This window comes from Miscanthus floridulus, chromosome 6, assembly GCF_019320115.1.
Source record: "Miscanthus floridulus cultivar M001 chromosome 6, ASM1932011v1, whole genome shotgun sequence".
NCBI lineage: Eukaryota > Viridiplantae > Streptophyta > Magnoliopsida > Poales > Poaceae > Miscanthus > Miscanthus floridulus.
The window spans coordinates 22021158-22134200 of record NC_089585.1 but is presented as its reverse complement, the minus strand read 5'-3'; the positions used below and the strand labels follow the sequence as shown (position 1 = coordinate 22134200).

The 113043-nt window shown below is 44.4% G+C and overlaps 2 protein-coding genes and 1 pseudogene across 2 annotated transcripts; 2 read left to right on the top strand and 1 right to left on the bottom strand.

Moving 5' to 3' along the window:
- The first annotated feature begins 16408 nt into the window (after nucleotides 1-16408).
- LOC136457824 (zinc finger protein GIS3-like) lies at nucleotides 16409-17781 on the top strand. Its single transcript, XM_066457830.1, has one exon. It carries the CDS (start codon nucleotides 16628-16630, stop codon nucleotides 17435-17437), a length of 810 nt encoding a protein of 269 aa, XP_066313927.1. The 5' UTR covers nucleotides 16409-16627; the 3' UTR covers nucleotides 17438-17781.
- Nucleotides 17782-40525: 22744 nt separating this feature from the next.
- Nucleotides 40526-83490, bottom strand: LOC136457822 (uncharacterized; annotated as a pseudogene).
- A 13409-nt stretch (nucleotides 83491-96899) lies between these two features.
- Nucleotides 96900-100608, top strand: LOC136457821 (mediator of RNA polymerase II transcription subunit 22a-like). Its single transcript, XM_066457828.1, has 5 exons — nucleotides 96900-97167; nucleotides 97272-97458; nucleotides 97544-97609; nucleotides 99000-99234; nucleotides 100439-100608. The coding sequence occupies exons 2-4, from the start codon at nucleotides 97303-97305 to the stop codon at nucleotides 99231-99233; spliced, it is 456 nt and encodes a 151-aa protein (XP_066313925.1). The 5' UTR covers nucleotides 96900-97167; nucleotides 97272-97302; the 3' UTR covers nucleotide 99234; nucleotides 100439-100608.
- Nucleotides 100609-113043: the final 12435 nt, after the last annotated feature.

Below are 113043 nucleotides of genomic sequence, written 5' to 3'. Positions count from 1 at the left end.
CATCATGGATCGGGCCATGCTGACCTCCATCTGGTTTCGCCTCTCCACCATGCCATTCTATTGTGGTGAGTACGGCACGGTGTGGTGTTGCCCCACACCCTGATCCGCGTAGTACGCAGCGAACTCCATCGAAGTGAATTCGCCGTCGCGATCAGTCCTCAGCACATAGAGCTTCTTGCCGCTCTCGGCCTCCACGCGCATCTTGAACTTCTTGATCGCCGTCGCCGCTTTGTCCTTACTCATCAGGAGTTGTAGCCACATGTAGCGACTGCAATCGTCCATGAGCAGGAGGAAGTACCGCTGACCACCGTTTGTAGCAGGCGTAATTGGCCCGCAGAGGTCGTCGTGAACGAGCTCGAGAGTGTCCTTCGCACGATACTTGGCCGCCTTTAGGAAAGGTAGCCTCCTCTACTTCCTGGCCAGGCAGCTATCACATAGCTCGCCTCCATGCTTGATGTGGGGTAGCCCTCGGACCATCTTCTCCAGCTAGGGATGAAAATGGTACGAATATTTTCCGACCGTATTCGAGACCGAATTCGTTTAGAGGGGTTTAAATCTATCCGTATCTGAGTCCGGATATTCAACATCCGATACCGTATCCGTATCCAAATACTCAAATAGCATATTTATGATGTCGATATCTAATCATATCCTATCCGGCATGGTTGACACTATCTGTATTCGAATCCGAATCCGGGCAGAAATATGAAAACAAATGTAATATCAGTGATATCCATCCGTATCCGATCCGTTTTCATCCCTGTCTCTAGCCGACCAAGCGCGTCGAAGCTGAGATGTCCAAACCAAGCATGCCATATCCACGGTTCCTCGGAGTGCCTTGTCGCCAGGCACACCTGCTGTTCTACCTTTAGGTCGAGTAGGTATAACTGGTTTAGGGACCTCTTCACCTTGGCAAGAAGTCGCTGCTCTCGGTCCTTGATCCTAAGGACGTCGTCCTTGATCAGTACCTTGCTACCACGCTCATCCAGCTGACCAATGCTGATGATGCTAGAACGCAGCTGCGGGATGTAATATACATCTGTTAGCGCGTGGTGTTCCTCGTTCTGGCACCTGAAGATAATGGTGTCGCGCCCTTGGATAGCCACCCTTGAGCCGGTAACATCGTCGTCGAGCTTGGAGAAGGATTTCTTGGAGCCCGTCTATGATTACTGGCACCAGAGTCCAGATACCACCGCTGCTCCTGGTCGGCGCCCACACGTCCGAGGTGAACTTGGGCGCATGGTTCGTCGAGGTTGATGATCTTTAGGGCCTTCCCAGGTCCTTCCACCGTCTCACCTCTTCCCTCTCCTCGGCCTCAACATCGTGCAGTGTACAAAATGTCGCCATCAGGATAGTTGCCTCATCCTCATCATCGGCTTGCGCCAGGTGAGCAACTCACCAGTCTTGTCGAGCACCCGCTAGTGTTGCCGAGCACCCACTAGCCGTGCCGACCACGAACAAGCGTTGTCCGTCCCCACACACTATGGCTGTAGCTAGAAGAAGGGAGAACAGAGCAAGCACACACAATACAAGACACCAGCGTTGGTCGAAGCCCTGTCTGTGAAATGGAAAATCTAAACTCTCTTTACTGAGTTGTCGTGGTAGTCTATTTATACAACTCTACCCATCTAGTCCTAGTACAACGCACATACTGTAACACTAACTAGATAACATACAGGGTTAACTCTACGCCGGCCACTACATGTGCCTACAGTGCTGCAGGTGAGCAGTTCGGCGCCTGCACCTACAACGCCTATAGTATCACAGCAAGGGGCCTTTTCGGCGCCGTCTTCCCCTTGCTGTGTTCACACAAGGTATCAGTAGATTATCTAACATATTTTTCCTTATTAATCGAGGTGATTGGCATCTTGCAGAGCTACTTGCCCAATAGTGAGGAGTCATAAAATCATAAGAGAGCTTGAGACAAGATATGACTATAAATATGAAAGAAACAACTCAACTGCTTTGTTAGGGTATCCTAGTAGATGAGGCGGATCCAAATTTAGTTTTGTTAATAGTTGAAATTTGGCCTATATATATGTAAGAGTGGAATCTATCTCAATTGTAGCATGCATGTTAGTCATAGTTGTGAACAACTTTCCTTTATCAAATGATTGCTGTTCTGAAATGTGCATCAAATCATGTGATTATTTAGACATGAAAAAAATGTAGCAACAGTTAAACGTCAAGTTCCAAAACCGTTTCTATTTTTTCCTGTTTCTCATGGGTGAAGGGGACCGTGACGCCTAAGAGGGAGAGGGTGAATTAGGCAACTTAAAAATCTAACTCTAAACTATGACCTCTTTTTCTAACCTTAGCAACTACGGTTTTGCTAATGTATTGCTATTTCTACCGCAAAAGGAGTAATGCAATCAATGTAAATGCGGAAGCTAAAGAGCAAGGTAGAGATATGCAAACTCTTGTCGACGACTCCGGTATTTTTACCGAGGTATCGAGAAGCGCTCAAGCTTCCCCCTAGTCCTTGTTGGAGCCCTTTGCAAGGAATCCCTCGCAAGGGCCAAACTCCTGGTCGGGTAACTCCGTGGATAGCCTCGGGCCTTCCCCACGCGCAAGTGGGCCTCCGACATGCCTTCCGGCAAGCCTCTCTCGGATGCTCCCCGCCGTCTTCACTATCAAGCTTTTGGCTGAAACGCTGTGGGCCTTGTTTCCTTCGGTACACGGTGGCGGTCACACCATAAATGTGGTTGGTGTGATCTCGCAAGACTACAAGCCTCTCCGATGTACAATAATGGTGCGTGCAAGCACCGAGTGGTAAGAGGTATGCAAACCTCACTACACACTAGGCCTAAACCTAGAGCAAATGCATAAGTGGTGGTCTAATTAGCCTAAGCACTTCACAAAGCACCTACGCTAATCACCTAATACAACACTAAGCACTATGCAAGTGAAGATCACTAAAACGGTGTATCAACACCCTAGATATGTTTTCTCAACTCCACTCAACTCATTTGGCTGGTTGGGGGTTGTATTTATAAGCCCCACTGAGAAAGTAGCCGTTGGAGACGAAATCCCGCTTTTCTGCTACTGACCGGACGCTGATCACGTCCTGACCAAATGCGTCCGGTCGTCCCGACCATTGGAGCCGCGATCTACTAATCGGACGCTGCCAGCATCCGGTCATATGGCACCGGACGCATCCGATCGCACATTCGCTGCTCTGGAACCTCTCTGTCCACGATCGGACGCTGTTGTCCTATGTCCGGTCCGTTTGCCACCAGCGTCCGGTCCAGCGTCCGGTCGCTGCTGCTGTTGCCGAGCCTCCTGATCAGAGCGTCCGATCACTTTTCTCCAGCGTCCGGTCCAGCGTCTGGTCACCTTTGTGAGCTCGTTTCTTCGTGATCTTGCATGCGGCTTGGTTCCTATCTTTGTGCTTGGATTTTGCTTGATATTTTAGGTCTTCTCTTGTGCTCCTAAGGTCTTCTTTGAGGTGTTGATCATCGGATCATCACGTCGCCTTTGTTCAAGTCACATCTTGCATCCTATTGAACTACAAAACAATCACTTGTAAATTTATTAGTCTAATTTAGTTGTGTTGGTCATCAAACACCATAATCCAAAGTAAATGGGCCTAGGGTCCATTTTCTTACAATCTCCTCTTTTTTGGTGATTGATGACAACACGACCAAAGCAAGCAAATAAAAATAAATAAATAAATAAATTTAAAACCTATCTACTTGCTAGGATGCAATGCAAGGAGCAAGGTTATATGATGCTAAAAGATACTACTTGTAAGATTACATGAAAACTTATCTTGCCCTTGCAAATGTCCCCATGTGGTATTATGGATTTAAGCCTTGCTTCCTATAAATTCTTCCCATTACATAGGCTAATCCATAATCCATTATCCTCCCTTTCTCGGACCATTACTACAAATTAATGTTTGCTTTTGATCCTCTAAATTCTCTCTCATTGAAATCAAACACCAAAAAGGAAGACATTAGTAGCACAAGGGAGTGAAATAGATCACAAAATTTGACTATCACATTATATAGACTAAGCTCTCCATAAATATATGCATACATATGATAGAAGGCAAAGCATATGTATAATTGGCAAAGTATTGCACAAGGGAATTTAATCTATATAATGCACGGAGAAAGCATATAAATATCAAAATAAAATCAACATGATGATATTGGTTTAGAAATACCACATGTAGAAATCAATTTGATTTCTACCACTTGCAATCGGTGGTGGATATTTGAAGTATGATGTTTAACTCTGGGGACTCTATTTTCCTTGCAATGAGACTACTACACATATGATAAGCTTGAAAAGGTGTTAGTCTCAAAGCATCCAACTTGTAGAGTAACCTCCCCCTAAATTTGTGCACACAAGTATGGAATACTTGTAGGAAACATGCACATTGATTTTAGAATAAAAAATACCACTTGAAACATGACATCATATGAATGTGAGAGTCATTTTCGAAGGTGATATCGGGGAGAGATTATCTATAATTTAGACTTTAGCACATATTAGATGAACAATTGTAAGACAAGCTATGTGCCATACTCCTAAACAATTTTAAACCATGTAGGATTGCTCCAAGGAATAAGAATGAAACCGAGCAAACCTACCATATGAAATACCTAGTGTATGCATGACAAAAAAAAGAATGCAAATGCAAACCTAGGCATGAACAGTAACTAGATGCTAAAAGATATCAATTGTAGGAAAAATCAAATCTAATACCAATTGAAATAAATTAAATCTAGTTACCTAACATGGGAAGGGGAATTTGGGTCCATAGTATTCACTAACCCACTTAGCAATGTCTTTGTCCATTATGATGCACCCCATGAAATGCATCCACACTTTACCAAGTCTCTAAATTCCCGAAGTCCATAGGACTTCTCACTTTCCTTTCGGGATCCAAACCTTCTTGGTGCTCTTCATGTTAGAAATGATTTCCTTTGGCACTCAAAAGCGTTTGGCCCCATTGTTGGCTTGTTTGTTCACCTTGGTGGCTACCACCTTATCATTTTTTTTCTTCTTTAAGAGATAAGGTGTGAAGGCCTTCTTATCCACCTTGTTGGTGTAGGTGTTGGAGAGCTTGCTTGTTTGCTTCTTCTCTTTCTTCTTTGCTCCTCCCCCATTCTTCACCTTGCACTCATAGGACTTGTGACCTTCCTTATGGCACATGTAGCAAACCACGGTTTATCCTTCATCAAGCTTCTTCACTCCCTTGACGGTGTTATCTTGATGACGTTGGGCTTGCTTCGCCTTGCCTTTCACTTGAGTCAAGTCCTTGGTGAGGTGAGCTACTTCTTGCTTGAGTTGCTCATTCTCTTTTGCAACCTCTTGTGTGCATGTATCTACAACAACTTTCTCAACACAAACTTGGTTACATAAAGGTGAGTCTAAACATAAATCATTATAAAAAGTAGAGGCATTCTTTTTAGACATGTTAGAACTTTTCCTTTTAGATATCTTAGTGGGGGTTGTACTAACGGCTTCAAGATTAGCAACTTTATTAGTTAGCTCATCACAATATTTGCACATGGTTTCCATTTTAGCAAGCAAACTTTTATATGCATTTTATGAGCTAGGTAACTTTTCTTTTAATTTTTCATTTTTCTTTATAAGTTGCTCATTATTGATTGTGCATGCATTTGTTGTTGCACTAGCCTCAAGTTGCTCAATTTTAGTAGATAGTTGAACATTAATATTAGCAAAATTCTTATATTGTTTAAGCAAAGTTTTATATGCTTCTTGTGAACTATCTAGCTTTTCTTTTATTTTTCTGAGCTTTTTTTGTTGACTAGTGCAAACTTTAGCATAATTAAGGTTTTGTTGCATAATTTCTTCATAAGAGGGCATATCATCATCACTATCATTCTCACTAGAGGATGAGCTTTCGTTACCTCGTACCATAAGGCACACACGAGAAGAGCTTGATGATGAGTGCTTGCGCCCTCTTGTGATGGTGTTCTTCTTCACTTGAAGAATCATCCCATGTCCTTATTGATGTGAGGGCTTGTTTCTTGCATGCCTTCTTCTTTTTCTTGGGTGTGGGCTTATTTGGACAAGCTTCCACAAAGTGCCCTAACTCATCGTATCCATAGCATCCTCTCTTTCTTTGCTCATTTCTTTGATTTGTGAAAATGAGATATTGGATTTGGATGGGCACACCCTTGACATTGAGCTTTTGGATCATCTTCTCCACCTTGTTGATTAGTTTGATTGATTCTTCATCAAGGTCGGAGGTGGAAGAGGAAGATTGATCATCATCACTTGAGTCTTTATCATCATCATCATCATTATCTTCTTCTTCATCTTCACTTGAGGAGCTTGAGCTTGAGCTTGTCTCAACTTGCTTGCCTTCATCTTCTTTTTCTCGCCACATGCGAGAGCTTTGCCTTTGCTTGATGAAGAGACTTCTTCTTGACCCATCTCGCGTGACATTTCAAATGCCACTATCTTGCCAATGACTATGGTCGGGGTCATGGTGCTCAAGTTCTCTATATTGTGAAGGATGGTAATGATGCTTGCATATTTCTTCTGTGGTAGCACGGATATGACATTCCTTACGATGTCTGCATCATCTAGCTTTGTTAGTCCTATTGAATGGAGCTCATTGATAATTAGATTCAAATGAGAATACATATCACGAACAAGCCCATCATTATTCATTATAAATGAATCATAATTTTGTTTAGCTAGACAATGTTTTTGCTCACGAACATTAGATGTGCTGTCATAGAGCTCTTGAAGTTTTAACCAAATTTCATGTGCCGTATTTAAAGTGAACACTTGGTTAAACACATCCATACTAAAAGATTCAAACAAGCAATTTTTAGCTCTAGCATTGAAGTGCATTTCTTTTTCATCACTCTTTGTGGGGTTTTCGGGATTCTTAATGGGTTTCATCCCATCATGAGTGACTCTCCAAACACCTAAATCAATCGCCTCAAGGTAGCAAGCCATTCTAGCTTTATAATAGGGAAAGTTAGTGCCATCAAAGTGCGGATGCCTAGAGGTATCTATCCCAACCACTCTAAATAGCGTCAGCTCAACGACGGTTAAACCAAAGGTCCAAATTGAGCCAACTGGCTCTGATACCAATTGAAGGGGACCGTGACGCCTAAGAGGGGGGATGAATTAGGCAACTTAAAAATCTAACTCTAAACTATGGTCTCTTTTTCTAACCTTAGCAACTACGGTTTTACTAATGTGTTGCTATTTCTACCGCAAAAGGAGTAATGCAATCAATGTAAATGCAGAAGCTAAAGAGCAAGGTAGAGATATGCAAACTCCCGTCGACGACTCCAGTATTTTTACCGAGGTATCGAGAAGCGCTAAGCTTTCCCATAGTCCTCGTTGGAGCCCCTCGCAAGGAATCCCTCGCAAAGGCCAAGCTCCCGGTCGGGTAACTCCGTGGATAGCCTCAGGCCTTCCCCACGCGCAAGTGGGTCTCCGACGTGCCTTCCGGCAAGCCTCTCTCGGATGTTCCCCACCGTCTTCACTATCAAGCTTCCGGCCAAAATGCCGTGGGCCTTGTTCCCTCCGGTACACGGTGGCGGCCACACCACAAACACGGTTGGTGTGATCTCGCAAGACTACAAGCTCCTCCGATGTACAACAATGGTGCGCGTAAGCACCGAGTGGTAAGAGGTATGCAAACCTTACTAAACACTAGGCCTAAACTTAGAGCAAGCGCATAAGCGGTGGTCTAATTAGCCTAAGCACTTCGCAAAGCACCTACGCTAATCACCTAATACAGCACTAAGCACTATGCAAGTGGAGATCACTAAAATGGTGTATCAACACCCTAGATATGTTTCCTCTACTCCACTCCACTCATTTGACCGGTTGGGGTTGTATTTATAAGCCCCACTGAGAAAGTAGCCGTTGAGGATGAAATCCTGCTTTTCTGCTACTGACCGGACGCTGATCGCGTCCTGACCAGATATGTCCGGTCGTCCCGACCGTTGGAGCCACGATCTACTGATCGGACGCTGTCAGCGTCCGGTCACATGGCACCGGACGCATCCGGTCGCAAATTCGCCGCTCTGGAACCTCTTTGTCCACGATCGGACGCTATTGTCCTGCGTCCGGTCGGTTTGCCGCCAGCGTCCGGTCGCTGCTGCTATTGCCGAGCCTCCTGATCGGAGCGTCCGGTCCAGCGTCCAGTCACCTTTGTGAGCTCGTTTCTTTGTGATCTTCCGTGCGGCTTGGTTCCTATCTTCGTGTTTGGACTTTGCTTGATATCTTAGGTCTTCTCTTGTGCTCATAAGGTCTTCTTTGAGGTGTTGATCATCGGATCATCACGTCGCCTTTGTCCAAATCACATCTTGCATTCTATTGAACTACAAAACAATCACTTGCAAATTTATTAGTTCCATTTGGTTGTGTTGGTCATCAAACACCAAAATCCAAAATAAATGGATCTATGGTCCATTTTCCTTACAACGGGCATGTCATAATTCACGTGTGGATCGAGCCTCAGTTACATAGTAACTACTCTCTTTCGGTGATTGTGCGGGAGCATGTTTTTCAAAGCAACTACTAATTCTGATACAGTAACTAATGGAGTCAAAGTTTGTGCTCACTGATTGAATTTCGCGGTCATTAAATTCTACAACTTGCTCCTATATTTGTAGGAAGATGCTGACTCCATCTGTTGAGAAACTTTAACCACAATTTAGATTTGGTCTGAGGTTGTCTGAGGGAAGTTTTCTCTTAAGGGCACGTTCAACAGTTTAGACGGCTACCGTCTGCAAGCACGGGTCATGTCACGTAGAGACATCAATACAGATAAATTATACAATGGGTTGTCTTTTAGGCTATCTGCGAGATAATTAATTCTTGTACATACTCATAAATTAAGGTGATAAAAAATGGCTTGGGAGCACGAGCCCCCGTCGTACAACGGTGCTGGAGCGGGCGATATAGCTTGGGAGCACGAGCCATCGTCGTCTCTTCGCGAAGAGACGGCACACCCGTCTGTTGGCTGAGTCGAGGGGTTTTTTTGCAAAAATGACATCTCCCAGACGGCAAAAAGACGACCGTTGTACGTGCCCTAAGTATTTGTTGGTAAACAGTCTTGGGCACATGTACGCCCTAAAACTACGCATGATCTTTCCTTGTTGGTAATAATTTGCTATAGTGGAATAATATACTCATGAACTTGTGGTTACTTTACCTGTGTCTAGAATCTAATATGTAGCACCGTCAACAAAATAGATAAACAGGGGAGCAAGATTGATTCCGTGCATGTGAGTTCTTATCAATCGTGTCTACAAGTCTGTAGCTGTTGTTTTTCCTGTAATCCTGTGTCATATACATATATAACAATCTATCCTAGTTTCTGTGTCTACACCTTGTGATTTAGGGTTATAGATAGATGTCAAAATCAGATGAAAGGTGGCTTCGTCGCTGTGACACGGGGCTATCAGCAGGTTGCCGGATCCAAAGCACCCACGGAAGCCTACTTAAATGATTCTTTGACTCTTGATTTGTTACGGATGTGGCATGTTTGGAGAATAATAAAAAGGTACGTAGTATAGGTCATACACTTTATGGCCACCAATGCAATCAAGTATTTGATCAACTTAGCTAACCTGAAACCATTTAATTAGCATATATAAATGTCCATGATCTAAGCACAATAGTTAAAAAATACAGGGTAAAAAAATTGTACCGGAATAAAGTCGTCATAGAAGACAGCTATGTAACCACGTCTCCTCTAAGTAATAAACAAATGATAATAGATCATTCAAGATATCATATATAGTTTTTATATAGCCACAATAGCATCCTGTAAGTCATGTTTTGTTATTTGAAAGGGATAGAAAGAGAGGAACAAATGGGTGCCAAGTTTAGGGGACATGGTGGGCCTTGTTTGGAAGTTGGGGAAAGACTTGAGAAAGAGCGAGGAGAGAAGGGAATTTGGGGTGAAAGACACACAAAGAAGCTTTCGTGGATGGTGGAGATGAGATTGCGTTAGGAAAAGCTGCGAAATTCCAGCTTTCTCTGGGGTTAGTAGGATTTGGGGAGATTTCTTTCCAACCGGGTTGAAGCAAAAGTCTAACCGAAAAGTTTGCTGATCTGAACTCATATTGATGCTGGAGACGACACTGGCTTTGATGTGATGTGTTGTGCTGTCCCAACTTGTTTAGCCATGTGAAAACGCACCGAAGGGAAGAGGGTGATCTTTGCGCACTAGTTACAGCTGAGATCTGTAAAGGCCGGGCGCCACTGATCTTGCTGGACAATACCAAAGTTGCACGAACTGAAATACTTGGTGGTTTCATTCGCGCCTTTTAACTTGGAAGTCAAACGTGATATTCTTCTGAGAAGGTATATAGTTAGTGCCAGTGATTCACTCAAAGCAGTGTGATGGCAAGTACAACGACAAGAAGACCATGGCATTGCGTTGCCCAGGTTCTTAATTAACATGCATGCTTTTTCTTTTTCTGGGTAGACAGGCTGATACAGAGTAGAGCACAAGAATATCGATCAGATGGCTCTGTCGTCTGTCCTTGTTGATCAGATGGCTCTGTCGTCTGTCCTTGTTGATCCTATATATATAATGATCTTAGGTGTGCAGCTCGGTGCTCACTAACTACCACTAGCTGATGTTCTACTCAAGTACAGAAGAAAGTCATAAAACATGATTGAGAAAATTGTCTCCCCAACAATTTTTGTCAGTCGGCACAATTTCCGCTGCTTCCGTACTATAGACCAATTTCTTAACCTGTAGCTTCTGAGCAGCTGTTATATTTAGATCTTTCATCGATCCCAGCTATCGCTGTTGATTAATTCCCACTTCTGGTTGCAGTACAGCAAGTGGAACTATTTTCACATGAGTAGACTATCAATAATTAAGCACATCGTCACGTCATGTTTCATTACTTGAATGAAGTGAAATGTTGATATAAAAAGGTGGATGTTTAGTTAGTTTGGTAAGATATGTTTTTCATTTCTTATGCTTTAGCTATTTCTTTTTGTGAAGTGTTACTTTTGCCTTGTGTTTATATGGAGCATATAAATACCAGTCAGACTGGAAACTTACACATCCCAAATATTGTTGTGGCATTGTGATAGAAGCGATTTTTCATGTCTTACCGCAAGCGATTACAAGAATACACTAGTGTGCGTTGGAAATTGGTTGTAAATGAAAAGAATATCAGACACCGCACAAATGGAATCGTAAGAACTGTTTCATTCATTGATTGTCACTACAGAAAAGTTTTTTTTCAAAGACTCATTCCTTTGTGGCTCTTAACTTGCAATCTTTATTTAGCACTCGTGAGGACGACGCCGTACGGTGCTTGTCCACTCATCGATCAGCTGTGTAACCTTGAACTGGAAGATTGTGGCCGCGTTCCTGATCCTGTAGGGGAGGTTCGGAATAGTGCACCAGAAGCGGGGCACCGGCGGCAGCTTCTCTCTTGTGACGATCTGATGATGGACGTTGGCTAGAGTGTAGAACATCCGGTGGCAATCCACTACAGTGAGGTTCGGGCCCAATGAGGCATATCTGGTGAGAGAAAACCTCCAAGTCGGTCCGCAAAAGGCCGATCAAAAGAGGAGATGCTAGGGGTGATCCCTTCGACACTGCTCCGTCACGAAGGTGTAGCTCGTCGTGGTGATCAACAACGTAGTCTAGGCTCTCGAAGCTGAGAGCCTGGCCGGGGTGAAGGAGATGCCAGCAGAGAAGGCCTCCTCGGAGAAGTGCACACCACCCTCGCGGGTGACACCTCTAGCTCCGGAGACAATGGTGGCATTCATCATTGTATGATGTGGAGGCGAAATAACATGAAATGAAAACCCTAAAGAGGCATTCGTCGTTAGTTTCTCACATGTCTAGAGGCACTTGTGGGACCCATGTCCCCATTTTTATCTCATCCTCTTAATATCTAGGCAGGTTGTGGTTTTAAAGCCATTCATCAAGAATGGAGAGATATTGTATGGCAAGCTCCAGCTGGCGCCATGGTGAGGGAGGACAAAGCAGCTGACAGAGCCACGATGAGATGGAGTGGCGTGAGCTGTGGGATGTTGTGGATGGGCGAGGTGCCATCTCGATGGTGAGAGGGAGTCGCGCCAGCTAGCAACGCAAATGTGGGGAAGGCAACGTGGTGTTGAGCTCGGTAAGAGGGGCGGCAAGGGCAAACAAGAGCCAGCTATTGGATACCGAGAGAAGATGTGGCTTGGGAAGAAGAGATAATATTTATATTTAATGGTTTATAATAATAATAGAAAAGCTGACAAATGAAACTTGTGTTTTATTGGATAGTGTGAAACTACTATATGAGTGAATTCTTGTGTTATATCTGAAGATTACATAAACATTAAATAGCTAGCAAATTAGTTCTAGGTACCATGTTGGTGGGTTTGTACTTAGTAAGAGCATATTTGGTGCTGCTCTAGCTCTACCTCTAGCTCCTGCACCGACGAGGAGCCGGAACTAACCGCATCAAACAACCGAGGGGAAGAAGCGCTTCTTGGGATAACAAGGGAGGAGCCAGAGCTATCTTAACGGCACGACGTTGTACGATGGTGAAGTTATGTTTTTTTTTCGCTTCGGCTCCGGCTTCTATGGTGTGGGAGTCACATCGTGCCGAGTGATATCAAACATGCTCTAAGTTATGACTGAGTAGGGGAGGGTGATTATAAAGCTACTACTAGTTGCATCAACGTGCAACAGTAGTATATCTATAACTACCTTAGGCTTGGTGAAGAGTTGTAGTATCCATGTAGGTTTACAGTACTATCAGTAGCCTTAGTGAAGATATCGTTTTACCGTGCTCAGTCCTAGTCCTACGTGGTACTCTACACCGGTGTAAGCAATATATATAGGAGTATTGTTGTGTGAAAAAGTTTCTGTCGGATCTTATATTCTTACATCATCATTGCCTCCTGTGGCTGATGACACCAGTTGTTGTTTCATGGCCAATTGGTCATGCACTACTAATTAAGCAATGGTGGTGACGTCCTTTAGGATTTGAGCTTGTTGTTAAATTTTATAGTAAATGCTTTTCGTTTTTTAACTAAATCTTTCTTGTGAATTATTTCTCTGTATGAAATTAGTTAAGGATATTTTGCTTCATTAATTAGGGCAAATTTTTAATTGATAATTTATTTATTTATTAGTTCCATATCATAGGGATTTTGAGGTGACCCCACTAATTAGCGAACTTTCACTCATTTCTAGATCAATCCGACACGTCCCACGAGTTTTATTTTTTTAGAAAAAAACTAATTTCCACCACTTTCCCTATTTGTACAACGCTGGTTCTTTGATGACCTAGCTAATCAGCGATCCCACACCAGCCTAGCAACTTTTCTTTTTGGGAAAAAATATTTCTACAACTTTCCTTTTTTGAAAAGTTACAAAGTTATACACACAACTTTTACGTATAACTTTTTGTGTAAAATTTGTCACCATATTTTCTTAGAAAGTTGCAAAGTTATGCACATAACTTTTATATATATTATTTTGCGAAACATAACTTTCCAACACAATTTTCTTTTCTAGAAAAAAATCATTCCTGCATTTTTTCTTTTTTGAAAAGTTACAAAATTATATATATATATATATATATATATATATATATATATATATATATATATATAACTGGTATGCATAAGTTTTTACGTAACAACTTATCATCATAACTTTTAAATTTTTTTTGGAAAAAATATTTCCATAACTTTTCATTGTTGGAAACGTTTTACGAAACAACGTATCATCATAATTGTTTTACTTTTATTTTTTGGAAAAAATCATAACTTTTTATTTTTAGAAAATAACAAAGTTATACTCACAACTTATGTACATAGCGTTTTACGTGACAAATATCATCATAACTTCTCATTGTAACTTTTGTAGATTTGTGATCATAAGGTTCAATTAGATCGGAAGAAGAGAAAAAATGAAAGAAGAGAGACAAATGGTGAAAAAGAAAAAAAATGTGGTGCGCTATTTTATATTATACGTATACAACTAGTATATGAATACATATATGATCATGTAAAATAGATAGGTTAATGTATAAAAGATAAAAAAAGGTAAAGGAAAAAAGGTAGAAAATAAAAAGGGAGAAAGATGGGCGCACCTGCGATTAGTGTGCGAGCACTCGCGCACGTCAGACTCGAACGGCTCAGCAGCCTCCGCTCCACGTAATAGAAAGAGGCAAGGGAGAGATACATATATAACAACGGAAGGTTTACAGGAGAAGGAGCAACGAGCGGCATGGACACATGGCGGAGAGTGTCCGTTCGCTGGATTGGAAACTGAGTGAACGCTTGTGAAAATGGAATTTGGATTTTGAGGTCCAAGTATACGGATTTTGTGTATTATTACCGTATATTTTGCTGTAAAAGTAGTATTAGCTAGTCTTAACTAGGCGCGTGTGTGGAAAAGGAACTCTTATTCCATGCCTTACCAGATGATATCTCCAAAGATATTCTGGCATGATTGGAATCATTAACTGAGCACTACGCCGCTATTATGGATTGACCATAGAGAGGTCTTTCCACTGACAGTAGTATGCATATGGTTTATTCCTTCGGTCTAGTTATACTAGTTGTACGCTAACTTTTGCCGTACATGAATGCGAATGTATATATATACATAATACATCATACATGCAAATTACCATTCAATTAGTATAAAAATACATACATAGGAGTAGGCGGCGGTGCTGGTCCATTCTGTTTTTTTCTTTAAAAAAAATAATGTTCTAGAGTTCTTTTCTTGCTGAAGTATATAAGAATTTGCATTGCAAGAACACAATAATGGTTCCAGTGATGGGAATTACCATTCAATTAGTGTAAAAATACATACATAGGAGTAGGTGCTGGTCCATTCTGTTTTTTCTTTAAAAAATGTCATGTTCTAGGGTTCTTTTCTTGCTGAAGTATATAAGAATTTTGCATTGCAAGAACTCAATAATGGTTCCAGTGATGGGAATGCTACAAAGGGATTCTTTGCCGAGGTCATGCATGTCGCTCCATCATCATGATAGGAAAGCCCCACACACAAGGGAACAAAATGGGCCGGGCACATATGTACATACGTATACATTCCAGCATACACTTTAAGAAAGACTACACAACCAATTTTGTATAGATGTTACTAAAGAGAACTTTAATTGTAGTATATATATAGCGTCATGAACTTCTGCATCTCCCACACATGAGCTTTGCAACTTTACACTGTACTAGACAATAATTACAACTAAGCTACTCTAATCAAGAACAAGCTAAGTGGGTGGCACTTAGCTCCTGCACATGCCTGCATATGGTCCCCATCGTCTCTTTCTACATAGTACATGAACAATGCCAATATAATCGATCAGGCTATATATAATACACGACATATATATATATATATATATATATATATATATATATATATATATATATATATATATATATATATATATATATATATATATATATAGGGAGAGGCTATTCAGTAGCCGGTTACAAAATAAGTTATTCTGTAGCCACCTCCATTTACTATAATTTTATATACTAATTTACTATAATATAAATACATATTTACGATAGTTGGGTTACTATAACACATGGGGATATTTACCATAACGTTATATTAAACCACTTAGTAAGGAGTTACTATAATCTCGTAAAATAACATAGTAATTATCGTAACTCAAAGTGGCTACAGAATAAGTTATTCTGTAGCCAGCTACAGGATAGTAGTTCTATATATATATATATATATATATATATATATATATATATATATATATAACACCAAAGGAGCCTGCATTATTGTAATGCCTTGCCTCATCTCTACACAACACCACGGCGCTGTCAGGGCAAAAAAGTATCGCATTACGTACGTACGCATATGATAAACAAACGCAACTGAGCATCCATATCCTGCGGCAATCAGGCCGAGTAAACTAATCCGTCCCTAGTACGTATTAGTTGGCCACTCAATCAGTCTACCTAGCTCATCCTCACCAATCTAGCTAGCTAGCTGATTAATTAGGAGCTGAGGTTTTCTTAGTATAAACCACCCGGTGGTGCGCGTGTCGATCGTCAGAAACCAACGAGGAGGCCACGCGCTTAGAATACTCCGCAACATGGAGCCCGGACAAGCGCAATCTAGACCTCAACGCTGTCTTTTGTGAATTCTCTGCTTCTCCTGTTCACAGTAACAGCAGCTACTACTCTCTCTCTCCCTCTCTCTCTCTCTCTCTCTCTGCAGATGCAGTTGCACCGATCGATCGTCCTTCTCTCTCTAAAGTGCGGGGGGGGGGGGGGGGGGGGGGGGGGCCGCAATTAAAGAATTGGAGCAAGAGAGGTGGTAGCACTACTGGAGAGGAAACACAGCCACCGCAAGGGTTATAATATCTGGAGCCTCTGTTCATGCATGTTACTGTATTCAAATGACTCGTTGAGCAGAGCTGATTATATCCACTCGGGTGTGCTGTGTGCCTCCAGCAAGCTCCAGCCTCCAGGCTCCAGGTCTTATATATACTGCCCCTTCTCACCTGACACAGCTCCCTCTAACCCATGCACCTCCTCCAGCTTTGACAGCCACTTCCACTACTACCTCCTCTCTCCATCTCTCCTGCTGCAGTTGCTGCTAGTACTACCAGGGAGTACTAGCTAAGCAGTCATGAACATGACTAGCCCCAGGCTAAAGCTCTTCGGCTTCCACGTCTCCGAGGAGGAGCGGCACGAGCTGGCGGGCCGGGAGACGGAGGCGGTGGAAGCCGAGCCGGAGGAGGCGCCGGCGTGCGGTAACGGGGGCGGAGGGTCTGACTCGTCGTCCTCCTCTACCACCACGACCACGGCCACGGCCACGGCGGCCGGCGACGGGCGGAGGTACGAGTGCCAGTACTGCTGCCGCGAGTTCGCCAACTCGCAGGCGCTGGGCGGACACCAAAACGCGCACAAGAAGGAGCGGCAGCAGCTCAAGCGCGCGCAGCTGCAGGCCGCGGCCGCGGCCGCTGGCCGAGTCGCGGCCGGGGCCGCCGCGCTCTACCCGCGCTCCAACCCGATGGTGTCCGCCTTCGTGCCGCCGCCGCACCTCCTCGGCGGCGGCGGCGACACGGCGCCCACGAGCTGGGTCTACTTCTCCCCGCGCGCCGCCGCCGTGGCCGGGGGCCCGCAGGGCCAGCAGTTCCACGTCTCCCACAACTGCGTGTTCCCGTCGCGCACCACCCCGGCCACCGCCGTGACGGCGTCGCCGGCCGTGTTCTCCTACACCGCGGCGCCCTCCGCCGCCGGCGCCGCCTCGGCGCCCTACGTGACCGACGACCACAGCGGGCGGAGGGTCCACGTGAGCCCGGCGGCCGCCCGCGGGAGATACCCCGGCATGGCCGCTGGCCCTGGGATGGCGGTGGTGGCGGAGCCCGTGGTCACCGGGCCGGAGGACGCCCTGGGGCTGGACCTGAAGCTCAGCCTTGCGCCCGCTGGCTTGTGACTTGGCTGGTCGTCGTCGATGGAGATCGCGCGCGCGAGCGAGCTGCTGCCACGCACTGTCGTCGCCTTGGTAAAAGAGAATTGATCACCTACTAGTACTACTGCTGCTGCTGCTACTAAAAAGTCTGTACTAAGATCGATCGATCGTCCCTGGCTAGGTAATTAGCGCTAGTAATTATAATGTTTAGTTGCTGGTATTTGGAGAGCTGCATGCATGTAACTATGTAAGCCACCTGTAAGATTCTGGTTCTAGCTAATTGATGTGCATGATGATGATCTCAAGGAGGATGGCCATGCTGGGCAGACCCTGTAAATTTTTGGTTGATCCATCCATCCATCAGTCAATCTCTCTGCCATTTTCTTCAGTACTATGCATGCCGCCCATTTTTTCTTTGGTTGCTGCTGTATTAACCTGGCCAGATACTACTAGTAAGATTATAAATTATTTAAGGCTCGTTCGTTTAGCCCTCATTCCGTGTGAATTCATTCCAGATGATGAAAAATAGCATAAATTTCCACTGCATTCCAGGCTGGAATCATTCCAGTCATCCATTCCATGAGAAACGAGCAGGCCCTTAGTAGTTAAAAATCAGTGATGAATGAGGCCGTGTTTGATTTGGTTTGCTGATCTAGGCGATGTGATGGGAATGAGAGTTATATTTTTGTATATAGGTTGAAGTTGAACATGCATAAACCTCTCTCTCTCTCTCTCTCTCTCTCTCTCTCTCTCTCTCTCTCTCTCCAGGCCAGCTGCTGCTGCCTTCTACCTGGTAGCAGAAGAAAAGCTGGTTTACGCAGGTAGCCTGGAGCCCAGGCGACCGATTTCATGTGCCTGGCGGAGGTGCCTGTGCCTGGAACAGGCGTCTTCTCAGTATCCCAACCAAACATGGTCCAGTCAGCTCCCGCAAACTTCTCCAGGGTTCAATCCAAACAGCCCCACACTGTGCTCCACGAGTCATTTTCCTCTTGCCTTTGTGATGCCACCGTATATAGACTTTGTCACTTTATCTGTTTCCTTCAACTAGTTAACTAAGGGGCTAAGCATATTTTAACCCTCCAAATTCAACATGCATCAACGCATGTTACCAAAAAGGAGATCACGCCCCCCCTCCCAACCATTTCTTCTTTGGCAATTAATTAACTACCACTGCAAAGCTGCTTTTCTACTGATGGTTACCCCTGGGGTTACGTTAGCTAGCTAGCTGGTGATAGAGTAGTACACGACGCACGCAGACGCAGCTGCTGATGACCCTGTGTGCTGCTGCCTGCGTGCGTCCTCACGTCGTCAGTGAGCGAGTCAGCACGCCGTGTCAGTATATATATGTGAGATGTGCAACACATGCCGGATTGCTACCGCCGGGTCGTTCTCGTGCGTGCGCCCGCGTGATTGGGTTTGGATTTGGACGCGGCAGCACCTGGCACGGCCGGGCGCACGGCGATCGGCGAGGAGGCGTCGTCTCGTCGGAGCGAGTGCGCGCACCAATGACGACCAGTCACCAGAGAGAGGTTTGCGTATGGTGGGTGGCGTTCCGGGGGACCAGAAAAGCATGCATGCGCCACTGTGTGCCGTGTACTTTCCTTGCAGAGATCGATCGAAGTGACAGGCATGCTAGGTCTATGCTCGCTTTTGCTCGGTGCACGTACGCGGCGTGGTGCAGCATGTCCCTTCACTGTTGGGGCTTACGTGTCGACAACCCGGAACTACAGTTACAGGAGCCCTAGCTAGGGCACTGTAGTACTGCTGGACGACCATGCACGAGCGTTTGCATGATCCATCGGTTCTTGCCAGCTTTGCATTTGAGTATATTGCTATAGACCTCGACCGATTGATTTGGCACCTCCTATCAACCGACTTTTGGGCCATCGTATCTTGCAGGGACGGCCAGCAAGGGGGCGCCGCCGCGCGGGCGCCTGGCGCGTGGAAGGAGAGGCAGGGGCGGCGCCAGCGTCTGGCCCGAGAAAGAGAGGCGGGGGCACCGCCGCGCGGGCGCCGGGGCGGGGAAGGAGAGGGGCACCGCGGCGCCAGGGCGGGAAGGAGCAGGGGCACCAGAGTAGAAAGGTCGCGCGCGCCGGGGCTGGGAAGGCCGCTGCGGCGCTGCACCATCGGTTTTGTGCGACTACGGAAGGGAACCGAGAAGGGAAGGGATAAGGTTCGGCGGGTGAGTCTCACCATAATTTGTGAACAATTTGTATTTTTTCTGAAATTTGTGATAAATTTGTGAATAATTTGACATATATTTCTCTAATATTTGCAATTCATGAAAATAATTTATAATTTTTTTCTGAAAAAATTGGCATAAATTTGTATTATCCCCAAATTACACCACTGTGTCTAATAAATTATACTGGAGGAATAATTATAAATATAGTAATAAGACAGTATAAATATGGTTAGAAATGGTATAAATACATGGGAACAAACAGTTGTTGACAAGAAGAGTAAAAAACAACTAAATGTCACCTAGATAGGTCCTTACAATTTAGCAGGCACCATGCATCGAGCTTGAAATATTTATCTAAGGCCGGCCGATAGGTAATTACGTGACCTGCTTCTGCCATTCCGGTAGATAAGCACTGACTGAGTGACGGACGAGCTAGCGGCCTGTTCGTTTGGTCGTTAACGATCGTAAATTTTTAGTCAGAATAATATTTTTCTCTCATACTAAATCAGCCAGCAGTAATAATCAATGATCGTATATAATTGTTTTAGCCCCGACCGAACATGCTATAGATAAATAGATAAACGAGCTAATACGAGTACTTCCAATTAGCACAGTACGTAAAAACAGTGCCGTGAACAGAAGTGACAGAATTTTCTTTTTATGGTAATGTCCGGCGAATCCCTGCATCGAGATCGCTCCGGGCCCCACGGCGTTCAAGACCGTAGGCTCCGCATGCATCCAAAACCCGGCGTCCACGTTTCGCGCCGGGGTTGGACGGTCCCAGCTAACGGGGTCTCAACACGTGGCCTGCACCCCCCGCGCTCCCATTGGCTGCATCGGCGGTAGCAGCCACGTACGGAAGGCAGCCGTCGTGCATGCCAATAGGATCCGCCTGCGCTTTACGCTAGGGCTAGGGCCTAGGGGGGGGTGTTGATTACTGATACATGCGACTAGAGGACTAGAGAGCAGAGCGAGGGCTCGCTCAACTGGTAATTTTTGTTAATCCCTGGAACCGTACCTAAATTAACAAGGATTAGCGAGTCAACATGTGCACAGTGGATGGAGTGACACCCTAGCTCAGGAGGTGGATGATATGATAGATCATCCTAAGATTCGTATCACATATAGTATTGAGGGATTACCTGCTTTTTTATTTGGCGAATTTTCTGTTTGCCCCACTAGCTAGCGGCATGCGCGCGGTCTCGTTGGTCCCCTCTTTCCAACCCCGTTCCCCGCTCCTGGAGACCGTATTATAAGTAAGTAAGGCACACAATTGTCGGTGATAAATTTGTGTGTTCCAGACATAGGTTAATCATCGGTGGTTACGTGCATGCGCATAACAGTGGCCGGCCGGCTTTCCTTATTGAATTCCTATAGTACAAGTATGTATGTGTACATACACACCCTCCGATCAACGACAACTTTACTCTTGCATAACTTATTATTTATACAAAGCAAGCCTGCAACGAATTGAATTAATGTATATATCCCTAACTCCTCATCACTAACTAATACTAGACCAATATGTCGCGTCGACGGGCTGTTGCTTATCAAACTCGCATCGCATTCAGATCATATCCAAGTGGATTAGGCTAGGTTAGCTACGAACTGGGGTTAACCCTAGTCTAAGCTAATAAAATTATATTATGCCCTACATGGGTCATTATGGAGTCACTTCATTTGGCAAAGCATCAGGCATTAAAATAATCCATGATTGTACGGGAGGCATGTAGAAAGGATTTGATAGGATGTCTCCAGATCGACAAGCAACTAGCTTAGTTTAATGGCTAACGCAAAAGATTAACCTAATCGTCAATGTCATGTGGCTGCATGTACACCCCCACGCAGCACCAGCTCAGTTGATCTAGTCGACAAGCCTATAGCTGACAAAACTACAGATGCACGTCGTCTGACCTTTCCATCTCCAACGTTTTATTTTCTGCTTGTTAATTCATGTTGAATTCATCATTAAGTAGTACATACAGTATATGATTCATTGGGGCCCTTGAATCATCAGCCTGCTATATATTATCAGCAGTTTAATTGCGATTTCATCATCTTTTCTCGAAGACTATTTAGTTGGGCCTTTGCATGAGGCGATTCTTAAAATCTAGGCTTGCATCATCTTCGGGTCATGTGTTGCTTGTAGGATTAGTTAATTGGTGGCTTAAGTACACGTAGGCATAAGTCTTTTAATAAAAGGACAAGTTGGTGACGCATGGCGGGACCTGTACGTCTAGTGTAGAGTGTTTTGTGGCAGGCATATGGGAAGAAGCTTAGACCAAGCAGTACTGGGTTAATTAACTTGATTAGAGCCGTCCAATTTCAGTTGGCTTTGTTTGGTGACTAGAAATAGAGATAAGGGCCGGGTAGTATTAGAATATTTTGTTGATTGGCACAAGATTGGGGATGGAGAAATTTCTAGCTAAGGGGAGCACGCAAGAGATAGCTGAAAGGGATGGCCAAACACTTCATTAACTTTATTTAATCAGAAACTAGTCACCTTCTAAAATGTGTGGGGTTGACACCCTTCATATGGTTCGATTAGCCAAATTCTTGTGCTGCTGATGTGATATGAAAGGTGATGTAAAGCTACAAATTTTGATAAGTAATTTGGTGTCGGTAGGTTTCTCTATGATCGTGGTGTCAACTTGGATCGACTTGTCCCTAGCTAGCTTTTCTGTCTTCATTTTGGTATGCATGCAGCACGCAGTTGAATGTTGCACCGAGAATATTTGATACGATCGAGCTTATTTCAATGACCAGTGATAATAATATAATTCACCCGCTGTAACTCCGATCCGATCCTCTAATAAATAAAGTACACATATGAGTCTTCAGATATTGTATAATAGTTATCCTAATTCCTAAGACCTAGCTAAGCTAAGTATTTGATCCCTATAACAGAAAATATTAGCTAGAGAGAAGATATGTGCGCAATAATTTCCCGTTGCTTTAGGTTTGGGTTTTGCTGCGGTACTCCCAATAATTGTGAGCCATTCATTTAATTAGATCGAACTTGCGATGCATGTGTGATGAAAAGAGGCGGCTCTGCTATATATACTTTCTTATTACATGCACAGATGTACAATATGGTACTGATTTATATTCTAGTCGATCGTTATAGGGATCACTTGTATCATGCTTTGTCATATACTAACTCCAATTTGGTACTAAACATTCCTTTATGAACCAGGACACAATAGACGAGTACGGTTCTTTTTTATTTCACTACGTAAAAACGATTTTTAGCAACGGTTCGATTTTTTTGTAGGGGCGGCTGGTGATGAAACCGTCCCTACAGTGGCATGCTCAGGTGTCCAGACACCAGCCGCCCCTATAAATGGGGTCTGATTTATAGGGGCAGCTCAATCACTAGCCGCCTCTGGAGTTGCTATTTGTAGGGGCGGCTGGTGATTGAGCTGCCCTTATAAATGCCTCCGTATATATAGCTCCGATTTGTAAGGGCGGCTCAATCACCAGCCGCTCCTATAAATGACCCACATATAAAACAGCTGCAACACCTTCTTTCTCCTCGGGTCACTCACTCCAACCCGTGAAAGAAAGGTGGGGAGGCCTTGGGCACCTCCTAAAAATTGCTCTACTAAGGGGGAAGGTTTTGGTCTCAAATCCTTTGGTGGAGAGGTTGTAGAAGGTAAGAAAATGCTATTCCACACTTTTTTGAAGTTTTAATGGTTGGTTAGTGAGTAATTAGAGTTTTATTTTTCTCTCTCTTCTATGGTGCTTGAGCTACTTATGAAGCAAATTAGACCCAAGTTTTAAATGTACTAGGGTAAATTAGGGAGGGGAACAAGATCATACCCTTATTTGGTCTATGTTTCTTGATTTTAGTGAACAATTAATTAGTTTTATGGATGTTTCATGTGCATGTGGATCTAGATCTAGGGTTTGGTTTTTTTATTAATTTCGTTTTTGTAAATTTATGTTTGATGAAATTGGACTAGGGTTTATATGAAAGATATTGGGTAAAGTATAATTGTTGCTAATTGTTGTCTTTGAAATTATTTATTGTAATCAATAAATATGTATTTTAATTATTTATGGATAAATGGGCCATTAATTAATTTTTCTTTACCATGGTGTGTTTGTATGCTTCATGTAATTATATTAGATTTATATTCATATATATCTGAAGTATATACAATTATTCTCAAGTAATTATTAATTTATTTCATTTTTATATATATCTGAATAAGTAGTCCTTTAATGTTTGTTTTGTTGTTGTTGTAAAAGATAGAGTACAGGAACTCTTGGATGTATGGTTCGTTAAGGTTTAAGGTAGGTTTTCGTGAAGAGGTGGATAAATTTATTGAAGCCACAAAGAAGCATGCAACGACATTGAAAGAGAATAAGAATACAATTATTTGTCCATGTAAAGATTGCAAGAACCGTATGGCATGGACAGATGTGACTATCATCAGATCACATTTGATTATGCGAGGATTTGTTGAGGACTACACAGTGTGGATTCATCATGGTGAAATGGTTATTGTTAACGATGAGGATGAGGACGAATACGACGATGAAACCATAGAATCACTGTCCCAATATTCAGCAGAGCTTGATGCATGAATGGATTTTGAGTTTGGCAATGAACAAGGTGGTGATGCTGGTGGTTGGGATGGTAACGACGAAGGTGGTGCCAATAATGATGGTGGAGCACGTGTCGGGGATGAAGATGATTTGGAGGACATGATTCGAGCCCTTGGACCAGAGATTTTACTAAATAGCCCAAAAGGTCTAGAAAATTTGGAAAGGGTGACAAAAGCATCGAAAGAGACTGTGTATGGTGTTGAAAAGGGTTGTCCGATACATTGGACATTGCTACGTTTTGTGCTTGAGATGCTCATCCTGAAGGCTAAGTACGGCTGGTCAGACTGTAGTTTCAATGATCTATTGCATCTCCTGTCATGGGTGCTACCACAACCAAACTCAGTTCTCGCTAACACATACCAAGCGAAGAAGGTCATAAGTCCATTGACAATGGGGGTTGAAAAAAATTTATGCATGCCCCAACCACTGTATACTTTTTCGTGGCGAAATATTTAAGTCACTAGATAAATGTCCCCGGTGTGGAGCCAGCCGATACAAGAACAATGACCTTTACGGCGGGGACAAAGCCTCCACAGGGAAAAAGAGGAATAAGAAGGGTACAAAAAAAGGTGGTACAAGAATCTCAGCCCCCAGAGGACACTCCATTAGGCAACGATGCAAAGCAGAGAAAAATTCCTGCCTTGGTAATATGGTAGATGTATCTTCCTAAACCCTAAAGAAGCCGCACTCATGATATGGTGGGATGATGAGCGCAAGGTGGATGATGATAAGATTGCACACCTGGCTGATTGTAGTTAGTGACAAAGGTTTGATGAGAAGCACAAAGAATTCAGCGATGACCCAAGAAATGTATAGTTTGGCTTGAGCACCGATGGAATGAATCCCTTCAATGAGAGGATGAGCGACCACAGCACATGGCCAGTGATCTTGACCATGTACAACATCCCAATATGGTTGTATCAGAAGAGAAAGTATCTTCTCCTCACTATTCTTATTTCTAGCCCTAAACAACCAGACATTGATATAGACATGTTCCTCGAGCCTTTGATGCAAGAAATGGAGAGGCTATGGAGGCATGGGGAGCAGATGTACAATGCGTTCCGAAAGGAGGACTTCATATGTAGAGCAATAATATTTGTTACTACCAATGATTACCCTGCGCTGTTTGCTTTGTCTGGACAGATCAAAGGAAAGATGGGATGCTTGGTTTGCTTGGATGGTACTACATGGGTGTGCCTAGATGCATTCAAGAAGATAGTTTACCTAAGGAACCGATGCTTTTTAAAGACAAGTCACAAGTACCGCAGCAAATTGTTCTTTAGATTTTATGACAACGCCCCAGAGATTGAACCTCCTCCAGAGAGACATCATAACAGAGAACACGTATACAGAATGGTAAAAAACATACGCGTCGTCTATGGAAATAAGAATCCAGATGGGACGAACAGAGATAGAAGCACACCTCCTATCGAAGGAGTACCTTTCAAGAAACAATTGATCTTCTTTCAGTATCTGCCTTATTGGCCAGACTTGGAGGTCCCCCATGCCATTGATGCTATGCACGTGCAGAAGAATGTCTTTGAGAGTCTCATTGCTACCTTGATGGACATAGGCAAGTCAAAGGATTTTGACCCGAACGAGAAGGTAGGGAAAAAGCCTTAGCTTGTAAATTTTGCTAAAGCTTTGGCTGTGTTACCTCTGCTAATACTTTGACCTGTCGTATATACAGGTCCCTCCTGAAACTCAGAAAAGACAACGTCGATGTCCGTGACATCTCGCTGGACAAGACGGAGTAGAGGAAAGGAGAGTAGAGGCAACAGCCACAGAGACGGATCACGATGCCTCTGCTCCACAACCTCAAGACACAACCACGACTATCAAGCCTAAGAGGAAACAAGGGGATAGAAAAGGAAATCTATATCCAGATAAGGCATGCTATGTGATAACGGAGGTCGGGCCAGCAGGGGAGATCCTTGAGCCAAAGGAATTAAGAGGACGATTCCATAATGCGATCGAAGCCCTAGTAAGGGATAAATTGAACCCAGCAATCCCTAACTGGAAAGAGGTACCAGAGAACAAAAAGAATGAACTATGGGATAGGCAGCTGAAGCTTAATTTTAGATTTCCAGAGGGTAAGCACGAACTGGTAAAAAATGCTTTTAGGATGATGGGAGATTCATTCCGACGTTGGAGGTCGGAGCTCAACATGAAGTATATCCAAAAGGGATTAACTCCCTTCAAAGAGTTTGGCAAAATAGCTCCTAGTCAATGGGAGGAGCTCGTGGCTCAAAAGACTTCACCGGAGGCATTGGAGCTCAGTGCCCGTAACACCGAGCTAGCGAAGAAGAACAAACACCACCATCATCTAGGCCCTAGTGGCTACTATGCCAAGGAAGAGCAGTTTAGGAAGATGGATGAAGAGGCCACAGCTGCTAGGAATATCGATGTGATGAATTTGAAGCCACGCTCAAGGAATTGGATATATGCGAGGAGTACAGAATCATCCGGCGGTAATCTTAAGTTTGATAAGCCGAAGACCCAAGAGGCAGTATCAAGGATACTGAAATATGCTAAAGACAAAGAGAAGGGCTCATTCAATCCTTCTAGAGAGAGGGACGAGCTTAGCCTTGGTTTGAGAAACAAGGAGCACATAGGCCGCACTAGGGGGCTAGGGAAAAGGATGACCTAGAAGTAAGGATTTAAAGAGGATAGGCACATGTACAAGAAACATGGCAGAGACTGGGAGACTAGTCTTGAGCTCTAAGTGAAGGCTTTAGTTGCGAAGGCGCTGGAGGAGCAAGGATTATCTATGGAGCCATGGATATTAGTGACACCGCTGGGAGAACTGGCATTAGTTGGCAGCCCTCCAAAAGTTCCTAGCAACCAAGGTTCCACTGCAGCCACAACCCCTGTCGATCGCATATGGGAACCAACTAGTTGCACCTTGGTGTTTCTCAGTGGTCGGCAGAACACTATGATGGAGGTGGCAACGGGTGTGGCACATCCTCCCGGTGGCTTACACCACAATAATAAGATACTGCCGGACTACACTAGGGTCAATGTGCATACAGTGAAGCCCGAGTTCATGCAGTGGAGGATAGACTACGCAACTCCTAAGGGTCTGGTGTTACTCGGAGATGTTATGGGGCAGTTCATCCTCTGGTACAAACGGGATATTATATTGACTGCTTCTTCGTTGCCTCCCCTCTCCCAAATTTGGAGCGAGTTGTTGAGGTCGGGGAGATATTTTCACCGTCTCGTGACCACATTCCTAAGATGCCATATTCTTCCCCGCCTCCTAGCGAGCATGTGCCTGATGAGATGCCACAACCTTCTCCAGCTCGTACCGAGCAAGTGCATGATGAGATGCCACAATCTTCTCAACAAGCACAGCTGATACATGAACAACGAGTGCCTCCTGAAGAAGGTGATGCACAAGAAGATGAGGACGTGCTTGAATGGGAACTTTGAAAGAAGCATCCAATCACCATAAGACCAGTTTATATTCCGATCAAAGATGTCTCGTCGGTGTCCAAGTGGTTTTCCCATGACCAGTTCAAGCCTAAGAACCAAGTTAAAAAAAGTCCCATCACGGGGTTCTAAGGAGGCCGTCACTAGCAAACTCCACCAAATTGCAAAGTAGTATCCAAATGTTGATGCCATCAAATGGTCAAAGGATTGCCCGAAAACATATGAAAGAGGCAAGCCCTTCCTACCAAATCGGGACATCCAGCACCTACCACTTGAAATGAGAAGGTTCCATGATTGGTACTTGCATGTTCTCCCAACGAGCATAGATCTCATACAAGCATGCTTCCCCACCGGCACATTTGGAAGCCCAGCCGGGAAAATTGTCTTTGACTTCAATGACATGCACACATGCTTTCACCTGGGAGAAATGGAGATGAATCTAATTCGCACGTGGTGTCTGTAAGTCCTTGTCCTCCCTATATGATATGAATGTAATCTTTGAATTTTATTGTAACTAACCCACGTCGTGATTTATAGAATGCAAGTGCACATTGTCAAACAAATGCCAAGTGTGAAAGCCGGGTATCTAGACCCTCAAGCTATAGCCCAAACAAATTTTAATTACCCTAAATGGTGGACACTGGATGCCAAGAAGCTAGCTGCTGCAAAGACTCTTTGAGAGAAAGAGCACATCCGTATGGCAAAACTAAGGGAAGAGTCCCTTAAGGTTGTGGCATACATTGCCCTGGCTTTTAAAACTCTTCAACAACACTCTACCATATGGCTACCATACAACTTCGAGTAAGTTCAACTCTATACTTAAAGCTTTGTTTGATATATTTTATTCGATGCAAAAGGGCTTATCTAGTTCTATGATTAAATCCATGTAGCAACCACTGGATTTGTATAGTCATCGATGTCGGGAGGAGCATGGCATGGGTCTTTGATTCAATAGATAGGGACCCGGTGACATACAAAGACTTCATATCGATTCTCAAGATGTATACATATCGACAATTCTCATTAGCTTATATGTTTGTATACGTACTTGTAACGTTCACTTTTGGATTCTAACCAATTATATTTGCTATAATAATTCAAACATGGCATTTAGGTTCTATGTCACTAATCATCACGGAAGGCATGATCCAGCAAGGAAGGAAAAGTTGGCTATAAAAACACTATGTGCGGTAAGTGTAACTTCTTCAGTACTCCGTTACATGGTTGTCAAAAGCATTACTTAACATTTTTATATGCAAATCACACAGTGCCCCAAACAGAAGCTTGGGAGTGTATATTGTGGATACTATATATGTTCGATGATGAGTAACATCGGTGCCTACAGGTGACACCCCTTAAGGGTAAGTTTGAACCTCTTCACCCGTAGTATAAAAACTTCATACATGGTATGAAATACTAAACCGAAACTTGTTCTCTTGTAGTGGAGAGAAGATAAAGAAATGAAAAAAGATCCATACAAGGATGACCAACTCTTAGAGCTCGTCGGCGACCTTTGCAACTTCATATTGAACCAGATTATACACGTCAAAGGCGCCTACCATGATCGAGAGTCTGACTTAGGTACAAATCCTCAGTACCAACACCTTCGTGAGACTGAAAGGCTAGCTCTAGGACGTTGATAACAATATGTATGTGATTTGTATATTTAATGATGGGTTGTATATATTCTTTTGAATTGGACTTGTAATTATAGTTTATATAATACTCTTGTGCTTGTAGTCGGGGTCGCGGGGCGTTCGGCAACGCGAACGCTGGTCACGGGGCGTTCAACAACGTGAACGCGGTTCGGATCGCGGGGCGTTCGGCAACGTGAACGCGGTTCGGAACGTTGGTCGCGGGACGTTCGGCAACGTGAACGCGGTTCGGAACGTTGGTCGCGGGACGTTCGGCAACACGATTTTGAATTGTAAATTTGAATTTTTTTTACGAAAAAACGTACTATAGGGGCGGTTCTAGATTGAACCGCTCCTACAAACATGTATTTGTAGGGGCGGCTGGTACTACAGCCGCCCCTACAAATTGATTTGTAGGGGGCGGCTGGTAATACGAGCCACCCCTACAAATTTATTTGTAGGGACGGCTGTAGTACCAGCTGCCCCTACAAATTGATTTATAGGAGCGGCCTAAGAACCGTCCCTACAAATGCATGATTTGTAGAGACGGTTCGGTAGGAGCGGTTGGCCAAACAACTCCTACAAAGGGTTACCAGCCGCCCCTACAAATGCTTTTTGTAGTTGTGTTTGTTGTCTAGTTTTGTGGTTGCATGATCTTTTTCTTTGACAAAATGGTCCGAAATGTTAAGATAGTGCGTTCTTGTCGACTACAGGCGCTACTAGTGTTATATTTATATATATATATATATATATATATATATATATATATATATATATATATATATATATATATATATATATATATATATATATATATATATATATAGAACTACTATCCTGTAGCTGGCTACAGAATAACTTATTCTGTAGTCACTTTGAGTTATGATAATTACTATGTTAATTTACGAGATTATAGTAACTCCTTACTAAGTGGTTTAATATAACATTATGGTAAATATCCCCATGTGTTATAGTAACCCAACTATCATAAATATGTATTGACATTATGGTAAATTAGTATATAAAATTATAGTAAATAGAGGTGGCTACATAATAACTTATTTTGTAGCCGGCTACATATATATATGTCTTGTTCTATTAATACTCCATTCATTTATATATAACAAAGCTGCTAATCAGTTCTAAAATCACCATCCGGAATGGAGGTGTATGTATTTTGGCTGCTGATATTTGATGGCGGCTATGTGAAAAATACAGTATTCACCTATTTTGAAAAGGTGCTTGCTTTTGAAAGAAGGTGACATAACAAACTGAATGACTGCCGAACAGCATTTGCCGACAAAAGGTTTTCTTAAACCACACTTGTTAAGTAGGACACCCAACCACTAGAAGCAATGAACTGATGAAGCATCATATTTCCCAACAAACTATAGCTAGCTCAGTTGATACCCTTACCACATGGCATCTAGAAATTTTCTTCTAGCTTACCCCCTAGAAGAGTAAAGGCTAAAGAGCTAATGCTAGCTAAAACCTTTGGCCTGAGGCCCGAGGCCCATGTGAGTCACCATTACCAAGATGTCCCAACTACAAACAAGATCTTAAAAGGGGAGATTTGAAAACACTTTTGCTATGATCTCACTTGAGTCCTTGATGTAGTTTTATGTCAAGAAACCTTATCCCAAATGGAACGTGATTAGATTGTGGGCCACAGGCTTCCCCTTGTTTGGCTCCGTTCGCTGGTTTGAAACTTGGCTGAAAGTGCCTGAAAAACATTGTTCTAGCTGAAATACTGTGAGAGAAAAACACTGTTCCGACTGAAAAAAAGAAACCGAACAAGCCAAACTTCATACCAGCCGAACGAGGCCTTTGTTTGTAAGGTTCCTCAACTTGATTATGCGCTGAAAGATGTCAGCTTGTGTGTTTTTGGAGAACTCCAATATGCTATAAGCGTACATATATATTTTTTTGTGGTCCAAGAGAATATACCAATTTTGGGCAAGCATGCGAGTTGGCATGCATCCTCTTAGTGGAACCAGGACACGATAATACACATCAAATTAGTGCTTTTTTTTAGGGATCAAATTAGTGCTTTAGAAAAACTTGGAACCCTGTTTATGATTGTCCATCCAAGGAGTGTCCAACACGAAAGCTCATTTAGTCATAACCCTCGTCGTTTTAACTAGTGGTGTTATTCTATTACAGTAACATCCAGAGAAACGGTAGAATATTTTCAGGAAATGTTTTTTCTCTTTGCAAAGAATATTGAAGAACTATCCTAGGGAAAATTTCACCTATGTACCATGTATTGTTTTATAGTTGCAAACTGAGCGTAGCTCACCTCTTTTCCACCTATTTAAGTTCTTGACTTGGTGTGGGTGTTCGTATTTTAGTCTCTCAAATTAAAGTTGCTCATAGAGGTAGCGGTTGCATGCATGCGCATATGCCAAAAAAAAAGGTAATGATACCAGAAAAATAACAAACTACTGCATCCATCACAGAAAGAAAGAATGTAACTCTAGTATAATTCAAAGCCCTATTTGGATCAACTAAACTAAGTTGCTAGTTGTTAAAAAAAAGCTCTAACTGATCCAAGCAACTTAGCCTATAGTCCAGCTTATAGCTTATTTTGAACTATTCAATTACCCAGCTTATAAAAAGCTATTCCTGGGCTCCCTCCAGCTATTGCAACTTATAAAAAAGTTAAACTGATCCAAACAAGGCCTAAGTAAAATTATATCAAGTTTGACCAAATTTATATGAAAACCTACAAATGTTTATCATACAAAATAAGTATATTAAATTGTTATTATGGAATATATTTTTATAATATAGATTAAAAAAAAATTATAATGTTTTCTATAAATTTAGTCAAACTTAAGACAGTATGACTTAGACCAAACCTAAAGTTGTATCTTTTTTAGATGAATGTAGTAATAACCTGTGCAAGATATGTGAGACAAGTTGAGCCTTAACTTTTAGTTGTTAACCATATATTGCAGTTATTTTGCCTATCATTGAGTAGTTGAGCTAAAACGTTCAATGGAATTGTAAGTTACATATAAATGAAGCAATATAGTACTAATCAAAAGCGTTACTTTTTTTTGTCAAACTGAAACAGTTGGAACTAGTACACAATATAGGAAAATCCACTGCGTGCTCATGTCTCAAGCCCCAATAAACCTTTAGTCTTTTTTCCCCAAAAGAACATTGTTGCATGCACTAGCACAGATTTGATTAGAGAAGCAAACAGCTTTGCTTTGTGTTCAGGAGTTCATCAATCCCCTTCTTTTAGGGGCCCGAGTCTAGAAGTGAAGCAATGGAGTCAATGTCTCCTTTGGAATCATTGACAAGCCTAGGGCATCATGTTGAAATGCTGCTCCTGAGTTTCCTTGGGGTGGGTCTCGCCCCTGTGGCACCAACCAACCAGTCACAGATCAACAGGTAGAGCCAAGATTGTAGTAGCCCTAGGAGTGAGTGCTATGATTACAAAGAAGATGCCATGCTCAAGCTGACACATTGGCATAGGGGTGAGGAGAGATGGGGGATAAAAAGTGCACTCTGGTGGACTGCTGATCATTTGGTCTGATGAAAGCTTGCCCAATTTCGTCTTGACTTATAAGCTGTACTTTTTCAGTCAACGAACAATATTTTTCTCTCACAACAAATCAGCTAATAGTATTTTTATTAGTCAAACGAACAGAGCATTTATTGATATCTGTACTTCGCCTTTCACTTGGCTAGCCACTTTTCTGGTACTACTCTTTGCCACAGGCCACAGCTGCTGCCATTCTTCTTTGCCACATGGCTTCCTTCAACCACTGATGACTTGATGAGTTCTGATTGGATGGGAGATCAGAGTGAGCACTTCCTCTTTTTCTGTTCCTCTTCATTAACATGAGCTAATTATTAGTCCTTGTCACATCGGATATTGGGTACTAATTAGTAGAGCTAGACATGAACTAATTATAAAACTAATTACAGAAGTTGTGGCTAATTCGTGAGACGAGTCCGTGGCCCCATTCGGCTGACAGAATTTTGGCTGAAACTGGTTGAAAAACACTGTTCCGACTGAATTATTGTGAGAGAAAAATATTGTTCCGATTGAAAAAGAAGCCGAACAAGCCGAACAGGGCCTGTTAAGCCTAATTAACCCATCATTAACACATATTTACTGTAGCACCACGTTATCAAATCATGCACTACTTATGCTTAATAGATTCATCTCGCAAATTAGTCGTAATCTGTATAATTAATTTTGTAACTAGTCTATATTTAATACTCTAAACTAGTGTACAAACATCCGATGTGTGAACTGTGGTGACTAGTGAAGTGTGAGTTATTTTTCCTTTTCTCCATAAATTCAGTTACAGAAGCACTTTCACAGTGCCCTCCACCTAATCAGCACATTCAGAAATTTACAACCGGTGGATTGCTTTCCAATCTGATCCAAGATTAGAGCTCAATCCCCAAAAATTGTTTAAAAAATATCTAGACACTGAATAGGCACGGTGTTCTATATCTGGTAGATAGCCAGGCCAAAATCCTTTTAAGTGTACCACATGCTAAGCGCATTAGGTCTGAGGCTCGATTAGAGGGGTCCAAACACTAGCTTAGCTTCTTAAGCATCGTTGGTATCTCATAATTGAGCTACCTAGTAATATTTTTACTGTAGTGTGAGCCAGAACGGCACCATGCATGCGCTCTACTTAGCTATTATGCTAAGAATGGGCACTAGTTGTGTAGGTTTGTTAGTGATGAAATGTACTATGTAGCCAGCTAGCAGGCATCTAAATTCTTAAGTGGCTGTCGGAGCTAGCTGGCCGTTCATGCAGGTTGAGTTACTTGCAAGGCAGAGGAATAGCGGTGACGTGAGAAAGTGGAATCAAACGCTGAGATAGTTCTTGCTCCAACACAACACGAATAGGTAACCACAATAGAAAAGAAAGGGCTAATTTCTTTCAGAAGACAAAGAAAATAATGGACCAGAAACAAATATATGTTTCTTTTCTACTTCAGCTTCTTGCGCTTCGCCCTGTCGTTCAGTTTCCAGTGACTACACACAGGCGCAGACATGCTGGAAGACTGCATGCAGAGCTTTGTCAGAGCAAATGGAAGATCAAATAATGTACAGAATGCTTAGTTTCTTTGGAGAAATGTACATATGTATACTCTCTTGCTTTTTTTTAGATTAGTTACTCGTATCTAACTATTACTAATAGAAGCTCTTTTGGAGCCTTCACATATTCCTCGTGAGACTAGCTAAAAAAAGATAAATAAAAAACAACCTGTCGTCAATTAGGTATACTAATAATCATCATTGATATAGCTAGTGTATATATATTATATTTTCTAAAATAACACAATATCCTAAAGTAACATTTAAAACTGCATCTAAATTACACAACTCCGCAGTTATAAAAATAGCCTCAAGTAACCCATAAATCAATATCTAAATTACTTATCTCTATTATTATAAAATAGTCTAACTAATCCCCTAAATCTATATTTAGATTACCCACCTCTATAAGTACAAAACAGAAGCTAAAGTAATCATGTAATCAGATGTAATAACTGTGAGTTAATAATCCTTTATCAAAAAAAAAGTTATGAAAAGAAACATATACCTTTAATTCATAGGTATATTTCATTTTCTAATCAGATGCTATCTTTGCGTGATTAATGGAGATTGGTTAATAAATAGCAAGTAACGATATGATACCTACCAAATTCTATGTCACTATTTAATGCAAAAATATTTCTTGTTCTCTAGAATCCCTTAGATCTGGGTATAAGTTTTTAATTCTCGAATGCACTATATTACACGATGGAGGGAGTATTTATCAACTAATGGACTAATTGTTAGCACCGTACCTCCACTTACTAAGCTATTATATTGGGCATGTTTGGATCCACACCTGTTAATTTTAGCTGCTAACTATTAGAACTAATATATCTAAATAATCTATGCTTAATACTCCCTCCGTTCCTTAATATAAGCCATATAGATTTCTAAAGAAAATTCCAAAATATAGGTATGTATCAGCTCCCACACCGATTAGTTTGGAAACCTTCCCATCGTACATAGCACATGCCCCAACCAATCCCTTAGATTTAGGAAGCAATCTGATTGGGAGAGAGAAGATGGCCTGATTTTCCTTTTTTTCCTCGGTCTCACATCCTTCCCCAAGTCGTGCGTTAATATTGGTGCTAAAAACTATATGGCTTATATTAAGGAACGGAGGGAGTAATAAATTTCAAATTTATTAATTCGTGTTTGTTCCAACTTTTCTTCAGGCCGTTCCAATTTGCAATAATGCAGCTGAGTAGCTCCCAGGCAAGCAAATTAAAAAAAACTCCGAAAAATAACCGGCTCTAGGATTTCCTACGGTGAGAGCGGTAGTGCTGGTTCCCGTTGAATCGAGAACTGTTTAAAGCTAAGCTATTGGGCCATGATTGAGATGTCCGTGCAATTGGTACGGGCCGCCATAACATAGCTAACGCTTCGTCAGGCCCACGAAAGAACCCTGGTTTCATTTCCGCTGAAAACTTTTATTTTAATTGTGTGAACTAATATCGTAATTGGACTCTCTATTTAAACTCTAAACTAGATGTCTTATCTATACCTAATAATAAAGAGGCAAAATTTCAGCCTATTTTTTGTTTTGGTCATATTTTGGTCTGCCCTCCCCCATTGGTACACGTTTTTATCACGGTTTTCTGTTGCCGTGCGCCGCTCGGGCTCCGCTCTTCGTCCGTCCGTGTCCGTACAAGAGTCCCGACCAAAGTATCATACGGAAGCACATCTATCTCGGGCGTACATTCTACTCCCGACACTCCCTTCAAAAATATAAGTATGTTCGATGCCCCGGGTCGCCGCCGCATCGATGTTCGTCTGTTCATCGCCCTGGGTCACCGCCGCATCGTTGTCTACGCGCGGACGGGGGCGCACCGGCGAGCCGCAGCTCAGCGGGCGTGCGCTCCTCGCTGGCGTAGAAGGGATGGATGGCGATGAGGCCGGCGTGGTTGACGTTGGCGAAGGCGGAAGGATCCTGAGCGTAGCGGCGGGCCAAGTGGTGCGCGATGTTGCCGCTGGCATTGTCCCTCGCAACGAAGCGGCGGGCGGCATCGACGCTCTTCGTCTCTCCGGTCGCTCTTCCTCTTTTTTAAAATTTCTATATGATGCCTTGGCGCTCTACGACCGTGTCCCATATATGCTAACTCGTATTCGACGATGCTGACATGTCAGCGAATACATGGAGTTTGATTCAAAGGCCTATTAGAACAAATCATGATCGTCGAATAAATCTTCAAACTATAAATTGTTTAATTGACGTCTTGACCGTCCAACAAATCATACATCCCGTTGCAACGCACGGACATATTTGCTAGTGTTCTTATAATTTTTAAAACCATTCAAATTTCCTCCCTATTCTGGATTGAAGAGATTTTTAAGGTGGTTTGGTATTTGTTTAGTTAATAAAAATCCAATGAACACTTGATAAGATTTTTAAACTTTAAAGATGTCTCCAACCTTCTTAAAATTATGGAAAAAATAAAGATAGATCTTTTTTTTGCGCAAAAATAAAGATAGATCTTGACACAACAAAACCAAATAAAATATTAGAGCTCATGAAAATACCTCTAGAAGCTTCACAAAACTAGTTTTAGATATAGGATAATGGAAAATTATCCAAAAAAAATCTAGAAACTCCCGCAGTCTAAGCATATTTTCAAAACTTTACACGGCAAGAATATGATATGCATCCAACATTCCAACATGAATGTAATATTTATTAATTTTGAATGCATTCAAGCTATGCATTTCTGTAGGTTACATCTTATGTTTTTATTGTGAAATGTTTTCATAATGTGTTTAGACATCAATTAGAATATTTTGGGATTTTTCTTTGGATATTTTTGTTATTTTTTAGAGCTAAGTCTATCTTTTGAAAGTCTATATAGATATGTTCACGGGCTCTAAATATTTTATATAGATTTTTCATATCCAAATCTATCTCTAGGACTTTTATTAGAATTTTTAGAAGCTTCTATGGTTTAGAAATATTATCAAGTACTACCTCCGTTCCATTTTCTCTGGCGCACACGCATATCAAAATTTAAACTTTAAAAACTTTAACTAATAATTAGGCTAATAATTTTTAACTATTATAATACAAACTTTATATGATTAGATTTGTAAGGAATTATACTATCCAATGATTATAAGTTTATAAGCATAAATAATATAATATAAAGCAAATAAATGGTCAAAGTGTAATCTAGGAGATCGTGTCACTCTAACTTGCGCCAGATAAAATGGAACGGATAGAGTATTTATGGATTTTTTTAACTAAGACAATGAAATCGCTTTGAAAACCAATTCTAATCATAACAAGAAGGTAATTTGCATGGTTTTTAGAGTTTCAAAATAAGATGTTTGGTTTTAGAGTTTTAGTAGTAAAAAGTAACTCTAACAGCCTCTTTATATCCTTCCGTGTTGATAGGAACATAGACTTTGGGTGAAAACTGTTTTCTAGTGGCTTCTTCAATTAGGCCTCCGAATATTTCCATTCTATATTTTGTTTTTCCGCTGGTCAAAGATAAATAAAGAATAATGTTTATCCAAATAACTCTCTAAATAAACATTTAGATGATTTTAGAAAAGATCGGTGGAGATGCTATGAACCAAGGAGAGTTCAGGAAGGTAAAAAGCCCTACCCCTCCTCCTTGCTCGGTTTCCGCACGAGAATGTCTGCTCTATCTATTTTAAATTGTAAGTAATTTTGGTTTTTTTAGATATATATTTTTTTACTATAAACCTATATATATATATATATATATATATATATATATATATATATATATTATGTCTAGATATATAATAAATTTATGAATCTAGAAAATCAAAATGAACCCATGGAGTAACAATCATTCTACCTCATCTTTTTTCCTTTTTTCTTTTTTGAGCAAACATTCTACCTCATCTCACCGTCTCTTAGGCTCGGCCCATCCATCGTTTAAGCCCAAAACTGCTTATTTTTTTGTCGTGGCAGGCCACTTTTCTCCCTAGCCCACATTCGGCCTTGGTTGACTCTTTTGAATGTACTAGCAAATATGTGTGTACGTTGTAACAGGAAGTACAATTTATTATATACGGTGCTCATGCTAATGAGAATGAAATAACTTCCTTATTAGATTTATTAATTGAGTTTGACCTAACATTAAATTTAAAATGAAAGTCGATACCCATAATAAATGGCAGCAGCGATTGGTGAGTGCATCCACTCCTCATCTACAACTGAAGCTAAGCGGGGGAGCACGCTCGTGCCAGAGACGCGGAGCGACCGATGAGATCTGGCCAGGGAAGTCACCTGCAGGCTCTTCCTGAGATCGAGCAGCGTGAGTTCGGTAGCCATTGGTGAGCTTGTGCAGACATTGGTCGCAAGCGGCACGACAGGTACGGTTTTGTATGTGTGCAGATTTGCAGGTGAGCAATCTCACACAAATAGATGGGAACACGGCATCTCATATCTCCACGACTCCACCGGACAGATCCAATTGTCGGCTTTTTTTTCCAGAAGCAGCGGAGTCGACTTGGATTCTGTTAGAACCTTTTGATTTTGATCATGATTCACTGGTGGAGGAGACCAACGGGTGCAGTATGGTTAGTCATGGCTGCTTCTTGTATATCCGTTGTTTCCGTGTACATAAAAGCAATAGGATTAGGACTTGAGAAAATTTCCTATTTTGACACTGGAAAAAAATGTTCTTTTTTTATTTGACATCTAAACTTAAATTCTTTCCTATTTATCACTGTCTTTAGTTTTTCTTTTCTATTTAACACTTATGTTATAACGGTATTAAGTCCTAGAGGAAATGACCTTTTTACCTCTGTTCAACAACATCCAAACTGGAACGACATTGGCCCTGTTTGGATACTCTAGCACAGCTAGAGGTTAGAGTTAGTTTCTAGCTCAGGACTAGCTCTGAACTAACTCTAGCCTAAGAGATGTTTGGATACAAAGGTTAAAATGATAATAAATATGCTTTCCAAATCATTGGTGTGGGTAAAAGTAGAGAGAAAACAGTGGACCCCACCTCAAATAGCCCCAACTAGCCCAAATAATCATCTCTTTGGGGAGATAGTTTTTTAGAGTGGGCTAGTTGCAAATAACCCACTCTAGCCTTCCTGTTTGGCTACTTTAGGGCTAGTTGAGCTCCAACTAGCCCAAACTAGCTCTAACCCATGGATCCAAACAGGGTCATTGGTTTCTTCGCTGCTCATCCATCTCCACCGCTTTCTGTCCACACCAATATATCACCGGATCCAACATGAACAGACCTAACACTGATGCTAACACTACTATTGCCTTCCTAACTCTGTTACTAACACACTACCTAACAAAAGGTACTCGAACTAGTTTCTTTAATTATTAGGATTAACTGGAGTGACGACCACACGAAGGATGTCGCCGGAATCTTAGCGTTCCTTTCGTCTCCTCCAGCCGGCGACTTAAGAACTGTGGCACAGTGCCGGCGCAGCGACGGGCGCAGCAGCACGACGCTTCTGGCTAGCTGCTCCGACTAACCAAAGCATCTGCAGCACCGGCCTTGGCCGCGCCTCGGCCTGGCCGCACCCAGCATCTGGAGCTCCTCTCGGGCCACGCTGGCCGCCTCCACAGCCGCGCCGGGCGCCTCAGACCCCACACAGGTCGTCCCCGTGCCCGCGACGGGCACCCCCAAGGCCGCGGCGGCCGTCCCCGTGGCTGCGATGGCTGCCCCCGAGGACGCGACGGCCGCTTCCGAGGACGCACGGGCCACCTCCATGGCGGCGCCGGCCTCCGATCTAGGGTTACGGCAGGAGCCCGTGCTGAGTCACGGGAAGGAGAGAAGAGTCGCAGCAGAAGACGGAACACCCGATTCCTGCCTTCATTTCCTCATATTAGATTATAAAATTCAATAAAACCATGGACTCGTTATAAAATTCAATAAAATCATGGACTTTCTTTTCATGGGAAGTGCCGAAATTTTCTTCCAGTGAGATGGTAATGATGTAAATTTTGCCAGACGAAGGTAGAACAATACTGTTCGTGCACAAGTCCAACCATCTGAGGATATAAGGATATCACAAGATGGTCTGATCACACATGAATGATCAAAATTTGCGAAGTACCAAAAATATCAGTGAAGGAAATTTATCAGGACAGACTACATCATGTGAAAAAACTTGGCATGTGCCTTGCACTGCACGACTGCCTGACCAAATACAAGGAACAATGATACTGCTTAGCATGCTTCGGATCTATCCAGCATGGTCACAGGATCTAAGTAAATCATTACAATTTGTCTCATACAAAAAGATTGCTCTTCTAATCTCTCACGCTATAATCTCAATTCACAGACCCGCCTCAAATCAGCGGATCATCAAGCCTTGCATCCCTTGTGTCCCCTCTTCAGTGACTTTGTTAGCTTGTATTGTGTTGATAGCACTGGCAACGTTTCCCTGGATCATAGTTTTCCAAGAAATCTCAATCAGAAGCACAGTAAACATTAACAGGCCAAAGCACCATAGTAGGCTCTCTAGATAACGTGCTTAAATCAAGTAGCAAACTCGATGTGAATCAAGAGGTTACCCGGCCTCCAAACTCCAAGCTTTGTGCGCATACCATGCCACTGTGCCATGCATCCCAAAGATCCTCTCCGTATGCCGACTAAAATTTACATGGCACAACATAAATTAACCAAAATAACAACATAACATCGAATCAATAAAGAAACTTGATCCACTACTAAAAGACAAAGATGTATTATAATTGTGTACACGGTGCATGTAACTGGGAATTGCATGGAGTGGAGGCAAGACCGATCTTCTCAAGGAGGGGGTTATCTTTCTACAGATGTATTTGTTGGCATAGCTGAGGAAACATGGCATGCTAATCTCAATGTAGTCGATGCATTTGCTCCGGTAATGATACTGCTTTTATGATTTCTGTTTTACTTTAGTTTTATTATCGAATTATCTCTGCTTAACAATAAATGATGTTGAAAGTTTAGTTTCTGTGTTGAAAAGGAGTTTTCATGTGCAGCTGTTTGAAAGAATTTTAGAAATACCTATTGTTTGGCACAAAGGAAGAGCTACTGGTGAGGTACTTTGCTAAGCATGATCTCTTACATGTCCTTTTTCCACTGCTTGCATTGTTACATGTTCTTATTTTTTTAAACAAGTGGAGATGTGACTTCTCACATGCTCTGGATGAGTGGCTGAACTTAATAGGGTTTACTGTTAGCCACGCCAAGGCACCAACCTCTCATGAAGCTTTCTTATACCATGCTTGACCATTCGGTATGCATGTGCATATTTGTATGTCAAAGGGTGACAGTTTTCCAAGCATTCATGGTCAGCTTGATGTGAAAGGTCTAGCTTTTCAGATATTGGATGCCTCATCATCATTTTCTGTACGTTTACATTTAAACCCATGTATTCGATGGAATAGAGTCTTTGGAAATGTTAGTGCTGGAAACATTGCAAATGTGTAGTTACCACCCTTTAATAATAAGCCTGAATATATTCAGGATATAGTGGAAAAGTTATCATTTCGTGGTCAAAGAGTATTTCTGCCCAATGCAAGTGGGTGGTTCGGTGACGCTCTAGTTGAAGCTTCTGGAGATTTGGGACTAAATCATGAGGATGGAGAGTTTGATCTTATGTGCCAGGTACCATAAACTATTCTAATTGCATACACGGTGTCATCTCATATACAGAGTTTCCTAAACAACAATGCTTACATCTTCTGGTAACTTTATTCTATTTTTAAGTTCCATCCGTTGAAGTTAATGAACTTATGAGGACAATGAAAATGAAACCTCTTATGTTCCCGGTATGACATTCTCTCTCTCCCTCTCCCTCTCCCTCTCCCTCTCTCTTTCTCTCTCTGGTACTCCCTCTATCTCTGGTACTCCCTATGTTCACTATATTTGTCCATAGCACACCATACCATAGACCAAACCATGTGGAAGTATTATAATAACGATATCTTCTATGACAAACAATATGGAATATTTTCTCTCAAATGCTATGGACAAACATAGTAAAACGGAGGGAGTAATATCATATTCCAGTTCTACATGCATCTGGATTGATCTCTTTTGACTCAATTTCTTGGTAATATATGGAAATGTCATAGATGGTTCAACTATAGTGTGGTGGAAATAAAATTTGAATATATTAGTTTCAATTAAGAAACAAAAGGCAAGAATATTATTGATTAGTTTTGTAAGTAAGGAATATCATATTGCGAATTAGTTTTGCACTACCTTATTCAGTGTGAGAATTTACTTTTTAAAAAGTCATATGCGGAGTTAGCTAAATTGAACACCCAACATGTCTAGAAGAGCATGTAAAGATAAGATGTTGATATATTCTCTATTTGTATGGTCATCATCCTATGGACAAATAGTTAACTGGGTAACCCATTTGGGTTGATATTGATGGTTGAATTCACTTATTTGTACAGCTACAGTTGCTATTCTCCACCTCAAAGAGAGTGAGAAAAGGGGTGTTGACAGCATATTGCTTTGGTTCTTAGCAGGAAAAGAATTAGCCTTTGGATGAAGCAAAATGATAGTTTAAATTATCATTGTGAGTTATGGATCTTACTTTTTTCTATACACGATGATTTGGAATGGCCCTAGTTATGATGTAACGTGTTTCAACACCTCTATGCCCCATGTTTCTGTTTGCCTTTTTATGACTTGACCTCTGATACCACAACTTAATCTGTTCAGTTGGCCGGTTCCTATCAAGGACCCTTTGATGCTCCCGTATGCCGACTAAAATTTACATGGCACAACATAAATGAACCAAAATAACAACATAACATCGAATCAACAAAGAAACTTGATCCACTGCTAAAAGACAAAGATAGTCTGCTAAGTCTTAGCGACATGAATACCTGATGATGATAGTCTGGTTAAGCTGGTCAACCTTGCAATCCAATATCTTGGATGCAATTGCCTTTACAATCCATTGCTCCACCTCATCATCATTGATCTAATGAGGCATTACAAAAGTTAATAAAAATTCTAGAAAGGTTAATAAAAGTTATTTGATTGAATGAACAGAAGTAAAAATGGACAATTTACCCTAAGTTCAACAGTGATTGCAGAATAGGGGATTTCGTCAGAGCAACGGCTGCTCAGATTGAGCAAACACATGAGGCGCATCTTGGTTACACACTCCTCATGGACGAGTCCTATCGATTGTTCATCAAAAGTCAAATAAATGAAGCCAAGATGTACGAGATATTTGAGTTTGCAAGGGGAAAAAACATAGGCACTGGTTTGGCAGAGAAGATACCATAATCTTTCAGCAAGGCAGAGTTTGCACTCTGAAACTCTAAGTAGGAATCAAGCCTCTTAGTAAGGAACATATTTAGAAGCTCATAAACCAACTGATACTTTTTGTCCTTCTCAAGCTGTGAAACAGCTGGCATATTGAGCAAATCACACTGCAATTACAAAAAAAAGATCCATCAATCAAGCATGCTGATTGGAAGAACAAACTAAAAAGCTACTAAAGGATTTTACTATGTTCCTAGACCACATTCATGGATTGTCAAGATCAAAATTTGAAACAACTCAATATATTCACTATTCATAGTTATTGTTGGCATACATACAAGAGATTGACATTATGGAAGAGTAGTTGGTTGAGTTGGAAACATACATGATCATCTATCTAAGCAAGACAATAAAAAGAAAAAAAATGGAACTAAGAAGGACACCCCCATGTCAACTCTGCCAACTTATAATCACACAAGCTCAGGTCCAAGAAGATACTGAGAGCACCAACACTGGTTACATGTAAGTTGATGGCATTAGAGCATCTTTTGTCCATGAAAGTGTGAAACTAATGCTAGCATTAATAACAACATACAACAGTAAACACATTTGGATAAATGATGTAAGAATAGCATCCTATTTTGCAAGAGGCACTAATGAACAGCTAAGGGAAAAATTATCCTCCTGAGGATTATATATCATGAATTTTTTTCTCATAGAATCAATATTACAGATGCATGGACAGGAGTAAACAGGCACCTGAAAGAGATTAGACGATTTGACAAACTCAATGATCACCGCAACGTCCTCTTCCTTTGCATCACCAATTGTAGCTGATTCATCATCTGACCCTTTGAATGTGGCAAGGACTTGTTGAGAAAGTTGAAGTACTCCTTAGCCATGCTGTCAATCATAAGAGAAAATGGTTGAATTGTATCAGTGCAAAACCAAGCCAAGTAGCAATAGACAGGAACTTGATGACAAGCCTTAAAGAGTCACGCATGTCATACCCCTTTTGGTCTTTGAGGATTCTGGTGATAGCAAGATATAGATCCCTCTGCTCCAAATTGCCAATACCCCACTCACTGACAAAGCTATCGATGTTCTTGAAATATGGAATGATGTACTCGGCAACCTTTCCAGCCGTGGCAAGCTCAAGAGCCTTCTTGTAAACAAATGCCTTGCTGTAGGGGCTTAGAAGAAGAATGTACAAGCTGAAAAGACTACATAGATACACAGACATTGGGAATAGGTCTGTAAGCAAACCCCCTTGGATGCCACAAACAAACAATCGAATTCTCTGCTAACAGTTGTTGCTTACACTTTGAGGCGCAACGCTGGCTTGTCGCCGGGCTACTGGGTGAGCTTGCCACAGATGAGGTTGGTGATCTGCAGTGCCTGGTCCTCGGATCCAGCCTTGGTGATGAGGCTACAGATGATGGAGAGAACGCACTCTAGATCTGCAAAAGCAGAATGTCGGGTATCGATATTAGGGATACCCAAAGCAAGGAAGTTAGCGCCCATACTGACTTCCGTGGATGGCTCGAGACGTATTAAAAGGTCTCGCCTGACTCCAAGGCCACGGGCTCCATCTCGCCTGACCTCGAGGCCGTGGGCTCCATCTCGCCTGACCCCAAGGACATGGGTTACATCTTGTCCAAGGCCACAGGCTCTGTCTTGTCCAAGGCCGCGGGCTCCATCTCGCCTAACCTCAAGGCCACGGGCTCCGTCTCACCTAACATCAACACCATGGGCTCCGTCTCGCCCGACCCATTGGGTGCAGGCTCCTTCTCGCCCACCCCAAGGACGTGGTTTCTATCTCGCCCAAGGTCATGGGCTCCATCTTGCTCTACCTTGAGGATGCGGGTTTTGTCTCGTCCGACGGGGACCCATACCATCGCCAACCACTCTAGGTCCAAACATATTGGCCTGGGTCAAAACTCCAATGCTAGGGAAGAGGCTAGCATGCCTCAATGTAACATGTGGCCATGATAGGCCATACCTAGGGATTCACATCATCAACAGTGTCAGGCATGTCGGTGCTGTTCTGCCTAATCCTCGTACGGATGCTGATAGGTGTGTCAGTTCACCACGATGTCCGTTAGGATGGAGTGGAACGCCATGACCAGCAAATGATGCCTGTGCATGGCGCTAGTGATGAATAGGGCTATGACATGGAGCTATCCCTGTTGACATATATAGGATCAGTGGAACCCACATGAAGGAGAAGAAGGACCCGACAACCCTAGAAGCCTTCTTCTCTCTCTCTCTCTCTCTCTCTCGTTCTTCTCCTTTTCCTCCTCTGTAACTCGTGCTTTCCTTTCACCTATAAAAGGGGAAGCAAGGCACCCCATGAAAGGAGAGATCAAAACACAAGAGCATGATATGAGCACACGGTTGAGCGATAAGCGAGCTCGTAGCACCCATTCACTCCTTCCATTGGAGACTTAGGATCCTCTCCCTCTCTTGTCTGTTTGTAACCCCTACTGCAAACCAAGTGTTGATAGCACGAGTAGCTGTGAACTAGACATATGGACATTCTGACTGAACTAGTATAAACCCTTATGTCCTCTGAGCACACCATCTGAGCCAGACGCGCAAATACAATTTTACTCATCGGTGGTTTGAAAACACCGATAGTTGGCGTGCTAGGTAGGGGCTTTTTGCATGTCTCGATGTCCACATCAAGCCTCAGATGGCTAGTCACGGCGTTAGCTAGGTCCTGGGCGTGCACATGCGCTTCGAGAACCTAGACTTTATCATTACGACAGAGGGAGAGTTAGCGTAGGTTCCCACCGCCATCCAGCATCTCCACTCCTTTGGCCTCGACATGATCACCGAGATGCTTGAGGAGCTGTAGCTACACGCACTAGAGGCCCACGCCCCTATAAGCGACCAACTCCTTGACTTTGATTATGGAAGGCTAGAGCACCAGCTCGGTGCCTTCCTAGGACCCCGACCGTCATGGGAGGACTTGCATCGCCTCACCTTCTTGTTCGCCAACATCATGATGTAGCTTGCCAGAGGAAAGCTGCTCTCCCTAGAATACCTCATCTAGAGCGCCCCAATAGCACTCCCATTCGATCTGCGCAACGCCGTAGAGACCGTTGGCCACCTTGTGGCGTAATCATGCCCCCATCCCCTACGAACGATGAGTTCATGGGGATGACCGAATACATCATGGAATCTTTCCATGACCTTCTCGCTGGAGAATTGGAGTCGCCCTCTGACTCTGACTCCAACAGGGGAAGCCATCACCCCTCGTGAGAATGTTTCATGGCAGGTACCCTCAAGGGATACATCGAAAGCATCCATGAGAGAGGGGCTACCCCAACAGATGACCTCGATGATAGGGTCGAGGGGGATGTAAGGGCCCCACCTCACCTATGGGTAGAGCAGCTAAGGGCACAACACTAAGAGCTCAAAGAAGCATTACTCTAGCTTGAGTAGGAATGCGTGAAGCTCGAGTGAGAGATCGAGCGACATGGAGATGCTGGGCATGCGCGCGCCATGGCCCGCGACATGAACCGGAGGATCATCAAGGATGACGAAGCCCTCCCATACTTCACCCGGGCAAACCAGAACATCACTGCCGTGGTGGCCTTGCTCTAGAGGCCTCTAGAGCCTGCGACACTCAAGGATCGTCAGGCCCATCATGAGATTCGCATGCTACTCGAGCGTGAGGCAGCGCAGCAGGCCGAGAGCTCATTGTCCTAACGACGCGAGCTCGACACTAGCAGCGTGTGTCCTAAGAGCAACTCAATAGGGACGTGTCAGTCCACTAGGCACAGCAAGGTGGCATGCCGCATGCCACGACCTCAGTGCATGAGCATCTCATCCTCTGTCATGATGCACGCAACACCCTAGATGCCCACAGGTGTGCCTACAGCGATGAAAGGGAGGAGGCTAGCTGTGGCAACCACCTTTGTTGTGGCGAACGCTACAAACAGTAGTGAGGACTGAAGCCCGAGCCCTGACTTGCTGGAACCTTAGGCCTTTGGCCGACACATCCTCAACGTTGTCATCCCACCGCAGTATCGGCCGCCAACCAACATCCCAAAATACTCTAGGGAAACAAACCTTGGACTATAGCTCGAGGATTATCGGCTTGCTTGCCAAGCCGGTGGAGTGGATAGTGACAATTTCATTATCCGCAACCTTCCATTATTTCTGGCTGATTCGACACGAACATGGTTGAAACACCTTCCGCCCAACCGAATCCAAAGTTGGGCGGACCTAAAAGAGATCTTCATGGGAAACTTCTAGGGTACATACGCATGTCCTAGGAACCTATGGGATCTCAAAAACTGCCAATAGAAGTCCAAATAAACTCTTCATGGGTACATCTGGTGCTTCTCCCGACAGTGCAATGAGCTGCTCGACATCGCTAACACCGACATCATAGGAGCTTTCTTGTCTGGGACCACCTCTGAGTCCCTAGTTCACAAGTTGAGACGTAAGGGCCTAGAAACCACCAAGGAGCTCCTCGACATCACCACTAGCCATGCCTCGGGCGAGAAGGCAGTCGGGGCGATTTTTGACCGCCCCAAAGGCAAGGCAAAGCGGGACAAGGATGCTAGAGAAGGCACCTCCAACCGCCCCAACAAGAAGAAGAACAACCAGCGACACTCATCAATGGCCTTCACATTGCCATTGAGTTGGGTATCCGATGGCTTGACGTCCGGGGTGACTCCTAGCTGGTCATCGACCAAGTCATGAAGAAATCAAGCTACCACAACGCCAAGATGGTTGTGCATTACTGAGAAGTCCGCCAGCTAGAGGACAAGTTTGACGGTCTTGAGATTAATCACATCCTAAGCCATCTCAATGAGGTGGCCGTGTAGGATCTCTGGTTGGCCTAGAGGGGGGGTGAATAGGCCTATCAAAACAAACACTTAAACTTTTATCAAATTCATCCAGCGGCACTACCATTCTAAAGGGCGGCACTACCGGACTGCGATACTATTGGGCTAGAACAGCGGTACTGTCGCACCTACAGACAACTTCGAATCACAGTTCAAAATCCATGAACGAAAACTTATATCGAAGAAATTTCCTAGCTTACTGCAAGTATGATAATCATAGATCAAGAGCTAGAAGTGGTAGGAACACCATACACAAGTAGATCGACTAGAAACCCTAGAAATCACCTCAACCATAATATGTCATGCAAGTGATGTAAATCAAGCACAAGTGACACAATGATTTATCTTGTGGTTTGGCTCACCACTAAGGCTTGCCTACCTCCATGTTGTTGAGGTTAGTCACTAAGGCTTAGGGCTTTCCAACCCTTTCTCATTCTCAAGTCAAGAGACTTAACTCTTGATATGAGGGGTGACTTTACTAGCTTGAAGAGATGGTTACAAACCTCTTGGGGCTGCCACATAGTTTGGCAAGCTCCATGGGCGATGCTCTAGATGGCTAGGAGCCAAGCTCCAAGAGTAACAAACACAATCACTGGCCAAAATGTAAACCAAGTGCTCTTTAGAGTCGTGGAACCAATGGAGCTGCTCTCTAATCGAATTTTGGACCCTTTTCCGTCAAGGATTGATGGGGAATCAATGAATTTGCTTGGGAGCTTGAGGTCAACAATAGAGGGACAGAGAGAGCTCCTGCTCTGTTTTGAGCATGCTAAAATGAGGAAGAAGAGACAAATAGCCATTGGGGAGGAAGAGGAAAGGTATATATACTCCCTAGCCCCAACGGTCACCGCACCCAAGGGGTCAGGCGAGACAGAGCCCGCATCCAAGGGGTCGGGCGAGAGGAAGCCCGTGGCCTCGAGATTAGGTGAGACGGAGCCCACGACCTTAGGGTCGGGCGAGACCTTTTAATATGTCTTGAGCCATCTAGGGAAGTTAACATGGGCGCTAACTTCCTTGTGCCACAACTCAAGTGTGGCAGTGCCTCTCTTCAAGTGCGGCAGTGCCACACCATGCAAGACATCAAGGGTAATAGTGAAGTGTAGACTGTCTTGGCTATGAATCTGAGGATGCATGTGGTTGTTTGAGCACTTGGTAGCATATATTAGCTTAAGCATTGTGTCACCCTTTATAGTATGGCTTTTCCTATACTCAAATTCAAAATATAAAATAATTTAAACCTCCTTTAAGTTTGAAGCCATCTACATTTGTAATTGGGGGCTCCTCCATTTTGTGTTGTATCCTCGAATATAAATTCCCTACTTGTCATCTTAATAAATCTCATTAGTTCTATAATTGCGTGGTTATTATTACCAAAACCCCACAATTAGGGCTTGATTGCACTTTCAGGCCGACACACTGGCGAAAATGGTGTTCGGCCAAGAGCCTGTGCCGATGGGCATCTTTGTCAGCGATCAGTACAAGCCCTCGGTCTGCTACGAGGAGCTAAAATAGACTGGTGATGGGCTGCCTACCCTAGGCTTGGGGGCTAACTAGCTAGTGGCTCCATCTGACCCTGAAGTCATGGAGCTTGACAAGGATCCAGCGATAGAGCTGGCCCTCTGGTTGATTGGATGACGCCTTACCTCAACTACCTCCTCCATGAGGCGCTGTCGATAGACAAAATGGAGGCTCGGTAGCTCGTGCATCATGCCAAGTCCTTTATCATTATTGAGGGCGAGCTCTATAGGCAAAGCCACACTGGGATCCTATAGCGCTGCATCCCCATCGAACAAGGGAAGCAGTTGCCAAATGATATCCACAATGGGGTCTGCGGGCACCATGTCACACCTAGGACCCTAGTCGGAAACATGTTCTAACAAGGCTTCTACTGGCCAACCACAGTAGGCGATGCTGAATAGATTGTGCACACCTATGAAGGGTGTCAATACTACGCTCGATAGACCCACCTGCTAGCCCAAGCACTCCAAACAATCCCCATCACATGGCCATTCATGATCTGGGGGCTTGATCTGGTCAGACCTCTCAAGAGGGTGCCTAGGGGCTATACGCACTTGCTTGTCACCATAGACAAGTTTACAAAATGGATAGAGGCTCGACCGATCTCCACGATCAAGTCCGAGCAAGCCGTGCTGTTCTTCCTTAACATCGTCCATCGCTTTAGAGTCTCAAACTTCATTATCATGGACAATGGCATGCAGTTCACTAGGAAAAAGTTCCTCTAATTCTATGATGAATACCACATCCACATCGTTTGGGCCACCGTGGCGCACCCCCGCACGAATGGGTAGGTCAAGCGCGCGAACGACATGGTCCTATAAGGCCTCAAGCCTAGGATCTTCAACCGGTTGAACAAGTTTGGCAGATGATGCATCATGGAGCTTCCCACGGTGCTCTGGAGCCTAAGGACGGCCCCTAGCTAGGCCACCGGCTACACGCCATTCTTCATGGTCTACGGTTCTGAGGCTATCCTCTAGACCGACCTCGATTATGGAGCACCGAGGGTTAGGGGTACTATGAACAAGGAGAAATTGAGTCCCTTGAGGATGCCATGGACTAGCTAGATGAAGTGCACAATGTTGCCCTCCTCCTCTCGGCCAAGTACTAGCAAGCGTTGCGCCGGTACCATAGCCATCAAGTGCGGGGAGGGCCTTCAATGTCGAGGACCTGATGCTTTGCCTCGTCTAGAGCAACAAGAACCGCCATAAGCTCTCTCCACCATGGGAGGGACCGTATGTCATCGTGGAGGTGCTCTAACCAAGGACCTATAAGCTCAAGACCATCGACAATGAAGTCTTTGTCAATGCCTAGAACATCAAACAGCTATGTCACTTTTACCCTTAATCTACACACACTTTCTCTTATTGGTTTTGCTATCGACTCATCGATCTTTAGTGACACCTGACCCTAGCAACGGCAAGGGGTTGGGCCTCACTCAGGGGATGATAAGAGCATATCTATCTGGTAGACATTCTCTATGTTTGGCCCTTTCTCACGTTAAGATCTAGAAGCAAGGGTTGTGGAAACAAACATTGAGTAAAACTAGTCGGACTGCAAGAAACCTATGCCCTAGCGGCTACAACATTTTTGCTCACCAGCATGATTAGAGTTTTTTGCCTGTACCTTGAGCTTTTTGGCCTTAACTACTGAAAGAGTCAGAATGAATTAAAGAGCATATCTATCCAGTAGATATTCTCTATGCCCGACCCTTTCTCACGTTAAGATCAAGAAGCAAGGGTTGTGGAAACAAACGTTGAGTAAAAACTAATTGGACCACAAGAAACCTATGCCCCAGTGGCTACGATGTTTTTGCTTACCAGCGTGATTAGTGTTTTTTAACACACACCCCGAGCTTTACAGCCTTAACGTTGGAAAGGGTCAAAATGCATTAACCTTTTTTTAAAAAAAGGGGAGAAGAGCTAAAAATCTGTTTGGCCAGAACAAAATTAAAGAGCTTGTCCACTTATTACAAGTTCGCTGCCTGACTTATCTACCTAACTAATTTCTTGGGGGTGATCTCATCCTCTATCTTGATAGGTGTCGGGTACCACGAGAAGGGGTCCCCTAAGCAACAATCGAAAAAATCGCTTAGACCCTGTCAAAATCAAAGCCAAGGGACAACTGTTGGCCAAACCCCGGCTATGCCTGAAGCCACGTACTCTCTGCCCCGCTAGGGGCCTCACATGGAAGGCCTCGCACAGAGGGCCTTGGACAGCCTACCAGTTTTCCGCCTCGCTTGAGGCCTCGGCCGAGGAACCAATTCTCTGTCTCGCCCGAGGCCCCGTGCGTACAGCCTCGGACAAGACATTGATTCTCTGCCTCACTCAAGGCTGGCTCGGCAAAACCACCTTGTCACCTCTGCCTCGACCAACTTCTCAGACAAGACATCACGTCTGACTGGTGCGTTCAACCGCTCCTGCGATATCAGCCGAACGATGGCTCGACACAGCAGCATGGCCGACTGGACACCAGTCACATCAAAGCCACACCGTCTAGGATAGGACAGGGGTTATCGACCACTGTGCTCAGTACTATACCCACAACCGGCACCCATCCTACACTGTGCTACCTAACCCCTGCTCTAGAAACAACGCGGCGTGCAGAGTCAAGTCCAAGTTACTATAGCCTTAGAATCAGTGTACAGAACCAACTGCTCTCGCCACGCCTTGGTAGTCTACTTCGGGGTCTTGGCAACCTCGGGATTCACGCCTACCGAGCCCCCTATGACGGATCGGCCTCGGCACCAACTGGGCCTCGGCTCTTCAAGCAGCCAACGCACAGCAACCAGCATGTCGCTCGCCAGGCCCTGCATCCAGCCATCACTAGAGCTCCCACGTCGCACAAGATCGGATGTGAACGGCACGTCACTCCAGCACTCCAAGGGCAGGACCTCTCCACCAACCATGCCATCATAGTAACAGGCTATAGGGCTCAGACATGCCGCCTCTATTCGTACGACGCCGCATAGCTAACACATGTATCGCCCCTGTCCCCCCTTCAACTATAAAAGGGAGGGATTCGGTCCGTTTCAGGGGGGCTCATGAGTTCACAAGGTAGACGAACACACACTCGACATTCTGTAACACGCACACTTCTCTACCACCTAAGACCTAGGACTAGCTCCCTCTCTTGCCCTGCTTGTAACCCCCTACTACGAGCATTTCGGTACAAGGAATACAAGATCGATCTCTTGGACTGGACGTAGGGTGCCCATTGCCCGAACCAGTATAAACCTTGTGTCTCTTTGCATCACCATCCGAGATTAGGGGCATGCAGCACATTTTTACTAGTTGGTTGAGGGCTCGCCGATCCAAAACACCGACAGTTGGCGCACCAGGTAGGGGTGTTGTGTGTTAGCTTCATCTCCCTAACAAGTTCTGGATGGCAGATCCCGTACAACCACTGCGTCTCGGCACTGTGATTTGGTTCGGGAGCCTAGAGTTTATGTCTCTAGGATGTGAGTATGATATGGTACTTCTCACACCCCGAGCCCCACCGACCGATGACGACGTCACGCACCCGTGGCCCAGGCGCAGGTGGCACCCAGGCGGCTGCTCTCGTCGTGCTCGCCAGGCACGATGCGAGCGGGGCCACCCCGACACCACATGAACTTAGGGCAACGCACCGCTCTCCACTGGTATCCCATGCCCAGCTGTTGGCATAAGGTCCCTGGTTGGGGACCTATCTAGCCTGAGCCTAGACATGGGAAAGACACCGGTGGCGCACGACGACACCCTGACATCAAGCTCTGCCCCACCATGTCCTGAGGAGTCAACTTCAATGGAGCAAAGCCGGGCGATGGCACCATCCCCATATCCCTTTGGGTTGAGAAATGCCGCCGCCACCTATGCTTCTACCTACGCTTCTGGTCACGCAGAGCCCTCGGGATGCTACCAATGCTTTGCCCTTGACTTCGGCACCATGACTTTGACTCACTCCCACATTGACTCCTTGAAGGAGGACAAGGCGTGGGCTAGAGCGGACTTCTCTGGACTTCACGACCATGAAGCCATGCACCGCTTCCTGGCCGCGAGCGACTACTGCTTCGGCTACTCTGACTCTGATGGCGAAGGAACTTATGATCCCACTCATGAATGCTTCCACATTGGACTCGAGATGCCGAGCATGGATGATGAGGACAAAGGGGCAGGCAACCGTACCCCGCTTTGCTAGGGAGCGGGCGATGCCACACCCTCATGCGTTGTCCCACTAGCAGCGCAGAATGAGAGCCTTGCCCCCAGACAACTTCGACATCTGGACCTGGAGCAGCTCCATGAGCTTCAGGCCAAGGTTGAGCAAGATCGACTCCTTCTACAGCAGCTCCGAGACACTCTCGAGTAGGAGCAACGGGGTCACGGTGATGGCGAAGGAGCCCGGCGGAGGGCCCGTGACGTCCACCACCGCATCAATGATGATGAAGGGGGTGAGCAACCCCCAATCTTCAATTGCGCTAGCTAGAACGTTGCAGCCACAGTAATGCTAGTCCAAATGATGCTCAAGCCCTCCACTACGAAGGGGTGATGGGTCCACGGTGAGCTCCGGGATCTCCTCAAGACCGCCGTGGTGCAGCAGGCTGAGAGTTCCACCTCTAGACGGTGCGGGGGTGCTTCAAAACTTCCCATGGCACCACCTTGGTAGGATAGGGGGGCCTCTATCCATCCTAAGCCTGCTTAGGTATCGACAGCTACTAGGGTCTCCTCGGTCCGCGACCGCCTCGACAACCGATGTGAGGCACAAGGCGACCATGAGGTGGTCGACCGATGACGATGCCACAACAATGAGGGGCCCACCTGGGGCTACCATCCACACCAGGGCGGCCACTACGATAGTGAGGAGGACCACCGTCCTTCTCCCGAGCCGCCTGGCCCTCGAGTTTTTAGTAGAGCTATCCACGTTGCTCATTTCGTGGCCCGGTTTCAGCAACCGGCCAACCTCACTAAGTACAGCGGTGAGACCAACCCTGAACTTTGGCTGGCCGATTACCACCTGGCTTGTCATCTAGGCGGCATGGACGATGACCCACTCATCATCCGCAATCTCCCGTTGTTCTTATTAGACTTGGTGCGAGCCTAGCTTGAACATCGCCCTCCCTCGTAGATCCACGACTGGAGCAACTTGGTAAGGGTCTTCGTCGGGAATTTTCAGGGCACATATGTATGCCCTAGGAACTCCTAGGACCTCAAGAGTTGTCGCTAGGAGCCAGATGAGTCTCTTCAAGACTTCATCCGGTGCTTCTCCAAGAAGTGCACCGAGTTGCCAAGCGTTGGCAACTCGAAAATTGTCTAGGCTTTTCTTTCCGGCACCACCTGCCGAGACCTGGTCCAAGAATTGGGCTAGAACATACCAACCTCAGCGGCCGCACTTCTCGACATTGCCACCAACTTTGCCTTGGGCAAAGAGGCCATTGGGGCCATCTTCCCCAACGACGACGCCAAGGGGAAGTGGAGGGACGAGACCCCAAGGGCCTCGGCTCCCCACCTCCACAAGGAAAAGAAAAAGGGTCGCTAGGGGAAGCAGGAAGTCCTCGAGGCTGGCCTAGCCGTGGTCGTAGAGCGCAAGAACCCTCGAGGCCCTAGAGGCCCCAGGCTCTTCGACAACATGCTTAAGAAACCCTGCCCTTACCACCAGGGCCCGGTGAAGCATGCCCTCAAAGAGTGCACCATGCTCCAATGTTACTATGCCAAGCTTGGGCTCCCTGATGACGAGACCAAGAAGAGGGGCGCCGGCGACAAGGACCACGATAAGGACGACGGATTCCCCGAAGTGCACAACGCTTTCATGATCTTCGGTGGGCCTTCAGCATGCCTCACGGCATGACAACGGAAGAGGGAACACCGGGAAGTCTTCTCAGTGAAGGTGGCCGCTCCCTGGTACATCAACTGGTCTCGGGAGGCAATCACCTTTGACCGAGATGACCATCCTGATTATGTCCCGAACCTCGGGTAGGACCCACTTGTCGTCGACCCCATCATCGGCAATACCCGGCTCACTAAGGTATTGATGGACGGAGGCAGCGGCCTCAACATCCTCTATGCCAACACCCTAGAGCTCCTGGAGCTCGACCAGTCATAGCTCCAGGATGGTGCCGTGCCTTTCCACAGCATTATGCCGAGGAAACACACATGGCCCCTCGGGCACATCAACCTGCCCATTTGCTTCGGTACTCCCTCCAACTACCGCAAGGAGGTCCTCACCTTCGAGGTGGTTGGGTTCAAGGGAACCTACCATGCCATCCTAGGGCGGCCGTGCTACGCCAAGTTCATGGTGGTCCCCAACTACACGTACCTCAAGCTTAAGATGCCGGGCCCCAACGGCGTCATCACCATCGAGTCCATGTACGAGCATGCATACGACTATGACGTCGAGTGCATCGAGTACGCCAAGGCTATCGCAGAGGCCAAGACCCTCATCATCAACCTCGACCAACTCAGTAGCGAGGTGCCCGACTCCAAGCATCACGCCAGGACTTTTGAGCCCGTGGAGGCCGTCAAACTCATCCCGGTCGACCCCACTTGCCCTGACGACCGGGCACTGAGGATCAGTGCCACCCTCGACATCAAATAAGAAGCCGTGCTCGTCGACTTTCTCCACATGAATGCCGATATATTCGCATGGAGTCCCTCAGACATGCCGGGCATACCAAGGGAGGTCGTCGAGCATGCCTTAGACATCTGGACCAGCTCTAGGCTGGTGAAGCAGCGCCTATGCCGATTCGATGAAGAAAAGTGCAGAGCCATCAGCAAGGAGGTGCAGAAGCTTTTGGCGGCTGGATTCATCAAGGAAGTGTCCTATCCGGAGTGGTTAGCTAACCCTGTGTTGGTCAAAAAGAAAAATGGGAGGTGGAGGATGTGTGTAGACTACACCGGTTTGAATAAAACCTGTCCGAAAGTCCCTTTCCCATTACCTTGGATCGACCAAATTGTTGATTCCACTACGGGATGCGAAACCCTATCTTTCCTTGATGCGTATTCTAGTTACCATCAAATCAAGATGAAAGAGTCCGACCAGCTTGCAACTTCTTTTATCACACCATTCGGCGTGTACTGCTATGTGACTATGCCATTCGGCCTCAGAAACATATGGGCCACATACTAGTGGTGCATGACCCAGGTCTTTGGTGAGCACATCGGGCGAACCGTTGAGGCCTTTGTGGATGACATCGTGGTCAAATCCAGAAAGGCCAAGGATCTCATCGATGACCTAGGGATATCCTTCAAATGCCTCAGAGAGAAGGGCATCAAGCTCAACCCTAAGAAGTGTGTGTTCAGGGTTCCCCGAGGCATGCTCTTGGGATTCATAGTCTTAGAACATGGCATCAAGGCCAACCCGGAGAAGGTCTCGGCCGTGACCAACATGGGACCGATCCGAGACCTCAAGGGAGTACAGAAGGTTATGGGATGCCTTGCGGCTCTGAGCCGCTTCATCTCACGCCTTGGCAAAAAAGGCTTGCCTCTATACCACCTCTTGTGGAAATTGGAATGCTTGTCATGGACCCCCAAGGCCGAAGAAGCCCTCACCAAACTCAAGGCATTGCTCACTAATCCTCCCATCCTAGTATCGCCAACCAAAGGCGAGGCTCTCTTACTTTACGTCACCGCAACGACCCAAGTGGTCAGCGTAGCCATAGTAGTCGAGAGACAGGAAGAGGGGCATGCTCTACCCATCCAACGACCTATCTACTTCATCAGCGAAGTACTCTCCGAGACCAAAACATGCTACCCCCACATCCAAAAACTGATCTACGCCGTAGTCTTGGCTCGATGCAAGCTGCATCACTACTTCGAATCCCACCCAGTAATCGTGGTGTTGTCTTTCCCACTGGGGGAGATAATCCATAACTAGGAGGCCTTAGGTAGGATACCAAGTGGGCCGTTGAACTCATGGGGGAGGCTCTATCCTTTGCGCCTTGAAAAGCGATCAAATCTCAGGTCTTGGCCGATTTCGTGGCAGAATGGACCGACACCCAACTACCACCTGCCCTAGTCTAGGCGAAATGCTGGACCATGTACTTCGATGGATCCCTGATGAAGATCGGGGTGGGCGCGGGTCTGCTCTTCATCTCGCCCTATAACACCCCGGGTGTTTAAAATACTAAAATTGCCATATCATCATATGCATTGCAAGGCAATTGGTCATATTAAAAACTTTGAGATGCATATACTAAAACAAGTTTATATTCATGTGGTATGTGTTGAATTGTATTGTTTGACTCAAGTTCAAAGTTTATTTGGATTTTGAATTTTTCGAGAAAACCCTGATTTTCAGCATTTAAATCCTACCCTGAAAATCCATTTCAAAATCTAAGCATATTTTAGGGTTGAGCCCAAAAGCAAAAGTGTAGAGCTTGACAAGTTATACAAAGTTTGTTTTTGTACTTTTTCAAGTTGTTTAGAAAAATTTTGAGTAATTCAAAAAGGCGTAATTCGTTAAATTTCCCTATTCAAATTCAAAAGTTCATTTCAAAATCTAGACCGAATTAGGAGATGGTTATAGAAGCAAAGTTGTAGAACTTTTGATTTTGAACAACTTTTGTTTTCAGAGATTTTTGAGTTGTTATGAAAATTTGGGAGTAATTTGAGTTTCTAACGGGATGGCAATTATGTAATTAAGTGGAACAGTGCCCGTCGCTCAAACTACACCGCCGGCGACCTTCTTCGGCGTTCCAGGCACATTGTGGCCATCCTTGGCATCGCGCTGGCACGGAAATGGCTCCATCATGGCTTCCTTGAGCTTCTGAGTCGCGTTATAAGAACCGAGACGCCGTCGTCGTCGTTTTTCTTCCTCCGCTGTTTTTCCCGTCGCCACCACCGCAGCTTCGTCGAGCTCTCGCCATTGACCTAGCGCCGTTGCCATCTCAGCAAAGCCTGTCCCAGTTTCACCTATTCCTTGTGCACCTAGCCAACCAACCTTGGTCACCTGTATTCGCCGAGAACTTGCTGTGCGCGCTCTTCTTCCTCGCGGTCGGCAACATCTCTGTCGTGGCTGCTCCGTCGTGGCCAGCACTCTACGGTGAGCTTCTGACCTCGGGAAGCATTGTTTCAGCTTCTCCATGGTGCCGTGGTGCTTTGTGCCCAGTTGATTGACCATTTTGTCCACCACAGTCACCGGAACATCGCCGTCGTCGTTGCGTGCTCCGCCGTGGTTGCTGTGAACGTCGACCAGCGCCTCCGTTGATCATCCAGCTCGGCTCTTGGCTCCAACTCATTCGGGGTGAGCTCTGGTGCTTCCTGAGCCATCCATTTAAGCTTTATAGGTCTCACATCGCCGGCGTAGTGCAGCAGCGCCGTCGTGGCCGCCATGGTCGGCGTAGTGCTCGGTTCAGTCCATAATTGGTCGTGTTAGTGCCATAAATCGATGCGCTGTGACGTAGTGATCATGTTAGTACCCTCGCCATCGCTGTTGGTCTCACCGGCGGCGAGAATTCGCCGGTTAGCACATGTGCCGCCGTGGTCAACGTCGAAGGTTAGGGATGACAGGTGGGACCCGTTGTCAGTGACTCAGCGTTCAAATGGATTTTTCTATTTTCAGATTTGAATGAATAGTATCTGTTTTTGTTATTTTTGTGTAGATTTATTTAGAGCTCCAAAAATTATGAAAATTTTTATGTGACTTCTCTGTGATGTATAGTATTTAAGAAAAATATGAAATAATGTTTTTTAGTACTTTTTGAATGTGATAAAAATTGCTCAATTTATTAATAAATGGAATTCCATGATTTTTCTAGGCTTATTTACTTGTCCAAAAATTATGAAATTTGTTTTGCTACTTACTTATCATGTAATGAACATGTAGTAAAATTTTGAGTTCAATTAGAATAAGTTGATTTATTTCATAATTTTGAATTAAATAATTAATTCATAAAAGCAAATAGTAACCTTTAATGATTTAGGTTTTGTTTGAAATTTTGGATTGAGTGATGACCTTGGGTCATTAGTTGATAATGATCCTTGGCAATTGATGTATGTGTTACAAAAAAAAGATTTAGTCTGTTTGACTTGCAACTGTACCGCGAAGAAAAGTTGTATTCAAAGTATTAATTTTGCATCTATCATCGAGCATCATGTTTCGTATTCCGCATCATGTTAAATATGGCATTGTTATTACATGTAGTGAACAAAGGTGAAAACATGGTAGTTAATCAAGTTGTTGAGGAGGTTAATCCGTCTGTTGAGGTCGGATCGAATACTTGTGAAACGTCGCAGGAGCCGGACTTTTCCGTCAACGAAGACAAGCCCCGGATGCATACAACCCTACCTTGTGTTTTACAAATTAATTTCGCTTTTGCTTTCCATTACTGCATTAAGTGATTAGGAGTTAAGTAAGAGCCTTATTGGTGCATTACCAACCTTGTTATTCCATATTTACCATATTACCAGTTTTAAATTCGTATATGCCTAGTTTTGCTTAGCTACGCGTAGAACGATGAAGTCAGGTGATTAACTGTCACATGCAAGTTTCAAATGGAACCTTGGTTACTTATGTTATCATGTGATATGGGAATGTGGAGTAATAAATCTAGACCGGGCAGACTCGGTGTGTGTGTGAGCCACAAGACATAGAGGTCTTATGAGCGGGTTCTTTCCACCTATGTCAATTAAGGCACGTCCGTTGTTGAATTGCATGATGTGAGAATTTGTAGTACTAACCACATACTCCGGTAAGCCTGAACTTGGCGATTATATTACGAGAATGGCTACTCATGCACTAGAAGTGGAGAGATGGCAGGAATAACGTGTACCCACGTGGCAATGGGCTGGATTAGTGGAGTACTATATTCTCGGGTGGTGCGGACCCATTCTTGCTTTAGAGGATCCGAGAGTAGGTTGATATATGTAGGTCGGGGACCTACATATGTCGTGTGGTCTGGAATCCCCGGCTGGGTTTAATCGGTTCAAATCATTGTTGCTCCTCGGTTATGGAGACTCAACTCATTGTTCATCATCGTAGTATTAATAACTAAAACTCAAATAAGGTTTGTGAAGGTGTTGGATATAAAGTTTCATGATCTCAACATGGATCGTGTCAGCTTTGTATATAATTCTTATAAAGTTTTCTATATGAAGAATTTTGTTAAAAGAGCTTTTACGCAAAAGAACTTTGATTATTGTTAAAGCTATACCTTGAATCCCTGGGCCTGCATTCCTAAGTTTATCAGTTAATATTTCAGTTAAGTCTTGTTGAGTACTTTTGTACTCAGGGTTCGTTAACCCTTGTTGCAGGTGAGCCTCATGAGCAGATCTGTTTTGGATCGTGCTGCATGACTATTGTTCGTTCTAACGATGAGAAGTAAATGTGTGATCCTTGGGCAGGATGTTTATTTTATGTGTTATGTATATGTTAATTATGCCACTCCACTACTACTATGGTTTGTAATAATTATCGAACTTAGTTTGTAAGGTATGAAACAACTAGTTTGTAAACTATGTTATCGTAAGACTTTCGCTGTTTTTACTCTGATATTGATATTTGAATAAATGTTGTAATACTACAATGACTCTGTAACGTGATCTTGCTTGGAAATCATGGATGATTCGGGGTTCTCCGAGGACACCTGACAGTCTTTTTAAGTTAATGGAAGCAGATGCATAAATGTCAAAGGTCGTCGGACAGTGACAGGTGCATGTGGGCCCTATAACTTAGGAGGTTCTACCACATAATGGTATCAGAGCAATCGTTACAAGGTTTTTGTTGTATTGTTTTACAAAAACTTCAAAATGATTTGGGATGACTAAATTTAACTTGCTAATTTGGTCCAAATTGCTTCTGGCTTATCTTATTTCTTTCTCACCATTCCTTATTTAATTAAAAGGGTCTTGTGTGGTGGAGTAGTAATCTTACTATGCCCTATATAAAAATAAATGTTGTTTATGTGCATTATAAACTTTGATGTTTTTGTTTGTAAGAATGATTCATGCATCATTATTAATTCACTCGTTACTTCCTTCACCTCTTAGTCTAGAGTTGAGTAGTGAGACTGGTTTGAGTAATGTAATTCATCATAGCTGCTCTTTAGACTTTGATCAAATGGTCTTACTTGGATTAAATTGGTTTCCTACAGTATGGCTCGTGCCAAGATGATGCCCGTAAGTCCACTAGACCCAAAGGAGTTCCTCATCACCAACTTGCCCCTAGAAACGATGGTGCTAGCAGTAGCAGTTCTAGGCCTAATCCCCAGGCAGAGATACAGAGGATTTCTGTAGAGTTAGCACAAGCTACTAGAGATAGAGCTTTGGATGTTATACAGGTAGGAGAATTACAGGATCAATTGAGGCATCTCACCACCACACATAGGAACTGCAAAAGCATGTTAGTTTGTATGGTGGAGGGACGAAATGAGGCTTGGCATAGGGAAAATGTAGCTAGAGCTAGAACTCATGAGCTAGAATTCTATGTAGAAGATTTAGAAGAACATAATACCTATCTACATGAGGAAGTTCATAGGCTTAGCAATCTACTAAACCTGAATCATGAGCCCCAAGCTGATGCCATGGACCCCTATGTCATCCTTGCCGATGATAACGAATCAGAAGAGGAAGAAGAAGAAAATCCTAAAGAATTAGTAGTGATCAATGAAAGTGATGATGAAGGCGGTAATAATTTCAAAATGAATACCGAGCCTGAAGTTTGAAGTAATCACGGAAAAGAGTAGAGTTGTATAATAGTTAATTATGGTTAAGCTATGTATCTTGTTTTAGTAATTACAGGTTCTAGTGTTTATAGTAGTAAACCCTATGTAATGTGTCTGGAGTAAGCTTTTATGCAATTCAATAAAGGCTTGTGAATAAAGTTTGGTTTGTTATGAGTAGATGCGTCATACGTGGGGTTCGTATGTTCCTAGAACTTCACAAGATGAGGATGGTATTCTAGATCCGCCACCAGTTCCAACAAATCTAGCTGATGCTATAACCACACTTGTCAATGTGACGGCTAAAAATTCCCGTTTGCTTCATAAGATCGCTCTAAGTAATCAGAATCAGATGTAAGGAAACCGTGGTCATCACCATAACAGACAGGAGGCTACATATGTTGACTTTATAGACATAAGACCACTGGTGTTCACTAAGGCAGATGAACCATTGGAGGCTGATGACTGGCTTCGAACCATGGAGCAGAAATTTGATCTTATTCCATGCATGGAATATCAGAAACCTGCGTTTGCCGCCTAGCAACTTAGAGGTGCAGCAAGTGCTTGGTGGGCGAACTTAGTGGCTATGCAACCAGCTGGCATTCTAATAACTTGGGCTGAGTTTCGTACTGCCTTCAGAGCCCATTATATCCCTGAAGGAGTGATGGCAATGAAGTTAGATGAATTCCTTGCTTTGAAGCAAGGAGATTAAACAGTGATGCAGTATGTGGGAAGATTCAATCATCTGTCACAATATGCATCAGAACATGTCAATACTGATGCCAAGAAGAAGAGGTGGTTTATGAGAGGTTTGAATACCAAGCTGCAAACAATGATGACAACTTGCACCAATGTCACTTATCATGAGGCAGTAAATATTGCAATTGCTTCAGAGTCAAAGTATCGGCAGCATAAGGAGCTCAAAAAGAAAAAGAGTATGATGTCTGGATCTTCTGGGGGAAATCAGAAGAGGCAGAGGGTGATTTATCATCCAGTACATCATAATCGTCCTCCTTACCGTCCACCATAGTCTCAAGCCGGGCAACAGTCAAATGTTCGTCCTGCTATAACCTATCCAAACTCATAGTCGACCAATGCTCCTAGTGGCAATGCTCCAACGTCCCAGGGTCACAACTATCCATGTTACAATTGTGGAAGGACTAGTCATTTCTCCAAGGAATGTCTATATCCTAGGCAGGCTAATCAAAATTATCAGAAGGCCCCTGCCAATCAACAACAGGGTCAGGCACCAAATAAGAACCCCAATCAGAATGTTCCGAAGGGCAAAGATGAGAGGAAGACAGGACGGGTGTTCTATATTCGAGCTAGAGAAATTCCAAAAGAGGAGCCAGTGATGATGGTATGTTTCCTATTGCCAATCATCCTGCAATTATACTTTTTGATTCTGACGCATCACATTCATTCATCAATAGAACATTTGTCGTGAAGCATGAAATTTCAATTGGGGCAACAAAGGAAAGTTTCTTTATACAGTCGCCCGGGGGACGTCTGTGTACTAAGGAAATGGTATACCAAGTACCTGTAAACCTGGGTGGGCATATTTTTCCCACTACCATGATTATCCTTAAGGATCAGGATATAGATGTAATCTTGGGAATGAATTGGATGTATCAGCATAAGGCTGTTATAGATGCTTTGAATAGGACTTTAAGAGTAAGTTTGCCTAATAGTAATTCTCAACTTCTCATCCAACTTCCAACCCTAAGAAGATCAGTGGGCAAGATTTGTGCAACTGCTATCAAAGAGATTAGAGATATTCTAGTAGTGTGTGAATTTCTGGATGTGTTTCCTGAAGATTTACCCAGTCTACCACCTGATAGGGATGTACAGTTTAACATAGAGTTACAACCTAGAACAGCTCCGATTTCTTGGAGAGCTTATAGGATGCCACCTAAGGAATTGGCCGAGTTGAAGGCTTAGTTACAAGAATTAATTGAGAAGGGGTTTATCCAACCTAGTTCCTCACCTTGGGGATGTCTGGCAATTTTTGTGAAAAAGAAAGATGAGACCCTGAGGTTATGTGTTGACTATCGTCCATTGAATGAAGTGACCATCAAAAATAAGTATCCATTACCTCGGATAGATTTGCTTTTTGATCAATTGACCGGAGCCAAAGTTTTCTTCAAGATAGATTTGAGATCAGCGTATCACCAAATTAAGATAAAGCCTGAAGATATTTCCAAAATGGTATTTACCACAAAATATGGATTATATGAATACTTGGTGATGTCTTTTGGTTTGACAAATGCTCCTACTCATTTCATGTATCTAATGAACTCAGTATTCATGCCTGAGCTAGACAAGTTTGTAGTGGTGTTTATTGATGACATTCTAGTATATTCCAAGAATAAGAAAGAACATGCGGAACATCTCAGAATTGTTCTGACCCGCTTGAGAGAACATCAACTATATGCCAAGTTTAGCAAGTGTGATTTTTGGCTTAAGGAAGTGCAATTTCTTGGACATGTCTTGTCAGCCGAAGGAGTTGCAGTTGATCCCGGCAAAGTGAGTGATGTGCTTGATTGGAAACCGCCAACCACAGTTCATCAAGTTTGGAGTTTTCTAGGATTGGCAGGGTATTACCGTTGGTTTATTCTAGAATTCTCTAAAGTATCAAAGCCTATAACGGAACTATTGAAAAATCAAGTCAAGTTTGTCTGGTCATCTGATTGTGAAGAGGCTTTCCAGACCCTAAAAAGACTGTTGACTACTGCACCAGTATTAGCCCAACCTGATATCGAGAAGCCGTTTGATGTGTATTGTGATGCTTCAGGTATTGGTATTGGATGTGTGTTGATGCAAGAAGGTCGAGTCATTGCCTATGCGTCTAGGCAACTTAAGCAACATGAAGAACACTATCCGACTCATAATCTGGAGTTAGCAGCTATGGTTCATGCTCTGAAGATTTGGCGGCATTACCTGCTTGATAATACGTGCCATATGTATACAGACCACAAAAGCTTAAAGTATATCTTTACTCAGTTAGAGTTGAACATGCGACAGAGAAGATGGTTAGAACTGATTAAGGATTATGATTTGGAAGTACATTATCACCCGAGTAAAGCAAATGTGGTTGCAGATGCCCTCAGTCACAAAAGTTATTGCAATTGTCTAGCAGTGAGAACAATGGGTTTGATGCTATGTCAAAAAATGGAGAAGTTGAATGTAGAAGTAATTCAACAAGGTAGTTTGACCAACATAATTGTTGAAGCCACTATTTGAGATCAAGTTATTGCTGCTCAAAAGGAAAACAAGGGTATAGCCCATATCAAGGAAAAAGTCAAGAATAGAAAAGCGGAATGCTTTAGCATAGATGATGAAGATGTGTTATGGTTCAAGGATCGCCTGGTGGTACCAAAAGTTCCTAAGTTGCGGTAGTCAATTCTAGATGAGGCACATGCTACTAGGTTATCTATCCATCCAGGAAGCAATAAGATGTACCATGATTTGAAGCAAAGATTCTGGTGGACTAAAATGAAAATAGAAATTGCTAGATATATAGCGAAGTGTGATACTTGTCAAAAGGTGAAAGCTATACATTTGAGGTCTGCTGGTGAATTACAACCATTGCCTATTCCATCTTAGAAGTGGGAGGACATAAGTATGGATTTTATTGTTGGTCTACCCAAGACATCAAAGGGATTTGACTCAGTGTGGGTTATTGTAGATCGACTCACTAAGTCAGCACATTTTCTTTCAGTCAAGACAATATATCCCACGATCCAATATGCCAAGATGTACTTAGCAAGAATCATGAGTTTGCATGGGGTACCAAAAACCATAGTGTCAGATAGGGGTACACAGTTTGTCTCCAGCTTTTGGAAACACTTACATGCTTCATTAGGTACCAAACTTCTATATAGTACAGCTTATTATCCGTAGACTGATGGGCAGACTAAAAGAGTCAATTAAGTACTTGAAGACATGTTAAGATGTTGTGTCCTTAACTATTCCAATAAGTGGGATGAGTGCTTACCTTTGGCCGAGTTCTCATACAACAATAGTTATCAGGAAAGCATTAGAATGGCTCCATTTGAAGCACTCAATGGTCATAGATGCATAACATCATTGAGTTGGTCTGAGTCGGGAGAGAGAAGATTCTTTGGAGTTGACCTTGTGAAAGAAATAGAAGACAAGGTTAGGCAAATACAGAGTAATCTGAAGATAGCTCAGTCCCGCCAAAAGAGTTATGCGGATAGACGACGGAGACCATTGGTATTCAACAAAGGAGATTTTGTATATCTGAAAGTATCACCAATGAAGGGAGTTAACCGTTTTGGTGTTAAAGGAAAGTTGGCACCCCGATACATTGGACCGTATCAAATTTTAGAGAGGTATAGAAAAGTGGCATATCGCTTGAAATTACCTAAACATCTCACAGCTGTGCATGATGTGTTCCATGTTTCTCAATTGAAGAAGTGTCTCCGAGTACCTGAACAGAATGTTGAAGTTGAAGGAGTGGAACTAGAACCGGATTTAACTTATTCCGAATATCCTATCCGAGTGTTAGATCAGAAAGATCGTGTTACTCGAAGACGGACAATCAAGTTCTATAAAATACAATGGAATCAACATTCAGAAGAGGAAGCTACTTGGGAATCAGAAGATTACTTGTTAGAAAAGTTTCCAGAGTTTCTAGCGTCAATATAGAATAGAGTAATGTTAGTTGAGTTCGGTTGTACAAGTTGTGTTTTGTAAAGGGACCTTAGCTGTTTTATGGATAGATTTGGTATGTGTTCTCACGACACATTTCCTTTTCCATTACTTACTCTATGGCTTTGAATCTCGGGGCGAGATTTCTTTTAGGGGGAAGAATTGTAACACCCCGGGTGTTTAAAATACTAAAACTGCCATATCATCATATGCATTGCAAGGCAATTGGTCATATTAAAAACTTTGAGATGCATACACTAAAACAAGTTTATATTCATGTGGTATGTGTTGAATTGTATTGTTTAACTCAAGTTCAAAGTTTGTTTGGATTTTGAATTTTTCGAGAAAACCTTGATTTTCAGCATTTAAATCCTACACTAAAAATCTATTTCAAAATCTAAGCATATTTTGGGGTTGAGCCCAAAAGCAAAAGTGTAGAGCTTGACAAGTTATACAAAGTTTGTTTTTGGAGTTTTTCAAGTTGTTTAGAAAAATTTTGAGTAATTAAAAAAGGCGTAATTTGTTAAATTTCCCTATTCAAATTCAAAAGTTCATTTCAAAATCTAGACCGAATTAGGAGATGATTATAGAAGCAAAGTTGTAGAACTTTTGATTTTGAACAACTTTTTTTTGGAGATTTTTGAGTTATTATGAAAATTTGGGAGTAATTTGAGTTTCTAATAGGATGGCAATTCTATAATTAAGTGGAACAGTGCCCGCCGCTCAAACTACATCGCCGGCGACCTTCTTCGGCGTTCCAGGCGCGTCGTGGCCATCCTTGGCGTCACGCTGGCACGGAAACGGCTCCATCGTGGCTTCCTTGAGCTTCTGAGTCACGTTATAAGAACCAAGACGCCGTCGTCATCGTCGTTTTTCTTCCTCCTCTGTTTTTCCTGTCGCCACCATCGCAGCTTCGTCAAGCTCTCGCCGTTGACCTAGCGCCGTTGCCGTCTTGGCAAAGCCTATCCCAGTTTTGCCTATTCCTTGCGCACCCAGCCAACCAACCTTGGTCACCTATATTCACCGAGAACTTGCTGTGCGCGCTCTTCTTCCTCGCGGCCAGCAACATCTCCATCGTGGCTGCTCCGTCGTGGCCAGCACTCTACGGTGAGCTTCTGACCTCGGGAAGCATTGTTTCAGCTTCTCCATGGTGCCGTGGTGCTTTGTGCCCGGTTGATTGACCATTTTGTCCACCACAGTCACCGGAGCATCGTCGTCGTCATTGCGTGCTCTGCCGTGGTTGCTGTGAACGTCGACCAGTGCCTCCATTGATCATCTAGCTCGACTCTTGGCTCCAACTCGTTCGGGGTGAGCTGCTGGTGCTTCCTAAGCTATCCATTTAAGCTTTATAGGTCTCACATCACCGGCGTAGTGCAGCAGCGCCGTCGTGGCCGCCATGGTCGGCGTAGTGCTCAGTTCAGTCCATAATTGGTCGTGTTAGTGCCATAAATCGATGCGTTGTGACATAGTGATCTTGTTAGTACCCTCGCCACCGCTGTTGGTCTCACCGGCGGCGAGAATTCGCCGGTCAGCATGTGTGCCGCCGTGGTCAACGTCGAAGGTTAGGGATGATAGGTGGGACCCGTTGTCAGTGACTCAGCGTTCAAATGGATTTTTCTATTTTCAGATTTGAATGAATAGTGTCTATTTTTGTTATTTTTGTGTAGATTTATTTAGAGCTCCAAAAATTATGAAAATTTTTGTGTGACTTCTCTATGATGTATAGTATTTAATAAATATATGAAATAATGTTTTTCAGTACTTTTTGAATGTGATAAAAATTGCTCAATTTATTAATAAATGGATTTCCATGATTTTTCTAGGCTTATTTAATTGTCCAAAAATTATGAAATTTGTTTTGCTACTTACTTATCATGTAATGAACATGTACTAAAATTTTGAGTTCAATTAGAATAAGTTGATTTATTTCATAATTTTGAATTAAATAATTAATTCATAAAAGCAAATAGTAACCTTTAATGATTTAGGTTTTGTTTGAAATTTTAGATTGAGTGATGACCTTGGGTCATTAGTTGATAATGATTCTTGGCAATTGATGTATGTGTTACAAAAAAAGATTTAGTCTGTTTGACTTGCAACTGTACCGCGAAGGAAAGTTGTATTCAAAGTATTAATTTTGCATCTATCATCGAGCATCATGTTTCGTATTCCGCATCATGTTGAACATGGCATTATTATTACGTGTAGTGAACGAAGGTGAAAATGTGGTAGTTAATCAAGTTGTTGAGGAGGTTAATCTGTCTATTGAGGTCGGATCGAATACTTGTAAAACGTCGCAGGAGCCGGACTTTTCTGTCAACGAAGGCAAGCCCCGGATGCATACAACCCTACCTTGTGTTTTATAAATTAATTTCACTTTTGCTTTCCATTACTGCATTAAGTGATTAGGAGTTAAGTAAGAGCCTTATTGGTGCATTACCAACCTTGTTATTCCATATTTACCATATTACTAGTTTTAAATTCGTATATGCCTAGTTTTGCTTAGCTATGCGTAGAACGATGAAGTCAGGTGATTAACTGTCACATGCAAGTTTCAAATGGAACCTTGGTTACTTATGTTACCATGTGATATGGGAATGTGGAGTAATAAATCTAGACCGGGTAGACTCGGTGTGTATGTGAGCCACAAGACATGGAGGTCTTATGAGCGGGTTCTTTCCGCCTATGTCGATTAAAGCACGTCCGTTGTTGAATTGCATGAGGTGAGAATTTGTAGTACTAACCACATACTCCGGTAAGCCTGAACTTGGCGATTCTATTACGAGAATGGCTACTCGTGCACTAGAAGTGGAGAGATGGCGGGAATAGCGTGTACCCACGTGGCAATGGGCTGGATTAGTGGAGTACTGTATTCTTGGGTGGCGTGGACCCGTTCTTGCTTTAGAGGATCCGAGAGTAGGTTAATATATGTAGGTCGGGGACCTGCATATGTCGTGTGGTCTGGAATCCCCAGCTGGGTTTAATCGGTTCGAATCGTCATTGCTCCTCGGTTATGGAGACTTAACTCACTGTTCATCATCGTAGTATTAATAACTGGAACTCGAATAAGGTTTGTGAAGGTGTTGGATATAAAGTTTCATGATCTCAACATGGATCATGTCAGCTTTGTATATAATTCTTATAAAGTTTTCTATATAAAGAATTTTGTTAAAAGAGCTTTTACGCAAAAGAACTTTGATTATTGTTAAAGCTATACCTTGAATCCCTGAGCCTGCATTCCTAAGTTTATCAGTTAATATTTCAGTTAAGTCTTGTTGAGTACTTTTGTACTCAGGATTCGTTGACCCTTGTTGCAGGTGAGCCTCATGAGCAGATCTATTTTGGATCATGCTGCATGACTATCGTTCGTTCTGACGATGAGAAGTAAATGTGTGATCCTTGGGCAGGATGTTTATTTTGTGTGTTATGTATATGCTAATTATGCCACTCCACTACTACTATGGTTTGTAATAATTATCGAACTTAGTTTGTAAGGTTTGAAACAACTGGTTTGTAAACTATGTTATCGTAAGACTTTCGCTATTTTTACTCTGATATTGATATTTGAATAAATGTTGTAATACTGCAATGACTCTGTAACATGATCCTGCTCGGAAATCGTGGATGATTCAGGGTTCCCCGAGGACACCCGACAATCTTTTTAAGTTAATGGAAACATATGCATAAATGTCAAAGGTCGTCGGATAGTGACAGGTGCATGTGGGCCCTATAACTTAGGAGGTTCTGCCACACGCCCCTCGGAGTACACATGCGCTACATGATTTGGCTCCACTTTGCCGCCTTCAATAATGTAGCCGAGTACAAAGCTCTCATCAACGGCTTGTTGATCGCCGTCGAACTCGGAGTACGGCGCCTCAACGTGCGGGGCGACTCACAGCTTGTCGTTGATCAGGTGATGAAGGAGTCAAACTGCCACGACCCCAAGATGGAGGCATACTACAAGCTGGTACGTCGCCTCGAAGACAAGTTCGATGGTCTCGAACTCAACCACATCGCGCGTAAGTTCAATGAGGGCATGGACGAACTAGCAAAGATGGCATCGGCACGGGCCCTGGTCCCCCTGAACATCTTCGCCAAAGACCTCCATAAACCTTCCATCGACTACGTCTCGGCGGCGAAAGAGGGCCCAGCGGTCGAGCCCCCCTCTGTCGCCGAGACTCCTTCGGCCGAGCCCGAGGTCATGGAAGTCAACATGGGGCCTCCCGAGACCAACCAGGGCATGGACTGACGAGTCTCGTTCCTTGATTACCTCATTTGAGGAGAGCTTCCCGCTGATAGGACCGAAGCCCGATGGCTTGCTCGGCGAGCCAAGACTTACATCCTCAGCGGCGGCAAATTATATAGGCAGAGCCCATCTGGCGTCCTCCAACGATGTATCACTACCGAGGCAGGTTGAGCCCTACTTTGGGACTTGCACGTGGGAGCCTACGGGCACCATGCGGCACCTCAGACGCTTGTTGGAAATGCCTTCCGCCAAGGGTTCTACTGGCCAATAGCGGTTGCTGATGCCACCAAGCTCAAACGCTCCTGTGAGGGGTGCCAGTACTATGCACGGCAGACGCACCTCCTAGCCCAAGCCCTCCAAACCATCCCTATCACATGGCCGTTCACCGTGTGGGGGCTCAACATGGTTGGGCCTCTACAGAAGGCCCCTGGGGGCTACACCCATCTGCTGGTAGCAATTGATAAGTTCTCCAAGTGGATCGAGGCTCATTCGATCAATCGAATCAAGTCCGAGCAAGCAGTGCTGTTCTTCACTGATATCATCCATAGGTTCGGGGTTCTGAACACCATCATCATCGATAATGGGACACAATTCACTGGCCAAAAATTCTTGACGTTCTGCGACAACCACCACATCCATGTGGCTTGGTCGGCCATGGGACAGCCTAGGACAAACGGCCAAGTGGAATGTGCCAATGGCATGATCCTACAAGGCCTCAAGCCAAGAATATACAACCGATTGAAGAAGTTTGGCAAGAAATGGCTTGCCGAACTCCCATCAGTCATCTAGAGCCTGAGGGATACCTTGAGCCGAGCCACGGGGTTTACTCCATTCTTCCTAGTCTACGGGGCCAAAGCCATCCTCCCCACTGACTTGGAGTACGGTTCCCCAAGGCTTCGGGCCTACATTGAGCAGAGCAACCGCACTACCCGCGAGGACACCCACGACCAACTAGAGGAAGCCCGAGACGTTGCGCTGCTACATTCGGCCAAATACCAGCAAGCTCTAGAATGCTATCAAGCCCGGCACATTCGATGCTAAGACCTAAAGGTGGGCGACCTGGTGCTAAGACTAAGGCAGAGCAACAAGGGCCGCCACAAGCTAACCCTGCCATGGGAAGGGTCGTACATCGTTGCCCAAGTGCTGAAGCCTGGGACCTATAAGCTAGCCAATGAGAAGGGCAAAATCCTCACCAACGCTTGGAACATAGAACAGCTACATCGCTTTTACCCTTAAATTCCCAAGCGTTGTGTACATTGTTTCCTAAAATACAATTAAGAAGCGTTCTTTAATTGTTCTAATTTTTCGAGAAACCCACCGAGCCCATCGTGGGCCTCGGCATTACGATAACACCATAAGGAAGACTCAGCTCTACCTCTACAGAACCGAGCCTCCCTCGGGGGCTAGAAGGGGGGACTCCCCCCCTAAGTCCCACGCACCACTTTTTAGTCGCTTTTCGAAAAAATTCCTACGCCAAACTCTCTAGCATGCTCTGACAAGTCGATTGTGAAAAACCCCAAGGACCGAAAGATTGTCTCAAGGCCAGAAGGCCGGCTGAGTCACGAGACGGCCTATGCCTCTGGGCTACGGCACTCCCTCACCACCTTTTGCTCGAGGGGCAGCTTAGGCTCTGAGGAAGTTTTTTGCAAGAAATTTGTTTAGAAACAAGACAGAGGGCAGAGGCTCAGAAATACAATGAAAAATGATTAAAGAAGCGTAGACGCACGATTACTTTAAAAAGGCCTTGATGGCCACCGACGTTATGGTAGGGTAACATAATCCCTAATCTAATTACATGGCCTCTTGGGCCCAGGTCAAGCCTCAGGGTCTCCAGCATCGGCAGACGGTGTAGGAGGGACCACCTCCTCCTCGAATAGCTTGGCCAGCGCCATGCTGGGGCACTCCACTGCCTCCATCAGCTTCGCTACCTCCTCGTCGGCCTCTTCATCATCATTGGGCAGGACATAGACATCACTGATGGCCTTGAGGTCAACGCCGATGTAGTGCGAAGCAATGACGGCCAGGGCGCGCTTAACGCCCGTGTGCAGCGCCCCTCGAAGTCGCTCGTGCACTTGGCCGCTCAACGCGATCAGGCGGCTCCCAAGGGAGCTGCCCGACTGAACCCCCTCGACCTCTAGGGCCTCACAGGCGGTACAGGTGGCGCTCTTCAGCACATCGTGCTCCCTGATCTTGGTCTTGAGCATCACCTACACGGCGACAGAGGCCTCGGCTGTCCGGGTGACCTCTGTCTCCAACTCTGTGCCAAAAGAAATGGAATAGGGTTGAACGCAAAGGAAAATAAGCCAAATAGGGGTGGAAGCCTACGGGACTCACCCTCGGCCTTCTACTCCCAGTGTCGGGCCTCGACCCGAGAGGCCTCGGCTTTCTCCTTCCAGCATTGGGCCTCGACCCAAGACGCCTCGGCCTTCTCCTTCAGGCGCTGGACCTCAACTCGGGAGGCCTCAGCCACCTTGGAAGCCTCTCCCTCTAGCTTTGTATCACACCAAGGAGTTAGGGGCCAAACACAAGAAAAACAAATAAAATGAGGGGAATAAGACTCACCCTCAGCCTCTCCCCTCCAGACCACAGCCTTGGTCCAGGAAGCCTTAGCCGCCTTGAGGGCCTCATCCAAGGCACCTTTCATCAGCCGGTGTGCACCCTGCTCTATCCCTAGCTGTCCAGCAAGGGCCTTGACAGAGGCCATGGCTTCTCCAGCCTAGGAAGTGAAGGCATCCCGATCACCGGCCACGTGGGTCAGCTCCTCCTCCAACTCCTTGACCCACGCCGCCAAGGGGGCGTCCTGCTCCTAGGCCGCCACCGCCGCAGCCTTCATATTGGTGCTGCGTAGGCGGAAGTCCTCCACGTCCGCGCTCCGCACCGATAGAAGCTCATTGGCACGAGTGAGCAGGCCCCTCTGCCACTAGAGCTGGTCCTAGACGTCCCTCTCCTATCGGAGGAACACTGACTTCCCTAGGGACTGGGTCTCGAGCTCCTAGACAGGCAAAACAGGGGTCATTCACTATAAGAAAACTTGGAAAAAATGACACCACATAAGAAAAGAAGGCATGAACCTAGGCGACCCTAGGCAGATCGTCGGCCACCACGGATAGCACCGTCTGCAGTGACCGCTCCACCAGCTGGTGGTATTGCGCGAACAGAGGCTCCCCCTTAGGGTCATCTCGGCTCTGCCACAGGACACGTGGGTGATCCCACCCGTGGGGCTCGGGTCGTACCCACACGAGGGCCGAGCTTCCCTCGCCCGGGGTTAGAGCCAGCTTTTCCACGGTGCCGGCCACCTCAGCGTCGACCACCTCCTACGCCCGGGAAGTATCGTCGGAGGAGATTAGATGGACCTCTACCTTCCGGGCGCTCTCCCGCAACAGCGGTAGGCCTTGGACCAGGGGCACCACTGAGGCCTCCGCTGCCTTCATCTCCACTTCCTAGGCCACCGGCTTCGCTGCACTCACGTCGGCCTCCGCCACCATGGCGTTGGTGGTCCTAGGGGCTCCGGCCCCCGCCGCTATGGCCTTGATGGTCCTAGGCACCCCCGCCTCCGTCGCCTCGGCCTCGGAGGCCCAGGGGGCCTCGACCTCGATGGCCTCGGCAATTGAGGGTGCCTCGGCCCCATCTGACTCACGAGCCTCGACCTCATGGGGCAGAGGCGCTCCCTCCCCCATCTGTGTTGGGCTCACCTCAGCAGCCCCTCCTTGGGTGACCGGCTCCTTCGGGTCGGCCCTCGCCGACGCTACGCCACATTGTATGGTGGCTTGCGCCTCCACCACCTAGTGGGCGGTGGAGCTGGGGCTCACCTTAAGTGCCTTAAGTGGCGCCAAAGTGGGCACCTCCGTAGGATGCTTCCAGCTGAAGACAAGATACTTACGGGGTTAGCATGAGACTGAAGAACGAACGGAAAATGCTACAACTCTGCCGAAAATACGCTTACCTCGAGCGGGGCTGCAACCGCTTCGGCACGGCGACCCTCCTCTACGAAGGCGGTGGCAGCGGCGGAGGCACAGCCTCTGTATCCGCCGGTGCCGGCCAGTCCCCGATGGACCCCATCACCCCCTTGGTCCTCTACGGGGGCAGTTGTGTTGCCCCCGCCACCACTTGCTCCACCTCTGCCATCGAGCCCACTAGGATGACAGTGTGCTTTCCCAACACCCACGCCTCAGGCGTGTCGGCCTTGGCCCCAGGGCGGGCGATTGCCAGCCCCGAGGTGTCTCCTCCTCCTTTTCCTAGGAGCGCTGGCTACACGCCGATGCCCCAGGCACCGTCTCCCCAATGTTAGGGAGATGGTCCAGGGGACCCTACCCCATCTTGCCCTCATCATCTCCATCCAAAGCATCTGTCAACAACGACGACGACAGAGACATCTCCAACGAGAGACCGTCCTGCCTCTGCTGCCAGCAGCACTTCTCTAGTCCCTCATGCGTGAGGATCTTCCTTGTATGCTTTGCCTCCTTGGCGTCCTTCTGCCTCTTCTACGCCTCAGCGTGTGCTCGGTTCACCGCCCGCCACGCTGCGTCCTCATGAACGGGCGACGAGGAGGATCGCACGTCCCTCATCCCCTATAGGAACGGCGGATGCAAATAAAACACCAGAAAATAGTAAGGAACAAGGAGGCCTTGGGGGCCGCAGCAGCGTGTCACTTACCAAAGAGAAGTACCCCCACGATGGGCGCATCGCAATAGGGGCCAAACCATCGCTCCTCAGCTTCCCATCCACCGTCTCAGTCACCCGACGTAGAATCTCCTCGTCGGGGAGGGCGGAGGCGGACATCCGGATGCCTTCAATTGGCTCATCCGGTCTCATCTCGAACAGGCGCTGCCGCTGAGCAATCAGTGGTAGCACCATCCAATGGTGGAAGTCCACCACGACAACAGCCGCCATGAGGCCACGGCCGCACAGCCTCTCCAGTCCCTCTAGGAGCGGCTATAGCTTGGGCTGATCCTCCTTTGGGACGCCATACCTCCACTTCTCTGGACAGCTCTCCACGATCTGCCTGGTGTAGGGGGGAAGCCCGCCATCATCGTTGTGGAGGTAGAACCAGCTGGTGTACCAGCGGCGATTGGTCGAGGCGAGCTGGGTCGGGATGTAAAGGTGATGCCGATCCTAGCGCACTTGGAGAGTGTAGCCGCTGGCCCTCACCACCCTCCTCACACCCATCGTGCCTGTCGGCTTGGTGGTATGACCTGCCCGGAAGAGGTGGAGCCACAACTCCCAATGGGGAGCAATCCCCAAGTACCCCTCATAGATGGCGACGAAGATGGCCGCCTATGCGATGGAGTTGGGGTTGAAGTTGTGGAGCTCCACGCCATAGTAGTGCGGGAGCGCCTGCATGAATCGATCCGCCGGCAAGCCGAGGCCATGCTCATGAAAGGACATGAAGCTCACGACGTAGCCGTCGTGTGGCCTCGGCTCCGGCTCACACGATGGAGCGATCCACTCCGGCCTATTAGGGTCGGTAACCGGGCGAAGAAGTCCACCGTCGATGAGAAACTGAAGCGTCTCCATGGTGATGTCGGACTAACCCCAAGAGTCTGCCTCAATGACAATGGCGCCGCCCATGGGTGCGATGGAGAATATGACTACGACGGTGAACCTCTCTCGCTCTCTCTACCTCGCTTCTCTCTCTCCTTCTCCCTAGCGCTCTCTGTTCTAACAATGGCTCAAGGGCGGCAAGGGCAAATGTAGGCAAGGTAAGGAGGGGAGGGGCGAGGCTCGTTGTGTATTTATGTAGGAAAGAGGTGAAATGGGTGGGCGACGAAATTGGGAAAGTTTCCCCCAGATCCAGCGTAGTTAATACAGATCTGATTTTACCGCCCACGTACCCACCTTTCCCTCATTAATTGTGTGAACAGTTATGTTCCATCCACTGACACGATGTCACGTTTGACCATGGTAGTGGTAGGCGCCATTCCACCTTCTCGAGAAAATCGCCTCAAAAGGCACGCCTGCTGTTGTCGAACCGATGCGGGGAGGGAATATCCCCCACCTGATTCCTTTCAGACAAAGGAACTGGGCGCCGAGCCTGCTACGGTCTAGGGGTTCGAAGGCTGGGCCCCCTAGGGTTTCAATAGCCGCCCCAGGGTGATAAAGTCAGGGACGACTATGGGCAAGCCCATACGGGGCCAAGACCTAAGCAAGCAAAATGCTTGGGATGCCCTAAGTCGTGTCCAAGACCGGCAAGGAGGTCTCCGAATGGGATCTCACCGTAGAGAGGCACCAAGCCACTGGGGCCCAGTGAATGGCCTCGGCACCCACTAGAGAAACCCTTTGGTACTCTTGGAGTGCATCTCTAGACCGCTAGCCGACCCCTATCGAATGGGGCTTGGGCCTCCACTCAGACTTACCCGATAATAGCTCACCGGAAGTGCCACCGCTCGCACCCATCGAGGGTAGCCTAGCATATTCCACCCCTCCTACCGAATGAAAAGGAAGCACGAGGGTCATACAAAAAGCTAGGGGAACCCCTGACGGCTCTCTCGCTCTGTGCAGAGGCTAAGGGGCTCTACCTGCAACCTTTTCGAGACCAAGTGACCCAGGCTCATACTCAAGGGGGCTCAACAAACAACCCCTCCTTTCGAATGAAAAGGTTGTGCGAGGGTCGTACAAAAAGCCAGGGGAACCCCTGACGGCCCTCTCGCTCTGTGCAGAGCCTAAGGGGCTCTTCCTGCAAATATGCCAAGACCCCGCGACCCAGGCTCGCACCCGAGGGGGGCTCGGCAAACAAACCCTCATGCGCGAGGGGTGCACAAAAAGCTAGGGGAACTCTTGATCGCCCTCTCGCTCCATGTAGAGGCTCGGGGCCTCTTCCTACAACTTTGCTGAGACCCAATGACCCAGGCTCGCACTCAAGGGGGCTCGGCAAATAACCCCTCCATCCGAACAAAAAGGATGCGCGAGGGTCGCATAAAAAGCCAGGGGAACTCCTGACCGCCCTCTCACTCCGTGCGGAGGCTCGGGGGCTCTTCCTGCACCTAAGATGAAGACAAGCAACCTAAGCTCGCACTTGAAGACTTAGAAAAACACGATAAAGGACATCGAGCCTGTTACGGTCTAGGGGTTTGAAGGCTGGCCCCTGAGGGTTTCGATAGCCACCCCAGGGCAGCAAAGTCAGGGACAACTATGGGCGAGCCCGCGCACAGCCAAGGCCCGAGCAAATGATCGCTCAAGATGCCCTAAGTCATGTCCGAGATCGGTAGGGAGGCCTCCGAATGGGATCCCACCATAGGGAGGCATTGAGCCACCGGGGCCCAGCGAATGGACCCAGTACCCACTAGAGAAACCCTCTGGTACTCTTGGAGTGCGTCTCTGGACCGCTAGCCGACCCCTATCGAACGGGGCTTGGGCTTCCACTCAGACTTACCCAATAACAGCTCACCAGGGGTGTCACTGCTCGCGCTCACCGAGGGTAGCATGGCACCCTCCACCCCTCCTTTTGAATGAAAAGGATGTGTGAGGGCCGCACAAAAAGCTAGGGGAACCCCTGACGGCCCTCTCGCTCCACACAGAGGCTAGGGGGCTCTTCTTGCAACCTTGTTGAGGCCCAGCGACCCAAACTCGCACTCATGGGCTCGGCAAACGCAATGAAACCCCTCTCACAATGCAAGAAAAGCCCTTGGAGGAATAAATTCACTCCTCTAGGGCCTCGGGGGCTACACCCAGCGGGTGCGCTCGTGCGCACCCACCGAGGCCTCAAGCACGGAACACCATCCTGCCAGGAGCTGTTGTGAGCCGAGTCTCAACAAAACCTCAAAGAGAGCACTCACACTCTCCCTGAGGCTCGGGGGCTACTATCGGGTACCATGAGAAGGGGTCCCCTAAGCAACAATCGAAAAAATTGCTTAAACCCCGTCAAAATCAAAGCCAAGGGACAACTGTTGGCCAAACCCCAGCTTTGCCTGAAGCCACCTACTCTCTGCCCCGCTAGGGGCCTCGCACAGAAGGCCTCGGCCAGCCTGCTAAATCTCTGCCTTGCTAGAGGCCTCGCACAGAGGGCCTCGGATGGCCTACTAGTTTTCCACCTCACTTGAGGCCTCGCGCAAAAGGCCTCGGCCGAGGAACCAATTCTCTGTCTCGCCCGAGGCCCGCGCATACAGCCTCGGACAAGACACCGATTCTCCACCTCACTCAAGGTCGGCTCAGCAAAACCACCCCATCGCCTCTGCCTCGACCAACTTCTCAAACAAGACATCACGTCCAACCGGCACGTTCAATTGCTCCCACGATATCAGCCGAACGACGGCTCGACACAACGGCATGGCCGACTGGACACTCGTCACATCAAAGCCACGCTGTCTAGGACAGGACAAGGGTTACCGACCACTATGCTCGGTACTATACCCACAACTGATGCCTATCCTACATTGTGCTACCTAACCCCTGCTCCAGAAACAACGTGGCGTGTGGAGTCAAGTCTAGGTTACTATAGCCTCGGAATCAGTGTATAGAACCAACTGCTCCCACCACGCCTCGGTAGTCTACTTCGGGGTCTCGACAACCTCGGGATTGGTGCCTGCCGAGCCCCCTACGATGGATCGGCCTCGGCACTAACTGGTCCTCGGCTCTTCACGTAGCCAATGCACAGCAACCAGCATGTCGCTCGCTAGGCCCTACGTCCAGCCATCACTAGAGCTCCCACGTCGCACAAGATCGGATGTGACCGGCATTTTGCTCTAGCACTCCAAGGGCAGGACCTCTCCATCAACCATGCCATCATAGTAATAGGCTACAGGGCTCAGACATGCCGCCTCTGTTCACACGATGCCGCATAGCTAACACATGTATCGCCCCTATCCCCCTTCAACTATAAAAGGGAGGGATTCAGGATGTTTTAGGGGGGCTCACGAGTTCACGAGATAGACGAACACACACTCAACATTCTGTAACACGTACACTTCTCCACCGCCTAAGATCAACATCTCAAGCAATCCATGCCGCTCCGCGTAGAGACCTAGGACTAGCTCTCTCTCTCTCTCTCGCCCCTTGTAACCCCCTACTACGAGCATTTCGGTGCAAGGAATACAAGATCGATCTCTCAGACTGGACATAGGGCACCCATTGCCTGAACCAGTATAAACCTTATGTCTCTTTACATCACCATCTAGGATTAGGGGCATGCAGCATGTTTTTACTAGTTGGTTGAGGGCCTGTCGGTCCAAAACACTGACAACAGGTAAGTCTTGTGCTAGAGGGGCCACCTCCTTCTCGATGTCGTCCATCTCGATGTCAATCTAGACAAGCACGAGAACCATCATAGGTAAGGAGGGATACAGAGCTAAAAATGCTCCTATGGCCCATTTAGGCCTAGGAGTTCAAAGGCTGACCATCCGATGAGTTCACAACCACTATAGGGTGCCCTTAGAGTGAGGGGTGGAAAGGGATGGGCCCACTAGTGGCCAGTACCCAAGCGCACAAGCACCATGGGCATCTCAGCCCACGTTCGAGTCTTGGTCGGTTCCCAGTCCATAGTTTTTCCTCAAAGAAAGGCAATGAGCCCTTGAGACCGATCAAACGGACCTGAGAAATATATGGAGAGGCCACTGAGAATCTAGAGTCGGTCACCAGCAGACCCATGCTGGACCCCCATGAATAGGAAGCCAGGGCTCCACTCGGACTAGCCCGTTAACAACTCACTGAGCACTATGTTTTGTCCATCGAGGAAAAACATAGCACGGCTCAGCCCCTCTGTTTTATCAAAAAACGCTTGAGGGATGACGATCACAAAGATGAGTTGACCCCTCGACTAGACCCCTACAACACACGGGGGCTCAAGGGAAGTTGGACTCGTAGGGAGACCAAATGCATGGGCACGGGCCGATGGGGCGAGAACTGTTATAGGTAAGGAGGGATATGGGAGCTAGAAATGCTTCTATGGCCCATTCAGCCCCAGGACTTCAAAGGCTGGCCCTCCAATGGGTTCACAGCCGCTCCAGGGCTCCCTTAGAGTGAGGGGTGGAAAGGGATGGGCCTACTAGCGGCCATTACCTAGGTGCATGAACGCCGTGGGCATCTTGACCCATGTTTGAGTCTTGGTCGATTCCTAGTCCATGGTTTTTCCTTGAAGAAAGGCAATGAGCCCTTGGGACCAGTCGAACGGACCTAAGAACTATATGGATTGGCCGCTGAGAATCTAGAGTCGGTCACTAGTTGACCCATGCTAGACCCCCATGAATGGGAAGCTAGGGCCCCACTTGGACTAGCCTGTTAATAGCTCCCCGAGCACCATGTTTCGTCCATCAAGGAAAAAACATGGCACGGCTTAGCCCCTCCGTTTTATCAAAAAAATGCTTGAGGTATGATGATCACAAAGACGAGCCGACCTTGGACTGGACCCCTGCTATGCGTGGGGGCTTGAGGGAAGTTGGACTCGCAAGGAGATCGAACGCGTGGTCGCAATACGATGATGGACCGATCGGATCCTAGGGGACCAAAATCAAGAAAAATCTTTCTAACCTCCCGAATCCTACGGTTACATGCCCCCAAGAAGACTGATCATGACAGAAGGGAATCACCGTCCTACTAGGACACACCATGGGCTATAAAAAGAAGGCCAAGGCCCTCAGAGTCCTCTCGTCTAGAAAACCTCTAAAGGAGTATTCTCCTCCTCCACAGGCTTGGAGCTACTATCGGGTATCAATATTAGGGATACCCAAAGCATGGAAGTGAGCGCCGATGTTGACTTCCCTAGATGGCTTGAGACATATTAAAAGGTCTCGCCTGACCCCAAGGTCACGGGCTTCGTCTCGCTTGATCCCAAGGACATGGGGTCCATCTCACCCAAGGCCACGGGCTCCGTCTCACCTGACCTAGAGGCCGTAGGCTCCATCTTGCCTAACCTCGAGTCCATGGGCTCTGTCTCGCCTGACCCCAAAGATGTGGTTTTTGTCTCACCCAAGGTCGTGGGCTCCGTCTCACCTGACCTCAAGGACACAGGTTCCGTCTCATCCGATGGGGACCCATACCTCCACTAACCACTCTAGGTCCAAGCGTATGGGCCTATGTTAAAACTCAAACACCAAGGAAGAGGCTAGCACACCTCGATATAACCCGTGGCCATGATGGGCCATACCTAGGGATTCACATCAAGAACAGTGCCGGGCATGCCGGTGGTGTTCTGCCTAATCCTCATACGGATGCTGACAGGCGTGTCAGTTCACCACGACGTCCATCGGGATGGAGTGGAATGCCATGACTGGCATATGACGCCTGTGTATGGTGCCAGTGATGAATAGGGCCACAACATGGAGCCGCCCCTATTGACATCTATAGGATCGGTAGGACCCGCATGAAGGAGAAGAAGGACCTAGCAACCCTGGAAGCCTTCTTCTCCCTCTCATTCTTCTCCTTTTCCTCCTGTGTAACCCATGCTTTCCCTTCGCCTATAAAAGGGGAAGCAGGGCGCCCCATGAAAGGAGAGATCTAGACACAAGAGCACAATATGAGCATATGACTGAGCAACAAGCGAGCTCTCAGCACCCATCCACTCCTTCCACCAGAGACTTGGGATCCTCTCCCTCTCTCACCTGTTTGTAACCCCTACTATAAACCAAGTGCCGGTAACATGAGCAGTAATGAACTGGATGTAGAGATGTTCCACCCAAACCAGTATAAACCCTTGTGTCCTCTAAGCACACTATTCGAGCCAGACAGGCAAATACAAATTTACTCGTCGGTGGTTCGAAAACACCGACACAGAGTTAAAGGCTCAAGCAAATAACATCTCTGAATTGGGAGAGAGAAGGATGGTACCTTTGTCCACGACGTGCGATGGAGAGGTGAGGAGTAGGTTGACGGAGGCAAGCATGAGGGAGGCCATGTCGAGCCAGCACCCTAAGAGGATGTGCTCCTGCACCTCGAGGCAAAGGCTGGTAACCTCGGGGTCGGCAACCTCTGGGCCCACATCGGCCTAGGCGAGCTCGGCGGTGAAGTGCACCATGGCCAGCATCGGCTCCTCCTCCGTCATGTTCACTATGGTCGCCATCTTGTCATTCCTTCGCTGCGCGTGAGCCAAAGCTGCTGATGCTGCCACGGCCGCAGAAGATGGTGAAGGGAGGAGGGGATTGGGTGCGTGGGGCAAAAGTAGCGGCGGAAGGAGAAAACCCTAAAACCACAATGTAGCTTAACATCACACACGACGCCTTGAGCCCCTCAAGTCATTCACCCAACACTTAAAATCCTAGCCGTGGGATCAAAACTCAACGAACCACAGTGTGCGGCTATGGGCTGGTACTCCTGACTCCTGAACAAACTTCAAGGACTTGCAACAGTTTCCTATTGCCAACCACAGATCATGTCCTCTTCAAACACACACACACACACAGAGAGAGAGAGCATGTCATGAACTCGCACCTATTTGTACACATACACTAAATCTAACAACATGTTCGAGTCCATATGCAACTAACAGTTAATTAAAAGCAAAAAAGTAGCTGACGACATGTTTGAATTTTTAGATAATATACTCCCTCCATCTCAAATTATAAGTCATTTTAATTTTCTTGAAAACTCAAACCATCTCAGGTTTGACCAAATTTATATAACAAAATAATAACATCCAAATAAGTATCATTAGATTCTTCATTGATTAAATTTTCATAGTATACCTATTTGTTGCCTTAAATCTTTGTAATTCTCTCTATAATTTTGGTGAAACTTGAGATGCTTTGACTCAACAAGAAAGTTGAAATGACTTATAATTGGGAATGGAGGAAGTATAAGCCAATTGATGTCTTATCTAACATCCAGCTAACAATTAGCAATTAGCTAGCTTTTCGTGGCAAACACAGCTAATTGTATGCTAGATAGGTCCAAATAGAATCTAAGACAATAATAACATGTAGTACCTCTATTCTAAACATGATATAGGAGGCCATTATTACAAGATTTGTTTCTAATAACCAACTTTATATTTTTACTTCTCCATTCATATGGCACCGAAGGCCTGAGCCATTTTTATTTTGGTGGAAAAGGAAAGTGAATGGCAATGAGAAATAGACCATGTCTAGGTCCGCTTATAGTCAATTCATTTATAACCATCATACCGCGGGGATTTTTTTGATTCTCGATCGTCAATTGTGCTAGTTCAAAGTTCTAAAGCAGTGGTCAAAAGAATCATAAATAACTAAAGCATTTGGTGGGATCCTCAATTTTTTTCAACAAAAATCACATTATAAGCATAAACAAACAGGGTCATAAAAACATGAAGTAAATCGTATGGAGTGAAATTATGATAGTGGCAATATCATCTATTGCATCTAGCAGGAGCAATCAACGGATATGGTGGATGGATTGAGGATCCATAGCAATCCTTCTTCCTTCATGGTGTTCTCTTACGGCCACTAGATTATCACCAAAACACAAGATGCACTTACCGTATGAGAATGTACTTTGTGAGTCCATTATCCATTTAGTCCAATTTGATGATATGAACCACAATTGAACGATTGGACCAAACACCTAGATAGCAATCCTTTTTCTACATCATTGTGGGGTGGATACAATGATACAAATGAGCGTAGTGCTTTGCTCGCTCTAATGTCTTTTTCTAGATAATAACTAACTATAGGATAATCATCATGAATGCTAGTGGTAGCTTATAATTTGAAACACAAGCCTTACAAGTTGCAAGCAGCAGGCATGCGGAATGTGTGGGATGAGGGAAGGGAGAAAATAAATCCAAAGTAATTTGTATTATTTAGGCCTGCACAGGGCATGTGCGCTTCTTGCTTGTTTCGTCAGACAACCACATGTCCTTTCCCTCCAGCTCAGATCGTCGTTTAGTGTAGGGTATAGTCACGTGCGACGCATGTCATCAACTATAGTATGATGTGTAAGGAAAATGGACCCTAGACCCATTTACTTTGGATTTTGGTGTTTGATGACCAACACAACCAAATTGGACTAATGAATTTGCAAGTAATTGTTTTGTAGTTCAATAGGGTGCAAGCCGTGACTTGGACGAAGGCGACATGATGATCCCACGATCAACACCATAAGCAAGACCCAAGAAGCACAAGAGAAGACCCAAGATATTAAGCAAAGTCCAAGCGCGAAGATGGGAACCAAGCGGAAATGAGCTCGGCAGAGAAGACTGGACGCAGCCCTATGAGGACTGGACACATCCGATCAGTTGCTCGACAACAGCAGGCGTCGGCAGCAGTGACCGGATGCTGAGCGAGCCAGTGACCAGACTCATGGACTGCACTATTCATCATCAATGACAACGTTCTCAGCATAACCGGATGCAACAGCAGGACGATCGGACGCACCAAGAAGTACCATCCGATCATGTCCAGAAAGGTTCTAGAGTGGCGCCAGCGCGATCGGACGCATCCGATCGAGTGAGACCAGACTCGGCCTAGAGTTCGATCAACGCACGTGCTCCAATGGTTGGCAAGACCGGACGCGTCTGATCAGGACCTAATCAGCGTTCGGTTACTAGCAGAAATATTGGTTTTGATTCCAACGGCTAATTCTCTCATTTGGGGCTATAAATATGCCTCCAACCAGACAAGACAAGTGTGGAGAGCTGAGGAAACATACCAAGGGTGTTGATACACCACTTTAGTGATCTCCACTTGCATAGTGCTTAGTGATACATTCAGTGATTAGCGTAGGTGCTTTGCGAAGTGCTTAGGTTAGTTAGACCACTGCTTATGCTCTTGCTCTAGGTTTAGGCCTAGTGTTTAGTAAGGTTTGCACACCTCTTACCACTCGGTGCTTGCGTGCACCATTATTGTACATCTGAGGGGCTTGTAGTCTTACGAGATCACACCAACCATGTTTGTGGTGTGGCCACCACCATGTACCAAAGGAAACATGGCCCGTGGCGGTTTGGCCGGAAGCTTGATAGTGAAGACGGCGGGGAGCGGTCTAGGAGAGGCTTGCCAGAAGGCACACCGGAGCCCCACTTGCGCGTGGGGAAGGCCTAGGGCTATCCATAGAGTTACCCGACCAGGAACTTGGCCCTTGAGAGGGATTCCTTGTGAGGGGCTCCAACGAGGACTAGGAGAAAGCTTACGTGCTTCTCGATATCTCAGTAAAAATACCGAAGTTATCGATGGGAGTTTGCATATCTCTACCTAACTCTTTAGCTTCCGCATTTACATTGGAATCTTGGTTTGTGCTTTACTTTCCTAGCTTAGTGATGGGCTAGTTGGTAGGTTTGGAACCTAGGTTGCATAACTCCTTTTTGCGGAAGAGATAGCAACACACTCGCAAAACCTTAGTTGCACATTTAGATAGTTTATCTTTTGCATATGTTTTTGCTAAGGATAAAAAGAGGCCATAGTTTAGAGTTAGAGTTTTAAGTTGCCTAATTCACCCCCCCTCTTAGGTGTCATGGTACCTTACAAGTGGTATTAGAGCCAGTTGGCTCAATTTGGACCTTTGGCTTCACCGCCACTGAGCCGACGCTATTTAAAGTGGTTGGGATGGATACCTCTAGGCCTTCGCACTTTGATGGCACTAAGTTCCCCTACTATAAAGCTAGAATGGCTTGTCACCTTGAGGTAGTAGATTTGGGTGTTTGGCGAGTCACTCGTGACGGGATGAAACCCATTAAGAATCTCAATAAACCCAAAAAGAGTGAAGAAAAATAAATTTATTTCAATGCTAGAGCTAAAAATTGCTTGTTTGAATCTTTTAGCATAGATGTGTTTAACCAAGTGTTCACTTTAAATACGGCACATGAAATTTGGTTAAAGCTCCAAGAGCTCCATGACAGCACAACTAATGTCTGTGAGCAAAAACATTATCTAGCTAAACAAAATTATGATTCCTTTAAAATGAATGATGATGAGCTTGTTCGTGATATGTATTCTCATTTGAATCTAATTATCAATGAGCTCTATTCAATAGGATTAACGAAGTTAGATAATGCGGACATCGTGAGGAAGATCATCTCCGTGCTACCGCAAAAGAAATATGTAAGCATCATCACCATCCTTCACAACATGGAGGACTTGAGCACCATGACCCCAGCCATAGTCATTGGTAAGATAGTGGCATTTGAAATATCACGAAAGATGGGTCAAGAAGAAGCCTCATCATTAAGCAAAGGCAAAGCTCTCGCATGTAGTGAGAAAAAGAAGATGAAGGGCAAGCAAGTTGAGACAAGCTCAAGCTCCTCAAGTGAAGATGAAGAAGAAGATGAGGATGATGATGATGATGATGATGATGATGATGATGATGATGATGATGATGATGATGATGATGATGATGATGATAATGATGGTGAAGATTCAAGTGATGATGATCAATCTTCCTCCACCACCTCTGACCTTGATGAAGAATCAATCAAACTTATCAACAATGTGGAGAAGATGATCCAAAGGCTCAATATTAAGGGTGTGCCCATCCAAATTCAAGATTTCATCTTCACCAATAAAAGAAATGAGCAAAGAAATAAAGGATGTTATGGATGCGGTGAGTTGGGGCACTTTATGGAAGTTTATCCAAACAAGCCCACACCCAAGACAAAGAAGAAGGCGTGCAAGGACAAAGCCCTCACATCAATAAGGTCATGGGATGATTCTTCAAGTGAAGAAGAAGACCATTACAAGAGGCGAGGCCACAAGCACTCATCATCAAGCTCTTCTCGTGTGTGCCTTATGGCATGAGGTAACGAAAGCTCATCCTCTAGTGAGAGTGATAGTGATGATGAAATGCCTTCTCTTAATGAACTTGTGCAAAAAAATATTAAATATGCTAAGGCTTGCACTAGCCAACAAAAGAAGCTAAAAATATTGCAAGAAAAGCTAGATAGTTCACAAAAAGCATATAAAACCTTGCTTGAACAAAATGAGACATTTGCTAATCTTAGTATTGAACTATCTACTAAAATTGAGCAACTTGAGGCTAGTGCAACAACAAATACATGCACAATCAATGATGAGTAACTTATAAAGAAAAATGAAAAATTAAAAAGAAAAGTTAGCTAGCTCACAAGATGCTTATAAAAGTTTGCTTGCTAAAATGGAAACTATGTGCAAACATTGTTATGAGCTAACTAATAAAGTTGCTAATCTTGAAGCCGTCGGTACAACTCTCACCAAGGCACCTAGAAAGAAAAGTTCTATCTCTGATATGCCTAAAAAGGATGCCTCTACTTCTTGCAATGATTTATGTTTAAACTCACCCTTGTGCAACTAAGTTTGTGTTAAGAAAGTTATTGTAGATACATGCACACAAGAGGTTGCAATGGAGAATGAGCAACTCAAGCAAGAAGTGGCTCGCCTTACCAAGGACTTGACTCAAGTAAAAGGCAAAATAGAGCAAGCCCAACATTATCAAGATAACACCGTTAAGGGAGTGAAGAAGCTTGATGAAGGACAAGCCGTGGTTTGCTATGTGTGCCACAGGGAAGGCCACAAGTCCTATGAGTGCAAGGTGAAGAATGGGGGAGGAGCTAAGAAGAAAGAGAAAAACAAAAAGGAAACAAGCAAGCTCTTCAACACCTACACCAACAAGGTGTACAAAAAAGCCTCCACACCTTATCTCTTGAAGAAGAAGAAAAATGACAAGGTGGTGGCTATCAAGGTGAACAAGCAAGCCAACAATGGGGCCAAACATATTTGGGTGCTAAAGGAGATTATTTCTAACATGAAGAGCACCAAGAAGGTTTGGATCCTAAAAAGGAAGTGAGAAGTCTGATGGACTTTGGGAAATTTGGAGACTTGGCAAAGTATAGATGCATTTCATGGGGTGCATCATTATGGACAAGGTAATTACCAAGTGGGTTAGTGAATACTATGGACCCAAATTCCCCTTCCCATGTTATGTAACTATATTTAATTTCTTGCAATTTCAATTAGCATCTAGTTCCTTTTCATGCCTAGGTTTGTATTTGCACGTTTAATCTTTTGTCTTACATACACTAGGTATATCTTATGGTAGGCTTGCTCGGTTTCACTCTTAAACCTTGGAGCAAACCTACATGGTTTAAATTATTTAGGAGCACAGCACATAGCTTGTTTACAATTGTTCATTTAATATGTGCCAAAGTCAAAATTATAGATAATTTCTCCCGAATATCACTTTTGAAAATGATTCTCACATTCATGTGATGTCGTCTTTCAAGTGGTATTTTTTATTCTAAAATCAATATGCATGTCTCCTACAAGTATTCCATACTTGTGTGCATAAATTTAGGGGGAGGTTACTCTATAAGTTGGATGCTTTGAGACTAACACCTTTTTAAGCTTATCATATGTGTAGTAGTCTCATTGCAAGGAAAATGGAGTCTCCGGAGTTAAGCATCATACTTCAAATATCCACCACCTATTGCAAGTGGTATAAATCAAATTGGTTTCCACATGTGGTATTTCTAAATCGGTATCATCATGTTGATTTCACTTTGGTATTTATATGCTTTCTCCATGCATTATATAGATTAAAATCCCTTGAGCATTAATTTGCCAATTATGCATAAACTACATTCTCCATCATATGTATGTATATATTTAGGGGGAGCTTAGTCTATGTAATGTGAGAGTCAAATTTTGTGACCTATTCCACTCCACATACAAAGGATCACAAAGTTTGACCCTCTCTTATGCTACTAATGTCTTTCTAAAGGGAGAGAATTTGTAGAACCAAAAATAAGCCTGATCATAATAATTTATAAGTGGTAATGATCTAAGAAAGGGAGGATAGTGGATTATGGAGTTAGGGGGAGGCTTAAATCCATAATGCCACATGGGGACATTTGCAAGGGCAAGATAAGTTTCCAAAGATGTTTACATGTGGTATCTTTTAGCATCATATAACCTTGCCCTTTACATTGCATCCTAGCAAGTAAATAGTTTTTAAATTCCAAAATTTTTATTATTTGCTTGTTTTGGTCGTGTTGTCATCAATCACCAAAAATAGGGAGATTGTAAGGAAAATGGACCCTAGGCCTATTTACTTTGGATTTTGGTGTATGATGACCAACACAACCAAATTAGACTAATGAATTTGTAAGTAATTATTTTATAGTTCAATAGGGTGCAAGACATGACTTGGACGAAGGCGATATGATGATCACACGATTAACACCATAATTAAGACCCTAGAAGCACAAGAGAAGACCCAAGATATCAAGCAAACTCCAAGCACGAAGATGAAAACCAACCCGGACGCAAGATCATGAAGAATTGAGCTTGCCAGAGGTGACTAGACGTGGCCCTATGAGGACCGAACGCGTCCGATCAGTTACTCGGCAACAGTAGGCATCAGCAGCAGTGACCGGACGCTGAGCGAGGTAGTGACCAAACGCACGGACTTCACTGTTCATCATCAATGGCAACGTTCTCAATGTAACCGAAGACAACAGCAAGACGACCGGATGCACCAAGAAGTAGCGTCTGATCATGTCCAGAAAGGTTCCAGAGCGGCGCCAGTGTGACCGGACATGTCCGATCGAGTGAGACCGGACTTGGTCCAGAGTTCGATCAACGCGCGCGCTCCAACGGTCGGTAGTACAGGACGTGTCCGATCGGGACGTGATCAGCGTTCGGTCACTAACAGAAACGTTGGTTTTGATTCAAACGGCCAGTTCTCTCATTTGGGGCTATAAATATGCCTCCAACCGGCGAAGACAAGTGTGGAGAGCTAAGGAAATATACCTAGCGGGTTGATACACCACTTTAGTGATCTCCACTTGTATAGTGCTTAGTGATACATTCGGTGATTAGCGTAGGTGCTTTGCGAAGTGCTTAGGTTAGTTAAACCACCGCTTATACGCTTGCTTTAGGTTTAGGACTAGTGTTTAGTGAGGTTTGCACACCTCTTACCACTCGGTGCTTGCACGCACCATTGTTGTACATAGGAGGGCTTGTAGTCTTGCGAGATCACATCAACCGTGTTTGTGGTGTGGTCGCCACCATGTACCGAAGGGAGCAAAGCCCGCGACGGTTCGGCCAGAAGCTTGATAGTGAAGACGGCAGGGAGCGGTCCAGGAGAGACTTGTCGGAAGGCACACCAGAGACCCACTTATGCGTGGAGAAGGCCCGGGGTTATCCACGGAGTTACCCGACTAGAAGATTGGCCCTTGCGAGGGATTCCTTGCGAGGGGCTCCAACGAGGACTAGGGAGAAGCTTGTGCGCTTCTCGATACCTCGGTAAAAATACCGGAGTCGTCGACGGAAGTTTGCATATCTCTATCTTACTCTTTAGCTTCCGTATTTATATTGCAATCTTGGTTTGTGCTTTACTTTCCTAGCTTAGTGATATGATAGTTGATAGGTTTGGAACCTAGGTTGCATAACTCCTTTTTACGGTAGAGATAGCAACACATTAGTAAAACCGTAGTTGCACATTTAGATAGTTTATCTTTTGCATAGGTTTTTGCTAAGGATAAAAAGAGACCATAGTTTAGAGTTAGAGTTTTAAGTTGCTTAATTCACCTCCCTCTTAGGCGTCACGGTCCCTTACATGATGATTGCGCGTCTAAAATAAAAAAAACATACACAAATAAAATCAATTAACAAAGAACCCTCTCGTGAAAAAGTCTATATATGACCATTGAAGAAAGTCTGATTTTAACTATTGAACTAAAAAGCTAGATAATTTTTTGCCATCAAAATATAAAAACCTAGCAAATATAGCATTGCTGGTTTGAAAAGTGAATTTATTTCCTGTACAAGTATTTTTTGGATAAAAAAATCGGTCTTAATACCTAAAAAATTAGGACTAATTCATTTTAAAGCAGAAGGAATCTGGTAAACTTTTTTCATGCTGAATCTGTCTTAATACCTAAAAAATTATGACTAATTCATTTTAAAGCAGAAGGAATCTGGTAAACTTTTTTCATGCTGGTACTCTATTTATAATTATTTTGATCTTATTTGTTCATATTGTTAGCATTCTATTACTCGTAGTGATGAGACTTATTTCTTTAGATTTTTGCTTTGTGCTATATTGGACCAAGAGAGATCGACCAAAATGATTCAACATACTGAGATCATGGAGGATCTCGAAGGTGACACAAACATCACGGATGGCATGCTCCACTACAAAGATCTTGTTTAAGCATTCCATGGCTAGCGTTTTACTTTATCTTGAATGATCATATAGGTAAAACAAGGTACTGGTTCAAACATCATTCAATCAATTTAATCGTCCTATCAACATAAATTAATACGAAAAAATAATAATTTAAATAAATAGCAGTCATAACTACTATCAATAAAACACTAGCAACAATATAAGACCAGAATAATTGTAAAATAGGGCACCAGCATAAGATTTTATTTTTAGAAAATTTATGGTAATGGATTCATATTTTTCTTATTCAGAATTATTTGGTTATGACTTTTTAGAAAGCACTCTAAGCCATATTTTTATTATTTTTAGTAGAACATATGTATATGGGCAAAACCACATTTGAAACAAGCTAGAGGACCATATTTGACTGACTTTCATAGTTTAGGCTCCGTTCGCTTCGCTAAAAAAAACAAACTGAAACCTTGTTTCGGCCGATTTGCTGTGAGAGAAAAATACTGTTCCAGCTGAAAAAAACAAGCTGAAAAGTACGGATTATAAGACAAGCGAACATGGCCTTAGTGGTCAAATATCTGAATTTTTTTTAATTTAGCAGCCAAAATCAAACTCATCGGCGGCAAAAATAAACTTCTTAGAAAAAGAAATGATGTGGGGACCCCCTCCCCCCAATTTTGCACCATGACAGAAGGAAACAGCCCTTTTTGCGATGCTGATGGCTATGATGTCAACGCAACCAGATGCGAATACAGCCGACAAGGCTACAAGAGTCAGAGAAGCCAATATTTCATTAGTTTATATTGAACACATGAGGCACATACCAAAAGATGGTTGGTGAAATGGCAAGCGTCAGTGCTTCATGTCTATATATGCTTTCCCTGTAATGGCGCATCTGGATGAATGATAGCTAATCAAAATCTATCCATTAATCTTGCTGATTAATCATTAGTCAGTGGCTGCTGATGCTGCCAGTTTCATTTTCATATAAGTATTTGTTATTTGGTATGCACCTGCGTTTGTGACATTATTGTTTGGTATACTACTAGCTAGTATCTGTCCAGAACAGTAGAAAAACCAACATCATGCTGGATTCCTACTTTCCATGCCTTTACAATGACTTTTCGTAGTTAACTAGCTCAAATGACCTCGAGGGAAATGGAATTTATACAGGCAATAATCTTTCCAGAACAGCTGAAAAAACAAAACCAACATCATCTGCTTTTTTTCCTACTTCACACGCTTTTAGAACACGTTTCTCATAGTTAACTGCCTGAAACGACCTCGAGGGAAAAAGGATTTAGACAGATAATCTAACAATTAATTTAGTTTATGTGGCGCAGAGAAGTAATTGCCAAGAAAGAGATCAATCGATCATAGTTATGCTGCGAAAAAAGGGTAGCTAGCTCGTCTCTCTTACAACCTTTTGCTCACCCCACACTCCACTACCTGAGTCCATTTCTTCAGTTAAACTCATCCATGCATGTATGGATGATGACGATACCAATGGAGTTAGCACTTAGGACAAATATCTGTCCAAGTGGAGCAACTGCAATAATCAGAGTTTTGACTCATCTATCTACACATCTCGCAGTGCAAAGTTTAAAAAAGTTACTACACATATATATACTCCCAGTGCATGCACCTGATATTCAGGCATGTTTTCAATGCTCTCGTCGTGCCTAAAACTTGGATGGGCTGCTGCCTACGCAACCGAGAACTGACGCTGCCTGCCGCCATCCTCCTGCTTCCTTCCACAAGCAAATAATGCTGTCGGTAAACTGATACTGCTACTGTAGTAAATAAGTCATGCAGTTAAATGAGCAAAAGGAACTAAACTACGCATGCGGTCAAAAGTTTCAGCGTTTCAGTGTTTCTTCGCTGTTGAGTGTGTCTATCTTCTACTTGTATCTAATTGCATTTGTATTGATTTGAGCAAGGCGAGGACGGATTGATTTCCACTTGCTAATCTGATCGAAAAGATTCTGGTACAGGAGAGACTGTGATTGCATGCCATTCTCTACACCATGGAATTCAAAGGATGTGGTTGCCTACCTATAAAGGCTAGCGCGATAGTAACAAGCCTGGCGAATTACACCAAGAAACAAAGACGTTATAAACACAAAAATACATATGTATAGGTTTTTGAATCAAGAAGAGCAAGTCTCTAAAGCTTCACTGACAAAAATGTACATCACATTTTTGCAAGGCTGACTAGCATAGTAGCATATGCAATGCAACTATGCAAGTTTGTGTTGGCATGGAAAACCTCTGCACAGGTGAGTAATCAGCTCACGAGCACTCTCATACACACCATGGCTAGAGGTAGAAGAAGGGGTGAGAACAGAGAGCACAGCACAGCACACACACGCTTGAAGTGCAGCAACGAGCTTCCTTTTCTCTTACTGAAATGCCTTAGTACATATACAAGTTCTAGTACCTCTACCAGGTGAGTATGGTGAGTACACCAACTCCTAGTATAATAGTACAAGGCTTAGCTCAGCCCAACTATTCTACATGGCTGAGGTAAGCCACTACATACATGGCCTATTGCCATACTGCTACAGCAACTAGGATGGACAGTAAGAGAGCTGACCAGCAGCTAATCCTATTCTGCAGCAATCAATCAAAAGAGAGCAGCAAATTATCTTACAGTTTGCTCGATTCTTTGATGAAGAAAATTTTGTTCCAGTTTCTTCAGCAAATTTACATAACAGCAATTACAAATGTGCAATTGATGACCATTGTAGTTTCCATATATCTCTATGACGTTTGAATGACAAAAATGCAAAGAGAAGATAATGGAAATCCTCAAAGAGAAGCAGAAGACTTCCAAAAGATAAAATGCTCACACATTATCCATGGAATCACAAGCCAAAAGGCGACATATAAAAAGTTTTAAATAAATTTCTTGCTCTACTCGTGGGGTTCTATAGAAAGTGCTGAATTTGTTGTTCTTGTATGATGATCTGTAAAGTTATTATCCTAGGTGATAATAAGGTGTTGTATTTCAGAGGAATAGAAATGCATTTTGCATTCACATTTTAGTTCATATAACAAAAACGTGTATTTACAAAATTTTAATCTTCTGCATATTACTTCATTAATTTAAATAAAACCATGGATCTTTTTTTATGGGTAAGTGACGAAATTTTCTAGTGCGATGGTAATGATGTAAAATTAATTTGCTAACCGTAGAACAAAAATCAGACTGTAACACCCGGAAGAAAAACAAAAATGCAGAGCGGAAGAACAATACTGTTCGTGGCTTCGTGCACAAGTCCAACCATCCGACGAGGAAAGTAAAATAATAAGGATATCACAAGATGCTCTGATCGAACACATGCAGCCTGTTCGATTGGCTGGTTCGTATCGTTACTGGTTCGTGAAGGAGTACTGTTGGTTGGTTTGTGTGAGAGAAAAATACTGTTCCGACTGGAAATTTACGATCGTTTAAAATACGCCACAGCCAAACGAACAGGCTGATGATGATGATCAAAATTTGGAAAGGTAAAAAATATCAGTGAAAGAAATTTATCAGGACAGACTGCATCATGGCCCCGTTCGCTTCGCTGAAAAAACAAGCCGAAATACTGTTCCGGCTGATTTGTTGTGAGAGAAAAACGCTGTTTTCGCTAAAAAACAAGCTGAAAAAGACGGATTATAAAAGAAATGAACATGGCTCGTGTCGAAAAAATTGGTATGTGTAACTGACCTGCGCTGCATGGTTGTCTGACCAAATACAAGGAACAACGATATTGCTTAGCATGCTTCACTATCCGGCATGGTCACAGGATCTAAATCATTACAATTTGTCTCGTACAAAAAGATCGATCTTCCAATCTCACGCTATAATCTCGATTCACAGGCCCACCTCAAATCAGCGGATCATCAAGCCTTGCATCCCTTGTGTCCCCTCTTCAGTGACTTTGTTAGCTTGTATTGTGTTGATAGCACGGGCAATATTTACCTGGGTCATAAGTTTCCAAGAAAACTCAATCAGGAGCACAGTAAACATTAAGTAGGCTCTAGATAACGCGCTTAAATCAAGTAGCAAATTCTATATGAATCAAGAGGTTACCCTCCAAGCTCCAAGCTTTGTGCGCAGACCATGCCATTGTGCCATCCCAAAGATCCTCTCCGCATGCCGACTAAAATTTACACAGCAAACCACAAATTAACCAAAACAACATAGCATACTATGATTAAACAAACAAAAATTGATCCACTGCTAAAAGATGAAGATAGTCTGCAAAGTCTTAGTGACATGTCTAGTGCATCCCGTTGTTCCCCATCCCCGCACATCCCGTCGCCTCCACATCGTGAGTCGCGCTCCAGTCCGTCTCCGTCGCGGCTTCGCCCTGTCCCCGACCCGACGACGACTCCTCGCCGCCCCGCGCCACGCCCGTCCCGATGGCTCATCTCGCCGCCCCGTCCATTTCTCCGCCTGGGACTCCCAACTCCATCCCAACCCGACCTAGCTACTCCACTCTACGCCACTGTCTTTGGACCTCGTCCGCGCTGCCGTCTCTCGACCTCGCCTGTCGCGACCTGGCCCGCGCCTCTGTTTCCCCACCCGTTTCGGTTCCCTGGAGCTTGTGGTGCACCACCTCTGAGGAAGGTGACGGAGGTCGACCTCTACAAGTTCGATCTGTGGGATTGGATCTGCCTGTGCCAGGTGCGTAGAAGAAAAAAAAAAAGAAAAGCCATGGGCTGAATGCAGAAATTTGGCCTCTCTATTATGAGGGATACATACAAACCAAGACGCGCTCTCACGTGCAGCCCACAGAGGTCGAAGCGGCAGTCACCCGCGATGAGCAAAGCAGGTGGCGGTCCTGGCTCGGCCCCGGGCCCGACGGCCGCGGCGGCGGCGTCCGCGGTGCAGAAGCAGAAGTCGCTGCTGCAGAAGGCGGACGCCGACGTCTCCAGCCTCGTCGACAATTTCTCCTCCCTCATCAACATCGCCCGAGTACGTCTGTGCGCCCTCCTTTTCCCCTCGGATCCGGCAGCCTGAAGCACTCTGGACTAACCCTAGCTCGGAATGCCATGGTTAGATCAACGATCCGCCTGTGCGCAACTCGCAGGAGGCCTTCCAGATGGAGATGCGCGCCGCCCGCATGGTATGGACCTGCTCGCTGCCCACCAACCGTTAGCGGATTTGATTCTGAAACTGTCTGAATCAGGCATCCCTTGTTAGTTATTTTTCTAGATACATGAGCAAAATTTTGGAGCGAGGATATTTATACACCAAAAAAATCTGTACCGTGGTTTCTAAGCCGTTTTAGCATGCAGTGCCCCAAAATTGGGGTTAGAGGAGAGATAAGTAAATTGCATGGCCTGATTTTTCTTATAAAAAGCAACAGAGTATTGCTTTCTCGTTTCTCTGGAAATATTACTTTCGCTTTACTTTTGTGATTCTGTTGGGCATGGGAAGCTAGAAGGCTGCACATTTGTTCCAAGCATACTATACTATAAAAGCAGTGCATGAGGTTCTTCCAGGTTTTAAGTTCTGACAAGCTCAACTTGGCTCCAATCTAGTTAATTTACTGGACAAGGAGGAGTTGGGTTCAGCCAGCTGTCCTTTGTGTCATTGTCATCAGTTTATATCATGCACAACATAGAAGCTGTTGGCTCCAATCTTATTATAGCTTGACTGCTTGAGATAGCCAGGCTGTAGAATCATAAAGGATATGCTTCCTCTGATCGGTGAAATATTGGTCCTTCTAGGTTTGTCCTAAGTCAAACTCTTTTACCTTTGACCATCAGTATCTAAAGTTTTGTATAGATTGACAGCACACATTATAAAAACTAAAGAATATTTAATGATATGTATGATTCTCTTATATTTAAGGTAATATATCTGTATAAATATTGCTACTCAAAATTAAAAAAGTCTCCGATCAGTGGAAGTAATATGCTAAGATAGATGTCTGTCTGTAATATTACATTGGATGCTCCATGGTGATATGTAGTGCAAAATGTGATACTGTTATAGGTGTGACCTGCCATGGGGTTGTGGTATCGCCCAAATGAAAATGAAGGAGCTAGATTAATAAGGATATTATTGAAACAGGGACCAGTTGGGTAGAAGCAAGATCTGATTATGTATAACTGGAGAAGTGTAGATGTACATAGCACTATCTCAGAAAGATAAACCTGGGTTGGGGCATGAGAACCTGGATTTCATTTAAAGCCATGCATTTAGAACCTATGTTCCATGATAGACAGTAGACACAGCTTATAGACATGACAAGAGGAGAAGTTTACCTTAGAATTGACCCTACATAGGTCACTATAAACAAAGTGGTCATGGAAGACAGGTGAATAACCATGCCCCCCTTCCATATGCTATAGAGGAAAGTGATGTTTTGCTTAATTGTCTCTGACATACGCAGTCAGTTATTTACATAAAGCACAACTCTAGAATATGATGAAAATGGCAAGAAGAATCATGTATCAACTCTTGAACCTAAAAATTTCTGATATTCCCTTATGTCTTTATGTGTTTAGGTACATTCAGCAGACTCTCTGTTGAAATTAGTGTCGGAACTTAAGAGGACAGCCATCTTTTCTGGGCTTGCTTCATTGAATGAGAATGTGGATAGGAGGATTGAAGTGCTGGGTCAGCAAGCTGAGGGAACTGAGAGAATGCTGGAGAGGATTGGGCAGGAGGCAGCAGCAAGCCTCAAGGAGCTAGAGGCAGACTACTACTCATCTGTTGTGCGGTCACCATCCTATGATTGAGGTTAATCTTATCATTCCAGGATAAAATTGCTCGTCTTTCCAATATGCACTCATTTCACATATGGTTTAACAGCAATTATTTGTTCTATCATTGGAGTATCACTAAGTTGTAGCAGTGTTAATGTCCGGTGGAATGATTTAACCTCAGTGCTAGCTGTATCTTGCTTTTACGTATATATAGGTGCATGATGCATAGTTCATAAGGTTATATATCTGTTTGATTATTTATCTAGTATATTTTTTTTTCTTTTTCTTTTTGATAATAATTTAAGGGAAGGGCGGGCTTGGTGCAAGCGGTAGAGTCTTACCGCCTGTGACCGGAAGGTCCCGGGTTCGAGTCGCGGTCTCCTCGCATTGCACAGGCGAGGGTAAGGCTTGCCACTAACACCCTTCCCCAGACCCCGCACAGAGCGGGAGCTCTCTGCACTGGGTACGCCCTTTTTTTTATAATAATTTAAGGATAAATAGTTTACAAAGGAGAAGATAAAATCATAGAAAATGAAATTTCTAATTCAGATTAGAAGGAAAAAGGAATGAATATAAGTGTTATGGTATGATTTTGAATACTCTAATAAAGGGATGAGGGAGGCTGGAGAGAAAAACTTTTGGATATGTACATTGCAAATATATCAACAATAGAATCAATTTAATTCTGAATTGCAATAAGTGAGTGGGGTATCTCAAATAGAGATGAGCTGCTAGACTATGTCAAATAATGTAGTCAATGGTTCGAAAAAAACTAAGAGATTGATGAAATTATACAAGGAATCCTGGTTTCAAAACAAAGGAAAATGGGGATACACGAAACTGGTATATGCTACACTCAATTCGCGTACCTAATAAAAGTACATAAAATGGATCTTCTGTCATGGCTTTTACATGGGAAGTATAAATGCTAGAGGACCTTGTATAATGGACTTGCTGATGGCTATCAAATTGATTGTCTTGACCCATAAACTTGACTGGGTCTTGACTAGTGAAGACTGAAGACAGATTTCTTTTGCTTTATTGACTCCACACACTTGAATTCGCTACAGAAACTTGTCTACTGAAATAATGGAAACTGTACCAATGCAGCAAGAAGTTCTTATAATCTGTTTAATCTATAGATGTTAACCATTTTTATTTATAATATTGAATATTGCCTACTGATATTATTTGTAGAAGCTGTATATTAATTAATTTTCTTTTCTTCATGGTTGCAGGGTTATCTCAGGTTATCAGTTGATAGACTTGGCACAATAACTATGGTTGGTGTGTCTTTTGTAGAAAATACTTTAATTTATTAGTTACAACAACTATAGTCACTTCTGAAGGCTATTGTATTACTTTTGACTATACTAACCCACAAACGTAGTCATTTCTCTTTTCTTTTTCTCACCATTCTCACCATACATTAGTACCTGATGCTTGTGAGGTGGATAAGATGCTTAAGTCTGCACCAATACTTAATATGTGCTAATAAGGTAGTTGAGTATATCTCATTAGGTTGATAAGGATAGGTAGGGCTCGATAGAGAGGTCGAGCCAAAGGAAAGGAACATCATAGATTATCTGAACAACTAGGATGAGCTAGGCTAGGAAAAAGGGTATCTCTTGTTTGAGAAGTTTCAACTAACCAGATTTTGATGCATGATTGCAAGTGGCTAGGCTCCTTCGGGAGATCATCTAAGGATTATGGGATAGGATTGGGTTTTACGAGGAATTATCGAAATTTTTTTGGCAAGGTTGGGTTTTTGGGCCATTACAATTCCAAATGGTGAAGGAATTTCCATGCCGATGTAGCTTTGCTTTATGGCAGTGTTGACGATGACAAATGTGATTATTTCTATTTTGACTTTTGTTTCCCTCGAAGGGGACTGGAATGTCGTTTTTCCCAATAGCATTGATTTTCTTTCCCTCGAACACATACAAAGGTTTCCTTTTAGCTCTAGCAACCTTCTGTCCATATTCATACTGTTAAAAGGTTTGATGAATAGGATATCTGTAGAACTTCCAGTGTCAATGAGTATATTGTGTGAAGTGTTTGCATCAGTGTGTGGGTAATCCCAAACCTTCAAGTCGTCTTCAGTGAAGGTTATTGGTGCCATGGACCATGCTAGTCTGTTTTATGGGAGCTGGGGCGCTATGTTTAGCATCCTTTGGTAGTCTTTGTGGATACGTTTATTTTCGTGGTCTTGACTCGAGGTGATTGTGAATATGTGACAACTGAGAGATTAAGAGAAGGTAGAATGTTGTTAACTTCAATAACTGGCAAAACACTATTGGGCTGGTTTTTCTTGTTTTGGAATATTCTGCTGCTATAGTTAAGTGGTTGACTAGTGTACTGTTGCCTGTTGCTCTAAAATTTGGCCAGAAGAGGTGGCGGGTACTACACTATACTAGACTGGGCTGAATCAGGATGCAGGCTGATGTTGGGCCACCATTTGTTACTTGAATTTGCGTAGCGGTGGTTGACCCAACAGACTGGAGGACTGGGTGTGTGAAGCTGGAATCTTCCTACGCAGTCATGTGATAGATATGATTTGTTGGGTTTGATCTTGATGTTTCTTTTGTCTTCAATTCCATCGTCAATTTTTTAGAATTTGAATTCTCTCGAAATGTGCCCTACGTTTTCTCCGCATGTGAAACAGTATGGTGGTACTCGCCATGTTCTCTTTCCACCTCGGCCTCCACGACCTCTATTGTAATGGCCTCCTTGGCTTCCGCGAGAGCCGAGAGGCCCATTACCTTTTTGTTCTTGGCTTTGCTCTTCACTTCTTCAGGTTGGGACCTTTTGTTCTTGGCTTTGCTTCCACTTCAGGTTGGGACTCCGGGCAAAGACTTAGGTGGTGTTTGGTTGCATCATGTAAATGTAAACGCAAACGGTAATAGAAAGCATGTAAATGTAAACGCAAACGGTAATAGAAAGCACTGCTAATGTTGTTTGGTTCCTGTCTGTAATAGAATCAGATGATGGAGACCAAGAGGTTGCCTTCATCATTCACGGGACATTGGTCAGCGAGTCAGCGCCACGCCAGCAGCCAGTGTCCATCTCCTGCGTACACACCCTGCGGCGGACGAGGAGATGCGTGGAGTGGGTGAACTTTGGCAGCGCGGCACGGGGTGGACAGTTGGGCACCAGCGGCCCGCGGTGGGGAAGGTCGCGATGGAGGTGGACCGTGGCGGCGCAGGCCACTTTCCCCGGCAAGGATCCGTCGGAAGCATTACGTCGCCGGCGGTGGTAGGCCTGTCATCGGTGGCGCCGTGGCGGAGACTATGCGCGAAGGGGTTATCATTTTTGTCGTCGAATCATCGTCTGTTGGGAGACATGCAGGCCGTTAACGATTAAGGTCCTATTTGGCTAGCTGAAAAAATGATTGATGCTGATGCTGATTTGTTGTGAAAGAAAAATACTGTTATTTCGCTGAAACGGTACGGCCGGTAAGTTGAAGCGAACAGGGCCTGACTCCAAAAGGTGGGCGGTATGGGCTTTACACTAGCTGGTCAAACTGATTACTGCCTGTCTAAAACAAACACAAACTAACGGTATGGGATACCTTGTAAACAGATCACGGAGCAAAACCTCCGAACCAAGTAGCATCTTAAGGTCTTGTTTGTATTAAACAGTGAATGTAATGAACAAGTTTTTAGGAACAACTGCTTTTCATTATCTGTAAAATGGATTATATACATTTGAGGGGTCCGTTTACCAAAGGACAGGCCCCTTGGTGACGGGATTAACTACTAATCTACTACTAATTCTAAGTGTCCGTAGATGAGATCATCAGTAGAGAGGTGTCTGTTGGTGTGTAGGTGCCTGCTCGCCCGGAGACACCGTTTCACAACACTCCCCCTTGATCGAATCTTTCTTGAGATCAATGCATCCGTAAGCTTGGATTCCTCAAAAAAAACCGTGTGGGAAAAATCTGAGGAATATGTATGTATAGATATGCTATAAAAACTCTTTTAAACCTTATAGAAAAATAAGAAGAAAATAGCATATATGAGTGTGATTTAAATAAATCACTATGTCATTGATATCCCATTAAAAAACCCGGTGGGGAAAAATATTGGAGATACGACATATAAATTACTTCCCAAAAACCATTTCAGGAAAAATATGAGAAGCAATATAAAGTGATATGTCGCTAAAACTCCTGTAAAAATCCAGTGGAAAAATTAGGAGAAAATATGACGACATATTATTGGTATTGCCTCTTGGATAACTCATATGAAAAACCTTTTCAGGGAAAACCCATGTATGAGTTGTGAGGGCGATATGTGTCTTTGATATTTCCCACAAAAACCTCGGTGGGGGAAAATTGGAAATATGACAAATACTTATGTTAATATTACCTCATTAAAAACTTTAATAAGAAACCTTGTAAGTAAAACTTGTGAAAGAAAAGAGTATAATATGATGCTAGTACATGTCAATATTTAGGAGATGTCTCCCCCTGATTCTGGCAAATCTTGAAGTCATCGCATACCAATTCCATGTACCAATTTTTGAAACACAGAAATTGGTAAGGACTTAGTAAATAGGTCAGCGAGATTATCACATGACTTGATTTGCAAGATGTTTATTTTCCCGTTTTCTTGTAATTCATGGGGATAAAACAATTTAGGAACAATATGCTTAGTGATATTGTTCTTTATGTAACCTGATTGTATCTGTGTAACATAAACGAAATTATCTTCATAGAACCAATACCACATGACTGTTGTATGTGGTTAATCATTCTACGAAACCATACATATTCTTGTGATGCCTCATATAGAGCAATAATTTTAGAATGATTAGTAGAGGTCGCTGTCAGAGTCTGCTTAGAAAACTTCCATGAAATAGCTGTACCTCCATGTAGGAATACAAATCTTGTTTGGGATTTTTCGTTATGAGGATCAGATAAATAACCTGTATCAGTATAACCAATCATACTGGGATTATGATTTTTCTTGAAGAATAAACCAAGATCCTTTGTGCCATTAAGGTATCTGAGGATACACTTCGCTCCCGTCCAATAACGGCGAGTTGGGTCCACACTATGCCTAGCTAGTAAGTTCACTGCAAATACGATATCAGGCCTGGTGCAATTTGCAAGATACATAAGTACGCCAATGACACTGAGATATGGGATCTCTAGTCCCAACATCTTTTCTCCAATATCCTATGGTATAAATGGATCTTTCTCTATTTCTAAGGAACAAACAACCATCGGAGTTTTATTAGGGTATGATTTATCCATATTGAATTTCTCCAATATTTTCTAGATATAGGCTGATTGATGCACTAAAATCCCTGAAAGACGGTGCTCAAGTTGTAAGCCTAGGCAATACTTGGTCTTACCCAAATCTTTCATCTCGAATTCCCTCTTTAGATGTTTGCGTGCTTTATCTATATCCTTTGGGCTACCAATGATATTTAAATCATCAACATACATGGATATAATACAAAAACCTGTTCGAGATTTCTTAATGAAAACACATGGGCAATCATCATTGTTAGAGTATCCTTTCTTTAGAAGGAATTCCCTCAGTCAGTTGTACCACATTCGTCCCGACTGCTTCAAGCCATATAATGACTTTTGTAGTTTTACACAATACATGTTGCAATTTGCGTTTGGATTCGGAATTTGGATTCCATCGAGAACCTTCATGTATATGTCCGAATCAAGTGACCCATATAGGTATGCTGTCACCACATCCATCAACTGTATAGATAGATGATTTTGAACTGCCAATGATATTGAGTATCGAAAAGTAATTCCACTCATTACTGGAGATTAGGTTTCATTGTAATCAATGCCGGGTCTCTGCGTGAACCCTTGTGCTACTAGTCTCGCTTTATATCTCACCACATCGTTGTTCTCATTCTGTTTCTGGACGAAAACCCATTTAAAGCCTACAGGAAAGACTTTGGAAGGTGTAGGTATTGCAGATGTGAATACCCCTCTTCTAGTAAGCGAGGCTATCTCAGCTTGAATTGCTTCTTTCCATTGAGCCTAGTCCGAGCGTTTTTTGCACTCTGCCATGGTCTTGGGATCTGGATCATTGAGAAAGATTTCTGCAATTGCTATGGAGAAGTACATGTCGACGACAGTAGTCTTACGATCGTATGATTCTCCAGAATTTATGTAATTAATAGAAATTTCTTTCACCCTATTATTTGACTCAACATTTCCTAAAACTATGGAGTCAGGGTGTTTCGATATCCTAGGATCAGAATTTGGATGCACCGTTGATCTGGGTTGTGGATTTGGTCCTGATGTTGGATTTTTATCCACTATTGGGTGTCTACCAATTTGAGGTTGGCTTGGATTTACTGATTTGGAGGATCCAGCCCTTGATATCCTCGGACGCTTACTTATAGCATTATCCTTAGGAGCGGCTGTACTTCTCCCCGTCTTCTTTGGAAGTGGGAGTTGAATGGTTTTTATTAGTACCTCCACTCTTTCGTGCGCATTGCGAGCAGGATAAGAGGATTTAGTGACACCCTTATAATCAGTAAATGCTACTGGCAGGTTATTTGTAATATGTTGCAAGTTTATGATTTTCTGAACTTGTTGTTCAGTCTCTAGAGTACGTAGATCTGAGGGGAGAATGCCTTGGGCATTCCAGATGATTTTCTAGCATTTGTTTTGGTACTTGAAATCTTTCCCTAATGCCGGAAAATGGTCCTTATTAAATATGCAGTCAGCATATAGGGTCGTGAATAAATCCCTTGTAAGAGGCTCGAGGTATTTGATAATTGATGGAGATTGATATCCCACATAGATACTAAGTTTCCTATGTGGGCCCATAGAAGTACGCTTAGGCAGTGAGATCGGTACGTATACAGCGCAACCGAGTTTTCGCAGATGGAAAATATTTGGCATATTCCCACGTACTAATTGCAATGGGGAGACTACGTGATATGCAGTTGGTCGCAATTGAATTAAGTCAGCAGCGTGTAAGACTGCATGACCCCAACATGAAGTTGGTAGATTGCAATTTTGTAATAACGGTCTTGCAATGAGTTTAATTCTCTTAATAAGAGATTCTGCTAAACCATTTTGTGTATGGACATATGGGACATAGTGCTGAACTTGAATTCCCAAAGCCATACAATAATCGTTAAAAGCCTTTGAGGAAAATTCAGCAGTATTGTCCATTCTAATTGATTGAATTTGATGTTCAGGATGATGTGCTCTAAGTCTAATAACTTGAGCAATATTTATTACAAAAGCATGGTTATGTGTGGACAAAAGACACACATGAGACCATCGAGTAGATGCATCTATTAGAACCATGAAGTACCTGAACGGTCCAGACATTGGTTGTATGGGGCCACAAATATCTCCTTGAATGCGTTCAAGAAATTTTAGTGGCTTATTTTAGATCTTAACGGGCGATGGCCGTATGATCAATTTCCCTGTAGCGCATGAGGTGCACATAAAATCTGAAGATTTTAGGAATTTAGCAGTAATTAACTCATGACCTTTAGAATTGCTGATAATTTTTCGTATCATCCCTATACCAGGATGGCCAAGGCGTTCATGCCAAATTTTCAATGTGTCAACATTCTGAAAATTTACCTTGTACGCAACATGCGGTACTGGTTTGATTTATGTGTAGTACAATCCGGACAGAAAAGAGGGAATTTTCTCAACAATTCGCTTGCCATATCCGCTATTTTTAGTAACAAGGAGAATTTTCTCATTATTATCATCACGGGTTTCTATATGGAAACCGTTTTGACAGATATCTCTATAACTTAACAAGGTACGCTTTGAATCGGGATACAATAATGCATCCTCAATTGTAATTTGGGTACCCATGGGAAGTACAATAGTGGCACGACCAGAGCCAACTATTGTAGCATCACGTTCGACGATTGTCAAAACATTTCCTTGTCTTTTTGTACGAGTTTAAAAATACTTTATTTCTCTAAGCATAGAATTAGTGGTACCACTGTCCACTAGGCATAATTCCTCCTCCATCAGATTGACCCCCGTAGAAACTATATATAAATAAAGAATTTGATATGAAACTCTTTGATGATATATAGAATACATACTTTATTTATTGAATATCAAATGTTTACATTACATTTATTGGATATTCAAACCAAATAGTGATGACATTATTAAATATTTACAACACATAGGACATAGATTATTTTAACTATTATAATCACTAGGACATAAAGACATGAGAATCTAAGGGATTGGGAGCCTATTCAAAGTCTCCAAATATGTCGTTGGATGCATATTCCACGATCATATTCCCCGTATCAGCAAGATCATCGCCTCCTCGTATGTTGTTGCTGCTTGGTTCCATTGGAACTTGTTGCGAACAACTAGCCTCATTCCTGGTGGGGTCACGTCCATGACCCACGGACTTTAAGTAGAGAATAACAAGATGACTTGGGGTACGACATTTCTTTGTAGCATGGCTATAACAACCACACTTCTGACACACAGGTTTGTTATTCCTATGTTTGAAAATGTTCTTACCATTGTTGGAAACACGAGTTTGGGATTTCTTATTGCGTCTGCGTTGTTTTTTACCTTTCTTAGAATTTCTCTGAGGATGGGTTTTAGAAAGTCCACCATTAAATTTAGGTTTATTCTAAGTGTAAGCATGTACTTCAGGCAATGGAGCAGACCCTACGGGGTGCTGCTGATTATTCCAAACCATAAGTTCAGAATGTTTTTCGGCCTCAAGTAAAGTTTGTATAAGCTCAGAATAAACCTAGAAACGCCTTTCACGGTATTGTTGTTGAAGAATCCTTTCAGAGAGAAGCATAGTAGACATAGTCTTTTCTATTTTATCCGCATCTGTAGGTTCTTTCTCGCAGAATTGCAACTTTGAGCAAATCCTATGAACAGCATGGTTGTAATCACTCACAGTTTTAAAATCTTGTAAGCGAAGTTGCGTCCACTCATAGTTGGCCGCAGGCAGGATAAGTGCCTTTTGTTGTTCATAGCGTTGCTTAAGAGAATTCCATAGATTTCGTGGGTTCTCTTCCAACAAGTATTCAGCCTTAAGGTCATGATGAATATGGCTCCTAATGAGATATAGGGCCGTGTATATATGTTGATCTTCAAGTGGTGCAACACCCTCTTCGGGTGGTAACACAGCTCGATAAAGTCCACGGGACGCAAGACTAACCTTTACGTCCACAGCCCATGTGGGATAATTATGGCCATCTAGAGCAAGCAAATCAAACTCTTTGACGGTCATTGATCCTACACGAGGCAAACTATCAAAACATTTTAAGTTATTAAAATATTATGGTGTGTTGCAATTATGGGATGCAAAATAGAGACAAGATAAATATTGTATTATTGATGTTGTAAAGATCTCATGTGCATAATGAAATAATGGAGGTAGTCACCCTAAAAGTGTAGACCTCAAATTGGGCATAGTCTTTATTAACAATAGATGCCAAGTAATTATGCAAGTTGTATAAAAACGTCTTAAGGTAGTCATCAAGAATGATGTAGACCTTAGTCAATTCGCAAACGAATTGGGTACGCACGTCGAGGATAGTCACTAAGTTGTGGACTTAGTGTAGATCGCACAGTAGCAATTATGGTGCTACCTTGTGTATGGTCAATAGAAATGCGAATTAATGGTAGTCATCTTTGTGAAAAGATGTAGACCAAAATGTTCTCATTTATGATATTGGGTACGCACGTTGAGGATAGTCACTAAGTATTTACTTAGTGTAGATCCCACAGTAGCAACAGTGGTGCTACCTTGTGTATGGCCAACAAACAAATAGGGAACATGCACGTTATACAATTGATGAGAAAATATACATAAAATGTCGCATCCATTATTTAAGCGCGTTGTGCTTTAAAGTCAAAAAGCATAAAAGGGGCTTAAATAAAATAATCAATTGCAAAAGTGATTAATGAATAAATAATTTGCAAGATCATGGTCGTAATAACAAGGATATTATTTATTGGATTTGCCATATTTACAGGGACAAATACTTTGAATAATATCATAAATGGATATTTTACAATAATAAAATATCACAAGTACAACTATAGTTAAAGTCAACGACTAAACAGAATAGTACTTAATTTAATAGCAAATAATTATAAGAGACTAACAGAGTCTTATATGAATTAAAGCTGAAATTAAATAAATAAAAAGATAAGGAGCCAGCCAGGCCATTGGAATGGGATTGAAGCCATTTTCGATTTTGGGCCTAGCTTGGCCCATTCGAGCGGGCATAGGGAAGGGGAGGGAGGCTAGGGCACCGGCCTTGGGCTGGCCCATCCCGCGCGCGCAGCGCATAAAAGAGGGTTCGAACGGCAGTTAGGGTTTCAACCCTAACCTCTTGCCGCCGCTGTCTTCTCGGAGACCGCCGCCGCCGCCGCCGCCGCAAACCACCTCGTCGTCGCCCACCATTGCGCCACCGCTGCTGGTCTTCAGTTCGAGGAGGAGTTCCCGTCCTCTGGGAGTAGAAGCCGCTGCCGCCGCTAGCCATGTTGAGCACCTCCGCGTGACGGGAGACCGAGTAGGGCCGGGTTCCAAGTCCCCCGGCGGATCCTCGGGCGCCTGTCCACGGTGGCCACCCTGCGGCAGAGGAGGCAGCGAATTGTGGGGGTGTGGTGGTTGTGCCCTCAGTCAAAGTTGGAGGCACCGCCAGGGGAGGAGCCAAGGGGGCCGCGCGTGCCGGAGGCGGAGCCAAGGGTCCGGCCCTGTCGAGGAAAAAGTACGGCGAGACGCCCGATCTCGCTGCGCGGTTGAAGATGTCGCCGATGCCGACACTAGTGACCACATCCTCCTCTTCCTCAATCTTCACGGCATCAAGCGCGGGAGCAGCCCACGTGTTCAAAAACCATGGATCGAGCGGGGGGACACCGTTGCCTATCACCACTGGAGTCGAAGAGGCTGGTGTGGGCGTCGACAACGAGTATGAGTACTCAAGCGTGTGCGGGATTGAGGTGAACTCCTTGCAGAAGTCGCACCAGAAGTGAGGCGGTGACGGTGCTGGCGACATCGGCTCCATGGGGACGTACATGGCGACGGGCTCGGCAACCACTTCATCAACGGGCGGCGCTGGGGCTTCAACCGCTAGAGGCGCAGCGTTGCTGGGGCCGGCACCGTCCAAGCCAAGGCGAGGAGATGGTGGCTGGCTCTGCAGACGAAGGTCGCGCAGAGGAGAAGCATGGCGGCCACGAATAGGAGTCCATCGACGGCGAGGAACTGCATTGGAACGGAAGCCACGAACAGTGAAGTCCAAGAGGCGGCCGAAAGGACCATGGCCATGACCATGGTAATGTTGCGGCGAACATGAGGCCTAAGGCGCTCGAAGACGCTGCGGCGTTGTCCATGGTGGCCGTGGTGGCGGATCGGGCCACGGCGAACTCCACCGACGTGGCGAAGGGCGAAGAACAGTTGACGAACAACATGTGACGGTAAGTCAATCTTCGTCATGCTTACCGGTGATGGTTCAGAGGCCTTCGTTGCCTCTGCGTCGTCGTTCTCTTTCGCTTGTCCAGTAAAGCAGTGCTGATAACGTATTAAACAGTGAATGTAATGAACAAGTTTTTAGGAACCAGTGTTCGCCTACACGGCCGTGTAGACCGATTACTCGGCGTGTAATCGCTACTCGGTAGCCGAACGTGCAGTTTAGGCCATAAACGGTAGGTTACACGGGATCGCCGTGTAAATGGTAAAAAATGGCCGTGTAATCGGTCTACACGGTCGTGTAGGCGAACACTGGGTAATATTTTAAAAATAAATTATTTTCAAAATATTACCAATGTTTATGATGTGTAATAAGTACCATTAGATTAGTTGTGGAATATACTTTCATAATAAAATTATTTGAATATACAAATATTAATATTACTTTCTACATACTTAGTCAAACTTAAAAGAGTTTGACTCCTCGATAAGTGAGATGTGCACTTATTTTGGGATGGAGGGAGTATTTTATTAGGCACTTAGGCTATTAGGTCTAGCACTTAGGTTCTTAATTCTATATTATTGGACTAACCGTTGTTGTGTAATTCTATATTATCTATGTTATAGGAATATATACACAGGTTATTATAGTTATTTTTACAAATAAAGTAAAAATGAGTAATCCGTGTAAAACCGTGTACACGCCGTGTACACGGTCTAAACGCTACACGAGACCTCGCCGACTGTCTACCGTTTACCGTTTAGGAAAACATTGTTAGGAACAACTGCTTTTTATTGATCTGTAAAATTGATTATATACATTTGAGGGGGTGTCTCCAAGAGACAACTGTTCACCAAAGGATAGGTCCCTTGGTGACGGGATTAACTGCTAATCTACTACTAATCCTAACTGTCTGTAGATGAGATCACCAGTAGAGAGGTGTCTGTTGGTGTGTAGGTGCCTGCTTGCCCGGAGACACCGTTTCACAACAGTTTGGATGTACTCCAATTCACACCTCAACAAATATGGATTGAGATGGTATGCATCTAAACCAGGGGCCGTTGTTTGTTGAACTAGCGGAGGTGTGATCGCGCTTTGCATCTCCAGTCTCCTACGATAGTTGGTGTCTGACTTTGAATATTCAGCCATAACTTCAAATAATTTATTTACTAATGCTGGTGGATTTCTTGCGAAGTGTGAGACGCTCTATCCTACACCAAGGCCTTCGACTGCTGTGGCGATAACGGTTGCATGTGGTACATGAGAAGCCTCATTCGATTTGCTCCTACAGCTAGATGGACCGCGGTTTGCCGGTTTGAGTGAAGTGTATCAGACTATCCGTCGTGAACAATACCATCAATTACTAGTATGAATATGAATAGCTTTGAGTGCAACAAACGCTGTCCCCTACGGATACAACGGTTGTCTTGTAATTGGCGATGAAATTGCGATGGTTGGCTTGCCCGTCTGATCTTGGTACTTTGGGTTTGTAATACGCACCTCAAGTGTGCTTGAATTTACGTGCTGTTTGGTTCGGGCAATACGTACAGGAACAAAAATGGGAAGTGGAACTCATTCATGCCGCTACCTGTTGCAAAGTAATCAATACTGTAATTTGTTTGGTTTGGCAAAATGGATATCCGTTAACCTCAACCAAACTAAATGCAACGCTACCTGGTAGCGGCGTAAACGGATAACGGGGCAAAACACACCAACCAAACAAAACCTTAGTGTTGAGGATCCGTTCTTGGAATCTTGAGTGTAGTCTCTGCTTTTCTTTAAGCCGCGTACTTTGCTATTGGGTCTTTTGGTTGTGGCTTCTTTGGCTTCGTGCATGCTTGATTTCATAAGTGATTTGCTGCTTTTACTTCAATAGGTTGTTGAATTCTTCTTTGTAGGCTTCGAGTTTTCCTTGTACTTTGCACTCATTATATATCTCTTCTCTTTGCTTTCTTCTTGCACTGTAAATGGCTTCTTCGTCGCTAGTTGTGCATATTGTTCAGCTTCTTCTCTTTATGCGAATCTTAGTTTTTGTCTTATGGAGGGATGACTACGAGGGTAGTTTTTTCTTTTGGTGCTTCAAACTAGCACTATCCGAGGTGGATGCTGGTATTCTCTTGGAGGTTTCTGGTGGATTTCCTCTTTTTTACCTCTTTCTAACATTGGAAAGCTTGGCTACAACTATGGGTTGGCGCCAACTGCCGTCGAAGTCCTAAGGTTCCAGCACGGGTGGAGGGGAGGAGGGGCAAAGATATTATTGTTCCATTGTTCGCCTTTCATTTCTTGTGAGCTCACTACAGTGGCACTCTTTACAACACAAAGACCATATTTACCCACACCCTTAGGCCATCATTCCTAGAATATTCCACTACAATTAGGGCTAAAACGGTCCTTACACAACCAAACAGTACAAAAC

Bases quoted from the DNA above. Each gene is read 5' to 3' on its own strand.
- LOC136457824 (XM_066457830.1), top strand. From the start codon at position 16,628: ATGAACATGACTAGCCCCAGGCTAAAGCTCTTCGGCTTCCACGTCTCC.
- LOC136457821 (XM_066457828.1), top strand. From the start codon at position 97,303: ATGAGCAAAGCAGGTGGCGGTCCTGGCTCGGCCCCGGGCCCGACGGCC. The intron at 97,459-97,543 runs GTACGTCTGTGC...TGCCATGGTTAG, and splicing joins CCCTCATCAACATCGCCCGA to ATCAACGATCCGCCTGTGCG. The intron at 97,610-98,999 runs GTATGGACCTGC...TTATGTGTTTAG, and splicing joins AGATGCGCGCCGCCCGCATG to GTACATTCAGCAGACTCTCT.